The sequence below is a fragment of the Tiliqua scincoides genome, chromosome 1 (assembly GCF_035046505.1).
Source record: "Tiliqua scincoides isolate rTilSci1 chromosome 1, rTilSci1.hap2, whole genome shotgun sequence".
Taxonomy (NCBI): Eukaryota; Metazoa; Chordata; class Lepidosauria; order Squamata; family Scincidae; genus Tiliqua; species Tiliqua scincoides.
The window spans coordinates 4,710,531-4,824,329 of record NC_089821.1 but is presented as its reverse complement, the minus strand read 5'-3'; the positions used below and the strand labels follow the sequence as shown (position 1 = coordinate 4,824,329).

At 43.5% G+C, this 113,799-nt stretch overlaps 1 protein-coding gene and 2 pseudogenes across 13 annotated transcripts; 2 read left to right on the top strand and 1 right to left on the bottom strand.

Annotated features, from left to right (window-relative positions):
- Positions 1 to 37,155: 37,155 nt before the first annotated feature.
- Positions 37,156 to 113,561, bottom strand: HECTD1 (HECT domain E3 ubiquitin protein ligase 1). Of its 13 annotated transcripts, none has more exons than XM_066617304.1 (43): positions 113,386 to 113,561; positions 107,023 to 107,291; positions 95,001 to 95,235; positions 93,589 to 93,816; positions 87,252 to 87,533; positions 86,792 to 87,080; positions 86,492 to 86,568; positions 86,298 to 86,396; positions 85,245 to 85,359; positions 83,321 to 83,495; positions 82,654 to 82,792; positions 81,920 to 82,090; positions 80,152 to 80,374; positions 76,642 to 76,905; positions 76,465 to 76,541; positions 73,878 to 74,012; positions 73,291 to 73,437; positions 72,463 to 72,504; positions 71,398 to 71,492; positions 71,102 to 71,207; positions 69,457 to 69,591; positions 69,233 to 69,372; positions 68,462 to 68,785; positions 67,651 to 67,817; positions 67,316 to 67,492; positions 63,513 to 64,349; positions 59,988 to 60,209; positions 52,533 to 52,666; positions 51,372 to 51,528; positions 50,603 to 50,825; positions 49,684 to 49,738; positions 49,283 to 49,465; positions 48,743 to 48,953; positions 48,570 to 48,655; positions 46,710 to 46,837; positions 45,620 to 45,821; positions 45,341 to 45,478; positions 44,636 to 45,243; positions 43,708 to 43,786; positions 43,508 to 43,601; positions 42,270 to 42,420; positions 38,997 to 39,141; positions 37,156 to 38,169 (listed from the first exon to the last, which is right to left on the bottom strand). In XM_066617304.1, exons 2-43 carry the CDS (start codon positions 107,160 to 107,162, stop codon positions 38,032 to 38,034), a joined length of 7,773 nt encoding a protein of 2,590 aa, XP_066473401.1. In that variant the 5' UTR covers positions 107,163 to 107,291; positions 113,386 to 113,561; the 3' UTR covers positions 37,156 to 38,031. The 13 variants fall into 13 exon arrangements, with proteins under 13 accessions (XP_066473401.1, XP_066473410.1, XP_066473441.1 ...); XM_066617313.1 differs by having other exon boundaries at positions 48,570 to 48,652; XM_066617344.1 differs by having other exon boundaries at positions 63,513 to 64,208.
- Positions 40,964 to 41,080, top strand: LOC136637567 (5S ribosomal RNA; annotated as a pseudogene).
- LOC136637375 (5S ribosomal RNA) lies at positions 83,879 to 83,998 on the top strand (annotated as a pseudogene).
- Positions 113,562 to 113,799: the final 238 nt, after the last annotated feature.

Sequence of the window (113,799 nt, the reverse complement as noted above, 5' to 3'; positions counted from 1 at the left end):
ATTCCTCCTCCTCTCTTCACATTGAGATGAGCTTAACTTGGCCACACTGAGCTATCTTCTTTCAGCATTTTCTTTCTTACAGTATCAGGCTCAACCTGGTACATCTTGGCTCTATTTTCTTTCTTCTTTTCTATCTCACATTATACAGGCCTACAAAATTGAGGGCCAGAAAAGTTTTTCCCAAAATATTATGGTGGTTTGATATGAATTTGGGGTGCCAATTCCAAAAATGGCATCTGTTTTGCGCTATCACCTCTAGTTTTGGAGATACAGTATAGCCTCATTAGTGAATGGTTCAAACAGCTTCCTCATGAGGTGAGGAAAGGGTCAAAGTGGCCACACTGAGCTCTTTTTTCTTCCTTCTCTTTACATTATCAGTCTCTATTTGGACACTAATTATCTCTCCTTTATTCCCTTTCCCCCCCCTTTCCCACCAGTTCACTCCCTTTTATTCCTTGTCTTCAATCTTTCATTGCCAGGTTTGATTGGGCCACTACTTACCTGTGTCTCAATCCCCTTTTCCCCTTTCCTTATTCCAACTTCCCTCCCCATGTTATCAGGCTCAAATTTGCCACACTTAGCTCACTTTTATTCCTCCTTTTCTTTCTTACCTTATCAGGCTCAATTATTAGGCCAACACTTACCTGGGTCTTATTTTTTTTTTCCTACTGAGCTCTCCCTCATTCCATGTTTTATGAGTTTCCATTTCTCCACACTTACGTCTCTTTTATTCCATCTCCTTACACTATGAGGCTCTATTTCAGGGGTGCTCAATAGGTGGATCGCGATCTACCGGTAGATCGCGAGGCAAAATGAGTAGATCGCGGAGTGCCGACCTCCCCCTTCAGGTGCCTCTGGGAGGCAACGCCGGGAGTAAGGCCCATTGTACTCAATGGGGCTTACTCCCAGGTAAGTGTGGCTAGGATTGCAGCCTCACAGCCTAATCCTAGGCATGTCTACTCAGGAGTAAGTCCTGTTATACTCAGTGGGGCTCAAGGTACACCAACATACATTGTACACATAAATGTTATATGTTATGATGGCGCGAACATTGTAAAAAAATCTCTGGTAAATCTCCGGGCCTTGCTGGGTTTCAAAGTAGCTCTCGAGCCAAAAAAGTGTGAGCACCCCTGCTCTATTTGGTCACCACTTAACTCACCCCTTTCCTCTTCCCCACTGAGAGATTCTGTTCTCCTTCTCTTTTTTCTTACTTTACCTGATTAAAATTGGCCATCTCTTGCCTCTTCTGTACTCCTCCTTTCCTTTCTTAAATTACCAGGCTGAATTTGGCCACAATTCGCTCTCTTTTCTTCCTTCAGATATAATCAGGCTCAGTTGGGCCAACACTTACCTGTGTCTTATTCTTTTTTTACCACAAGCTCTCTCCTAATCCTCCTCTTTGTCTTTGGTTATCAGGCTCAATGAGGCCACGCTTACTGCTATTGCATTCTTTCTTACATGTTCAGACTGTATTTGTGCACTGCTTACCTGTCTCCTCCTCATTTTCTACCCACTGAACTCAGTCTGTGTTCAGTTTCTCTGAGTTGGTGCCAGATGACAAAGCCCCACAGTTCCTGACCTCCAGGAACTGCCATGGAGGCATGGGCAGACATGGGCAGGGAGAACAAATGTGTTGGAAAGGTCTCCTGTTCCTCGCAGTGGCAGGAACCCGTCAAGGGAAGGACCTGGTCACGTTGGGGTCGGGGCTGCTGTCCCAGGGAGCTGGACTTGCGTCTGGGCTCTGGCGCAGCCCCCTCTCCCGCTGTGCGCCGGGATTTGTTCCTTACCCTTGGCCAGGACAGATGGCTTAACCTTCCTGGGCCCTGGTCACTGAACCTGCTCTTGGACAGTCCTGGAGCTCTGTAACTGGTTCGTCCTCTCCATTTGACCGCCTGACCCTTTCTGATGCAATCAAAACCTACCAAAACCCACCTGCCCATTTCGCAGCGTGCTCACTTTTATGTAAGCCCCAGGAAACCAAAGGCAGGATAAATCAGGTGTTATAATATGGTGAAATAATAATATAGTAATCATGTGAAGTGATTTCTCTTATTCCCGATATTGGGAGTGCCCCCTCCTGGGAATAACCTTAATGCATTCGGGTCCAGTTCCCACTCCCCGGAAGAAATACTTGGTTCTGGCCTTAAATGCATACCCACTTCCTAACTTGAGCCTGGTCATTTTACTCTCCCTGGACTGGGACTCTTCACTCCCCATATGCTGACCTGTTCAATCGCAGTGCTTGCTCTAGGCCAGCTCTGAGGCTCATTCCTCAATCTTCCTTGTAAATCAGCCTCCGAGCCCTTTTTCAGAGTTGGTGCCACATGACAAAGCCCCATAGTTTCTGAGTGATCCAAAAGATCCATGGAACGTTCCATCAATGGGTAGATGGGTTTTGGTAGCTTGTTGATAGCCTCAGAAAGACCCATGTCTTTTGTGGGGCTGGGGGAGTGGTCAGCAAGTATGTGGCTTTGTCATCTGGCACCAACTCTGAAAAATAGCAAGGAGGCTGCTTTGCAAGGAGGATTGAGAAATGAGCTCCAGAACTGGCCTAGAGCAAGTACAGCGAACAGGTCAGCATATGGGGGGTGAAAAGTCCCAGTCCAGGGGGAATATAATGGCCAAGCCCAAATTAAGAAGAGGGTTTGCATTAAAGGCCACAGCCGAGTGTTTGCTCCAGGGAGTGGGACCCGGACCCCAATGCAATCAGGCTATTCCACAGGAGGGGAAGCTGCCAATATTGGGAACAAGAGAAATCATTTCACATGATAACTGTATTAATATTTCACCATAATATAACACATAATTTATTCTGCCATTGGTTTCCTGGGGCATACACAGAAGTGAGAAAGATGCGAAATGGGTAGCTGGGTTTTGGTAGCTTGTTGATAGCCTCAGAAAGGGTCAGGCGGTCCAATGGAGAGGAGGCACCGGTAATAGAGCTGCAGGACTGTCCAAGAGCAGGTTCAGTGACCAGGGCCCAGGAAGGTGAAGCCATCTGTCCTGGTCAAGGGGAAGGAAGGAATCCCGGTGCACAGCAGGAGAGGGGGCTGCGCCAGAGCCCAGAGGCCCTGCCAGGTTCCTGGGAGAGCAGCCCGGACCCCAAGGCGACCAGGTCCTTTCCTTGAGGGGTTACAGTCACTGCAAGGAGCAGGAGAGCTTTCCAGCACATTGGTTCTCCCGACCAATGCGGGGCTTTTGCGGGGCTGAGGGAGCGGTCAGGAACTATGTGGATTTGCCATCTGGCACCAACTCTGAAAAAGGGCTAGGAGGCTGATTCGCAAGGAGGATTGAGGAATGAGCTCCAGAACTGGCCTGGAGCAAGCACGGCAAACAGGTCAGCATATGGGGGGTGAAAAGTCCCAGTCCAGGGGGAGTATAATGGCCAAGCCCAAATTAAGAAGTGGGTTTGCATTAAAGGCCAGAGCCGAGTGTTTGTTCCAGGGAGTGGGACCCAGACCCCAATGCAATCCGTTTTTCCCCAGGAGAGGGCGCTGTCAATATCGGGAACAAGAGAGATCATTTCTCATTTTTGATATATGATTATTTCACCTTAATGTAGCACATGATTTATTCTGCCAATGGTTTCCTGGGGCATACATAGAAGTGGGAAAGATGCAAAATGGGTAGCTGGGTTTTGGTAGCTTGTTGATAGCCTCAGAAAGGTTCAGGCGGTCAAATGGAGAGGAGGCGCACCGGTTTCTATAACTATATGCTCCAGGTCTGTCCAAGAGCCAGTTCAGTGACCAGGGCCCAGGAAGGTTAAGCCCTCTGTCTTGGCCAAGGGGAAGGAAGGAATCTCGGCGCACAGGTGAGGAGGGCGCTGTGCCAGAGCCCAGAGGCAATTCCATGTCCCTGGGACAGCAGCCCCGACCCCAACGCAACCAGGTCCTTCCCTGGAGGGGTTACTGCCTCTGTGAGGAACAGGGGAGCTTTCCAGCATTTTAGTTCTCCCAACTCATGACTTTTGTGGGGCTGAGGACTGAGGGAGTGGTCTGAAACGATGTAGTTTTTCCATGTACATTGAACATTGCACATGGAACTGCACATCTGTTCGCTGTGCTTGTTCTCGGTCAGTTCTGGAGCTCATTCCTCAATCTTCCTTGCAAATCAGCCTCCTAGCCCTTTTTCTGTGTTGGTGCCAGATGGCTACGCCCATGGGCAGGGAGAACTAATGTGTTGGAAAGGTCTCCTGTTCCTCGCAGTGGCAGAAACCCGTCAATGGAAGGACCTGGTCGCGTTGGGGTCGGGGCTGCTGTCCCAGGGAGCTGGACTTGCGTCTGGGCTCTGGCGCAGCCCCCTCTCCTGCTGTGCGCCGGGATTTGTTCCTTACCCTTGGCCAGGACAGATGGCTTAAACTTCCTGGGCCTTGGTCACTCAACCTGCTCTTGGACAGTCCTGGAGCTCTATAACCAGTTCGTCCTCTCCATTTGACCGCCTGACACTTTCTGATGCAATCAAAACCTACCAAAACCCACCTGCCCGTTTCGCATCTTTCTCACTTTTATGTAAGCCCCAGGAAACCAATGGCAGGATAAATCAGGTGTTATAATATGGTGAAATAATAGTAATCATGTGAAGTGATTTCTCTTATTCTCAGCACATGGGGAGTGAACACTCCCAGTCCAAGGGGGGTATAATGGCCAAGCCCAAAATAAGAAGTGGGTTTTTATTAAAGGCCAGAGCTGAGTGTTTGCTCCAGGGAGTGGAACCCGGACCCCAATGCAATCAGGTTATTCCACAGGCGGGGAAGCTGCCAATATCGGGAACAAGAGAAATCATTTCACATGATCACTATATTAATATTTCACCATAATATAACACATGATTTATTCTGCCATTGGTTTCCTGGGGCATACACAGAAGTGAGAAAGATGCGAAACGGGTAGCTGGGTTTTGGTAGCTTGTTGATAGCCTCAGAAAGGGTCAGGCGGTCCAATGGAGAGGAGGCACCGGTAATAGAGCTGCAGGACTGTCCAAGAGCAGGTTCAGTGACCAGGGCCCAGGAAGGTGAAGCCATCTGTCCTGGTCAAGGGGAAGGAAGGAATCCCGGCGCACAGCAGGAGAGGGGGCTGCGCCAGAGCCCAGAGGCCCTGCCAGGTTCCTGGGAGAGCAGCCCGGACCCCAAGGCGACCAGGTCCTTTCCTTGAGGGGTTACAGTCACTGCGAGGAGCAGGAGAGCTTTCCAGCACATTGGTTCTCCCGACCAATGCGGGGCTTTTGCGGGGCTGAGGGAGCGGTCAGGAACTATGTGGATTTGCCATCTGGCACCAACTCTGAAAAAGGGCTAGGAGGCTGATTTGCAAGGAGGATTGAGGAATGAGCTCCAGAACTGGCCTGGAGCAAGCACGGCAAACAGGTCAGCATATGGGGGGTGAAAAGTCCCAGTCCAGGGGGAGTATAATGGCCAAGCCCAAATTAAGAAGTGGGTTTGCATTAAAGGCCAGAGCCGAGTGTTTGTTCCAGGGAGTGGGACCCGGACCCCAATGCAATCCGTTTTTCCCCAGGAGAGGGCGCTGTCAATATCGGGAACAAGAGAGAGCATTTCTCATTTTTGATATATGATTATTTCACCTTAATGTAGCACATGATTTATTCTGCCAATGGTTTCCTGGGGCATACACAGAAGTGGGAAAGATGCAAAACGGGTAGCTGGCATTTGGTAGCTTGTTGATAGCCTCAGAAAGGGTCAGGCGGTCAAATGGAGAGGAGGCGGCACCGGTTTCTATAACTATATGCTCCAGGTCTGTCCAAGAGCCGGTTCAGTGACCAGGGCCCAGGAAGGTTAAGCCCTCTGTCTTGGCCAAGGGGAAGGAAGGAATCTCGGCGCACAGGTGAGGAGGGCGCTGTGCCAGAGCCCAGAGGCAATTCCATGTCCCTGGGACAGCAGCCCCGACCCCAACGCAACCAGGTCCTTCCCTGGAGGGGTTACTGCCTCTGTGAGGAACAGGAGAGCTTTCCAGCATTTTAGTTCTCCCAACTCATGACTTTTGTGGGGCTGAGGACTGAGGGAGTGGTCTGAAAATATGTAGTTTTTCCATGTACATTGAACGTTGCACATGGAACTGCACATCTGTTCGCTGTGCTTGTTCTCGGTCAGTTCTGGAGCTCATTCCTCAATCTTCCTTGCAAATCAGCCTCCTAGCCCTTTTTCTGTGTTGGTGCCAGATGGCTAAGCCCATGGGCAGGGAGAACTAATGTGTTGGAAAGGTCTCCTGTTCCTCGCAGTGGCAGAAACCCGTCAATGGAAGGACCTGGTCGCGTTGGGGTCGGGGCTGCTGTCCCAGGGAGCTGGACTTGCGTCTGGGCTCTGGCGCAGCCCCCTCTCCTGCTGTGCGCTGGGATTTGTTCCTTACCCTTGGCCAGGACAGATGGCTTAAACTTCCTGGGCCTTGGTCACTCAACCTGCTCTTGGACAGTCCTGGAGCTCTATAACCGGTTCGTCCTCTCCATTTGACCGCCTGACGCTTTCTGATGCAATCAAAACCTACCAAAACCCACCTGCCCGTTTCGCATCTTTCTCACTTTTATGTAAGCCCCAGGAAACCAATGGCAGGATAAATCAGGTGTTATAATATGGTGAAATAATAGTAATCATGTGAAGTGATTTCTCTTATTCTCAGCACATGGGGAGTGAACACTCCCAGTCCAAGGGGGGTATAATGGCCAAGCCCAAAATAAGAAGTGGGTTTTTATTAAAGGCCAGAGCTGAGTGTTTGCTCCAGGGAGTGGAACCCAGACCCCAATGCAATCAGGTTATTCCACAGGCGGGGAAGCTGCCAATATCGGGAACAAGAGAAATCATTTCACATGATCACTATATTAATATTTCACCATAATATAACACATGATTTATTCTGCCATTGGTTTCCTGGGGCATACACAGAAGTGAGAAAGATGCGAAACGGGTAGCTGGGTTTTGGTAGCTTGTTGATAGCCTCAGAAAGGGTCAGGCGGTCCAATGGAGAGGAGGCACCGGTAATAGAGCTGCAGGACTGTCCAAGAGCAGGTTCAGTGACCAGGGCCCAGGAAGGTGAAGCCATCTGTCCTGGTCAAGGGGAAGGAAGGAATCCCGGCGCACAGCAGGAGAGGGGGCTGCGCCAGAGCCCAGAGGCCCTGCCAGGTTCCTGGGAGAGCAGCCCGGACCCCAAGGCGACCAGGTCCTTTCCTTGAGGGGTTACAGTCACTGCGAGGAGCAGGAGAGCTTTCCAGCACATTGGTTCTCCCGACCAATGCGGGGCTTTTGTGGGGCTGAGGGAGCGGTCAGGAACTATGTGGATTTGCCATCTGGCACCAACTCTGAAAAAGGGCTAGGAGGCTGATTTGCAAGGAGGATTGAGGAATGAGCTCCAGAACTGGCCTGGAGCAAGCACGGCAAACAGGTCAGCATATGGGGGGTGAAAAGTCCCAGTCCAGGGGGAGTATAATGGCCAAGCCCAAATTAAGAAGTGGGTTTGCATTAAAGGCCAGAGCCGAGTGTTTGTTCCAGGGAGTGGGACCCGGACCCCAATGCAATCCGTTTTTCCCCAGGAGAGGGCGCTGTCAATATCGGGAACAAGAGAGAGCATTTCTCATTTTTGATATATGATTATTTCACCTTAATGTAGCACATGATTTATTCTGCCAATGGTTTCCTGGGGCATACACAGAAGTGGGAAAGATGCAAAACGGGTAGCTGGCATTTGGTAGCTTGTTGATAGCCTCAGAAAGGGTCAGGCGGTCAAATGGAGAGGAGGCGGCACCGGTTTCTATAACTATATGCTCCAGGTCTGTCCAAGAGCCGGTTCAGTGACCAGGGCCCAGGAAGGTTAAGCCCTCTGTCTTGGCCAAGGGGAAGGAAGGAATCTCGGCGCACAGGTGAGGAGGGCGCTGTGCCAGAGCCCAGAGGCAATTCCATGTCCCTGGGACAGCAGCCCCGACCCCAACGCAACCAGGTCCTTCCCTGGAGGGGTTACTGCCTCTGTGAGGAACAGGGGAGCTTTCCAGCATTTTAGTTCTCCCAACTCATGACTTTTGTGGGGCTGAGGACTGAGGGAGTGGTCTGAAACGATGTAGTTTTTCCATGTACATTGAACATTGCACATGGAACTGCACATCTGTTCGCTGTGCTTGTTCTCGGTCAGTTCTGGAGCTCATTCCTCAATCTTCCTTGCAAATCAGCCTCCTAGCCCTTTTTCTGTGTTGGTGCCAGATGGCTACGCCCATGGGCAGGGAGAACTAATGTGTTGGAAAGGTCTCCTGTTCCTCGCAGTGGCAGAAACCCGTCAATGGAAGGACCTGGTCGCGTTGGGGTCGGGGCTGCTGTCCCAGGGAGCTGGACTTGCGTCTGGGCTCTGGCGCAGCCCCCTCTCCTGCTGTGCGCCGGGATTTGTTCCTTACCCTTGGCCAGGACAGATGGCTTAAACTTCCTGGGCCTTGGTCACTCAACCTGCTCTTGGACAGTCCTGGAGCTCTATAACCGGTTCGTCCTCTCCATTTGACCGCCTGACGCTTTCTGATGCAATCAAAACCTACCAAAACCCACCTGCCCGTTTCGCATCTTTCTCACTTTTATGTAAGCCCCAGGAAACCAATGGCAGGATAAATCAGGTGTTATAATATGGTGAAATAATAGTAATCATGTGAAGTGATTTCTCTTATTCTCAGCACATGGGGAGTGAACACTCCCAGTCCAAGGGGGGTATAATGGCCAAGCCCAAAATAAGAAGTGGGTTTTTATTAAAGGCCAGAGCTGAGTGTTTGCTCCAGGGAGTGGAACCCAGACCCCAATGCAATCAGGTTATTCCACAGGCGGGGAAGCTGCCAATATCGGGAACAAGAGAAATCATTTCACATGATCACTATATTAATATTTCACCATAATATAACACATGATTTATTCTGCCATTGGTTTCCTGGGGCATACACAGAAGTGAGAAAGATGCGAAACGGGTAGCTGGGTTTTGGTAGCTTGTTGATAGCCTCAGAAAGGGTCAGGCGGTCCAATGGAGAGGAGGCACCGGTAATAGAGCTGCAGGACTGTCCAAGAGCAGGTTCAGTGACCAGGGCCCAGGAAGGTGAAGCCATCTGTCCTGGTCAAGGGGAAGGAAGGAATCCCGGCGCACAGCAGGAGAGGGGGCTGCGCCAGAGCCCAGAGGCCCTGCCAGGTTCCTGGGAGAGCAGCCCGGACCCCAAGGCGACCAGGTCCTTTCCTTGAGGGGTTACAGTCACTGCGAGGAGCAGGAGAGCTTTCCAGCACATTGGTTCTCCCGACCAATGCGGGGCTTTTGCGGGGCTGAGGGAGCGGTCAGGAACTATGTGGATTTGCCATCTGGCACCAACTCTGAAAAAGGGCTAGGAGGCTGATTTGCAAGGAGGATTGAGGAATGAGCTCCAGAACTGGCCTGGAGCAAGCACGGCAAACAGGTCAGCATATGGGGGGTGAAAAGTCCCAGTCCAGGGAGAGTATAATGGCCAAGCCCAAATTAAGAAGTGGGTTTGCATTAAAGGCCAGAGCCGAGTGTTTTTCCCCAGGAGGGGGCACTGTCAATATCGGGAACAAGTGAAATCATTTCACAGAATTAATATACGTATTATTATTTTACTATAATAGAACATATGATTTATCCTGCCATTGGTTTCCTGGGGCATACATAGAATTGATAGAGATTTGAAATGGGTAAGTGGGTTTTGGTAGTTTGTTGATAGCCTCCTAAAGGGTCTGGCAGTCAAATTGAGAGAATGAACCAGTTATAGAGCTCCAGGTCTGTCCAAGAGCCGGTTTAGTGACCAGGGCATAGGAAGGCAGGGCCATCTGTCGTGGACAAGGTGAAGGTTGGAATCCCAGCGCACAGTAGGAGAGAGGGCTGCACCAGAGCCCAGAGGCAAGTCCAGGTCCCTGGGACAGCAGCCCTGACCCCAATGCAACCACGTTCTTCCCTTGAGGCGTTACTACCCCTACTAGGAACTTCCAACTCATTAGTTCTCCCAACTCAAGTCTTTGTGGGGCTTAGGACTGAGGGTACGGTGAAAAACTATGGGGCTTTTTCATCTGTCACCCATACTGGAAAAGGGATAGGTGGCTGATTTGAAAGGAGGACGGACCTCCAGAACAGACCTAGAGCAAGCAGAGTGAACTGGTCAGCATATGGGAATTACAGGGGGGCATTGCCTATATGGGGAACAAGGGAAATCATTTCACAGGGTTCATATATTATTATTTCACAAACATAGAACACATTATTTATCCTGCCATATTTTCCTGGGATATAGGAGCGATAGAGATTGTAAACAGATGGGTGGGTATGTGTTCGTATCCTGTCGGCAGCCTCATTCAGGGTCAAGGGGCCAAACTGAGAGGAAGAACTGGTTATAGAGCTTCAGGACTTTCCAAGAGCAGGTTCGGTGACCAGGGATCTGCCCTGGACATCGGAAAGGAAGTAATCCCGGTGTACAGGAGGAGACGGGGCTGCGCCAGAGTCCAGACGGAAGTCCAAGTCCCTAGGACAGCAGCCCTGGCCCAAATTCCACCAGATCCTTCCCAGGAAGGGGGCACTACCTCTACGAGTTACAGGTCAGAGTGCCAACATATTAATGCTCCCTACATTGCTTTCATAGCAGCATGATTTGAGAGACTGGTCAGAGGGTCCTGGCTTTGGTAGCGTGTTGAGAGCTCCAGAATTGGTTGGTGAGATGATATGAGACGAGGATAGTTGTTAGAGCACCAGGAATGTTGAAGTCAATTAATTTCATAGTTTTCCCCACTCATTGGTTTTGTGGTACTAAGTACTCTGAGACTGTTCAGAAACTATCGGGCTTTCTTTTCTTGCAGTGACAGTGGAAGTGGGCTGGTCAGCTGATTTGAGATTCTGTTTCCTCACCGTGGTCCAGTACTGGAGAGGTGGATCGCTCCTGCAGCAAGCACTGGCAGAGTCAGGAGCCGGTACCTAGCCTAGAGTCAGGGAAGGGACAGTGACCAGCCCTTGCCCTGGGGGTGGTATGAAGCCTGGCACACTTGAGGAAAGGGGCCTGGGTCAGTGCCCCGAGGCAAGTTCTGGTCCCTGGGACAGCAACCCCAATACCAAAGGAACCTGCTTCTTCCCAGTTGGTTTCAGGTTTTTCATAGGTATTCAATTGCTCTCTTTGCAAGTTTCCATGGCTTCCCAGGGAGACACCGCTCATAGTTTATGAACCTCTGCCCTAGGTTACCATGCTCAAGTTGGTCTAACGCACCTCTCTTTTATTCTCCCTTTTCTTGATTACATTATCAGGCTCATTTTGCCACCACTTATCTTTGTCTTATTCCTTTTTATTAATTGCCAATACTGGCTTGTCCCAAATTTTTCCTTCCTAGTCCACATGGTTCAGTGTGGCTACCACTTATCTCGCTTTAATTCCTTAATTTCTTTCTAACACTATCAGGCTCCGTTTGGCCACCACTTACCTGTATCTTATTCTTTGTTTTCCTTCCCCACTGAGCTCTGCATTATTCTTCCTTTATTTGCCAACATTATCAAGCTGGCCACAGTGACCTCACTCTTATTCCTTCTTTTTACCATATCAAGCTCTAATTGGCCACATGTGGGTCTCTTCCTCATTCTCCCTTCCACGAGCTCTTCCTCGTTCCTTGTTTCTTTCCCACAGGCTCAGTTTGGGCATGCTAAGCTCTCTTTCTTCCTTTCATTCTAACATTACCAGGACAAAATTGACCACCACTTACCCAGATCTTATTCCGTTTTTCTTTTCCATCATTGAGTTCTTCTGCCTTTTTGCCCTACATTATCAAGCTCAGTGTGGACACAATGACGTCTCTTTTGTCCCTTCATTTCTTTTCTCAATTATGAAGCTCTGTTTGGCCATTCCTGACTTGTGAATTATTCTTTTTTCCCCCTTCCCATTGACTTCTTCCTTATTCCACCTTTTCTTTCTGCATAAGCAGGCTCATTCAATGTGGCCTCGCTTAGTCTCTATTTTTCTTTTCTTTCTTGCATTATCAGGCTCTGACAGTCATACAGCTATGACTATATCTATGTTACTCTTTTTTCCTTACCACTGAGCTCTCTCCTTTCCTCCCTTTCGCCCTATGTTTTCAGGGTCCGTTAGCTACACTGAGCTGTACTTTATTCCTTCTTGCATTATATGCATCATACATCCCTGCTTAGCTCTCTTTTATTCCTTCTTTTCTTTCTTACTTTATTAGGCTCTACTTGGCCACTGCTCACCTGGATCTTATTCTTTTTTCCTTTCCCACCTGTTAGCTCCCCTTTGTCTTGTCCTTTCTTTTTACGTTATCAGGCTCCATTTGGCTACTGCTTACTTCTCTCTCATTTCTCTTTTTGTCCTGTTCCTTCTTCAATTTTGCTTCTGCTCCCCACTGCTTAGCACTTTCCCCCCTTTCCTTCTTCAGTCCTGCTTCAACTTCCCACCACCTCCTCCCTCTTTTATTCTTTCTCACATTTTCAAGTTCAAGTTGGCCACAGGTTGCCACTGTATCAACCCTGATTCAATTTTCTACAATCAGCCTCCCTTTATTCCTCTTTATTATGTGTTTATTTAGTGAACTAATTTAATTGAAATCTTTCTACCACAGCCTTGCAGCCCCATAGGGCCAGCAGGGTGCCTTTCATCAGGCATTAAGGAAAAGAGCAGCATTTTTACCCATTTTTCATATGACCAAGGCCTTAATTTCCCACCTTCTAACTCACTTGAATTAATTTTTTCTTCCTTTATCTCTTGCAAGTTTTGACATGGCCTCTTTCTTTCTCTATTTTTTCCATTTTATATTTCCAAAACCCTGTGTGTTTTCCTCCCCATGTGCCCTCTTCTCTCTGTCACTGTATTCTGTTTTACTTTTTCTACCTCTTTCTGAATTTCTCCCTAGTTTTTCAGCTATCCTCCAGTTCATTCAATGTTCTTTATAGTTTTTTTTCCTTATGGGGAGAATTGGTTTCTTGGACAGAGGAAGAACAGAGTCTGAGCTTGCCACGTCTAGGCTGTGGGAACTCCCAGTTTTTCCCTGATTTAAGGAAATCCTAATTGCCTACTTGCAAGATGGTAGACTTAAAGTCTTCGTATTACTCTGGCTGGAAGATCTGAGGTATGGCAGTCAGCTTCTGGATGTTGGCTCATATCTCCTTCTTCTTTTTCATCAATGTCTTTTTATATAATTTCATCTGGGAGAAGAGAATTGAAGAGAATAATTACTTATGCTTTTCTAAACTTTAATTTAGAAAAGGAGCTTGGGGGGGTCACCAGAGAAGTGGAGGAGGCTGAGTTTGATGGGTCAGGGTTGTGTGCTGGGGTTCCCAGAACAAATTATAATGTCTACTTCTGCACTTGCCTTCTGGCTGTGAATTCTTCTCAGAATGGGCCATATTTGTTCTATGGCACAGTTGGGATTTTGGGAGACAGGACATTGCTACCTGGACCCAAACAGGCATGACTTTGATCATTTTATTGGCCCCTGCCTATTGGTATCCACATGGATAAATACCATGTGGCCCGAGGACAATCCAGAGAAGGGTTGCAGTGAAAGGCAAGAGAGGTTTTAAGCCTAACTTCTGTTGCAGTTTCTATCAGGGCCTCCCTGTGCATGTTCCTTGTCCTAGAAAAAAAAGCTTCTATTGACTTCAATGGGTAAACAGCATGCATAGAACGCCCGGTTACTATACAGATAACAGTGGTAAGTAAGGCCTAAAAAGTGACCAGCCCTGTCCACAGTCCCACACAAGATCAGAAGGACCAGAAGGTGAGGCTGAACCCTTCTCTTTCAATATCTTAATAACCCATGTCCATAGATTTCCATTTCCACATGCAGTTGAAGGGGAATAGTCCCTGGGGAGGCTTTCTCCATCCCTGCTTGAAATGGAAGGCACATTTGCTACGCCTTCTCCTCTGTGCGCTTACCTTGTCAGTTCCCACAAGGTGTTCTGTCATTGGGTCCTGTAGAATGCTGAATGTCCCAAAAAGGAAGCTATCGTCCTGCCACTTTTCTTAGCCTCTTCCTTCTCTGTCTGGAGCACACAATGCCCCCTGGCCAGCCAGAGTGTTTTTTGCAGTGCTGATGAGAGATGTCCTGGTTAAAGTCACCATCAGGTCTGGAGAGGATGGGAAGGAGCATCCTTAGAATCAATCAGAGGAGTGCAAGCTCTGTTCCCATTCGAGGGAAGGCTGGAAGGAAGGGAAAAGAGGACATTGTGTGAGGAGGAACAGTGATCCAGGTGCTAGTTTAGTGTTTCTCAAACTGTGGGTCAGGACCCACTAGGTGGGTCGTGAGCCAATTTCAGCTGGGTCCCCATTCATTTCAACATTTTATTTTTAACATATTAGACTTGATGCTACCATGGTATGTAACTACATTTGGGGAAACATTACAGACCTGTACTTTTAGCAAGTTACTCTGTATATGTTTTAAACAATTATAGTCAATGGGACATACTCCTGGGTAAGTGTAGGTAGGGTTGCAGCCTAAGGGCCCAATCCTATCCAACTTTCCAGTACCAGTGTAGCTGCTATGCAGCCCCAAGGTAAGGGAACAAATGTTCCCATACCTTGAGGAGGCCTCTGTGACTGCCTTCCCACCACAGGATGCAATGCACACCCCATTGGCATGGCTACACTGGCACTGGAAAATTGGATAGGATTGGGCCCTAAGATGGCCAAAAGTTTTCCTGCTTGATGATGTCACTTCCGGTCATGACATCATTTCTGGTAGGTCCCAACAGATTCTCTTTCTAAAAAGTGGGTCCCGGTGCTAAAAGTTTGAGAACCACTGTGCTTAGTTTATCCAGCAGTGGCAGGGGATTGTGAAACCCCACCTGCAGGAAGGCTCTCTGGTACAAACCTTTAAGCTCCAAACATTGAGAAGTGGTTAGATCAGCAGTGACGTTTCTTCATTTCCAGAGGATTCCCTGGTACAGATGAAAAGGAAACGAAGTTGGATTTTTAGACACTCAGGAATGGGGGAAATTAAATGCTCTTCTCTTGCCCTCTCAAAGTCAACATTTCCCAGCTCTTTTCATTATTATTATTATGGCCCAAACCTATCCAACTTTCCAGTACCAGTGAAGCCACAATGCAGCTCTGGGGTAAGGGAACAAACATTCCCTCCCTTGAGGAAGCTTCCACGACTGCTCCCCCACCGCAAAATGCAGTGCACACATTGGTGCCACGGTTGCATTTGTGCTGGAAAGTTGGATAGGATTGGGCCCTTACTTACTAAACTGCCTGTGTAGAGACCAGGGCATAGAGACAGCCCATCCTTTCTGATAGGGTGCTAGCTTCCTCAATGCCTTTTTCCATAGCTTGAACTGATCTTTTGCTAGGCTGCACAGTGAAACATTCCTATATGCTGGTTCATCCTTTACTCCATCCTGATAATGCCTAATTGCTGTGAATTGCTGTGATATTCACTAGGGACCAAGGACCCCTGAGAGGCTATACTCAGAGCCTGCAGGATGAACGTCATGGTATAGGGGAAGTCAGCTGCCCCCCCCCCCATGGCCAGAAGTTCTAGCTGCAGGTAACTCATCCCCTCTACCTGAAAAGAACTCTAACTTCCAATTTGCCCAGTGACTGGCAAGGGGAACACAACAGAACCACAACCTCTTGCATCTGTCACTGGTCAGAGGACTAAGAGGTGCCTGGTTTGCTTTATATTATTATAAGCTGCCATAGGGATAATTTTGATTGAAAGGCCAGGTGTGAAGCTATACATAATGAACTGCTCCTCAGCCTCTTTAAAAGAGATATTTCACCTCTGCTCACATGCGATGATCCTTGCAGCCAGGATGGTGGGTGCAGACTCAGATCTCAGCAGGGCATCTTTCATCACTGCCTGAGAGAGACCAGGGGGCAAGACAGAGGAGAGTTGGTGCCCAATGAAGTCCAATAGGGTTCATCCAGCCCGCCGCCCCCCCCACACACACTTTTCTTTCCTCCACATGTCACGATTCACTGGCTGTTTGTCAGTGAGAACTCCTCAGAACAGGAATTACTGCTCTACAGTATCTGTTTAATGTTCTTGAAATCAAATTCAGCAATTTGGTTACCAATGTCTGCATGCTCTCTTCCTATGGCCGCAATTTCAAACTTGGCTTCACTGGAGTTTAATCTGATCCTGGGTCTTCTCTCCTACAGGGTGGTGCTGTGGAATATAAAATACAATCAATAGTCATCATCCTTACCTTCTCTCCCAAAAATTTCTCCTTCCCTTCTTCCACAACCACCTCTGCCTGATGGGAGACTCCAACCCACCTCTAAAAGTGGCCCCAGAGCCAATGGGTTTCAGCATTTCATTGTACAGATAGTTTCAACCATCACCTTGTAAAAGATCCTCTTCTTTGGACTGTCTTCTGAACCTTTTCTCATCTTGTGTTGGTTCTACAAGGGCTTTATCCTTCTTCAAACTGCTACTCTCTGACACTACAAAGACAATCCTTGAATTCCTTTGACAGAGGCAGGATTCAAGATGGCTCCCACCTAGAATAGAGCAATGGGGAGAAGGTAAACCATGGAACTAGCAACTTCTTCTTTCTCTGGGCTTGCTGGCCATCCAGAGCTTGTGTTAACGCCCTGAGACAAAAATCAGATGAGAAGTGCTCTTCAGAAGAGATTCCTCACACAAGCATCTCCGTTGCTTAGGGCTGAGAGACACAGCACACTTCAACTGTATGTCTGATACCACCTCAGAGTGATACACTGTCTGGGAAACATGGGGAATGAGGAGGCCAAACATGTCCCAACACCCATGCAAAGCTGTAGAACACAAGTGAATCTTAGGCAACAGCAATAAAGTCTTGAGTTGTGATACCAGAAGGTAGCACTTGCAAATTTGAGACAGCCAGCCCCACCCCCCCATTTTGATGGTAAACTATTGAGGGGGAAAATTTCACATCTCTCTTTCAGGTACTTAAAAGGATTTGTGGATAAAGCGAATGCATCTGAAATGCAACAACATCTCCTGAGCTCTCTCCTCCAAAGGACACTGAGCGAGAGCAAGTTTGCCATCAAATTTTCTCGTTGCTCAAGAAAGTGGGGAGCCTATCACAGTGCAGAAGAAAGGCCTCTTTCACCACCTCCTTGCCTCACCTGATGGAATTTGGAAGATGCCCACAAAGGAAAAGTCTGACTGCCTTGAAGCGTTTAATCTGGTCTTGAGCATCACTTTTCAGATAACTCTCCCCTGGCTGCCAGGAGACGACTTCCTGAGATTGCCTGAAATATCAGAGAGATTCAGAACACGGAAGCCATTAAGAATTCATTCTTAGACGTTTCTGTATGTTATCTTTCAATCAGCATAGACAGGAGGAAAAGAATGAAATCCCTGCCAAAATGTACTCCTGACCATTTGAACCATCGTTATTACTTCTATGCTACAATAACCAATAAGATCTCTAATGCTCTCTTCATCCCTTCCTCTTCCTCTCTAAATCTCTTTTATAATAGTAAAAACGAAAAATGCAAAATGAAGGTTAACCAAGAAAGAATTGCTGGTTTGATCTGGTCTAGTCTTTCTGGTCTGGTGAGAGCAGTGTTCTGACCTGCTGACAGTTGAACCAAGGGACTATGATGTCAGAGTGTGATGTCACAAGAAGGCCATCACGCTGCCAGGACAACCCCTGAAAAATTCCAGCATAGGGCCCAATCCTAACCAATTTTCCAGTGCCGGTGCTGCTGTGGCAATGGTGTATGCACTGCTTCGTGTATTGGGGTGGCAGTCACAGAGGCCTCCTCAAGGTACGGGAACGTTTGTTCCCTTACCTCGGGGTTGCATTGCAGCTGCATCGGTGCTGGAAAATTGGATAGGATTAGGCCCATAGTGGGTCCATTAGTCTAGCATGCTGTTTTGCACAGTGATTAGTAAAAGGCTTCTGGGGAGCCCAGAAACAAGGTATCAAGGCTTGTGCAAGTGCTATTCAGTGGCCTCTGAACCGAGAGGTTCCACTTGGGAGATTTGATTAATAGCCATTGATAGACCTCCTCTTGAAATTGTCCCCTCTCCTTTTAAAGTCATCCCAACAGAGTGGGTCCATTAGTCTAGCATGCTGTTTTGCACAGTGACTAGTCAAGGTTTCTGTGGAGCCCCGAAGCAAGGTGTCAAGGCAACAGCAAGTGGCATTCAGTGGCCTCTTAAGTAGCACTTGCAAATTTGAGACAGCCCCCCACCCATTTTGACGGTAAACTATTGGAAAAAAAAAATAGTTTATTTCTCCCTTTCAGGTACATAATAGGATTTGTGGATAAAGCAAATAAAACTGAAATGCCACCACACCTCCTGTGCTCTCTCCTCCAAAGGAAACAGTGACACAGAAGCCATTAAGAAATTGAAAGTTTCTGTATGTTATCATCTTTCAGTTAGTACAGACAGGAAGAAAAGAATGAGATCCCTGCCAAAATGCACTCCTGACCATTAGAACCATCATTATTACTAATACGCTACAATAACCAATAAGATCTCTAATACTGTCTTCATCCCTCCCTCTTCCCCTCTCAATCTCTTTATAGTAGTAAAAATGAAACGTGTGAAATAAAGGTAAACCAAGAAAGACTTACTGATTTTGTCTGGTTTAATCTTTCTGGCCTGGTGAGAGCAATGTTCTGACCAACTGACCAACCAACTGACAGTTGAACCAAGGGACTATGATGTCAGAGTGTGATGTCACAAGAAGACCATCACACTACCATGACAACCACTGCTAAATTCCAACACAGTGGGTCCAGGCCAGTCTAGGCCAGTGATTTTCAAAGTATTTCATCTCATGGCACACTGGCAAGGGACTAAAATGGTCAAGGCACGCCATCAGTTTTTTGACAATTGACAAGGCACACTGTGCTGCCAAGGGGGGGCGCTCACATCCTCAATGGCCCTACTAATAAATGACCCTCTCCCAAATTCCCGTGGCACACCTGGGGACCATTCACAGCACACCAATGTGCCAGGGCACAGTGGTCATCATACTACCAGGACAACACCTGCAAAATCCCAACATAGTGGGTCCATTAGACTAGCACCCTATTTTGCACAATGACTAGTCAAAGGCTTCTCTGGAACCCAGAAGACATCAAGGCAACAGAGCAAGTGCTATTCAGTGGCCTCTGAACCAAGAGGTTCCACCTGGCAGTCTTGATTAATAGCCATTGATAGGCCTCATCTCCATGAAATTGTCTCCTCTCCATCAAACTGGTAGCCATCTCCACTTTTTGTAACAGCAAATTCCAGAAGTTAATTTTGTTCCTTGTCTTTGTATTTGTTTCATTTGTCTTATTCATAAGGAAAGTTGGCAACACACTAATAACAAGAGATTGTACATTAAATTCTTATCCCAACAAGAAGTCTGGGAGCATAATGAAATCTTTGGCTCGTTCCAAAAAAAATTATATGTTGTGTGATTAATTCCTCTCTTCAGAATCAATGTCCATCAAAATCATTGTGTCACCTGGAATTATGGGAGATGGAGCAATCCTGTTCCAATTTCCAACCAACCATCTCCATTTATTTTTTCTTCTTATGTGTTTACTTAGCTGAAATATTTCTACCATAGCCTTGCAGCCCCATAGGGGCCAGCAGGGTGCCTCTCAGCAGATATTAAGCAAAGGAGCGGCAGCCCATTCTTCATATGATCAAGGCCTCAATTTCCTACTATCAATTCCCCTCCGATCTCTGGCTTCCTTTAATTTGGCCCTGAATGTTATCATATTTCAATCAGTACAAAAACAATGAGATCCCTGTCAAAATGCCCTTCTGATCATTAGGGCCATCATCATTACTACTATGCTACAATAACCAATAAGATCTCTAATATTCTCTTCATCTCTCCCTCTCCCCCCTCAATCTCTTTATAATAGTAAAAATGAAAACTGTGAAATGTGGGTAAACCAAGAAGGACTTACTGGTTTGGTCTCATCTAGTCTTTTTGGTCTGGTGAGAGCAATGTTCTGACCAACTGACAGTTGGACCAAGGGACTGGGATGATGTCACAAGAAGTTTGATGTCACAAGTGGGCCATCACACTACCATGACAACCCCTGTAAAATCCCAGCATAGTGGGTCCATAAGCCTACCATCCTGTTTTGCGCAATGACTAGTTTAAAGGCTTCTGTGGAGCCCAGAAGCAAGATGTCAAGGGAACAGCAAGTGGCATTCAGGGCCTCTGAACTGAGAGGTTCCACTTGGAAGTCATAAGAACATAAGAACATAAGAACAGCCCCACTGGATCAGGCCATAGGCCCATCTAGTCCAGCTTCCTGTATCTCACAGCGGCCCACCAAATGCCCCAGGGAGCACACCAGATAACAAGAGACCTCGTCCTGGTGCTCTCCCCTACATCTGGCATTCTGACTTAACCCATTCCTAAAATCAGGAGGTTGCGCATACACATCATGGCTTGTACCCCATAATGGATTTTTCCTCCAGAAACTCGTCCAATCCCCTTTTAAAGGCGTCTAGGCTAGACGCCAGCACCACATCCTGTGGCAAGGAGTTCCACAGACTGACCACGCGCTGAGTAAAGAAATATTTTCTTTTGTCTGTCCTAACCCGCCCAACACTCAATTTTAGTGGATGTCCCCTGGTTCTGGTATTATGTGAGAGTGTAAAGAGCATCTCCCTATCCACTCTGTCCATCCCCTGCATAATTTTGTATGTCTCAATCATGTCCCCCCTCAAGCGTCTCTTTTCTAGGCTGAAGAGGCCCAAACGCCGTAGCCTTTCCTCATAAGGAAGGTGCCCCAGCCCCGTAATCAGCTTAGTCGCTCTCTTTTGCACCTTTTCCATTTCCACTATGTCTTTTTTGAGATGCGGCGACCAGAACTGGACACAATACTCCAGGTGTGGCCTTACCATCGATTTGTTCAACGGCATTATAATATTAGCCGTTTTGTTCTCAATACCCTTCCTAATGATCCCAAGCATAGAATTGGCCTTCTTCACTGCCGCCGCACATTGGGTCGACACTTTCATCGACCTGTCCACCACCACCCCAAGATCTCTCTCCTGATCTGTCACAGACAGCTCAGAACCCATCAGCCTATATCTAAAGTTTTGATTTTTTGCCCCAATGTGCAAGTCTTGATTAGGCCACCTCTCCATGAAATTGTCTCCTCTCGTTTTAAAGACATCAAACTGGTAGCCATTGCCACCTTTTGTAGCAGCAAATCCCAGAAGTTACTTTTGTTCCTTGTCTTTGTCTTATTTGTTATAAGGACAGTAGGCAACACACTAAAGAAACAAGACACTGAACATTAAATTCTTATCCCAACAAGATGTCTGGGAGCATAATGAAATCTTTGCTGGTGCCAAAAAGACATTATATGTTGTGTGTTTAACTCCTCTCTTCTGAATCAACTTCATTGTGTCACATGGAATTATGGGAGATGGAGGAAAACTCCAGCCACTTTCTCCATAGCATGTGTGCTGAATCCACGTATTTTCACTGGGATCCCCACATCTTTTCTGTGCCTTTGGGTCTGTTTTCTCATATTTTGGGCAAATTGGACTCACCAGCAGCTCCTGTGCATTCAGCAGCTGGGAGCATTACAGGAAGCTTTTGGCCCTTTCTTTTATAAGCACCATAAACTCTTTCTCTTCTGTTTGAACAAGAGATCCTGCCAGGGACTGGGATACACCTGCTAATTGGCTCACATTTCAATCTGTCCGACTCCAAAGGGGAACAGACAGGTATCTTTCCACTAATCAGGTAAACCAGTGACATCATCATAGCCAAATCGTAAAACTTGCAACCCCACCAGGAACTGAGTGGTCTTCATGCCAGTTTCCTGAGAACCCAAACTGTGGGTCTCGGAGAGAAGTACCCACTCACAGGCAGCAAGAGAAAGTGGTCTGGAAGTTCCATCTGCCAGGTAGTTAGGACAGGGACTAGCAGTGTAGCAGAGATCTGTCAGATTCTGATTCATTTCCGTTTTTCGTACCATCCTCCTCCCTTTACTTCTTCCTTATGTGTTAAGTTGAAATATTTCTGCCACAGCCTTGCAGCCCCATAGCAGCCAGCAGGGTGCATTTCAGAAGACATTAAGCAAAGGAGTGGCAGCCCTTTCTTCATATGATTGAGGCCTTAATTTCCTACCATCAATTCACCTCCGATCTCTGGCTATCTTTGGCACAGAATGTTATTATATTTCAATCAGTATAGATAGAAGGAAAACAATGAGATCCCTGCCAAAATGCCCTTCTGATCATTAGGACCATCATTACTATGACACAACAATAACCAATAAGATGTCTAATGCTCTCTTCATCCCTCCCTCTTCCCCTCTCAATCTCTTTATAATAGTAAAAATGCAAAATGACGGTAAACCAAGAAAGACTTACTGGTTTGGTCTGGTCTTGTCTTTCTCGTCTGGTGAGACCAAGAAAGACTTACTGGTTTGGTCTGGTCTGGTCTTTCTTGTCTGGTGAGAGCAATGTTCTGACCAACCGACAGTTGAACCAAGGGACTATGATGTCAGAGCGCGATGTCACAAGAAGACCATCACAATACCATGACAACCACTGCTAAATCCCAGCATAGTCGGTCCATTAAACTAGCACCATGTTTTGCACAGTGACTAGTCAAAGGCTTCTCTGGAGCCCAGAAGGTATTAAAACAACAGCAAGTGGCATTCAGTGGCTTTTGAACCGAAAGGTTCCACTTGGCAGTCTTGATTAATAGCCATTGCTAGGCCACCTCTCCATGAAATTGTCTCCTCTCCTTTTAAAGCCATCAAACTGCTAACCATCACCACTTTTGGTAGCAGCAAATTCCAGAAGTCAATTTTGTTCCTTGTCTTTTTATTGTTTTATCTGTTATTTTCATTGCCTTGTATACTGACCTTTAATACAAATCATCAGGACAGTTGGCAATACACTAAAATGTGGTGTCCCCACCTCTTTCCTGTGCCCTTTGGTCTGTTTTCTCCTACTCTGGGAGCAGCACAGGTAGCTTTTGGCCCTTTGTTTTGTAAGCGCCAAAAGCTCTGTCCCTTCCATTTGGGTTACGTTCCTGTCCGGGACTGAGATGTGCCTGCTAATTGGCTCACATTCCCATCTGACACCAAGGGAGGACATACTGTTATCTAGGTAAACCCTTTCGACTTATCATGTAAACCAGTGACATCATGATAGCCAAATGTTAAAAAATGCAAGCCCACCGGGAATGGGATGGTCTTGATTCCTGTTGCCTCTGTGGGTCTTGGAGAAAAGGACTCACTCACGGGGCAGCAAGAGAAAGTGATCTGGGAGTTAAGTTATTGGGATTGGGACACAGTCTAGCAGAGATCTATTAGGCTCTGATTTATTTCAATTTTGTTTTCCCTGTGGGTTAAAAAACATTCCTGAATGAGTCAAGCGGAATAGAATCCAGAGCTGCTCCTGCTGGCCATTAGCAGTGACCTTCCATTAATGTTTTGTATCACACATTTTTATGTAGTCACCCTGTTCTTTTTCAATTTTATTTACTTCTCTTATTTAATCTTTTAATAAAGCTGGTTATATTTTAACCCATGGTCTTCCTGGTCCCTGGATATGGGAAAAATAGAGTGGATTGTCACATTCCCTCATTCTGCAGGCACTGCTGTGAGAGTGATTGTGATAAGAATCACTAAGGTTCAGTATTCTCCTGGGAGGGGGGCACTTGTCAGGTGCCCTTCGCCTAGTCTGATTGGGCTGGTGGCAGCAGATATATTCTTCAAAATAGAAAAGAAGGGAACAGGAAGGGAATGAGCCTGCTAACCACTAGGCTCTACTTCCCTGGGTCAACCTGCAGTCCCTTGGGGAGTCCCATCTTCTTCCTTGACAGTTAGTATAGTTTTAAAGACCTCATTCATGTTCCCCCTACATGCAGCTTTCTCTCTCTCTCTCTCTCTCTCTCTCTCAATTAAGAGATCCTAAAGACTTTAATTTCCTCAGAAGCAAGATGCTCCAGCCCCTTGATTATTTGTCTTTTTCTGCATCTTCCTCAAGTCTACAGTTATCCTTTTTGAGATGTGGTGACCATAATAGTTCACATTATTCCAAATGTGACCACACCATAATTTGTATAAAAGGTATTGCAATACTGGCAGTTTTGTTTTCAATTTTTTTTTTCTTAATAATTTCCTAGCATGGAATGTGCCTTCTTCCCAGCATCCCTCATACATGATCAAAATGGTCATTGAGATATCCACTGTGACCCCAAATTATTCTTCTTCCATAGTCATCACCATTTTGGACCCCATCAGTGCACATGTGGCAGTTGGATGTCTTGCCCCAATATGAGTCACTTTATGTACTCACAATGAATGTCCTTTGCCATTTTGTTGACCATTCACCCAGTTTGGAGAGGTTCGCCAGAACTCACTGCTGTCAACTTGAGACTTCTGTGGGAGAAGTGACAGCATGTGAGTGGACACAGAAGTGCTTTGCGCCCCACCAGTTTAAGAATCACTGATCTGAAGTGTCACTCACAATAACCTCTCTGAATTCCCTGTTAATAAGTTTAATACCATTCACTCACACTCTTAACAGTAAATCACAAGATAATACTGTGAAGCAAATGTTTCTAGATTGCTTGGTCTCTCACCTGATTCCAACCGACTCCTCTTCCCCGACACTCCTTAACTGCCTCAGAATGCTCTTGCCCATCAAATGCAGCTCCGCAACAACAGCTGAAGATGTGACAAGTTCCAATTCCAGTTCCATGATATCCTCCCAGCAGCCCTAAGAAACATTTAGGCAGAAGACTAAATATACAAGCAACTATCCAGAGGGACATAGGCTCAGTTCTGGTCCCAGCCCTTAGCCAACCAACCATTGGAGGATGCCTTGTTTAAAGTCTCAGGTCAGCTGCCTTTGGACCTCTTGATTCCCCCTGCCATCCTCATGTTCCAGTTAGGAAGCCCCGATAGCACCTTTCTTCACCCAACAGGAAAAGGGACTGTGAAATCACAGGAACCAAATCTCCAAGACCCTTGTCAAAAGGGAAGGTTGGCAGGGACTTTGTGTGAGCATGCTGGAAAAATGAGGTTCAACTGTATGAGTCGGGCAGCCTGCCCAGTTTAGGAGGTGAACTTGTTCCTTCTAAGTGGAACTTAGTGCAGGGACTGTTGAGTTATAAACTGGCTTTCTTTTCTTTTACTTGGCCTGTAAAATCAAGTACTATATTTGATTTTGCTGGTGTCGTCCTATGCCCGTCCTTTCAATCTTATAATACACCTTTTCTATATTTTGAAAGCCTCTTGCCTATCTGGTAAAAGACAAAAGCAAAGAGCTATTTACCGCCTTGTTTACCAAAATACTGTTTTGGCCAAATGCTACAAGATCTCAGAGTGTGACCACGAGCAGAGAACAGGCATTAGCACCTCTTTCTCACCCCAGCAACACGTTCAGTGCTGAGAGATGCATAGGTCAAAGGGCTGCTCACATACCAGAGGAAAGACATGAGAGGAAGTCTTAACCCATCTCTGCTGGCAGTGAATCTACCTGCCCCCTGCACTGTCGTCGTCGTCCCCCCTAGTGGGGCGGGACACAGCCATGACAGCCAGAACAGGTGTATGCTTCAGACTTCCCTTCAGAAACCCAAGAGTGACTGCAAGGTGAGACACACAGGCCAAGTGGCAAATATCCCAAGTCATTCTGGCCTGATGTCTTGCCCTCTCAACTAGCTTGCAGTCTCCCAACTTAACATCAGATCCTGTATGGTTCCTGCAAATGATCTGCTAATCTACTTATGTCTTTACCTGCAGGCTGCTGCATTGTTTGCTTGTGTTATATTCACTCTTATTTCCCTGCCTCAAGCTGCACAAAATCAAATACATTTTTTTTTAAAAAGATTGATCCTTGGTGTGAGAACAGGTGTCAAATATAAATATAGACCTGGCCTCCCTGTCAGAGTGTGCCTTGGCAAGGGGCCAGGTCTGCTTGTCTAGGGGGCTCACCCACAGGCATGGCAGCTGTACCCATGGCCAAGGTCTCCCCTCCTCCTCTGTCGACTGTAGCAGAAGTGGCCCCAGAGCCCTGGTCTACCAGGCTTCCCAAAGCAGAGCCCAATCTACCTGCCTGGTAGATGTGGCCTCCTTTTTGCACTGGCAAGGAAATGTCCAGCTCCCCTTCTTTGATGTCACCCCCCTCATATGTCAGCCAGGGCAGTCTGCACTCCCACTGTGATGTCACTGGTCACCACACAGACAGGGTGATCAGGTGTCATAACTGCAAAAGAGGACCCCAAAATGTAGGATATCCAAGAAAAATGAAGGACATGACAAAATAAAAGCTAAAAATACTCGTATATTGATTTCGCATGGTTAATTTAAACACTATATTGCTTATTATTTAAAACTCCATTACATACAACTTATTACATATAATTTATTAATCACAAGAAAGCTATGTGCTACCTGCAAGGAGGACATTTAAGTTCTTTTCCAGGACATGAAGCTAAAAACATGTCCTGTAAAATGAGGACATCTGGTCTCCCTACATCCAGATCCATGGGGATCCCCACTACTGCCCCTTTCTTCCTACCTCCTGCTTCCTGATGAAGACCTTTCCTCTTATCCCATGATGGCTCAGTTCACTCAGAAGCTTTTAGAGCCTGAGTCCTGTAGCTATGAACATTTGACCCATCTGAGGAAGAAGTGACACTTTGGGCGCAATCCTAACCAACTTTCTAGCGCTGACATAGCTGTGCCAATGTGGCATGCACTACAACCTGCAGTGGGGAGGCAGTTAAGGGGGCCTCCTCAAGGTAAGGGAATGTTTATTACCTTACCTTGGGGCTGCATTGTGGCTAAGTCAGTGCTCAAAAGTTGGTTAGGATTGCACCCTTTGAGGTCCACTCCATTGGCTTGGTTGAAACCAACGGCAGTTTCGCTCCTTCCCTCCAGACTTGTCTTCTTTAGCAGCCCTTCTTACCTGGCTGCCTCTGAGACACAATTGTTCTAATGCCCAAATGGAATGTCCACTGAGGATGAAGGTTCTGAGAGAGGGAGGGGCCAAATGACCACTTGTGGAGTAAACACTTACTCCATTATTTTCACATTATTTAAGAACTGATAATTGTATTTGCTTGCTTCCATATAGGGCTGAGGAATGCATATACAACACTGGTTAACAGTGTCAAATCTTGGAGGAAACTCACCTGCTACAATAGCTCATTGGCTTGTAGATCTGCTTACCATGAAGGAGTGTATAGGAGCTCAGGGACACAGCTGTGGGACTATAGCTGCTGCAGAAGTGTGTTTTGGTACACAGAGGACACTTTCCATTCTAGTGTGAGCCTAAAATACGATTCTGCAACTATTTTGTATATATAATAGATTTTAGAGAGACTTAAGAGTGTGTTTTCTGTATTACTGTATCTAGCTGCTGATGCTGTGGGACATCGGGAAGCCCTGTAGACCTGGGGCCCTAAAGACTTTTCTGGCTGTCACCATCCTCTCCCTGCTCTGTTCTGCTCCCTCCCACCCTTTCTGCCCACCCCTTTCATCACCCTTTGTGATGGGGTCCAAAAGAAACTTGTACCCCCTGATAAAATTCCTCTCGGAGGCCCTGTTCCAATGCCTTTGCCTTTGCTGAAAAGCAAAAGCGGGGAGTTCACTTTAGACTGGGGCATGTTGTGATTAACCCACTTCCTCCATGAAGTTTCAATTTAAATCACCACCAAACTGTTAAGAGCGGAAGGGGAGAAAGCATTTTATAGCCCCGGTCCTCTCCACTACCAACAGGTGATCAGAGTGGGTCAAGTGGCTGTGCTTTCCAATATGAGGGATTGTCACAGGCTCAGGACCACCTTTGGATGAAAAGGCTTATTGTAACTGTAGTGACTAAAAGACAAAGTTTTGAACCAGCAGTTCCCTGCTTTTCATCTTGCTCTGTACTGAACTCACTGGCTGGTCTTAGGTGAGCCACTCCTATCTCAGCCTTGGTCTTCCCCTTCTGCAAAATAGAGACAATAATATTTACATTACATGATTTTTAAAATAATTGCATCCAGATCACACACATGGAATGTTCTGCACATTCAGAAAGTGCTGTGCACATGGCAAGTACAGCAGCCCCCCCCATATCCATAATTTCACTTGAGGTTCTCAAATCCTCTGCACCCCCTTACACACTTCATTTGCATATCTCTCTTCTTTTGCATACACTTTGCAAAAGGAAACTTTTTCTTCCCTTTGTTTTGGAACTCTTTGGGAAAGGAAGGAGACAGCGAGAACCTAGAATCCTATCTGTTAGAGCAGGAGTATCCAAACTTTTCGGCAGGAGGGCCACATCGTCTCTCCAACACTGTGTTGGGGGCCGGGGAAAAAATTAATTTATGTTTCGAATTTGAATAAATTTACATAAATGAATATATTAGAAATGTTGTTGTTGGCAACCTTCAGTCTCGAAAGACTAGGGTATCGTGCTCTAAATGGTGGTTCTGGCACAGCGTCTAGTGTGGCTGAAAAGGCCGATTCAGGAGTGACAATCCCTTCCACAACGGGAGCAAGTGCAGTCTGTCCCTGGCCTGTCTCCCTGGCTATGGGCCTTCCTTCTTTGTCTCTTTGCCTCAGTCTGTTGGCCAAGTGTCTCTTCAAACTGGGAAAGGCCATGCTGCACAGCCTGCCTCCAAGCGGGTCGCTCAGAGGCCAGGGTTTCCCACTTGTTGAGGTCCACTCCTAAGGCCTTCAGATCCCTCTTGCAAATGTCCTTGTATCGCAGCTGTGGTCTACCTGTAGGGCGCTTTCCTTGCACGAGTTCTCCATAGAGGAGATCCTTTGGGATCCGGCCATCATCCATTCTCACAACATGACCAAGTCAACGCAGGCGTCTCTGTTTCAGCAGTGCATACATGCTAGGGATTCCAGCTCGTTCCAGGACTGTGTTGTTTGGAACTTTGTCCTGCCAGGTGATGCCCAGGATGCATTGGAGGCAGCGCATGTGGAAAGCATTCAGTTTCCTCTCCTGTTGTGAGCGAAGAGTCCATGACTCGCTGCAGTACAGAAGTGTACTCAGGACGAAAGCTCTGTAGACCTGGATCTTGGTATGTTCCGTCAGCTTCTTGTTGGACCAGACTCTCTTTGTGAGTCTGGAAAACGTGGTAGCTGCTTTACCGATGCGCCTGTTTAGCTCGGTATCGAGAGAAAGAGTGTTGGAGATCATTGAGCCAAGTACACAAAGTCATGGACAACCTCCAGTTCATGCGCAGAGATTGTAATGCAGGGAGGTGAGTCCACATCCTGAACCATGACCTGTGTTTTCTTTAGGCAGATCATCAGTCCAAAATCTTGGCAGGCCTTGCTAAAACGATCCATGAGCTGCTGGAGAGCTTTGGCAGAGTGGGTAGTGACAGCTGCATCGTCGGCAAAGAGGAAGTCACGAAGACATTTCAGCTGGACTTTGGACTTTGCTCTCAGTCTGGAGAGGTTGAATTGCTTGGAGAGGTTGAAGAGAATATTTTAATTTCGTTGTACAAATTGATGGTAAGGCCACACCTGGAGTATTGCGTCCAGTTCTTGAGTATTGTGCCGCATCTCAAAAAGGATATAGTGGAAATGGAAAAGGTGCAAAAGAGAGTGACTAAAATGATTACTAGGTTGGGGCGCCTTCCTTATGAGGACAGGCTACGGTGTTTGGGCCTCTTCAGCCTAGAAAAGAGACGCCTGAGGGGGGACATGATTGAGACATACAAAATTATGCATGGAAAGGACAGAGTGGATAGAGAGATGCTCTTTACACTGTCACATAACACCAGAACCAGGGGACATCCACTAAAACAGTGTTGGGAGAGTTAGAACAGACAAAAGAAAATATTTCTTTACTCAGCATGTGGTTGGTCTGTGGAACTCCTTGCCACAGGATGTAGAAGGGAGAGCATTATTTTCATTCCTCCCTCCCCCACCTCAAGGTGGGGAAACAACAGCAGCAATCAATGAATCACTGAGTTGCAAATTATTTACATGGAACTTAAAATTGTGGTTGAAGCAAAAGCCCGTATTAATTTTGCTTTAGGGCCCAATCCTATCCAATTTTCCAGTGCCAGTGCTGCTGTGCCAATGGGGCATACACTGCATCTTGTCATGGGGCAGCAGTCACAGAGCTTCCCTTAAGGTACGGGAACATTTGTTCCCTTATCTTGGGGCTGCATTGCGGCTACACCGGTGCTGGAAAATTGGATAGGATTTGGCACTTAGTAGCTTATCTGGGAAGTGAGATTTTTCCTAGGAGCTCATCACAATTTCTTTAAGCCACATGTTGGCTGAACCTTGTGATAGTTTTCCTGTTGTGTATTTATTTATTTTTATTTAATTACAAATTTATATTCTGCTCTATCTCCCAAACGGGCGTTCAAAGCAGCTCAAATAAGCCAAATATATCACAAATATATCTCAAATAAGCATCGGTGTTAGAATGTAAACACACTGCATTTCTTAGGGGATCTGTGCAGCTTCTGGGTTGCAGAATGTGCTGGCACTTCATACCCCAGCCAGTGGCAGTGGCATACCTGGAGGCAAGGAGCCTCGCCTGCAAGGTGCTGCTGCCAGCCTTGCTCCTCCTGCCACCCAGGGCAGCCCAGAATCGAGTCGAGAGTGGCTCAAGCTGCAGCCACTATGGGTACGATTCCATGCTGCTCTAGGCCACCCCCTCGTTCTTCTCTTCCTTTAAAGGAGGAAATATGCAACCCAGAGCGGCATTGCACAGGAAGTTGCAGCCACTCTGGGCAAGATTCCGTGCCGCTCTGGACCACGACTTTCCTCTCCTTTTTTGAAGGAGGAGAGGAAAGAGGGGGTGGCTCAGATTGTGCTCCCTGGTGCTTCTGGTGTGCTCCCTGGGGCATTTGGTGGGCCGCTGTGAGATACAGGAAGCTGGACTAGATGGGCCTCTGGCCTGATCTAGTGGGGCTGTTCTTAAGTTCTTAACTACAATTCCCAGGAAGTCTTGCAGGTCTCTTGTTATCTGGTGTGCTCCCTGGGGCATTTGGTGGGCCGCTGTGAGATACAGGAAGCTGGACTAGATGGGCCTATGGCCTGATCCAGTGGGGCTGTTCTTATGTTCTTAACTACAATTCCCAGGAGGCCTTGCAGTTCTCTTGTTATCTGGTGTGCTCCCTGGGGCATTTGGTGGGCCGCTGTGAGATACAGGAAGCTGGACTAGATGGGCCTATGGCCTGATCCAGTGGGGCTGTTCTTATGTTCTTAGTGGAGCGAACTTTCAGCAACTCCAGGCTCAATTCGACACTGCTCTGGGTCACGTCTTTCCTCTCCTTCTTTAAAAAGAAGAAGGAGAGGAGGGGGCGGCCTAAAATTGTGCCAGGAGTGACTGCAACTCCCTGCGTGGTTCAGGAAGTAATTGGGGTGACATGATGTTGTCACTGCAGTTGCTTCCAGGGTAAGGGGCAGGGGGTGGCATAGTCAATTGCAGCCCTGGGCAGAAAAAGCCCCAGGACCACAACTGCCCATTGCACGGTGCACAATCACCAATTTACAGTAAAGAGCCCACACAAGACATGCCCTGCCGCATGACACTTGTATGAATGTGGGCGCAATCCTATCCTGCGCTGGAACAGGCAAGCCAGGAGGCTTGCACTGTATCCAGTGCAGGATAGTGACCAGAAGCAGCTCAGTCGGAGCTAAGGGGAAACATTTCCCCTTACCTCTGGGTAAGGGCTACTGGCCCCTATGGGTCTCCTCGGACTTGCGCCTCTCCCTGGAAATGGGGGTTGGAATCTGACATAACTGCCAGATCCCAGCCCTGCCTCCCTCTCCCTGCCCGCCCGCCTTCTGGGCCACCTACCGCCCACTCTCCCCCCGCCCAGGAGCACCCCCTCCCGCCTCACCCCGCCTACCTTTTGTGCTTGCATCGGCCCAGGCGGGCCAACACATTCATGTGGGTTACCAGAACAAAATACATGAGGGTCCTGTGCCTCTGAGTAAGACCCATGATTGAAATGTGTTGGATAAAGATCCACAGTGAAGCACCACATTGAGGCCCCAATCAGACCCTGCTTCCCTCAGTGTGTCTTGTGTCTGAACTCCCAATTGAGAAAGGTTGCTACTCCTAGGAGATCTATTAATGGAATGTACATGCAGCTACACACCCAAAACACCAAAACAAAAGACTTTCTTCAAAAATCATCAAGCAAGAACTTCAGAATGCATCTTTCCTCTTTGACACCGACTCTAAAGAGAACTGTTACCTGGATAGCGCATAGTACATGAGCCGGGTGACCCGTTTTCTTTTTTGAACTCAGTGCACTCATGAAACCTAACGGTAGCCTTTGCATTGAGCAGGGTGGTTTAACATTGGGGAGCTGGCGCATGACCCTTGTGTGAACCCCAGCTGTGCACACCCAGAGGTAGTTGGTGGTGAAGTGATGACGTCACTGCCAATCGCTTCTGCAATCTGAGCCGCCAAGTCATTCAGCAGGTTCAGGGCGTAAGCAGTGATGGCAGCGGTGGGTGTGGCGGGGCTTTTTGATCTCCCTGCCGCACTGTTCCAGCTTCTTCTCCAGCGGAGAAGCTGGTATGGCGTGGCATGGAGACCAAAAAGCTTTTGAAGTCGGAGGTGGCGGTGAGGGGGGAGGGGCTGCGACTGGGCTTTCAAGGATGCCGAAAAAGATCTCCTGGGCCACATGTTGGACCACCATGACATACAGGCTCCAAACTCTTTGCTGTCATTTGCTGGGAAAGAGATGAGCAAAACGTAGCCTGTGATGTCTCCCTGGGAGATCTTAGGCTTTGAAAACTGAACATTCCTGTTGGACAAGTGTCAAGTCAACCCCAACTGTGATCCGCAGTGAGGGTTGAACAAGCAAAAGAATTTGCAGGATTGAAGGAGGCTCCAAACCTCAGCAATGCCTTTCTCTGCTCACACAACGTTGCCTGGCTCCCTTCCCCCCCTTTCCTTCTGGCATTAATGTAGTAAGAACATAAGAACAGCCCCACTGGATCAGGCCACAGGCCCATCTAGTCCAGCTTCCTGCATCTCACAGCGGCCCACCAAATGCCCCAAGGAGCACACCAGATAACAAGAAGACCTACAAGGCTTCCTGGGAATTGTAGTTTAAGAACATAAGAACAGCCCCACTGGATCAGGCCATAGGCCCATCTAGTCCAGCTTCCTGTATCTCACAGCGGCCCACCAAATGCCCCAGGGAGCACACCAGATAACAAGAGACCTCATCCTGGTGCCCTCCCTTGCATCTGGCATTCTGATATAGCCCATTTCTAAAATCAGGAGGTTGGACATACACATCATGGCTTGTAACCCATAATGGATTTTTCCTCCAGAAACTTGTCCAATTCCCTTTTAAAATCTCCTTCTTCTCCCTTCTATATTCCCTATTATTCCTGTCTTTCCTTCATGACATTAGAGTTTGCAAATGATGATAGATTGGTGGCAGCCTGACAGTTTCACGATGTTCTGGCAGCCATGAAATGGAAGGCTGGTGTTATTTTTGAAAAAGTGGAGAAAGGCGATTTCTTTTGGGTGGCACCTGCCTGGAGAAATTGCTTTGCCTTGCCACAGCATGTGGTCAGATTGTCACACAGGCACCCAGTTTTGAGGGAGCAGAGCTTGAGTGACTAATCTAGGTTGCAATGACCTACTTTTAAAACAGGTGAAAACTTAATGATCAGAAATCATTTTAAGTAGGCAGCTGCTTACCAAAAGACACAAGTCTGTAGCCTTTTCCTTTGAACTTTTCTGATCTGGAAAGCCTAGTTTCTTCCTCTGAGCTGCCCCACACCGTCTGCTGGATCTATGGCACTGGATGCTTTAAAAAAATCTCACCAACGCATCTTTGCTTCAAACTCTTTCAAGGCGCTTTCATTTTATTGCTCAACAAAAACAAGCCTTGAAGTCACTCCCAGGGTGGTAGCACTGCTTGAAAACAGTTCCACACCCACCAACCCCAGTACGCTACAGAAATCCAGTGGCCCAAGTCAGCGGATAGAGAGATGCTCTTTACACTCTCACATAACACCAGAACCAGGGGACATCCACTAAAATTTAGTGTTGGGAGAGTTAGGACAGACACAAGAAAATATTTCTTTACTCAGTGTGGTTGGTCTGTGGAACTCCTTGCCACAGGATGTGGTGACGGCATCTGGCCTGGATGCCTTTAAAAGGGGATTGGACAAGTTTCTGGAGGAAAAATCCATTATGGGTTACAAGCCATGATGTGTATGCACAACCTCCTGATTTTAGAAATGGGTTATGTCAGAATGCCAGATGCAAGGGAGGGCACCAGGATGAGGTCTCTTGTTATCTGGTGTGCTCCCTGGGGCATTTGGTGGGCCGCTGTGAGATACAGGAAGCTGGACTAGATGGGCCTATGGCCTGATCCAGTGGGGCTGTTCTTATGTTCTTAACTACAATTCCCAGGAAGCCTTGCAGGTCTCTTATCTGGTGTGCTCTCTGGGACATTTGGTGGGCCGCTGTGAGATGCAGGAAGCCGGACTAGATGGGCCTATGGCCTGATCCAGTGGGGCTGTTCTTATGTTCTTAACTACAATTCCCAGGAAGCCTTGCAGGTCTCTTGTTATCTGGTGTGCTCCCTGGGGCATTTGGTGGGGCTGCTGTGAGATACAGGACGCTGGACTAGATGGGCCTATGGGAAGCTGGATCCAGTGGGGCTGTTCTTATGTTAAGACTGGGATGAAAATGTTTCCTAAATTTCTCACACTGTTGTTATACAGTTCACAAAAATTGTTGAACTGAGATTCAAAGAACATTCTCCAGATGTATGAAATTACAGATGACCAAAACAAGCAAGAGAAGCAGGGCTCAAGAAGCCATAAATTGCCCTGACACTAGTTGGCATGATCATGGAAACTTGTTAACAATCTTAATATGTGAATATGCAAATAAGACTACAAATTACAATCAGAACATAAGGGTAGGCTCATGCTATCCCATTACGAGTTTTAATATGGCTAAGAAAAAGGAGTCCTCAGAATGAAATAAGATTGGCAATATGTGACGTACAGCATACAGAGATTTCTTTCTGCTGGGAGGTGCACCCTCTTCCTTGGATAATGGAGGTACATAGGAACCACAATTCTTAATGGATGAGCCCTGAGTTCCTCACTGGTACTTTCAGTGCTTCTCTGTGTGCTTTTTTCATTGAGTTCTGCAACCTCTAAGGCTCAGTTCTGAGCACTCCTTTCCCCACAAATGCTTCCACTTTCTGTACCCTTTGCAACAAAGGTGAGGTTCCCACCAATCCTTGTGGCTGCCTAGGAAATGACTGCAGTTGAAAAGAAGAAATTCAAAGCTGGAGATAGAAGATGAAAGCTCACTGGGCTCTGTCACAATACTGGAGAATCCTTTACTATTGCCAGATAGATCCTTCCCAAGGAAAAAGGAATATTAGCTCCTCCACTTGCCACTAGAAAAAAATTCTGGTCCTCTCTGCTGCAGCAGGAGCTGCATCTCAATGTTCGCTGCACTAGCCAATCAATAGAGAAAAATGCCTTCTTACAATTTGTTTCTGTAGCTTGAAGTCAAAGATTTATATCATTTTGTTTTGAGGTGCATAAGAAAGCATTAATCAGAGCCAGGGCTTTGTGAGGACTGACATGAATAAGCAAGCACTGAAGTGATCCATCTAGCCTTTTATTCAGTGGGTGGGATTAAGGGCCTACTTCAGTAAGTTTTTTGAGGTGCAGGCCCTGGGTCATATGAAAGCTTATATGTGCAGTGGAAGAGGGCATATAAGCTCAAGACATGCCACAAACCACCATGATTATAACCTACATTCTTTGGCCACATGTGAACTGGCTCTTCAGGCCTGTCGGGTATTAACCTAGAGACCAAGCCCACAGATTTAAACAAGTATTGTAGAGGTGAGAGTGCAGCTACTTCTCTCTCCTACCCACTTGACCCATCTTTCCACCCACTAGAGGGTGGAGCAAGGAAAGAGCAAATTTGCATTCCATCACTGCTTTGAGAAAGGCAGGCCTTGGTGAATAACAAGTCTTACAAGGTAATTCAACACACCTAGAACAGTAGGATGTTAGGTTTCCTGATAAACCAGTGCCTAGGCCAAGGGTGTCCAAAGTTTTTGGCAGGAGGGCCACATCAGCTCTCTGACACTGTGTTGGGGGCCGGGCAAAAAAAAAAATTAATTTACATTTAAAATTTGAATAAATTTACATAAGTTTACATAAATGAATATATTAAAGATGAACTTATATGAATGAATGAATGGTCTTGCAATAGCTCAAGGCCTATAAAAGGCCTTGCACAAAGCAAGGCTGGCCTTTCCTTTGCTGCTGCTATTGCATCATAGACGTGAAACAGCAAGAAGTGGAGGGAGTCTCATCCCACAGCTCACGTGAGGGGTCAAACAGTCGCCCTCATGCTGTGAGCAGTTGCGTCGGGCCAGTGCAGGCTCCAACAAATCTCTGGAGGGCCAGAGGGGCTCATTGGAGACTGGGGGCTTCCTGAGGGCCGCACTGAGAGGCCTCGAGGGCCGCATGTGGCACCAGGGCCGGGGTTTGGGCACCCCTGGCCTAGGCTGAAGCACAACCATCTACAACTTTCTCCACATGCTTCTGCTGACAGTATTCTGAAAACTAAAAGGGAGCTTAATGACTTGTTTTACAAGGGCACCTTCCTGGATTAATCAGTAATGAAAGCCTTTGTTTGCCAACAACCACTTTTTGTGTATGTGTATACCTTGTATGTGTTTTGCATACCTTTTGAAGTGGTGTCTGTCAAAAGAAACAGGTTTGGGGGATTATGATGTAATTTGATTATACTGTTCATATATAGTGTTGAAGGAACAGGGAATTTTTTCCCTAGATGTATGGTTACCTTACATATACCAATTTAGATGTAAAGAGATATTATCTAACATTTACAAAATATTACTGGAGACAAAAGTTAGTGATCAATTAACAAAGTTATATAGAAAACAAATGAATAAAATGGTTAGTTACCAATAAAGAATCACTGTATATTTCTTGTAAACTTGTGTTTGTATTAGAGAGAACACTTTGGCCTTTTGAATGCTCTTGAAAAGAATATAACTGAATGCAGCTTGTTCATGAAAATTAAGGGATGTCATGCATAACAGAAATGATAAAAAATACTCCTAACACAGAAATCTTTTTGTATTGTTTGGGTTTGTTTAGAAGCAAAACAGTGAAGTGTAAATCAAGGTGTTTTTTTAAAATTGAAGTCAATAAAGCAAAAGAATATTCTGCACACTACTATGACAGAGGAACTCGTAAAACAGTAACACAGACTGTTTTGTACGCTGCAAACATTTTAATGATTATTGTTGAGCATACACATTGGAAATTTTTTAAACTTCAAACTGCAACAAGTTAAATAAATTTTTTTTTTATACAAAGAAAGTACAACCCAAAGTAAAATTTGCTTTAAAGTGTGCCTTGCACCAGGGACCAGTGTCTTTTAAAAGCTTTATTGTTGAGCTGTGCGTGTGCACAGACACCTCCACACACACACACTTAAGGGTTTGATCTTTTTAGTAGGGCATTTAGAAATCAAAATGTATTCCCACTTGAAATAATAATAAAAGGTTGTGCATGATTATATGCAAAAACCAAAAAAAACCCCAACACTAGCATACTCCAATAGTGCAGGCACCATCAACGAGAGGAAAGAAAGCTGGAGGTGCCCAATGACTATGTTGTAAGGAAGCAGGTTTCTGACCAGTTAGCTTAAAGCCAGGAAAACAGGAATCAGTGATGGCAACTGTAGTGTACAGGGTATTAAACGCTAAACTTTACACAAATACACTGTTATAAATCTTGTATCAGTGAACACTGAAAATCTGCTCTTTGGAACAGTCAAACGTTTGCTTCAGCTTCCAGCTGCAAGCCCTTGAAGCATCACACAGTGTTCTTGCCTTTTTCTTGCTGGCTGTGTAATTCATTGGGATTTGTTTCATCATTAGCAGCTAACAAAATTATTCCACGTGTTTCCAAAGCCTCAGGGTGGGGAAAAAAGGCAAGTCTCATTTGAGCGCAGCGTGGAGATTGTATTTTCTGCACATACAACACAAGAGGCTTCACTAGTTATCAACTCAAAACCAGTTTGTGATGTCTGATGTCACACTCATCAGCTCAGTTGAGATGAAAGCCTTTCTCCATCGTAGCAGCCAGCAGGCGCTCTCGCATAATCTCTTCAGAGGAATACTCCGGCAGCTTCAGGTAATGCACACAGGTATTCACAGATGGATAGCTTGCATCCGTAGCATCGACCTACAAACAAATAGCCACAGTATACTTTTAGAAGTAGAAGTGTAAGGCCTGCTTCCATTTTACACTGTTAGGACCTTGCTTAAAAAAGGAATCCCAAGACTTCCTGCATCAGCAAATAAGTGCATCAAAACACAATACCGGTAGTTGGATCAAATATAACATAAGGCAACTTCCCACTTTGTGCTAAAGTCATGTGGAATCAACTCATAGATTGGACTCCATGAGTACTTAGCAAGGTTTGTCTGCCATGCAACTAAGGTCCAAATCCTAACCAACTTTCCAGCGCTGGCAACTTTCCAGTTGTGCCAATGGGGCATGTGCTGCATCCTGCAGTTGGGTGGCACTCACAGAGGCCTTCTCGAGGTAAGGGGATATTTGTTCCCTTACCTAGGGGCTGCATTGTCTTTACCTCAGTGCTGGAAAGTTGATTAGAATTGCGCCCTATATTATTAACAAGATCAGATTCTCAGGCAAAATTCTGATCACCACAGGGGGGGCTTTTTTGTTTGTTTTTTAATCCGGCGAATGAACTACCTCACAGGCAGCTCCTCAAATCTGAAGACAATTATGTTTAAACTACACCAGCAGCTCTGAAATATTTTGGTCTCTGGAGCCCTTTACACTCCTGAACAGAGCCTTGGGAAGCCCTGTAGCTGCATGCATGGAGTCTTGGTGAGTGGTGACATATAAACAGAGTGGCATAGCACTGAGCAGAGTGCAGCCACTTATGATGTGCTGGTAGAGCTCCTGATTGGTTCTTAGGGAGCACCAGGGCTCCATGGGGCACACTCTGACAGTATTGGTGAGAGGTTAAAGGATGCTCATACCTTGCGTACAACAGTGAGACGGGGGTGTAGATTAGCCAGACCACCTGGGGGGAGTGTTGAACAGCCAGTTGTGAATTGAAGGAATGCTTTTCTTTCATCTGAAGACATGCCACACAAAACTCTGACAAATCTCAGGAATCCAGGGCTAAAATATAAAACAGAATAAATGCAAACCATCCAAATACAACATAGAGCAACTACGGTTACCTTTTTTTTTTTTTATAAGTAAACCATGACCAAACCAGTTTTGATCTACTCTTTGAACAAAATAAATTTAACTGCCTTTTAGAGATTATCTTCTTAGAAAACATTTGGATGCATCACTTTAGTTAGCCAATTTATTTTAAGACCTCTTAATGTACCTATTCCAAAAACTGTACAGAGTAAATTACAAGCAAGTAGCAGAACACTTCCTCACAGTTGCCCCATAATGAACTAAATCTCAAGCTTTCACATAAAATAAATGCCTTTTCATGCTTTGGTTTAATGTGTTAAATCCACAAATAACTGACCCCATCGAAAAGTAGCATTCAGATTTTAAACTGTATTATTATACTTTGCTTTTGTTCAGAGATGCCATTATTATTAAAATATACCTTTGCCAAATATTACATTGCAAATTTGGTATGTAAACATACAGTTTTCCTCATCTGCTTCTGCTATGATGGAATATATGTATGTACTTTCTTCTCTGTCCACTCCCAAACAAGCAGCTCCCTCCCTATTACCAAACTGCGGTACAGAGTAGATTGGCTTATAGTTGGCCAAAAGCAACACACACAATTCACATCACTCTTAAAGATAATCCACATTGCATCATAGAGCCAGTTGACATGACATTTTCTCTTTACAACCTTCGACCTGCATTTAATAATGCACATGTACAGGTCTCGCACATGGCTTCTCCATAATAACAGTGCTAATTATATGAGGGTGGGGGTTCATCCAAACCACATCCCTGTCACAATTAGCACAATTTATATGGGAGGTGAGGGAAGCCACACTGCACATAAAACATGTGGGGCTGGTCAAACAGGTTAAGTATTATCCAAAGTGGCCCATTGTAGATGTGCCGCACATGCTGCACTGTAAATCCAATCCTTGAGTTTACAAGTCTCTTTTTACTGTGCTGAGTTACTATCAAAAACCTGTAGAATTCTAAATTAGTTGCCCAAATACAAAATCATTTCACATGTTCTACTGGTCTCCTAGCTCTGCACATCTTGGTTCAATCCAGATAATGTCTAAACTCAATAAAAACAAACCTCAAGTAATTTGTTTATTGCTAATCCAAACTAAACTGGCTTATGGTAGTGAATTGTTCTCAAAATCCATTTGGAACAAGTTGTCTTTTCAAAACAAGAAGAAACATGCTGAAGGAAAAAGGATTTTTAAAAGCAAAAACTTTTAACAGTACCCTCAAAGGAATAACCACTTTAGGCAGCCATATTTTTCTTGTTCTACATTGCCCTGTTCCCCTTCCACATTCTGCAGGGTATACATGGAAAAACCTGCTCCCAGGAAGTCCTTAGAATAATTGGTTTAATAATTAAGTCTGAGATCACGTAATATGAATATTAGCCCATAGATGTCAGTGTAAGAATGTTGCTTGAAATGGGAAGGTGCGCTTGCCTGCCATCGTCTGGGAATATGCACATCTAGCAACACATATTTAGAAGGCAAGTGGTGCTGAACGAGACCACCATCAATGACCACAGTCGCGCAAACAGCAACAGTGGCAGTTAATTCTTGCCTGGTTTTCTTATGTTGACTCAGATTACAGTTAGAGATATCAAGTTAGGAATTTTAGATTTAGTTTTCCCTAAATTCGCTCCTCTCACATTCCACAGCCGTCCAATCAGGAGTCAGATAAGGAAGTCATGATTTTCAGAAGAATTCAGAGGCACGTAAAAGAAGAGAGAAGTGAAGAGGTTGCATAATGTTAAAACTTTAGATTATATGTTAAAACTAGCAACTGTTACCCCGCACATGCCCAATCTCGTCTGATCTTGGAAGCTAAGCAGGGTCAGGCCTGGTTAGTACTTGGATGGGAGACCGCCTAGGAATACCGGGTGCTGTAGGCTTATACCATAGGCTTTTGAGACTGAAGGTTGCCAACCACCATGTTAAAACTGAATCAAATAATGACCATTTATGGAATATTACTTAAAGATTTTACAGATTACATAAAATTTCTTGAGAGTTACAAATGGAATTGATAATAGGTTAGACTTGCGCTGGCCTGTGAAAATCCATGGATATTTACCAGCTGCACCTGGTATGAGTTGAGGGAGAACTCCTCATCAAGTAAAAGCTTAGTCTCTTGCAATTATTCAAACTTTTGATTTCTATTATTAACCACCAAATTAATTTTGTATATGGATATGCATGCCTTTATCCTAAAGATGAACCATAATCCAGGTAATACAATTTCCAATTACTCTGACCCCTTTTTTCTTCCTTATTAGGTTCCCTTCCAAATGTGCTAAAAAGTGCAACAAGTCTTCTGATAAATTTGCCATTTCTGAAATACTGGCCCACAACGGATCACCCATTCTTACTTGGAAATTCTTTACACTGTGAATCCTTTCCAGATGGGAACCATTTCTTTATTTAGCTATGTAAACCATTTTGTGAACTCTTACTGAAAAGTACTATACCATTTACCGACCAATCCTATCCAACTTTCCAGCGCCAGCCAATGGGTGTGCACTGCATCCTGATGTGGAGGGCCAGTCCCAGAGGCCTCCTCCTCAACATCTGTTCCCTTACCTCATAACTGCATTGGTGCTGGAAAGCTGGATAGGATTGGGCCCTCAGTTATTTGATTTTTTTAATAAACAGCTTTGTGAACTTTTTTTTGTTGAAAAGCAGTATATAAATACTGTTAACAACAACAGCAGCAACAAAATGTTCCAATTGAGCAGGCCATCCTGATATTCTCAAATTTTCTCAGTCCATTAGGATCAGAGCTTATAATAAGTTTCTCAAGACAGTGCCTATCCTGCTCTGGCCTCAGAATTAAACATCCTGGATCATTCTCCTCAACTATTCTTATTTAGAAAGCAATATCTGGTTTTTCACTGGATACATGCACACCTTCAAACTGTAACAAATGTAATCCCACAGTTTTAACACCTGTTGCACCCTACATGCTTTGTGCATGCATCTTCTACACACTTTACTCTTAGTGTCAACAACCCAGCTTTCTGGGTCACCAAGACACAGAACTAGTAAAAATATACTATTAGAAGAACCGGTATGGTGGAGTACCTGTCTCGAGTATAGCCAAGTTTAGGTTCGGTGTAATTGATTATATCTTCAGCAGCCCAGGATGGTGATTGATTTCCACAAAGAATCATCTGAACTTCTTCATGGCTGAAGGAACTCAGCTTTTCCATTGGAAAAACTCTATTGAAGCCATCTTTAAAAAGAAATTATTTATACATGATCAAATTAAAGAACAAACATGAGGCACAACAATATTGCATTTGAAAATTATTAACAGAAAGGGACAACTTGGGTTGTACTAATGATTCCCTCCATATCACTCCAAGTGAATCAGCAAAAGCAGTGGTTTCGTACTCCTTAATTTTGATTTCTGATGAATACCTCAGTCATTCCTGAACACCTCACCATTTCAGGCAGAATTAGCAATATCAGTTATCTCAAAATATTTAGCAACGTGCAACATGGAAAAGGATAACAGGACAGAAATTTCTCCTTACTAAACGGGAAGAGTGAATTCACTTGGAGAGCTGGGGGGGCAACGGGAATAGCACTAGGACTGAACCACGGATTGCTGGTTAACATTTCTGTTCAGTTCATTATGTGGCCCTGTTGCAAGTGGCCACACTTCTGAGTGTGATACAATTTACCGTGTGTGTATCTCTGAGATCATGTACACTCTTAATTACATGTCTAATCCAGTAGCCTAATGCAGTCTTGGAACTTTTCCAGTTTAAAAGGTAGAGACCTAGCCTTCCTATGAGCTGTACCCTAGACGTAGTAGTTCAGTGAAACTCCCAAGCTGAAGAACTTTATTGATTTTAAAAATTTTCACCCTGCCTTTCCCTTGCCAAGGCAAGTGTCCAAGCTGGAAAGCTGCTAACTGCCATTCAGGAAAGCAATAGCTAGGAGGGGGGAAGTTGCAGGATTGTCTCCTAACATATATATCAAAGTACATTTTCAATGAAACACTGCAGGAATTAGTTTTGCTGACAGGTTAGATCAAGTCTTTCTGCAACACCCCTGAAGAAGCATACTGACAAATCTGGCTGCCGCTCCACCTTGTGGAGCATAGAGGAATGGAGAAGGAAAGCTCTGCCCTTCTCTCATTGACATGTTTTTGTTTGTATGCTTTCTTTCCACTACTTCTTACCATGATCCCAAGCTTCTTCAACTAGGCACAAAGTAATGCGCACTGCATGTTGAAGTACCTAAGCAGCAGTGCCTATAAATTAGACAACGGTGTCCATTTGTCACTCCCAAAATAAACTGTAAGCTCATACCTCTAAAAGCATCCATCTGCTTCTGAATGCCAGTGTGCATGCAGAAGTCAAACATCAGGTCCACATACTCCTCTGCGTTGTCCATTGTTACCAACTACAACAAAAATATATGCAATGGTCAGAGCATCCACCTTACTTTAGAAAAGAATGTTGAGAAAATGAAATATTAAACCCCCAAATCTGGAGTATTTTCCTCTAACCTCATCTTCTCCACCAGGCTTGAGGTCTACTGCTGAAAAGCCATATACTCGGGATGAAGGGCAAAATTGGAAATTTAAGCTGCAAGACAAGAAAGAGACCTTAGGAGATGATGCGGCTGCACGGGCTTTCGTGTCTTTAATTAAGAACGCACAACGTAGTTTTAAGAACACAGGCTGTAGTTCACTTGTCAGGTCGGTATGGGCTCTTGAAGAGAACAACAACACGGAGCTGGACATACACATATGGTCTTGGAGATGCAGCCATCAACTCAAGCTTTTTAGAAAACCAAGCTCACTAATTTATTTCAAAGATTTATACTCCACCTTTCCTCTGCCAGAGCAGAGGCAGAGACTTGAGGAACTCAACAAATTCTGAATTATTGCATTTAAAAAAACCCTCATTCGTGCTTATTTTCAAGACTCTTATAAGGAGTCTGTTAACTGCAACAACTTCTTAGAATATCTCCACCATTGGCAAAAAGGTGAAACATTTACTATAAAAGGCCAGTTCCTTCAAGTATTAAAGTAACAAGAGAGCAAAAGGGTTAATGTGTCAACAATGCAAGGTAACATTTATGAATCCAGAACTGACTTTAAGGTCCACCCCATCACCCAAACTAAGGACAAAAGATCTTGGCTTAACCCCAAGGTGACACTGCACACATAAAGCATTTTTGTTCATGCAAGCCCTCCACCCCCATTTCTGCCAATTCTTCAGTTTACTGTGTTGTCGCAATTCTAGAATTTCCGTTTGCATTTGGAAAATAAACTGATCTTTTCAGTTTCTAAATCAGTAAACTACTTTTAATTTATTTATTTACAGCATTTTTACCTGCTTTTCTCCCCAAGGTGACCCACTACATCAAAAGTACTGCATAAAAGGCAGCTGGGCATATCAGCAAACACAACCTGGAAAGAACTGCCTTACCCCAGATCTTCTATGCTAAGTGGAGGTCCCGATCCTGATGGGTTCTTCATCATTAATTCCTGCAGTTTGGTATTTTTTTCATCTTCTGAAAGGCATTTGTTGCTTAATATTTGACGTCTCTTAATTGCAAGATCTTTAATTTCTTTCAAAAATCTTGCTCGGTGAGGGTTCACCAATTCAAAATCCTCCCATGTTAGAATCCCATTGAACCATGCTGGGGGTTTAGGTTTTGGTGGATCAAGGATAAATTCAGATTTGGAATCCTCTTCAAAGCTTCCTACTGAAAGAGAGTCATGTCCCTCCTCCGTAGAGGCCTCCGATTGACTTTCAGTGCAATGCAAGTCTCTGTCTCCCCGTGATTCATAAATCAATTTACTCATGTTGCTTTTAATATCTCCCATGCACATGAGCTTAAAGAAAGGCTTAGAAATGGGCAAATCTACCAGTCTGTTGTCTTGGATGCATTTGGCTAAGAAAATCCCCAGAAAGTGAAAGAGTTTGGTTATTCTCTCAAGTTCATCACTGTCCTGCGGAAATGGTGCTGTGAAGAGTCCACAAGATCGCTGCACGTAATATCCTGGTGGCTTCAATCCACCACCAATGTCAACCTGTTTTCATTTGGAGAAAGTGTTGGGAGTATTAGCTGTTTCAAGAGAAGTGCAAAAGTAACTCTTCAGTTCTACTGAACACAAAAGTAAACCGTACCTGACGTGATTCATCATCTGGAAAATCATCATCGCAGAGCCAGGCTCCTAGTTCTGTCCTCTGGAATTCTGCTGCTACCAGTGCATAGAACTCCAAGGTGGGACCCAGTCCTGTTCCTTCTTCTCCCAAGAACTCCACCTGAAAAATCACAGACCACAACAAAATGCAAGAAGCTCTGTCAATCAATTATCTGGCTATTGTACAAAAGACTCTCTTTAAACATGACACAATGATAAACACAGTTTAAAAAGGACTGTATAAAGTAGGGGTGTATGTCACCTCTAGAACAGACTTTCTGTCGGCATGGATCTGCATGACATTTTCTGCCCACTCCATCAAGGATTCACCACGTGGAACTTTCACTCTTTCGTGTTTAAGGCGCCCAACTCTGAATTCACCGGGATCATCTCTTCGAACTGTGCTTGTAGTTCGTGTGCGCTCAACAGTGGCTTCACGTCGGTTCTGTAGCCATACTATTGCTCTAATGACAGGATGAAATGCATACAGTGCTTTAAAAGTAAGTCAGGAAAATGCCGTTCCCACCACAGCGCCGCAAAACCAAGCCACTGGCAGGGCTCAATGGCACTGCTGAAGGAGGTGATCATGCAAACCAGAAGTGACTTCCAGAGTATCACTGAATGCCCTGAAGACTGTGCAGTTTTGTAGCACTATGGTAGGAAAGGCTATTTATTTTGACTTATAAAACACTTTTAAAAGGAGACCTCAGCATTTGCATCATTCTCAGATAGTGAAATTTGTGGATGCGGATCTGCGGAGAAGGTGGGTTCATCGTCCTTTCGAGCTGACCCTGCCAGGGGAAATCCCCTGTTACCAATCTGCTTGCTAGCTTCTTTACTGCCAGTGAACATGTGCATATGCCTCCAAAAAGAAAGCCCAAACCAACCACAGACACAGAGAGAAAGCAACCAACAAGAAGCTGATTACCCAGATAAGGAAACAAGGGAAGAAAATGAAAAAAAATGGGGCAAGGTGGGAAGGTCAGACGAAAAAGTGCACATATAGTACAGGAAGGATTACAGAGGCACATACAGAGTGAAAAGGGGAAGGAAATATTGGCAAGACACATATAAAAAGGAAAAGAAAAAGGACAGATTGGAAAGACAGACACAGAGGAAGAAGAGAACATTTTGAAAGTAGAGAGGGAACAGTGCAACATACAGGACAGAGAAAGCAAAGCTAAGGATAACCTGCTTTAGGGGTTGTGTATATACTGCAACATTTTGCTTTAGGCCCAACATGTATCTCTCAGATTTCTCATGTTAGAAAAACATCCCTCATGTTAGAAAAAAGAGCTGCAATAAACCAAAACAGCTCAAGGACATAATTTCTTATGTGTCACTGTTCTTACCTTGATGCCCCAAATGCTGTGCATGTGAAATAGAGCTGTCTAGTTTCAAATGGAATTAAGAAAGGGCACTTGCTAGTAATCTGTTCACACCAGTCTGGCAAAGCACCACTTGCCAGTGCCAACGGCTCCTGTAATTTAACATATAAGCCATTTGAAACATTTTGAGTCTGAAGAACAATATGGCAGAACTAACAATGGTTCTCAAACTTTTTAGCATCAGGACCCACCTAAAAAAAGGTTCCACTTTACCAGCCATTCAACCCTCTGTGGTTATAATCGTGATTGGGCGGCGGTGCCCTTCCCCCACCCCATAGCAGACTGTTTAACCATTGATGCACATAGACTAATATGTCTTATCAGTTTCACGAACTGTCCTTGGTTTTTAAATTTAAAAGGTCTTCTGAAAGTAGCATTCCCATTAACTGTCTAAAAAATATGAGCTACTATTGGTAGCAGAGAAGTGGCATAGAAATAAAACAGTATAGCAGTGGCGCAGCTAACCGAGTTGCTGCCCGGTGCAAAGAAAATTCTATAGCCCCCCATCCTCCGCAATGACTTCAAATTTAATTAAATTTAATTAAATTAATTAAATTACCCTGGGGCTGAATTGTGGCTGCATTGGAGCTGGAAAGTTGGACAGGATTGGGCCCTCAGAGCCCAATCCTATGCATGTCTACTCAGAAGTAAGTTCAATTATAGTCAATGAAACTTACTCCCAGGTAAATGTGGATAGGATTTCAGCCTTACTTCTGTAAGTGACCACAAATCTAAAAGGCATATCTAATTTAGAGCCCATTCCTACACCTGTCTACTCAGAAGTAAGGCCCGTGTTCAATGAGGCCTACTTCCGGGAAAGCCTGCATATACAGTTTGAGAGGTGCAGGGGGCTGAGATGATCATACCAGTCAGCAGCTTAACTTTAGGAACTGGAATAGATGAATTATGAATGAATGATGAGATGATGATGGCTACGATGAGACCAGGCCAGGCCTGCTTTGGGCGCCATGTGCCACTCAGTGCTCCCTGCTCGCCTGACATGTCTTGCCTTGCCGCTCCCTACTTTAGGTTCCTACGCAAGCACAGGCAACCCATCACAGTCAGCCAAACCCGCTCCTATGTGTCTACTCAGAAGTAAGTCCCATTATGGTCAGTGGGGCTTACTCCCAGGAAAGTGTGGCTAGGATTAACGTTCCGGTGAGTTGCAGGCTGGGAGCAAGGGGCTAAACTGTTCCCCCCTCTCCCCCCCACCCTGTAGCCTGGTAAATTTGCTACCCCCTGCACTCAGCTGAAAAGTCTGCCTCCTTTAGCACTGTTTTGTCACAGTGCTCATAATTCCACACTGCCATTGCAGCCAGTGCCTTCTGGATAGGGCGGTGCCAGTCAGCTCCCACTGCCTTCACTGGTGTCTCCCTAGCCCTGTTTCGCTCAGCATTTGGCTTCAGAAGAATGGATCCCCAGTACTGACAGTGGTATTATGGTATTTCATTAGAAATACCTGTACATTAACTGTACTTTTGTTATTGTTGCCTAGGTCAAGGAAATTTTAAACAACTTGTTTAACTCTTTCACTACTTAATTCTTTCACTACTTGGACATTTTTCTTACCCACACAGACCCCACCCCCAGTCCATACCACACAACAAGCAGCTCTTACAACTCTGGACATGTCAAAAATCGGTTTGTGAAGTGACATATCACCTATAAAAAGAAAAGTTTCAAACAGCAACAAAAAAGTGCATTCAAGAAATTTCCATGTCTCTCTACATATAAAAAAAACTAGATTTCAACTGATCCTCATCAGTAGCATAATAATTGAAACAACTTCTAAAGTAACCTCTAAAAATTAAATTGATAAATTACCTCAATCTGCTGTAAAATTTTTGTCGTGATTTTTTTGCTTGTGAATTCATCTGGTGGAAAGTTAAACTGAAGCTGTTCGTCTCCTTCTGAAATTAAGATAACGTTTTAATTTGTGTTCCCTTTGTGAAAGCTTTTTGAGGAAAAAAAAACATGTTGTTTTACACCTTACTTACCTTCTTGAGAAGTCCGTGTTGAATAAGGATCGCTTGCAACAATATACAAAATGCGGAGCAACTGCAGGACATCCTCTACTCCACAGGAATTCTGTCCACTGCCAGCTTTGGCTTGAGGTTGCTCCTTTGATGAACTGAGAATGTCAGAGTTCTGAAGAGTGGAAATAGCACCCTGGCTCAAGCTGGATTTTGATCCATGCTCATAAAAATCCTGTATAAAAGAGCGGAAGAAAAATAAAAATAAATACTAAGTTAATAATTAAAATTGCAATGCGGTTAGTTTGTATTAAAAGACATATGCCAATAGAAACATTGTTTAGAATGTTGTTAGGCACAATATCAATGATACGTATTACCGTATCTATCAAAAGCCAAGAAAGATTGGAACTTATAAAAGTTAACATGTGGCAGTGACCATGAACATATTTATCTAGAGGGGCTTCATTAGTAACACATCAAATCCCACCATGACCCCTAACACGATGCAAAACAAAGCACACTGACATTCCCAAAACCAGTATTTTAGATGCGGACATATACCTTGTATGCAGCTATGAGCTGGGAACAATTTCTGTTTTTCCTAATGCTTTTATTAGTGCCGGTTAATTTCCAGTGGCGAAGAAAGGCTGAATCCGCATTCTTCTGCAGGTAGGTTATCAAGTCATTCTTTGGTAATTCATCAGTGCCAAGGTACTGTTCCACATGCTCTACTGACCAGCAACCCTACAACAGGAACCACCAAATGTTGGTCTTTCCTGATTGTAAAGTTTTCAAGATTTCACATGCACGACACACTTCCTTAGGAACATGCATTTACAAATACTTTCTCATATCTTCATAAATAAACAGAACTAAGTTAGTGAATTTTTAAAGCTTTTTTAAAGTGCACACAAAAAATTTTTACAGCCACATTAACATCAAAGCATTAAAATTTAACTCACCATTTTTCCACTTTCTTTCTCTTTGTCAGACTCCTTCATTTCTCTGTATACAATTCTAAACAGAAAAAGATCAAGAGTTAAGAACTAGCTACTTTGAAATAATATCACGAATTGTATCACAATTCTCACAGGCAGAAAAAATGTTCAAAAAGCAAACCTTCATTTCCCCAGCTGTGCCCTGTCAAAAACAGCTACTTCTGGGCTTGGGGGACTTTTAGCAAAAGGTACCTGTGCCCGGTTTGGGGAAAATCCTCCTCCCTCCACCTGAAGCTCCCAGTGTCTCATCCCAACCTGTTTCTGACAAATCTCCTGACCCCCCAGGAGAAACTTTTCAGAAGGCCTGGGGCTTGCTGCAGGGAAGAGAAAGACAGGAAATTTTGCTATGCAAACTTCCTTTTGCCCCTGGAACGTTGGAAACAAGCCATTAAGTACTATGGATCTGGTGGAATAGCTATATGTATTCTGTTCAAGACTGGAAAGTTTGCATAACTCTGAACTATGTGTCCGACTGCCACTCAAGAGCAGTTTCTTTACAGAGTCAGCCAGTGTCAGTCTGACACTTGACTGGCAGAAAGCAAAAACAAACAAACAAACAAACAAACAAACAAAACAACAACAACAACAACAACTAAATTTGGTTGTGCAGCAAGTCTTGAATTTTGCCTACAAGTTATTCTAACTATAAAAAACAACAGATCAACTGCCTTTATAAGTGAAGAACCTAGCAAGGTTAAGCAGGAAAAAGTGATGACCCTTGGGTATCAAGCAAAGCTGCTCCTACATAATCTTGGGCAAGATTCAGGGATGGCACAGCAGCAGTTCCAGGAGAACTAGTCACAAAAGACATTAAGTGCACTTCTTATTTTAAGTAGTTAATATTATACAGTTTAGACAAACAGCAAAACTTTAGATTTCTTACGTGTATGTTGGCTCCCAAATTCGTCTAAGCTTATCAGACTTCACATTGCCATTGCAGGAAAGCTGAAGCAATTTCTGTACATAGTAGAAGATTGTTGATCGGAAGTTTGTTAGGGGTAGCTCAACTTCACGAGTTGTACCAAGACCTGTAACCTTCAAGGTAAGTGCTAACCGTGGTGATGGTGTACACTCGACTTCTTCTAAGAGTTCCGAATGAGGGGTTCCTGTAAAGAATGGATGATTTGTGAAAAATTAGTTAGAAGAACCAGTACCATACGGTTAAAGGCAAGAGCTAACTGCCTCCAAACTCTCCAACAGAGTTCCGGGAACGTATGTGCATGTGTGCACAGTTTTCCTCCAGCAACAAACACCAGAGCAGAGGAATACCTGGGTAAACTGGTTACTCTTGGTTGGAAGAAAAACCTGTGACCCAAATTAATCTCTGGTGGCAGTGAATCTACCCCAAGGTGGGAGCTCTGATGTTTTTCCTTCTCCAAAATAAGAGCCACATTGAAGGATGAAGGGAGGCAATGTCAATTCAACACACTACATTTCCCATCACTCCATCAAGGAGCGAGTTGGACTGGGGACCATACTGGCCTTGCCCTGAGCCCAGTGAAGCTACCTGTTGACATGTCAGTGTATTACCTCTCCCTCTTCCTCTTCTAATTGTCCATCTTCTGTTTCTCTGACTTGTTCAACTATGTACACATGTATGTGTGTGTGTGTTCACATGCACACACAAATGCAACTAATATTTCTGAATATACCTGGGGGAGGAATTTCAAGGTCAGTTGTCTGTTGGACATTAGTGCGGCCAGGTCTAGGATCAAAGGCAGGTACTAATGCAGAAAATTGACGTTTCAAAACATAATCATCATCCCATGTTCTTCTACGGCCTCCTTTAGTTTCATATTCTTCTTCTTCCTATTAAGAAAATTATAATGCAGAAATAACTAAGGATTCATTTGGCTTTAAACAAAAATAAAGAATTATATACCACATGTTAGGGGGAAGAGCAAAAGGGCAAATCATTAAAGACCACTAAAACAGCTATGCTAAAACCAAAGTAAACAGGTTATATTCCCAAAAAACCATGCAACAATTTTGTCCTGTTTAATCCAAGTATTCTGCTCAGTGCACTAAGCTCTAATGTTGAGAGATTTTGCAACATTTCAGATTTGGATGAAAGAGGCATAAACATAGCTGCAGTCACTTTAAGTAAACTGACTGGACAGAGAGATTCTACGGAAAGGTAATATACTCGGGTATTTAAAAAGGTCACAATTCCCTTAAATAGATCAATTTGGTAACTTTTCAGTGAACCCAGTGCAGGACTATTTACAACCCATGGGCCATAACCATTACGTCAGAGCAGATACCCCTCTCAAAGCTTTTCTCTAGGAGTTGTCTGCCATTTACTTGTTGCATGGGCCAGAAACTGTCTCTTAGCCTCACTTCCTGCACAGTCTTGTTGGCAGGAAGGGAGGTATAAAAATGTTTTTTTTTTAAAAGCTACAATCTCAAAAGCAGCTTATTGGTGGAAAGGGCTAATGAAGGGAGAGGGGGAAGGTAAAGATGCACCTATTCGGTCAGCTGAATTAACAACAAAATCTAGCATCTATCTTCATACAAATAATGGAGAATCTTTGTAATAAGCAGTTAAATGCAACTGACAAGATAATAGGCAGGATTATTTTAAACACTTGTCTCTGATAAGCAACTTGTACTACAATTATATATCTTGTTCAAATTCAGGAGGTAAGACACCTTTTCAAAATAGGCTTATAGCATACCTAAGAAAAATAAAACATTTAAGGAAGACACTAATAATAAATAATAATAATAAAACTTTATTTTTATCCCGCCCTTCTCCCAAAAAGGGACCCAGGGCGGCTGTCCACTATTGCAAGGACAGATATAAACTGTACCATAACTTCTTCATATTCTTGATCTTCTTGATTGTCATCTTCATTTTCATCATCTTCCTCATCTGGCTCAGGTAGATCTTCATCATCATCTAATTCTGCTAACAGAGTACTAGCCCGGCAACTATCAAGAAAATCTAAACAGAAAACAAAAAACCTAAGAATGCCTTTTAAAAAGATAACACTCCAGCAAGGATGAATAAGGAATTCATTCTACAAACGCAAGTCAGGAGAGCGAGAGAAAGGTAGCATTTAGATTACTGTTAAAGACAACAGGGCGGAAACCTATTTAAGGAATTATGACAATGACAAGCTGGAAAGAGGAAAAAGACACTTCAGAAAATAACCTGTAAAAGGAATGGAAAATTGTCTGAATGGAAGGAAAAAGTACAAATTGATCCATTTTTTTAAAAGTCTAAGTGGAAATGATGAACAGCAAGTTAACAATTCCTCCCTAATACGTTTGTGATGTGTTTTTCATAGCACTTGTTTCCTCTGTACAAGATTTATAGGGTGTTCCTTTAACACCAGCAAATTCTTTCTTAGACAGCAAGTCATAAACCATTATCAGCATTGTAGTCCCACTGAAGAGAACTACTCAATTGGGCAAAAGAAATAAATTAAACCTTTCAGCATCAAATCATATACCAATACAACAACACAAATGCACACACGCATACAAACATACCTCTTAGAATACTTTTAGTATTTTTATTTTTAAGGAAACCACTAATGACAACTGAAATAATTGCATAGCATGTCTTCAACTGAAGACAAGCTGCGGAAATCTGAGTGCAAAAAATGGAAATCTTCTACTCTGTGCACTCAGAAAATTTACACAATCTGAAAATAGAATGTTTAACTTCCCCAGAGTTTGGGTTTCTACATATTGTGCTTTCCCACAGCACAGTAGTTTGGGGAGGCATAATTTAAACCATTTACTCCAGTTTCAAAATCAAAGCACCAACACCCAATTTCCTTCTTGCCACAAATGACTACAATGGAGGCAGCTTGTGCAGGATTCTTGCTTTGACTTTTTAATGCTGGAATCAAGGACTGCTTCACACACAAGTGATTTTCTTCACTTGCATGGTGGAAGCTAAAGATACTGGTTAAGGTTTTGAACAGCTTCCTTGCTGCAATCTGCTGAAAATCAGTTCAGAAACAGCATGCACTGTGTGCATACAAATTCAATGTCCCTGCAGCATGTACATGCATCTGCACATTCATCAGCTGTGACTATACATGTGCTGTTTCCTATTCAGAACTAATGTCCATGCAGAAATTTCATTATGGGCTGTTGAGATAGCATATGGACAATCTGTGAAGAAATGGAACGGTTGGGTCGCAGGGGAAAAGACACTATGAGGGACGCTTTACTTTGTTCTGATTTCAGCAACCTGGCTGAATGTATAGAGAGAGGAAAGGTTCAAGCAAGATACAGGTTCAATCATACAGTGGGGGCTGTATGATTTTGAAGTGGAGAAATCAGGTTCATTCCACACTGTCCACCAAGGCACCAAGGGACAGTGGGGAACAGCATCAGTGCTGCATGCCTAGGAAACACGAAAGGGATGAGAGAAGCAAGGAGACATTCTAAGAAAAGAGAACTTTGTGTGGTTGGGAAACACATTTGGGAATAGCAGTTAAAAGGGCAGCTGGAAAAGACTGCTGGAGAGGGAGATAGCTTCTTTAGGGCAAACTGCTGAACCATCTGGAAAACACCACTGAGTTACAAACCTGCTGGATAATATACGTATTTTAATATTTACCTTTAACCATTTGCAAGCTTGGCTTACTGTTGTAAAGCTTCTAATAAAATTATCTGGAAGTAATCCTACTGTGCCAGCGTTAATTGATGGGAACCAAGTGCTAAACCAGACAAATCCTGTTGTTGCAGAAATTGGCTACAGTAACATTACCAAGAGAAACAGGGGGTTTCAGCACCTCTTTTGCATGATAAAGGCTCAATCTTAGGTGTGACTTGAGCCAGTGCAGGCCTCCTGGCCTAGATACCTTTAAAAGGGGATTGGACAAATTTCTGGAGGAAAAGTCCATAACAGGTTACAAGCCATGATGTGTATATGCAACCTTCTAATTTTAGAAGTGGATTACCTAAGAATGCCAGGTGCAAGGGATGGCACCCAGATGCAGATCTCGTTCTCTTGTGTGCTCCCTGAGGCATTTGGTGGGCCACTGTGAGATACAGGAAGCTGGACTAGATGGGCCTGTGGCCTGATCCAGTAGGGCTGTTCTTATGCCGTAAGGCTCATTTGTGCCAACTCAGGAGTCGGCTGGGCTGGCATGCAGGCCCGTGCTGGCTCGGCAGAGTTGGATCTAGCCACTGTGCTGGCTAGGGTATGTTTGTGTTGGGTGGCACAGGGGGTGGGAGAGGGTAGAGGGAGGTAGCATTCCAGGAAAGGGCAGAATGGGGGGGGCGAGAATCAGGCCCCGGAGGGGGCGATGAGATTGGTGGCTGCAACATGTGCCAAACCCTAACCCCTCTCCCAGGCCTCAGAGTTCTACATTGGCTTTTCAGATTTGCTCAGAGTTGCACCAGCTAAATAGCCGGTGCAGATCCAAGTAGCCCCATAGGGCAGGCTGAGGCTCAACACAAGGTAAGGGGAAATATATCCACCTACCTTGAAGTGTCCTCCAGCAGCCTCCTAAACTACACTGGATACAGCACAGGCCACTGTAGCCTGATTGTACTGGGATGCCCATGTGAAACAACCTCAAGTGACAACCTCAAGTTTTATACAAGTAATTTTTTCAAGTCATGAATTTCTCTCTTTACAACTGCTCATGTGACTATGCCTGGCTGAGTATAAACCCTGCCTATCAAAGAGATTTGTTGCAAACACTAGTGTCCAAAGGAACATGAGAGAGGTGATCTTAGCACATTAATTTTGCATGTTGCATTTTTGTGTACAGTAGAGCTGCAATAGAGCTGCTATATATTTTGCCAGAATGAGCACTATGAAACGAACCTATTCAACATACAAAACTAATGTGGTAAATACAGCCCCGCAGTATTTTAAATTAAAAAAAGAGAAGTATACAAATCTGGCCCAACAAATTTATAGATGCTATTTTAAAAACAATTTACCATTAGGAAACAACAAACAAAAATACGTTCAATAATCAAAGCAGACTATTAGATTTAGTATATTACTAAGTAACATTACCCCGTTACAACACCAGCTTGAAAGCAGTTCTAAGGTACACAGAGGTATCTGAAAAATACTTGTTCACTTAGGTTCAATCCTATCCAACTTTCTAGCACCTGTGCAGCCACAATGCAGCCCTAAGGTAAGGGAACAAATGTTCCCATGCCTTGAGGTGGTCTCTGCCTCTCCACCACAGGATGCAGTGCATGCCCCATTAGCACAGTTGCACTGGCTCTGCAAAATTGGATAGGATTGGGCCCTGTGGGTGCAATCCTAACCCACTTTCCACCACCGACATAAGGGCAATACAACTTATGGGTAAGGGAACAAACATTGCCATACCTTGAGCAGGCCTCTGTGACTGCCCCCCAACTGCAGGATGCACCACATGCCCCACCACATGGCACAGCTAAGCCAGTGTTGGAAAGTTGGTTAGGATGGCACCCTATGTTCTACTTCATATTTCAGTCATGGAATCTAACAAGTGGAACAAGATCCATTCTGCCATCTTATCTGATGATTCAGAGTCAAAACTTGGTTCAATTCACAATGAGACTCAAACAATTCCTTTCCTCCAAGCTCTCAAGGTTTGTTTACTCAAGACCGTAAGATCACAAAGAAACTGCTGGGACATCCCAGAGTGACTGGCTCTATTGCGGAGGTTTGTCATCAACTGAAGGAGAGCCATGCACTCAAACAATGCACTCTTGCACCCATTCCTATACCCTACACATACAGTGGTACTGCCATGCAGTACATTCCACAATCCACTGTACTAGAGAAGTAGAATTTCTTGCAAGATCGAGTCATTTTGATTTAGTGTTTCCTAGTCCCTGTTGCTTAACTGTAGATTTCCATTTTCACTCTTACTTGAACATACCAAACCAACATGAACTAGCATTTTGAGGCCTCATTCACATATTTTACAGTAGTAAGGTTTTCCTGCGGGAAACTTGCCATTTCATTTTCATGTGGGATTAATTTGAGGTCACCCCAGTCTATTAAAAAAAAAGCAGATCAACAAGAAAAAAAATAGCTCATTCTCTGAAATAAGAATTATTTCAGTGAAAGAATTCTTTTTTGATAACTTACACTCTTCAAATGGTTAGCAGCGCAGTCACAATTCCTGCTTCCACAACAGCTACAAATTTGCTAGAGTTTTAGCAAGTGGAGTAGGAGTGGAGTGGAGTTTTAGCAAGTGGAGAAAATGCTGATACATTTTCTACGTGCATTTGGAATGGTTGAGTATGCTTCCTTCCCATCAACCTATCTTTTGACATAAAATCATCAGCGCAGGTTCCCATTTTGGGAACTTAAATAACTTGCTGAGATGGTAACCTCAGAGAAGCCTCCTGTGCTGATGATTTTATGGCAAAAGATTGCTTGATGGGAAGGAATCTTTTATCATGTCTTTTAAGTCTTTTTCTAGTGCAGACAAGAACCCTCATTTTAATTTGGGCTTGGACAGGTGTTTCTTAAATAATAATAATAATAACTTTATTTATACCCCGCCCTTCTCCCCAAAGGGACCCAGGGCGGCTTACAACGGTTAAAAACAGATTAAAAACATGATTTAACAAACAGATAAAAAACATAACACATTGACAGATATGATAAAAACAGTGGTCAGATAAAAAGTCAGATAAAAAGAGCTTATAGCAGCAGATCATAAGGAATCAGGCCAGTAAAAAATACTAAAAGATGCAGAAAAGATGTTAAAAAGGCCATGAGCTCAGAAGGCTTGTTTAAACAGAAGGATCTTCAGGCCTCGCCGAAAGTCTCAAGAGAGGGAGCTAAGGGAGTCTCAAGTCAAGGGGAAGGGAATTCCATAACATTGGTGCCACTACGGAGAAGGCCCTATTTCTTGCCGCCGCCCCATGTACCTCCTTAGGCAGCGGCACTTGTAAAAAGGCCTTCTCTGATGACCTAAGAGGACGAGCCGGATTGTGCAGAAATAGGCAATCTCTAAGATACCCTGGCCCAGAGCAGTATAGGGCTTTAAAGGTCAAAATCAGCACCTTGAATTGGGCCCGTAAACGAATGGGCAGCCAATGTAGCCCCTGGAGAAGCGGGCTGACAGAGTCAAACCACCTACCTCCAGTAACCACACGGGCCGCCGCATTCTGCACTAATTGCAGTTTCTGAACAGTCTTCAGGGGCAGCCCCACATAAAGCACGTTAACAATAATCTAACCTCGATGTCACCGTGGCATGGATCACCGTGGCCAGGTCTGCAAGATCCAAGTATGGCCGCAGCTGGCGCACCAGCCAAAGCTGAGCGAAGGCCCCCCTAGCCACAGCCGCCACCTGGGAATCCAGGAGTAGCTGCGAGTCCAGGTGGACCTCCAAGCTGCGGACCTGCTCCTTCAGAGGGAGTGCAACCCCATTCAGCGCAAGCCGATAGTCCAGCACCTGCATGGAGGATTTCCGAACCAGGAGAGCCTCTGTCTTATCTGGATTTAATTTCAGCTTGTTAGCCCCCATCCAGATCCTCACTGCTTCCAGACAGCACTCCAGGTCCTCAACCACCACCTTGGAGTCTGGAGGAAAGGAGAGATAGAGTTGGGTGTCATCCGCATATTGATGACACCCCACTCCAAACCCCCGGATGACCTCTCCCAGCGGTTTCATGTAGATATTAAATAGCATGGGGGACAGAATTGAGCCCTGTGGCACCCCGCACCTCAAGGGCCAGGGTGTCGAACAGGCATCCCCCAGCACCACCATCTGGGACCAACCGTCCAAGTAGGAGCAGAACCACCGCAAAACAGTGCCTCCAAATCCCAACTCGGCCAATCAGCCCAGAAGGATACCATGGTCAATGGTATCGAAAGCTGCTGAGAGGTCCAGCAGGACCAACAGGGACACACTCCCCCTGTCCAGTCCCCACCATAGTTCATCCACCAAGGCAGTTTCCGTCCCAAAGCCCAGCCTGAAACCAGATTGAAAAGGATCCAGATAATCCGCTTCATCCAAGACCCTCTGGAGTTGGGCCGCCACCACCCGCTCAATTACCTTGCCCAGAAACGGGATGTTGGAGACTGGCCGGTAGTTATCTAACACAGTGGAATCCAGGGAGGGCTTCTTCAGGAGGGGGCGAACCACCGCCCGTTTCAAAGCGAGTGGCAACGTCCCCTCCATCAATTAAGAGTTGACCACCCTCCCCAGCCAGTCCACCCCAGGCAGCTCTTATCAGCCAAGCTGGGCAAGGGTCAAACAGGCAGGCAGATGGCCTCACACTCCAAACGAGTCTGTCCACATCCTCAGGCTGTACAAGCTGAAAAGAATCCCACAACACTGGACAAGCAGTTGCCAAGGGGACATCGTCAGACATTGTCAATGTGGTATCTTAGACTTCTTCTTAGACTTCTTCTTCTTGTTTCTTCTTAGACTTGATTGTTTTTAAGTGCTGCAGTTGTGGCATGTACTTTCTAAACACAAACCATCATGACTATTGCCTCATTTGCTTTTGAAGGATACAATTTGCCCAGCAAACTTGTTGAACCTGCTTGGTCAGGGCCTGAACCTTAGTTGCCACAGACCCACCTTCTCCAAAATTATGATTGGATTTAGATGTTATTTGCTTCCCCACTCCACCCCTACACATAGGTTGCCACCAATCAGTTTGCTGTGACTTTCACATTGGCAAAATATGGCTATCTTCACTCTGTGGTTTGCCAACCCATTACAAACTATGGTTGTAAGGATCAGGTCTGTGACATTTAAGGAAGATCACTGCATGTAAAGCAATCTGAAACACCTGAAATGTGCTTATCCTAATGCTAAGTATTACTCTAAATGTGAATGCTTGCAACTTAAAATTCTGACAACAATGGTCAGATACTCCTGAACCCAAACACATTATTCTGAATGCAAACTAATTCGTTTGTGGAATAAACTGTAGCATAACATGTTGGAAAAAGAATAAACCTGTAAAATACAAATATATGGATGTTTGCGTTTTACAATAGTTATCTTCATTAAGTATTACATTCAACTAATTATTTTACATTTTAAAATACTGAAATGCCTAAATAAAGACATCATTAATGAAAAGCATTTGGAGGAGTGTGTGAAGAACTGAAATATATGGAAAAACAAAGTTAGGCCTAAAGGCCTTTGTCTGTGAACCCTTTTGAGGAACTAGAAACAGGGTAAACAGCTTAGTTATTTGATATGCTTTAGTAAATGAAATTACTAAGTGAGAAACTCGTAACAAAAACAAAGGAAGAAAATGAACATCATTAAACGGGAAATCTGCTTACGTTCATTTAAAAATGAAACTTACCATATAAAGAATACTCTGCTTCCTGACCTGTATCGCTCTCACTAGATGTTGATGTTAGGCTAGTAGTTAGAGTGTTACTAAGTGACTGACCAACAGATAAAACTGTAGTTGCTGTGGCTACATTGCTGCTGCTAGTAACACTGGATGTAGACATGGTCACTGTTGATGTGGTACCAGTTGTTGTCAGATTAGGAAAACTTTGGGCACCCATTAGAGGAGAAGCTATAGATAAAGATACGGCAAGATAAAATAAATGATCCAAAGAAGTACAATTTACATTAAATGACTACTGTATTTGAAACCAATATAAAAGCTGCTTTTTCTTTTATTTGTTTAAGTCACCACCAATCTAGTGCATTTGTCAATGCAGAATTACAGACAAATGACAGGTTCTTAAAAAAAAAAAAGAGAACATTTAAATAGGTACAGGAACTATTGTAATTATTTATAGGATGCCACGTATCCAGTTTGAAACAACTACTGTTACAAGATATGCAACGCAAATCACACTGTATGACGGTCATGGCCATCTGCAACATACAGTGTTCACACAAGACGGCCCTTTTCCATGGATCTGAAAGCAGCAATACTTGTGGAGCCCTTTCCCTACTGCACAGATTATGAGCGTCAGTGTTGCAGATCAGCTGCTGTTAGGATGGCCACAGCAGGAAAAGACAAGAAGGCCTGCAGTAGGAGTCACCTCATAAGCTGAAATAAATTGGATCATTTTTGTACTGCTGTCTTTTATTCCCCCTATCTGTGTAAATTTAAAAGCTGCTATGAATTAACACATCATTCCAACTTCAAGATAGCTTCACATTTATAAGACTACCATTTATGCCATTAAAGGTTTACTACTACTACTACTACTATAAGACTACCAAGTTCATACAAAATGCGCAAAGATTTTTTTTTAAAAAAATTTTGCTTCCCTTTTCTCCAATTTCCCTGAGAAAGGCAGTATCTCAGTGACGGTGCACATGCAGAAGGTTTCAAGTTCAATTCCTAGCATCTAAGAAAGACACTTGCCTGAAACCCTGGAGAACTATGCCAGTCAGCATAAAACACACTGAGCCAGACAGATAAGGTAGTTTCTTATAGATGTCTGAAACCCTGGTTTGTTGGTTTGGATGCAACAGCAGAGCCGAGTTAGCCCAAACTGTGGTTTGCAAACTAGCTTCAAGCCACTATTTCATACCCAAATCAGTACTGGTGGCAACTCAGAAAGGATGATTTGTATTGTTCAGACATGATTTGACTTAACATATGAACCTTTTCATAAATTTCACTTCAGTTGGTAGACACCTGCTCAAACATTCCATTTTACTGACATACCCTTAATGGAACTGGGGGAAAAACTGCACACACACAAAAAAATTAAAATCAAAATTACAAAAAAATGAAATATCCTTTGGAGTAATCCCCAATAAAATTTTCAAGCATAGGTTGCAACTCTAATAGCCATACATATATGAGCTTCCTGTTCTTTTCTATGAAAATCGTCATTGTTCAAGTCCTTCTTCCATTGTTAAGCACTGACCATCTCATACAAAAACTTTAGGAAGACTTCATGAGTGCAGTTGAACTGGCCAAGGTTTACACAAGATAAAATGGTAAAATAGCCTGACACCCTATTCTTTCCATGTATACTCATCAATATAGTCTTGCTCTACAAAAGGAAGAACACCTTTTCTATAACTTGGTCTTTCATTTTCCACATTTGTCTGTATTCTTAACCAACTGGGTCTTGAAAAGACACTGAACTAAAATGTGTCAATACAGATAAATGGAAGCAATATCCTTCTACTCTGGTTACGACAGTTATTTGTAGAAAGGAAGAATAAGATAGAGCAGTTTTCAGATAAAACTGTATTCTCTGACTTATTGCAAATAGTTAATACGTTCTCCAAAATATGAACTAACAAAATATACAAAAAACTCAATACTTCTGAGAGGACCAAGAATATAAGAATGACAGTTTTCAAATGAAATAATGTTCATACATAACATTTTAGGTAGATGGCAATGGGACATCTAAATATTCCTGAGAATTTTGGTGCTTGGTTAGAAATAAAGGTTTAATTAATACATTTCTGATCTAACAAAGTCTTATAAAATGAGAATACACTTAACTATGTTTTAAGGAATGAAAATGTCACTACATCATTTAACGACATTCTGGACTAGTGCCTAATTAGCCAAATCTAGCTACGGAGCATATTCAATCTATTTTCCTTAGGAAAATTTTAGGCATGCCAAGATGTGTCCCTTACTCCGTTTTATGCCTCAAGACAGGCCTTATCAGGTTGAACACAATGGCATAGCTAAGATTTGCAAAGTTTTGGCTTGGTATCCTTTAACAATGTGGTCAATGACAGTCTGATGTTCCAATTGGTATCAGACTCGGTCCTGCCTTGTGGGATCACCATTTTACACACCAAGTTAAAATCAATTGGTCTTGATATGGAGTGTCTGGTTATGTTGTGTCAAGCAGCAGCATATAGAGTTGTCAGGGAGAGAATCATGGACACTGAATGTCAAGAGCTAATGGGTTTGGCCAACACCTCCTGCTCCCCATTGCACTTTCATGTACCCGTCCAGTTAGGCAGGATGCCATTTTATTTATTCCAGCTGTATAATACACAGTTATGAAGAGCCTTCATGTTGGCAAGATGTAATGCCCTTCCTTCAGCCCTTCTATGGGGCCGGTTTAAAGGGATACCTCTTTCAACAAGGCTCTGTCCTTGTGATCTGAACCATGTGGAGTCAGTTGAACGTATCCTTTTGTTCTGTCCCTTGCATAAGACCCAGCGTCAGAAACATCTTCTGCCCATTCTAGCGCGCTTCTGGGGATGGGCAGAGGCAGATGGGCTACAAGCACTTTTGTCAGTAGAGAAGGGAGAAACTCTTATCAACATCTCTTGTTTTGTCGCCACAGTCATAAGTACGCGGGAAATGAGACTGGAAGCTTAGCCCTGTATGAGATCAGCTAATGGGGGCACTATTGACTATTGGATTTTTCCTGTGTGTAACATGCATTTATGGATTGTGGAGCCATCTTCTGATCTTATATAAATTTTGAATTTTATTTGTATATTGTTTTGATGTATATGCATATGCCAATAAAGGTAAAGTAATGGTAATGCTACAACTAGCTGTTACAAAGCCTCACCGATACAGTAGAAGCTAGATTTCTCACAAGTTATAAGGTTTACTTACTTCCTGTGAAATTGAGGAAATAGCGCCAGGGGCATTTTGAGTTTACAAGCCTCTACCTACACTTGCAGCAATAATTTCCCAAATCCAAGTCCAAACAAAATTGAGAAAGGCAATGTGGTTAAGCCATTTCTGCCCAAAGTTGCATATACGCAACAGGGATCAAATGTGTACACCTTTGGGCTGCGCAAAAATTGGTTAAAAACAACATCTAGGTGACCGTTCACAGCTAGTATATTTCAAGGGTGCCATTTCCTATTCTTTTCCATCAATATTTTAAATTTTGACCATACAAAAATGTTTACTTACTTGCAGTGCTCATGACATTTCTTCCCAAAGTATTAGTGTTGTTATCACTGCTACTCCGGCTTAGATTCATGTTGTTAGTAGCATTGGTGCGCGCTATGTTTGCCACTCTCCGAACAAAGGACTCCAAACTAGAGGTTTCTCGCGAGGATAAATTAGGAACACTTGCGCTGGAACTCATTGGAGCCCCAGCAGCCAGCAATGAGCTAACGGAGAGTCTGTTACTTGCTGAAGAGCTAAGGGGTCGCTGGGAAGCGGCTTCTTTATTGGTTAGCTCAGATACGGAACTCACATCTGGAGAACTCACACTAACAATTCCCATGGATATTGCACTGGACTCCGCAGTAGTACGGATTGAGTTGTCAGGTCCTAGCTTTCTGTCAACATTTTCATTTCCCACATCAGCTGTTAAGGTGCTCGTACTTGCACTGGATGCTGACCCTACTTCAGTCTGAGGCATGCTATCAGCAGAGGAAAGTACAACAATTGGCTCATGGACGTCAGTGCCTGAAACTATATTTTGTTCCATTACATTTTCAGATCTCCGTTCCATTTTGGTCGAACCCAAGCTGATGTCGCTGCTACTGGCCACGCTACACACAGAACTGCTACTTCCTTTTCTACTTGAAGAGCCTGCAGCAGCGGTCATCTTGTCTGGACAGTTGTTTTTCACCAAGCTGCTCCATGACTGAGTTGTGCCTGAAACAGTGGATGAAACAGGTTTGGGTGATGCCGCTGAATCAGGGTCGTACCCTGGGGCAAGCTTGAGGTCAAATTTTCCTTCTGCGCCCATACGGTAAGAGTTAGAGCCACCAGCATCCCAGGTGACATCAATCCAGCCTAGAAAGGGACAGGAGTTTGTGAGACCCAGCAGAAAGCAGACAGGAGCGTGTCAGACAGTAGCTCCACAATATGGGATCAGCTTCTTATTGGGCCGCCATGTTGAGCTACAAGATTACTTACTGGCCTTTAAAGCCAACATCAATTAAGACAAACTTTTAAAGGTATCAAATGCGATCCTTTTAAGCTGGCGATTCTCAACATTGGTTCACTTTAATGCTGAAGATCTAAAAATCCAGCCAGGAAAAAAAATGTAACCAAAATTTGATATCAAAGGTAACCATTTACTTTAAAAATTTTAACTCCCTAAGAAATACATAGTGTTTGAACTTAAGTCAGGTAAAGATTTGTGAGCAGTCAGAGAGTTTTGTTTATCTAAATACTTGCTAACTTTTATTATCTTACATGCTTTCTGAAACAAAATTTCTATTTATTGTATGCTAGATTAGAATGGCCTTACTCCCTTTCAATATATGCTCAACTGTAGTAATGGTTAATGCAGTTCATATTGCCAAAGGGATCATGGAGACAGCTTGTAAAACCAAGTACTATCTCCAGATTGCAAACAGGTGACCTTAGTCCCTTTAATTAAAAATGGGGGGGGAAAGAAGAAAGCAAGCAAGTCAAGTTTGAGTCCCAACAAGCATCCTTACACCTTCTTCCTGCTAGTGATTTAAAGGTCAAATCTTTGGGTATTGATTTTGCAGATTTTGTTACAAAGAGCTGGGATTTTAGTTTTTGTTTAAATGATCATGCTTTTGAAAGTAGATTTTAAAATCCTTAGTATGAAGTCAGACATATTGTCTTCTGAAACCAGGCCTAATCAAGATCATACTGCATGACTCTGGGGAAGTAACTAGCACCCTAAATGAAATCTCTCCATACGAACTTCAACATTTCCCATTGAATTTTTGCAATTCTTTCACATACTTTTTCAAGCAACTTTTTTTTTTTTGCAAACAGTTATTTTAGGCAGTTTTTTTTAAAAATACACACCATGAAATCAATAATTTTCCATGCTGCATAAGCCCAGATCTTCCAAGCTAAGAGAAATGCTGGTTTCAGTTCAAGACATAATTGCTGAATTGCAGCGTACTGAATACGAGTGGCACATTTTGCTCACAGAAAAGCCATGACAAATGACTACACTCTATATTTCAATGCAAGTTCAAATTTTTTTTTGAAAAATAGTATGTGAAAAAGTTTTAATTGTGACGTTCTCCAGAAGTGGCAATCTAAAGTAAGGGAAAAGGCACTTTAAAGCAGAGACACCTATGAGATAATATAAACCTTGGCTAGGTTTAGAAGTAACGGAAAGTTACTATAGTTTCCCGCAACTAGAACAAGCCTCAGATAGTCACCTTCCCCCTCCCTCCTCTGTTCTTGTGCATGCAGTAGGAGACTGTTACTTTTATTTTTAAACTAAATCACAGCTCTATGTTATGTACAGACTCAGGGAACTGTGGTTTAGTTCAAACAACAGATACATAAAAACAAAGCAATGTCACTGACTTAGTTTGGTTCAGGCTCCACATGCTAACCAAGGCCTAACATGTACATATTCATGACAGAGAACCACCCAGTCTGTTACCCAATTGTGGTCTGAAACAAGCTACATGCAATAAATGATCATGGTTTAATTAAAACTGAAAGTAAACACTTTCATTTTCTTTCTTGTGTGTGAACTTTCCACAAAACTTTCCAAGGCTTGTTCTCATAGTAGGAAACTGTGTTTTCCCATTATGTTTGAACTAGGTCCTTGTATGTTACCTTTAAAGGTTAAAAAAGGCAGGGGATAGCTATAACATTAGTCATAACTAAGCATCACTGAAATCAATTAGATAACTAATAACTTAAATTCCATAAATTTCAATGGGACTTGGGATACAATCCAAAAAGTGTTTTGTTAAAAAAAAAAATAGTAATGATAAAAATGTAACTGCTACAGCAGTTGGGAATTTAAGATCAATTTCTCAATAATACCCACTAGTTTCATCTATATCATATTAGGAAAACAGCAAAGTGATCCCAGTGAAGTTAGCAAGGTAAGAAAAGGCATAGAAAACTTGACAAAAGCCAAAAGAAAAAAAAGAAAGTTGCAAATGCAAAGCAAGAAGAGATATAGATAGCTACATATTTTGATATTACATAGAGAAGCAGCATTTATTCCTGAATAATAGATTATTCATACTGTAATATACAAAAGTATGAGATGAAGTATGAGATACATAATTTGATACAAATAATGCTTCTAATGTTCATAGTACTTAAGTATATTTTGATGGGAACGTTCAATTTATATATGAAACTTATTCTGCAAGTGTTACCTGTAATCTGTTCCATTCCGCCCAAAGGAATTTTTTTTCAATGGATCAAAAAATGGACTACTTATTTTTGATCTGCAACAATCAAGTAATCTGTATTTTCTTGAGATTCTAGTCCCTCCAAGTACAAGGTATAAACTGTTAGGGAGATCAGGTTTGAACACTACTTGGGACAGTGTACAAACTCATTTTTTCTCATTTGTACGCAGATAACCCAGACTACTTAGCCTCCCAGGCTAAGGTTAAACAGGTTTATACTTCCTTTGCAAATTTTATAAAACTGTACAGGCTTCATTGGCATCCTGGTTCTTTTCTGATTTTTAATATGCTTATTTGGCAGGAAAGTCCATCACAAATCAATTTTAGTAATCAGACTGGGGTACTAATAACTACTTTACTTCAGCAGGATCACTGAAACTTCTCCTTTCAAGAAACATGACCATAAGAAACTCTTCCTTTAACACAATCAAAGGGGTCTCTAAGAGCACAGAACTGCACTGAATGTTTGAGCAATTGCTCGCAGAAGTATAGTAACTGGCTCTTTCCCACTCTTTCTGAATCTACGTTTCCTGAATCACAAAACTAAAATATGCTACAAAGGACTTGGTGAATTACAAAATTTGTTGCTTAATATTTGCTCACCATTGTGCAACTCTCCTGTAACTGTGCCTTCACCTTGCGGACTGCCATCCTGATCTCTCCATTTCCAGTCAATTCCTCTGATGACCCGGGCTCCTGGAACCATATACTTCAGCACTTGAGAACGCACCAGTCGCCTCTGCCTTCGCAGGTTAGCTTCTGCTTCTTTAGCTGCTTTTCCTAAATACAGTTGAAGTGGCAATCACTACACTGACTTTAAAGGCCATCTACACAGGTTTTTAGCATTCCCACAAAAAAAAAAAAATCACAATTCAGCTAACAGTTAGTGCGTACTGAATCAAGCTGCAACGTGAACTGGTTTCATCAGTATTGCTTACCCAGCTGATCCTCGCACACGCCATTCACAGTGCCATAAAGTTCAAATCCAGATAGAGAGAGGTAGTGTGTTTGGCCACTGGCATTCTTCCCCATCTGTTTGATTCTTACATGTCTCCAGCCTTGCTTCTCATCCTTTGGTGGATCTAGCGGCCATGTTGCTGTTGACCTTAGTTTACAGAAATGGTATAAAAAAACTTTAGACACTGGTAGTTTTAAAAAGCATGAAAACTGACTAAACATAGAGATGAAATAATTTCATGCTGGTGTTCAGCAGCATCAAGGTAGCATTATTTGGCAAAGAAACATCTGCTTTAAAAGAGAATTCTCTCAAATACAGGCATGCGCCGCTTAATGACCTTACGCTTAACGACCGCATATATGAACAGTCAAAATCACAACAGCAGCACAGTCAAAGCACAACAAAGAGGCTCTTAATGAGGCAGACAAGTTTCCCAAAGCCTGTAGCAGAGTGTGTGTTAACACAGCAAAGAAACTCTTAATGCAACGAAAAGGCAATCTATCTCCAGGAGTCTGTGCAGCCAGCTGGTGTTTGACATATATTTCTAAAATCCGCTGAACGCAAGTAACTGCTTTAAGCATGATGAACGCACTGATGTCACAGGCCAATTTCCAGTTACATTAATTGACCTCAGAATGCCTCATAACAGTATGGATGAACAATATTTACAATAACCACTCAGCCAGAAAGAGTAATATTACACAACAACACACAAATATAGTCAGCAAAAGTAAAGCAAAGTATATTTTTAATGCATTCAACACAGGAAAAGAGAGAGATAATTAACATACCCTGGTTCATTGAGACTACAGTCATCAACATGAGTATATAGAGTAGTCCAGTTCTGTCCATCCTTAGATACCTGAAAAACCCAATTTCTGAGAGCAGATCTTCCATACCCACGAGCGTGGCGTAATGTGTAAGCTGATGGTACTACCCAAAGACCCAGGTCTATAGCGAACCATGCATTTTTATCATCATTAGTATGACAATTTAGAGCTGAACTATCACGGCTTAAGATATCTTCCAAACGGCCATAAGGCAGATTTCTTCCTTCTGAAGATGTTACTACTACTAGTCCATATGCAGCTGGATTTACCCACTCATAAGCTGTTCTACAATAAAAAGAACAATGCAGCTATTAGTCATGAACAAGATCATGGAGCCCAACTCTAAAAGTGGCAAGTGAAATTCAAATAGCTTTTTATATTGTTCATGTAAACTACATATTATTGAATGTCAACCAGAGCTACACATTCTTTCATGGTTTAATTGTTCTATTTTCTCCTATAGGTACTAAGGGCAACTTAAAATAGATTTTTATAAATTAATGTAAAAACAGTCAACAATATCTTCAAAACTTATCAAAATAGAAATCTAAAGCTAGTATTTACAAATAGTATAAACTAGTACTTATTTTACCAATTGTTTTAAAAACCAATGTAATAAAGGGCACAGTATATTTAGAAAATATGCAAAGTGGGACAGTGGTGTTTAAATATAACTTTCCTTCATTTAAAAGACTCTAGTACAGCATTAAACCAAAGTTACTGAAAACTTACTTTGCATTTGTTCCAATCCAGTAAATAATTCCATTTTCATCAAAATCATGCTGGTGTTTGAAAATGAATGTCTGGCCTTCACGCAGTTTTCTTACAAAAACAAACGATGCTCTGTCAAAGTCATACCACTGCTTTGCTACCTGAAACAGATAAAAAAGCAAGAGAAATGCAACATACAAGAAGAGATTCTTCTGTAAACTTAATGCGAGGAAGGAGAGGCTCACCATTTTTAGGAGATATTGTTCTAAAGATTCTACAGTTGCCAAAGGCTCCATTTTCAACATTCGGCCTGTTCTATCTATCAAAGCTGTCTCCCCAGAAGCACGCTCCAAGCGAAACCGTAGCCGCCTTGTTAGAATCTAGTCAATGAACAAAATTCTACTTAGAAATGTTTTTTCTGCTTGTACATTTGTAAGTCATATTAAATATAACAATGAGAACACAATGAAATAAAAGTTGGAAAAATCAGCACATATGACATACATATAAATACTAAGCACATACATGAAAGCAGAAATATTAGAAATCCATAATTTTAAAATTTTTTGGTCATTTACAAAAAACAAAATAGAGAATACAACAATAAGCAATTTTTATACTGTACAGCAGCAGTTTTCAAACTCTCAGGGAGTGTGAAAACTGCTCTAAGTTCTTGTGGGGGTGGGGGGGAGGCGGTGGGGGCAGGGGGAAGAAAGCAACACGATCCCCAGGAAGCTAAGAAGCGAAAGTGGAGCGATCTTGCCCAGCCTCCGCTAAATCGGAAGTGGAGCGCAATCGCTCTACTTTCACTTCTAAAGCTTCGGGGAGCCCTGCAGACAGTCGCGCAGGGCTCCCCAGGAGTACCCCTGGGAGGCTGCAGGAGGATCTAGTGAGTACAGCCAAGCCCCTGCAGCCCCCACGCTGCCTCCTCCCTGCCCTTTAAGGGGGCAGAGGCAAAGGGCCCTCAGGTTGGGTCGTTGTGACGCCCCCGTCTGAAAACCCCTGCTGTACAGGAAAACATTTTTGGTCTACTCACGCCTAAAAGAGGGGGTATTTAAGGTAGAAATAAGTTATATTTAAAACAGGTATGTCTGTTTTAAATATAACTGATTTCTGTCTTAAAGATAAATGACTCCTTATGCCCAAAAACTCAGTATATGAAAGGACTTTTCCAATAACTGCAATTACATGGCCAATTCTGCCTGCATACCCACTGGAAGCTTATTGTGAACTAGAGCAGTGTTTCTTAACCAGTGGTGGTGTCTGGTGGTACTCACAGAACCCCTGCTGCCTGGCAGTGAGACCAGGAATGTGGCATTACAGAAAACAGCAGGTAGCTTGGCTCGGTGGGCAGGGCTCCAAAGCATGCAGCAAGAGGAGAAAACTCAGCTACACTACTTAAGGAACATTCAGGCATGTATCATTAAAAAAACACATTCAGTACACCTTGGGTATTCATACATGGCTTTCTTTCTGATGGAGAATGATAGCATTTCCACTTCAGCCCCCAACCCACAATAGTCTGTTATTGGGGTATCAAAGGGAGTGCCTGTTAAGTCAGTGACTTTTGAAAGGCACATGGTAATTTTTCAAAGCAAGAAGAGTGCTCAGAGCAGGCAAGAATATTAATAATTCTCCTTTCCTAATTAACCCAACGCATCAAAGAAAAAAAGACAAATAAGTAGCACACCAAGATAGTCCTAGTAAACTGCAACATAGTAAATTCTCATTAAACCAAATTAATCTCCCACTAATGTTAGTACTCAAAATTCAATGCAACTGCATCTAGGAATGCTCAGAGAACAGCAGAGGTCTTTCTCAGTAGTGCAAACTTCGCAATTTTCATCTTCAGTATTAGTGCAGTAAAGTTCCATAGTGCCTAAATATTACCTGGAGGTTATATGTTGATCCAGGTGTATCGTACAAGTGTAGAGGTAGACGTTCAATAGATTCTAATACTGCTATCAATTTCCGAATCAATGCCACTGCTGGACGACTAGGAAGACAGACAGACACAGAAAAGTTTTGTAATATATAAAATAAGCAGTTTTGAAAAATGAATAGACATTGAAATCACACTTCTAAATCAAAAAAGTTTTTAACTTTGTTGCCACAGGCAACAATTCCTGACACTTCCATGTGCGCAGGTGTATCTTCCATATACTTCAAAGCCATTAAAAACATACCTTTCATCATCTTCATTTTCACTAAAAGCTGTTTTGAAAACATTTATTCTTTCCACTAGTTGACTACAATCTTGTTTCAGATCAAAATCCACATTCTAGTAGAAAAAGAGAACAAATTATTTAAGCATTTCAAAAAACCTAGGATAGACCATAAGCATCCCTTTGTGTTCTTTAATGTACTGAATGGTAGGTGTTCACATCAACTGTGGGTGCAACCCTGCACTCACAGGCACTATGAGCAAAGAGCAGAGCTACTTCTATAGAGGTCCATTATAACCTTCTCCTCCCAGTAGCTGCCATGTTGTCTAAGCTTCAACAAATGGGCAATTCATATCAATTGGAACTTCTGCCACATTTAATCTAGGCACATTCAAACAGGTCATTCCTCCCCAGGTGCCCAAAAAACTGTCAGAACAAGCAGACACAGAACCATGACTGAGGAAGCTGCTGGATGTTTCAACATGAGGCATGAATGACTCTCCAACTGACACCAGGATGCAGGTACCTTATTGTCTTGTGTGCTCCCTAAGGCATCTGGTTGGCCTCTGTTAGGTACAGGATACTGAACTAGAGGGGCCTTTGGCCTGATCCAGTGGGTCTCTTCTTATGTTCTTATGACACCAACTGCTACAAAGCAGCAGTGGGCCCTGTACAGGGTTCCACATCTTATGTCTGCAAATAGCAGCTAACCTTGATTTCCTAGCAACCACCTGGGAAGTTCAATCCTACCAGATATATTCAACATCAGTTTCATTCCTGTACCAAGAACACTTAAGGAGAACGGATGGGGCTATTCAGTACTAAAGAAGGAACGAATCCTCAGTAATATAAAAGGAATACTATCAAACATTTACTTCATAATTTGGGAAATTCATTTTACTCTCAGTGGTAAATCACATTCAGTAACTGTCTCAACTTGAAATGTTTCACCCATTCATTTGGCTTTTGTGTTTATTTTCCAGCATGTAATTTTGAGCTGGGGGTGGGGAGATTACAACTGCCTGGTACTGTGGTGGGACAGCAAGCATTAAACATATTATGGATCCTGGCAGAGCATTTGCTTACCTCCATCTTTTCTACCTCCAGTGAGATCCATGCAGTGATTTGCTGAAAGGAAAAGTAATGTTCACACACTGGTGCCGGGATGCACCTTTTATCTCCCCTCTATAGGTTCCACTTTGCTTCAGAGATGGCAACATTTGCCCAGAGCTGGCTTAAACCAGAACAGTAATGGGGAGTAGATGAATAGCACCAGCACCCATGAGATCACCACATCTCAATGCCAAATCACATAAGGGTTAAAGACAACAGGCACACTGACACAATCAAAGTGTGCGGCCAAATCATTGCTCCATTTGCCCAAGCCAAAAGGGAAACCTTTCCTCCTTTTCTCTCCCTAATTATCCATGAAAGAAAGGATGGGTTTCCTCTTCATTGCACTGTGCTTTTGTAGGAGGTGCCAGCACAATAAATTGGGAAATTTGTACTGGACACAGCAACTGCAGCAGGAGCGCTTGCTGATAGTGAGCAGGAAAATTTATCTAGGAAATGTCAGTCAGGACTGTACAATGAAGCTACAGAGGAGTGGAGGGTTATAATGGACCTTATGAATGGGAACTCCTCTGCCCTTCCACTGTTTTTCATCTTGCACATAGCAGAGTATAAATGAGAGAAGACCTCTTCCAAGCCCTCTGGCACTTGCCCAAGGCCTCAGGGCAGAAAAGTGCAAGGGTAGAGACCACAAATAATTGCTGGTTAATAATTCAAGCCAACATCTGTGGATTTATAGTAAATGAATATACTTCTCTTACAGCCAATAGATTACATGAGACAACTTAGCTAAGAAAAGTTCAAGACTTTTGAAGCAAACTGCACTTTTATGTAACAACTTACATTATTCAAAACAGTAAGAAGTGCCTGTACCAAGCCACTACTGCACATCTCATATGGTGAAATGGTATTTTCATCCTTCAATAGGACAATTAAGTTTTCCAAAGCAGTCTTCATTAAATCTCTCCAAGTGTTTTCCCCTTCAATGAACTAAGAGATAAAAATCAGGTAGTAGGGTTTCAATTCAGTTCATCATATTACACAAGAATTTTTTTGGAAGTGTGCCATATATCTATATAGGATTTGTGACAGGTCAGTGCAAATGTAAACAGACTAGTGGTTAGGGGGTCAAGGAAGGGATACAGCACTTTCTACTAGCACCACAGCTCTTTTACCCTTTCAAGAAAAGAATTCCCACAGTTCACTGCCAGGTTCCGTATTACATTCAGCCTATATGAAGACCAAGATTAATTTGGGGAAGCTCCCAAATTCATTTTGAGACTTTGCACATAGTCCCCTTCCCACAGTGGGAGAATTAAGGTTTATTTGTACATCTATTGGATTGATGTTAAGGAAGAAATCAAAACCCTCAAAAACAAGCACAGCACCAGTTTAATTCTGTTAAGCATTAAGATTTGAACAATACTTGCCTGCCTGTTTGTATGGAGCTCCCATGCAGATTCTAACTGAGTTGCTATGTTCCTTAATGTTACAACAACACCTCTAGGCATACTTTCAACAGCTTTAAAATGATCATCATACAAGTCTCTTGCCATAGTTCGTACCTGAATAGGATTTGGGAAATAATACTTAAATTCACATATATATTCTTATCTTCATATCATTTAAATTGAAATAAAGCATTTTTCCCCCTGAAAAATCATGTTAATATCAGACTATTTTGGCTCACAATGGCGGGACAAACCTGGCTTATGCCAAACAAAACTAATAGTAGCTGTTCAAAGTCTCAGACCAAGGTTTAATGCAGCCCTGCTACCAAAGATTGTTTAGTAATTTGAGATACCGGAGATTCCAGAACATTTCTGCCTACAAAACGCCAGGGTTTACAACTGAACTATGAAGACTCATTCGAATCTGGACATTAGGTTATCTCATTTTACCCAGATAGCCCCACAAAGATTGTTGAACTGAGGGACAGTAATTTGCTCAAGACCACCTGCTAAAGTTCAAGGTTGACCAAGGATTTTGTGTGTTTGTAAATTCTGTTGTATTTGTCCACAAAATGAGCCCATCAGATACCTTCCTACTAGCGTGGAGTACTAGAGCTGATACTAGGTCTGTTTCACAATCCAGTTCAGAGACTCTCCACACAAGCACTACAGTCTATGCCAAGTGGGACACAGGCCTCCCAAATCCACAGCCTCCCAAATCATATAGCAAGTCTCTACACTGTATGAGGAAAGGCCTGATGAAGTCAGCTTCTAAGCTTGTTTGAGTTTTGACATGGTACCTGCTTCTGAATTTTAAGTTATAATTTTATTATTTTTTATGCAGCTGGTTTTTGGGTTTTCTACTTGCCTATGATGTATTTTTATAATGGTTTTATGGTTATTGCTTTTATACTACTGTATTTTATTGTGTATGTTTAATGTTGTAAGCTGCATTCAGTGACCAAAGCTGAGGGAAAAGGCGTATAAAAAAATTAAAGAAATTTTCAAGTATATAATTGCTAAGTCACCTCATTATAACAGGATAGATCCACAAATATTACACTATTTTGTTCAAGACCACTGGTTCCTAATCATGGACCACAGGTGGTTTGCAAGACCCTGTGAAGTGGTCCATTAGGTCTCAGAAAAAGAATCACATCCAATCACTTCCAGCATTTCACCAAGTGAGTGTTTCCCCATAGACCACCAGAGAGGGCACAGAATAGACCACCCACAGGTGCGGGCAGTGGGTTCTTCACCCTGTCAGTTCTTCACCCTGTCTGGTGGTCAATGGGGGACCACTCGCTTGGGAGATGCTTCTCCATGGACCACCAGATAGGGCAAAGAACGGACTGCCTGCAGCCAGCAACAAAAGCAGCAACCCACACATCTTCTCTATAAAGAATAAATAAATCTCCAATTATTACAAATTTAATTGTATTTTTTGTGTGCTGCAGTTAGGGGGGTTGCACGTGGTCCATGATTATTACAATTTTTTCTTCAGTAGAGTGTGGGCTTCTAAAGGTTGGGAACCACTGGTCTAGTCTGAACCGAAAAGCATTTGTAATTGAGACGGCAATATAGCTTAATGTAACTATGAACAAAATTATGCGAGTTACACAAATTTTAGAAAGACGCAGATGGAAGTGCAGCTCCCAAACCTTGGATGATGCTGATTAATACATCTAAAACCAGCTTCTGGTCCAGTTTTTGTCATTCAGTCTTAGTACAGAAACTGCCTTTGCAACCTTTGCTAAGGAACGGACAGAGGGAAATATAAATCTACAGAGAGTACAGTTGGCATAAGGTATAGCAGTTGCACAGCTGAGGAGAAGTCACTGGGATGCTGTGACCCCCACTGGGTAGCAATCTGTGAACCCCCACCGCAGAGAACCAGTTGCCACAGTGCTGCCTCATTTGCAGCCAAGTCACCCACTTCTTCTGCTTTGGAAGAAGTGGCCGGACTTGCACTGAGAGTGGCTGAAGTTGCTGACAGGAGAACCTGCCTGCACCTGCAGTCATTCTTGGCATGGTCACTTGGAGAGAAGCCACCTACTTTGTAAGAAGACGTCGGCCTTGCTCTGAGCGGCACATGGACTGTGAGGATAATGGCTGCAGTGACAGCCATTCTCATCATGGTTGCTTGGAGCAAGCCCAGCGGCTTCTTCTGAAGAGAACGTCCTCACCCCAAGCGTTCTGGAAGTAACTGCAGTGATGACATCACATCACTGCAATTACTTCTGGGTTGGAGGGGGCAGTGCGTTCGTCAGCCACGCCACCGAGGTATAGTTAATCATGGAGCAAATACTCAGGTTGTTCTGGATGGAGCTGCACAGTGGATAACGTTCACAGCTGAGGTTGCTTTTGGTTTCCACCTGGACATGGATGCCCAGGGCATGCCTATGGATCTCTATTTGGGAGTTAGAACCAGTTTGTTCTCATTTTAAAGAGACAGGATTAGTAACTGAACCACCATTAATTTTTAGACTAGCAGATTACACAGAACAAGCACAGATGTCAAGAGATTAAAAAGTCCTCCATTAAAAGGTTTTAAAGAAAAACATACTTTTTGTTTTGTTTTTTCCAACTTGGATTTTAGCTTTCTACCCCTTTTGCCGGTCCAACCAGTCACAAATTCTGATCCTACAAAGTAACATGCAGAAGTCAGAATATCTCATGTTAGCCAAACACTGCAGATATACAACAGCCCTAATTTTCTCCTTACACATATCTACTTACTTACCCAAAGAGGTTTCAGCAGTAAATGAATGTTTTGTACCTCTGTTGGACTCAAACACAAAACCTGGCAGATCTTCTTTTAATATCGTAGCTTGCTGACCATCTGAGTTGTGAATAGCAATTTCACCTTCTTTTAGACAGGTAAGAGACCAGTTCCCCACTGTAAGTTTAGCAGGTCCTGGAGTTGATAGAATTGGCTGACTTGTTGTGGATGGTTTTACCTGGCTTCGAGCTCTTTGCAACTTCTCTAAAAATTCACTTCGACTTTCTATTAAAAAGAAAAGAAAAGAAAAAGAGATAGTATTTGATTTTTAGCCATTATCGCACTCAATGATTTAGTTTCCATGAAGCAACATGTTTACTAAATGCTAATTTCAGTTGGAGATTCAAGTTCTCAGGATAGCTTGAATACTGGTCTACTATACCATAATGTAGGATAATGAAAAGTGACTGAATAGTGGTGAAGTTACATATGACAGACAAAAAGATTAAATTATTTGCTTTAAATTATATAAACCAAATTATATTGCTGCAATTCAATTTCTATCAATAGGAATTCATATGGAGTTTGACAAATAAGGGTGTTATTCCAATTTTGTAAATAAAGGGGGGGGGAAGAAAGAAAATGAAAGAAAGTGAAAACTGAATGTGACATTACTTGAATATCAGACAACCATTAGAAACACTGAGAATTACAGTTATCTGCAGTAATAGTAAAAACAAAAAAATAAACATTGTACAGAATTTTGGGGTGTATATAATGTGTATGAATTAACTACTGTTTCACATTTTCAGTAAGCTGTTCACAATGTACAAGGTAAAATATAGTAGGAAACAGTATAAAACCAATATATCAAAATCCACAACTGCAAAAGTGATGACAGTTAATTCAGCTGCAGTTTATTCAGACGTGCCATAAGTATCTTCACCAAAGGGGCTGAGGAAGGATCACATATGCATAATCACTTCAGGAACACACAGGACTACCATCAGACTTTCAGCTCAACTCACATGACAACCTATTTATCTCAAAGAACACTTCTATATAGGTAGGGTGTGTGTGAGTGTACAGAGAGAGAGACAGGCTTCTGTCATGAGTTGCCACATACGTACATTACACATTCAGCATCCAGGTTATCTGAGGGACTGCCTTTTCCCATATATTCCGGCCCAATCTCTTAGGTCATTTGAGGGGGCTTTCCTGAAAGTGCCGCCTTTCTCCCAAGTTAGGGGGATGGCAGTATGGGGGTAAACCTTCTCAGCAGTGGCGCCACAATTATAGAACTCCTTACCAGGGGAATTAGGATCTATCCCCTCCCTCATGGCGCTTCGGTGAGGGCTCAAAACATTTTTGTTCCATGTGGCATTTGGATGATGGGTTGCCTGCCCCCTGTGCCTCTGTAGCAGCACCTTGGTTGTAAATAGTCTGCCCTCCTCCAAATGTTCTTTTTATTTTTTTGTGATTTTATTTATTGTTTTTATATATTGTATAATTTAGCTGCAAATTGTAAGCCACATTGGGCATCTGCTCCGGCAGAGGAAAGGAATGAATGAATGAAATATATATACTAGCAGGCTCCTGTAACCATGGATCTCTCCCCTCCCCCAGCACCCATTAGCGTTCTTTAAAGTCTTACTGGTAAGTGTTCCTTGCTTTAAACAGGGCACCATAAGCATTCAAGCTTATGGTGCAAAGAGAGTAGCCTGCTGGCAGCCTGAATAACCAACAAAAGCAGACCTAACACTCAATAGAAATGAGAAGTTAACCACTTCCTGTTTAGCATTAGATCTAGTTTGGTCAGTTACTCAGGCTGATCTCTTTGCACTATAAGCTTGAATGCTTCTAGCACCCTGTTTAAAGCAAGGAACAGCAGTAAGACTTTAAAAAACGTTAATGGGTGCGTGGAGGCACTATTAATTGAGGTGTCCCCCATATCTTCAGTTTCCATAATTTGGGGGGGGGGTCCCTGAAATAGATCCTCCACAAATACAAGGGCACAACTGTATATTATTGATATAGAAGTATAATTTATATTGACAGTATAGCCAGAAGAAACCTGATTGTGATGTATTTCAGATTACTTCCAAGAAAGAATCCTGTTTAACAATGTGTACAATCCGATTGTGCATACCATCAGCAATGCATACAATCCAATTATGAAGACTTAACAGGATGAATGCCTTTTAAGGAACTGTCAAATTTCTTCAACAACCACTCAATGTTTACTTAGCAACAGAATGCTAAGCGCTCTAGAGAATACAGTCTACAGGAGAATCTCAGCCCAGAGGGGCCTTTGTCACAAACATCTAGGCTAAAACCAGGAACCTTTAGATCCAGGCTCTGCTGTTCCTTTTTGCTGTCCTGTGCAGCATTCCAGAGACTACAATGACCTTCTGGGATGACACTCAACCCTCACCCCATGTTGGCAGCCCATTTGTTCCAGAAACTGATACGACTATACATTTTTTTTTCTAGAAGATACGGGTTTTTCTTGAGCAAACATCCACTTTGACCTTACCTGCCTGGCTGCCGTTTCTGACTCTTACGTGCCTGCCCACTGGACTGCCCTCAGGCCCCAAAACCCATGCCCTCAATGTAACAGGTATACAGTATAAATTATAATATTCACAGTAACCAACACATTCTGGTTGAGAGGTCAAAAATTTGAACACATACCAGAGACCACTGACTTCTCATTCACTAAGGAAACCTGATAGGCTCTTGTTGGTATTTGCTTTGTATCAACAGGCTGTGTAATTCAAAAACCACTCCAATGCAAACAGAAGAATGTATATTAACATCTGAAGAAATGTTTTCTAACTTAACAGTATTGCTAAAAAGAGTTTTCAGAATTGAGCCTCAATACCAGCCTGCAACCTCACACCTGAGAATTTGAATCATAAGGTCTGTTAAGGTTATTGTTCAACAGGATACAATGATCTTACAGTTCATTGTACGCTGGCTAATTTGTTTTAAAAAAATATTAGTTGTTGCATCAATGGAAAAGATAAAAATTTCAAAAAAGAGAGGCAGCAAGCAAGAGCCACTATGTTTAAAACGACAGATGGCTTAGTAAAGTATGTAAAACCCTTCCAGCTTGATGTCAGCCAGTTTCTCAATTCTGATGAGAAACTGCATTGCTTCTCACACACATGCAATTTCATTCTGCTAGTTGAATGCAAGCCATAAAATCAACATTCCAACTTGCTTTACCTGAAATGCAGTGGAGTACCACTACACATTGCCTTTAATGACTGTTTGACTAATATTAGTATGCATGAAAAGGAATGAAGACAAATGAAGCTAAGATGTTCACTGAACACAGTTACAAGGAAATAAGTTACTATCACATGCTAGCTGACAAAAGCAATCAGACTGACTACCTTCCACCTGTTTACATCCTTTACTATTTAGTGAGGCAATTCCTGTAAAACAGAACATCTCAAAATTAAACAATATATAAAAACACAATACAGATCATTTCTGTAAATACTAGCCGAGAAGAAGTCGTACCTGAACTGTCAGATCCTCCTTCAGGACTCCCACTGGAATACATTGTGGCTAGCTTCCCATCCAAGATAAATCTGAACCATCCATTGCTACCATTTGATAGTTCCAAAGCTGCAGCATCACTCCAAATATACAAGCAGTCTCTTCCCCTAATGATTGACCAGTCTCTCCAGTGATATGGTTTGCCCTGCTGTAGCTCTTTAGCATCCTCCTGGGGTTCATCTTCCTGGAAACCAAAATAGGTCAAAGTACTCCATATAAAGGAGTTTAAGCTATCACTAACATGTAAACATAGCGAACGTATCTGTACCTTCTTACATATGTTCCCATTAATTCAGCAAGCAGCACACAAAGGTTTAATTTGTCTAATCTGGAACTCAAGTGACCACTGCTAGTTTTGCTGTTTGACTTAAAGCTCCTTCAATTTGTTATCTGCTTGACGTGAAAGAAGATGTATGTGAATTCGCATACATTTTTAAAGTAATGTGTTTGCAATTTACAGAAAACTAAAAACAAATGTCTTACATGCATGCTATGGCCATTCAGAGCCTTGTTTGCACTCTTTCACCTCAAGCAAAGACCAAATTGCTCTTGAAGGAGCCTAAAAGCAAACAGCAGAACTGGCAGCACTCACTTTAGTCCCAGATTAGACAAATTAACAGACAAAGAATGGAACAGATTCATTTAGGCACACTGCAAACTTTGCCATCCTTCAGACAATGATCAAGGGAAGCAAGCAATTCATAAATTATTAGCTACTGACTGCACCCAGGTGCTTTCAACCAAGTCACAGAATTGAACATGTAGCAAAGACTGCAATAAAATCCTACACAAGAGGCCAAGACAAATTGGCTGTGCAATCACACATTTTCAACAAGTATGAATAAAAAAAGAACAGTAAAGCATGGTTTAAATCCTGTAGCACTTCAAGTACATGCTTGAAGAACGCAAGCAAGCTTTTTGGAAGAGTTTAAGAGTCACAGAATCCATTCATCATGGAGTCAGGCAGAGATTTTCGTCAATCAGTTTTGAGGACATAAAATGTACGTTGGCATAAAAGGTTTCTGTGACAGAGATGGAGGTGCATACATTACCAAAACAATAAAGAGCTATATTGAACAAATTGGGTTCAGCACACTCCTTACTAGAGTGTACAGGTTGTCCCTTGTTATCCACGGGGGTTCTGTTCTGGAACCCACAGTGGATAAAAAAAAAATTTGTGGGGGAAAAAAACAGTGTTAGTTTTAAAGACCCACTTCCAGGTTACTTGCTCCTCCGCTGTTCCTAGCTGAATAAGGTTGAGCCTCAACAACTGCAGGGGTTTGATTCTGGGACTCCCTGCTGATACCATAAAATGTGTTAAATAAAAGTAGTTTAAAAAAATTAAAAAGGAGTCCCTTTTCAATTGTGGTTTAAAAACAGCTTTTCTTACTGTTGTACAGAGGCAGTCAGCAATTTGAAATGCAAAGGACCTTCTACCTTTGCCTGGCTCAACTGAAGAATGGAATGATCACTTGCATGACTGCCTCTACAACAGTAAGAAAAGCATTTTTTTTAAGCTATGATTTTAAAGGGATGAATTTTTCCCCCTTCTCCAGGGATCAGCACATTCCTTCACATTTGCAGTGGCCACTCGTGTTGAGTCAAATCCGTGTATTAAAAAAATCAGTGTCTAACAAGACTGGACATGTAGTACACTTTTTAAATATATTAACATAAAACTTCATGCTCAACCAACAATCTTACAAATGTAGAAGTGATCTATACTTACTTTCTCTGGTTTAGAATCCTCTTCATTCTCATCATCAGAAGATGGTCCAGCCAAAGTTGACACTTTACTTATAACACCAAGTCTAGCAAGCTGGTCTAAAAAAAGATCTCCCCCTTTATCAACTAAATCTCGTATGATCTGTAAGGCTAGTAAATGGCCATCATCATCATCCTGAGAGGGAAAAAAAAAAGATACACAGCAACTCTGATGTAGAATCAATCCCCAACTCAGACTTAAATTTTGCAGTTTCTCACAATGTATAAAACAGTATTATCGTAATCATCACCTAAACAAGTACAGTTCACTACTCAGGAGATAATCAGTTGTCTTACGAATCCAAGCAAGAACCTCTGCTTATTTCATACAACTTACAGCAACAATCTTCCCACCAAAAATTTTCCCACTAAGAATATGTGCACAGGATGTTACAGCCAATCTCATCTCTAATCGGTTTAACTATATAATATTTAAACCATATCAACAGGCCCTTCAAACTACCTTCATGCCTCTGGGATTGAAAACACATTAAACTAATAAAGTCAAGTGCATGCCCAATTTGTTGTTAAGCCTTCTGGTTACTGAGATTCAAATGCATCTTGGACAATTTGTTTTAAGCTCCACTACTTTCACATCAGAAACACAGACAAGCTAATACTAAATCACAGCAGTTTATTTTGAGGTGTTCTGCTGCCAAAAGAAAACAAAGAACAGAAGTAGTACAAAAGAGCAATTACCTCTTGATCTAACACAGTAGCAGTAATCTCTACCAGGACAGTAGGCAAGTTGTGACCCGCATCAGAATCACAAACTTCTTTTAGGAGAGCTTCAGAACAAAAATGAATCATTTTTCTGATGAGGGCAAGACTTGCTTTCCTTTTAAAAAGAAAAATAAAAGGCAGATTACTTATGATTCTCCATGTTATCTTTATCAAACAAGTACTAAGCCAGTGCTGGAAAGTTGGTTAGGACTGCGCCCTAAGAAAGTCTAAAGAAAGAGCATCAGAAACATTAAAATACAGTGCAAAGGTTAATGTATCGCTCATCAGGAGAAAATGTTGTTAAGAGACTTCCATGCTCAAATCTTGAACTCTTTTACAGGGCACAACTGGTGTCAATTGTCTGATTTGGACCTTAATGCAGATGAACTGCAGGAGTTAGAAAAGAATCCAAGGCATCCCTGTACAAATGTGCTTAGAGTGCTATTTTTTTTCCCATATCTTGAAGAATCATCCAAGTCTGGTCAGGGTTTTTTGCTTTATTCCACGTTTGGTCTCTCCTCTGCATAACCAACTCTTTTCTCTTTCCTGATCTCTGAAACTTGTGGGAATTATGACCAATGGTGGCAACTCGGAGCCTACTGCTGCAAGCTTTAACACAGAACTCTACCCCCTTTCTTTTTACCTTATTGAAGGCAACATTGTTTGTTGAAATGTTTGCGCAAATACAGGCAAAAGTCTCTTCAAGTATATCGGTGCCATTTCTGGATCACCTTTGGGTTCATTTGATTCTTCTTCATCTTTATTTGCATCTTTCTTCTTCTTTTCATCTCCTTTGTTAACAGGACACATCCAGTCACCTGAAATTTGTTTTAAGAAGCTTTCTTAAAAATAAACAAACAAATAAAGTAGCTTTATACTACATACAATGATCTTTGAGACAAAGTACAAATATTTTCATTTCCCTAGGTAGATAATTCTCTTATTACTTCCAGCTTTTTAAATGTGATAATAATGCTCATTACTTGCTTTCTACAATTGTTGCCAGTTTTTCTCACCAAGCCACAATTGTGGTCACTTCCTGAAAGTGACCTGGAAAGGGAGGTCACAGCCTCCCTTTCCATCACCTTCCCAATTCTCTCTCCTGCTCTGACAGAGGGCACCAGCCTGCAACATAGCAAAGGTGGCGACTGAGGTTGTGGAAGTCTGCAAATTACATAAATTTATTTGTTCTAGTTTATTTACGTATGACAACTGTTACCCTGCACGTGCCTGATCTCGTCTGATCTCGGAAGCTAAGCAGGGTCAGGCCTGGTTAGTACTTGGCTGGGAGACCGCCTGGGAATACTGGGTGCTGTAGGCTTATACCATGATCTCGGAAGCTAAGCAGGGTCAGGCCTGGTTAGTGCTTGGATGGGAGACCGCCTGGGAATACTGGGTGCTGTAGGCTTATACCATAGTCCTTCGAGACTGAAGGTTGCCAACCAATGACAACGTATTCCCAGGGATTGACACGCTGCCTTTGTGAACATTCTTACAAACAAGTTGCAGCATTAGAGACTTAATACTTTATGTTAAGTACCATTGCTCAACAAAGTCAAATACAGTGTTTTGATATCAGCAAGAGATCTATTTCAGGATCCTCCGCAGATACTGAATTCCATGGCGGGGGGGGCTGCCAGCAAACCAGAAGTACCTTTCGGAAACCTCCAGAAGGCCTACTGAGGCACAGGGAGGCCACGTGCAACCTCCCTGTGCCTCAGAAGACCTCCTGGATGCAACTGGATGGCACTTCCAGTGCCTCTGAGGCTCTCCAGTGCAGGCTCGGGATCCGCATTGAGTCAAATCCGCAGGTGCCAAGCCCACGGATAAAGAGGGCCCACTGTACAGCTGTTTTTACCTATAGAACCAAATCAAAGGCAGATTACTTATGACTCTCCATGTTATCTTTGTCAAACAAGTACTTCACGTTTCTGAGTTTGGTACATATAGTTAAACGTTTATTAATGTATTCATCTTACATTCACCTATACCTTCTACACTTCTGTTTCATCAAACCAAATAACCGTGCTAGAACAGACCAGTCTTAAAAGGCGACCATATCATTTTTTCTGTGCTCTTGCTTTAACAAGAGGATTGCAATTTGACAGTCATTTGCTTATCTCAGCACTGCTACCTGTATATGCAGCTTGAAAAACATTTAGGACTGGCCTGCTATGTCAGGGTCTTCTTCTTCCTTAAATTCCCCAAAATATACTTTCATTAAAATGTGCTACAACAGTACTAAAACAGTACTCTACCCTCCCCCCCCCCAAGATTCAAAACATATAACTGCATTGTTATATGAAGACTGGGACTATTACAGACTATTTCAGTTTCTGCTCTGAAACAGAAACAAGACACTGGCTGAAAGTTTGCAAGTGACCTCATTTCTAAATCATCATCCTGCAAATAATGCAACTGTTAAACAGTTCAGCAGTTACATTAGCATTACATTAGCATAATTTTTAAAAAATATCCTAAAAGGGACTTTCTACCAGTTCTACAATCTTATACTTCAGTCACTGCATTACTTTTAAGAAAGTAGCCTGGCAACTTTTCACACTAACCCGGAGACTGAAGAATTGCCACTACTTCACTGTGTCCCCTTTCACGAGCCTTGTCCAAAGGAGTTTTTCCATCTTCATCTCTCAAATCTGGATTTGCACCATGTCGCAAGAGAGTCTAAAAGAAATCAAGCTTTTATTATCTAAGCTATCCTAACAAAAAACTATAACATTTAATACTGGTAGAGTCCTGAGTTTTTTGGCTGTAAAAATATCCTGTTGAAAATCTAGTATTCTCCTTAGGGATACTGGGGGGGGGGGGGCGGGAGAAAGAAAGTCTCAACTTGTACATTTCTCAATCACAGCCCTTGAGTTCATGAACTGAACACACAGACAATGAACAGCTGCCTTAAACAGAACCAGGCTACTGATTCAACCAATATGGGTGACACTGAGTGGCCATGGTTCTTCAGAAGGCATTCTGGAGATGCCAGGAACTGAACCGGGGACCTTCTGCCTGTAAGGTGGAAGCTCTACCACTGAATTATGGTTCCTCCCTAGCTGTTACTACACTCTACCCACACTTACAAGTACACAGTGTCTTTGGCTGTGTATGCTTTTAAGTATTACAAACACGTTCTATAGATTGATTACAACAGTGTTTCTCAAACTGTGGGTCGGGACTCACTAGGTGAGTCCCCGTTCACTTCAATATTTTATTTTTAATATTTTAGACTTGATGCTACCATGGTATGCGACTGCATTTGGAGACATATTACAGATCTGTACTTTTAACAAGTTATTCTGTATATGATTTTAACAATGATAGTCAATGGGGCTTACTTCCTTTTTTTACATTGCAGTAAAACATTTGGTAGCATTAAAGCCAAATTCAAATGCTGTCCTTTAGAAATAGTATTAAGAATTGACCTTCATACTATTCAACTCCAAGCAAGAACCTATCCAAGCCATTGACTTGGTCTGCTGTTGGGGTGGTACAGGACATCCCCCACACCGGACGCTATTTACCTCTGTTGCCCTTCAAGTCAATGGTGAGAGATTAAAAAGCACACACTAAAATGTAAACAGTCAAAATAAAAAGCATAAAAACCTCACCTTTGCTACTTGGGGTCTTCCAAAACAGGCTGCATAATGTAAGGATGATGACCTTTGACCCCTATTAACATCAGCACCTCTTTCACAGAGAAATTCAACCTGTTAATGAAAGGAGGAGACGGTATAAGAAGAAGAGAAGCAATTTTGTTTTCTTACTTACATAGCATGTCAAAATCACTGAATTTCTTACTTACCATTTCCTGAGTTCCAAAAGCTGAGGCCCAGTTTAAAAGAGTTTGTCCAACATCATCCATAAAATTTACTTCAAAGGCTGAAGAGGCAGAAAGAAAAAGTTACTCTACGTTTGCGACACAACTACCAAAAATGATATAATGAAAACAATGGATAAGGCTCAGCACTTTAATCAAGCCTCTAGACATCCTTTTCAACAGAAAGAAATCCATCAATCTGATACAAAGGCTGTGATGGGCAGGGTGTTCTTACGCTTGGGTGCAATACATCATACAGTGAAGCAATGCTGAGAAACTGCCCACCTCCTGTATCAATAGCATCTATCAGGGCATCAGTATCTTTGCTGCGGATGCAATCTATCAGCTGCCGATGAGAACGCTCCCCAGTGCTATCCAACCTCCGCAGACCTGGGATTCTGCCTGTGGATCCAGCGCTAGATTTTGGTAGGGCTTTTCGTCCTTCAAACAGTAGCACCAAAAGAAGATCTACCAATCGCATGGTATCAAGCACACATCTTTCATCACCCTGCAACGCACTCTCTATAGAATCTGGAAGCTCAGATCTTAGAAGATCCTGGAAATAATTAAAAGTCTGAACAATAAAAATATACAAGACTTTAGCAAATCCAATGTGAAAAGGATAGCGTCTCCATATGAAAAAGATAAATATTTTAACACATACATTTCACACAGAAGGTTAAAAACATAAATTATTTTATGTGTAAAATTAGAAGAAGTTCTGCAGAACCAAATAAATTCTTACATGTGTTACAACTGGGGAGCCTCTGCACAGTGTTGATAACAGGCTTACAATAGTCGACACCTGATTACTCAATTTAGAGTCTGCAGCTGTGGATGGTGCCCCTGTGCTGCTTCGGCCAGGTTTGCATGCTGAAGACGGTCCTGAAACTGTGCCACCAGCTGCAGCCATGCGAGACAACAGCTCCTCCGTTAATCCATGTTTGGCCAACGGAGCAGGATCAACTCCACGGCGTGTAAATCGGTCAGCTAGTGACGCAAAACACCGCAATGCACCATCTGAAACCTAAAGAAACAAGACACTTAAAATGACTACTCATAATACAGGCTACAATTTTAGAGAAAGCATCTACAGGTATTCCCCACTTTCTGACAGTTTGTTTTTCAACACATTTCAGTTATACATGGAAGTCACTCATTCAACTCATGCTATGCTCTTTCAACCTCTCTCTGCTGTTCTAAAAGCTAAAATTGCCTTCCTCATGTTGATTTGCATATAACAGGGTGATTCAAACTGTTTTGGTATGTGTGGGGGGGGGGGGAAGAGAGCACCAACTTTAGCTCTGGGTCTCTTCCCATTCCCCTAAAGGTGTTAAAGAGAGTCCATTTGCAGAAATCTTTGTGCAACAGCAGAATTTTGCAAAATACAAAAGGCATTTGCAATTTACTAGCTAAAAAAAGCATTGGAAGCAACCTTGTATAGTTAAAAAAAAAAGGTGGTTCACCTTTACAACCATTTCCGTTTTTCACCACCACTCTGGTCCCTAATTTGTCAAATGAGTGGGGAATGCATGTATTCTGCTTTAGGACAGTTCTGCAAAACAACAGGATTCCAGAACTAACCAATGCTTCACTGCCATCTTAGTTATGCATGGAATAATCTCTCTGTGATTTTCTATACTAGGAAACCTATACTGCGATTTACTCTGCACATTTTCTATACTAGGAAAAGTCTGCTCAGTTAGATATGTGTGATTTATAGGATAATCTGAAAGGGCAAATATTGATAAGCATATAGGTGTAATTTATTATAGCCACCTACCATTATTCAAGATATTCAACAGTAGCTTTTGAAAGAAGTCAAAGCATATACACGAAGAATCTCTAACATGTAATCCTATGCACGTCTACTCAGAAGTTAGTCCCACCAGGTTCTATGGGACTTACAGGATTGTAGCCCAAATCTTGGTTTTGGAGAGGGGGGGCACACATTTGGATTTTCCCTTGCTTGTGTTTTGGTTTGATTGCACAATCATACTGCCAACTGAAGATTGTGGATGACAGCACTGGGCAAATGCCATAACCTTTAAACATCCCAGTGGCATACTATAAGTCAGGGGTGTCCAAAGTTTTTGGCAGGAGGGCCACATCGTCTCTCTGACACTGTGTCAGGGGCCGGAGTGGGGGGGAGGGAAGAATTAATTTACATAAGTTTACATAAATGAATATATTAAAGATGAACTTATATGAATGAATGAAGGTCTTGCAATAGCTCAAGGCCTATAAAAGACCTTGCACAAAGAAGACTGGCCTTTCCTTTGCTGCCGCTACTGCATCACAAATGTGAAACAGCAAGCAGTGGAGGGAACCCTCATCCCACAGCTCACGCGAGAGGTCAAACAGTCGCCCTCATGCTGAGAGCAGTTGTGTCAGGCCAGTGTGGGCTCCAACAAATCTCCGGAGGGCCAAAGGCTCATTGGAGACTGGAGGTTCCCTGAGGGCCGCATTGAGAGGCCTCGAGGGCCGCAAGTGGCCCCAGGGCCAGGGTTTGGGCACCCCTGCTATAAGTGATAATGCCGGAAGAATTTGCAGTAAGTTGTGAGATGAAGGGCGTCACAAGAAAACAATATTGTTCCAGATACTGGGCTGGATCCAAAGAACAGGCAGTGGTTAGAAAATAGCCATTAGCAGTATCCCACAAATGCCTCTATAGGAGTTTACACAGCAGTATATTGGGTAAATCTAAAAAGTTAACATAAGAACAGCCCCACTGGATCAGGCCATAGGCCCATCTAGTCCAGCTTCCTGTATCTCACAAATGCCCCAGGGAGAACACCTGATAACAAGAGATCTGCATCCTGGTACCCTCCCTTGCATCTGACATAGCCCATTTCTAAAATCAGGAGGTTGCACATACACATCATGGCTTGTAACCTGTAATGGATTTTTCCTTCAGAAACTTGTCCAATCCCCTTTTAAAGGCAGCCAGGACAGATGCCGTCACATCCTGTGGCAAGGAGTTCCACAGACCAACCACACACTGAGTAAAGAAATATTTTCTTTTGTCTGTCCTAACCCTCCCAACACTCAATTTTAGTGGACCTTTTAAAGACATCTAGGTGAAATGCCATCACCACATCCTGTGGCAAGGAGTTTCACAGACCAACAACATGCCAAGTAAAGAAATATTTTCTTTTGTCTGTCCTAACTCTCCCAACACTCAATTTTAGTGGATGTCCCCTGGTTCTGGTGTTATGTGAGAGTGTAAAGAGCATCTATCTATCCATTCTGTCCATCCCCTGCATAATTTTGTATGTCTCAATCATGTCCCGCCTCAGGTGCCTCTTTTCTAGACTGTAGAGGCCCAAACGCTGTAGCCTTTCCTCATAAGGAAGGTGCCCGAGCCCAGCAATCATCTTAGTTGCCCTCTTTTGCACCTTTTCCATTTCCACTATATCCTTTTTGAGATGCGGTGACCAGAACTGGACACAATACTCCAGGTGTGGCCTTACCATCGATTTGTACAACAGCATTTAATATTAGCCGTTTGGTTCTCAATACCTTTTCTAATGATCCCAAGCATAGAATTGGCCTTCTTCACTGCCGCCACACACTGGGTCGACACTTTCATCAACCTGTCCACCACCACCCCAAGATCCCTCTCCTGATCTGTCACAGACAGCTCAGAACCCATCAGCCTATATGTGAAGTTTAGCTTTTTGGCCCCAATGTGCATGACTTTACACTTACTTACATTGAAACGCATCTGCCATTTTTCTGCCCATTCTGCCAGCTTGGAGAGATCCTTCTGGAGCTCCTCACAATCACTTCTGTCTTCACCACTCAGAAAAGTTTGGTGTTGACTGCAAACTTAGCCACCTCACTGCTCAACCCTGTCTCCAGGTCATTTATGAAGGGGTTGAAGAGCACCGGTCCCAAGACAGATCCTTGGGGCACACCGCTTTTCACCTCTCTCCATTGTGAAAATTGCCCATTGACACCCACTCTCTGTTTCCTGGTCTTCAACCAGGTCTTAGTCCAGGAGAGGACCTACCCTCTAATTCCCTGACTGTGGAGTTTCTTCAGTAGCCTTTGGTGAGGGGCCGTGTTGAAAGCCTTCTGAAAGTCCAGATATATAATGTCCACGGGTTCTCCCACATCCACATGCCTGCTGACCTTTTCAAAGAATTCTAAAAGGTTTTTGAGGCAAGACTTACCCTTATAGAAGCCATGCTGATTCTCCCTCAGCAAGGCTTGTTCATCTATGTCAGGGGTGCCCAAACCCCGGCCCTGGGGCCACTTGCGGCCCTTGAGGCCTCTCAATGCAGCCCTCAGGGAGCCCCCAGTCTCCAATGAGCCTCCAGAGATTTGTTGGAGCCCACACTGGCCCGATGCAACTGCTCTCAGCGTGAGGGCGACTGTTTGACCTCTCACGTGAGCTGTGGGATGAGGGCTTCTTCCACTGCTTGCTGTTTCACGTCTGTGATGCAATAGCGGCAGCAAAGGAAAGGCTGGCCTTGCTTTGTGCAAGGCCCTTTATAGCCCCTGAGCTATTGCAAGACCTTCATTCATTCATATTAGTTCATCTTTATTCATTTATGTAAACTTATGTAAATTTATTCAAATTTTAAATGTAAATTAATTCTTTTTTCCCTCCGCCACAGTGTCAGAGAGATGATGCGGCCTTCTTGCCAAAAACTTTGGACATCCCTGGTCTGTGTGTTTTGAGATTCTATCTTTGATAAGGCATTCCACCATCTTATCTGGAACAGGCGTTAGGCTGACTGGCCTATAGTTTCCCGGGTCCCCTCTCCTTCCCATTTTAAAGATTAGTGTGACATTTGCTGTCCTCCAATCCTCTGGCACCGTGGCCGTTTTGAGGGACAAGTTTCATATTTTAGTCAAGTGATCAGTAACTTCATTCTTCAATTCCTTAATAACTCTTGGGTGGATGCCATCAGGGCCTGGCGACATATTGATCTTTAATTTATCAATGAGGTCTGAAACATCTTCTCTTTTAACCTCTGTCTGACTTCATTCCTTCATCAGGAGGGGCCGTTCGGGCAGCGCTATCTGCACGAGGTCTTCTGCCGTGAAGACAGATGCAAAGAACTCATTTAATTTCTCTGCCATCTCTAAGTTTCCTTTTATTTCCCCTTTCCCTCCCTCACCATCCAGAGGGCCAACCACTTCTCTGGTGGATTTCCTGCATCTAACATATTTGAAGAAGCTTTTATTATTCCCCTTAATGCTGCTGGCCATGTGTTCCTCATAGTCTCTCTTGGCCTCCCGTATCTCCTTCTTACATTTCTTTTGCCACAATTTATGTTCCCTTTTATTCTCCTCATTAGGGCAAGACTTCCATTTACAAAAGGAAGCTTCCTTGCCCTTCACAGCCTCTCTTAACTTGGCTCGTTAGCCATGCGGGCACTCTCCTGGCCTTAGTCGAGCCCTTCTTCCTTTGCGGTATACACTTCCGCTGGGCCTCTATTACTGTTGATTTGAGCAACCTCCATGCTCTCTGTAGAGACTGGACTCTTTTTACCTTCCCTTTCAACCTCCTTCTAACCAGCCTCCTCATTTGAGGGAAGTCTGCCCGTCGGAAGTCAAGGGGTTTTGTGAGAGATTTGCCCGGTATTCTTCCCCCGATGTGCATGTCGAAACGGATCACAGCATGATCACTCTTCCCCAACGGCTCAGTAACATTGACATCTCTAACCAGGTCCTGAGTACTGCACAATATTAAATCCAGAGTCACCTGTCCTCTGGTGGGCTCCATGACTAGCTGCTCTAAGGCACAGTCATTTAACATGTCAAGGAATGTGCTCTCCTTTTCGTGACCAGAACACAAATTGACCCAGTCAATATGAGGATAATTGAAGTCCCCCATGATTACAGCCCTGTCCCTCCTTGTCACCTCCCTGATCTGTTTCCTCATTTCAAGGTCCCCTTCCGATTTCTGGTCTGGAGGACGATAGTACGCCCCCAGTATTACATCACTCCTCAGGCCTTGTAATTTAATCCATAGAGATTCTATGGACCCACCTTCAATCTCTACTTTGCTGGATTCTATCCCTTCCTTAATGTAAACAGCCACCCCACCTCCAACACGCTCCTCCTGTCGAGTTTATAGCCCAGGATTGCGGTATCCCACTGATTCTCTGCATTCCACCAGGTTTCCGTTATGCCCACTATGTCAATGTTTTCCCTAGTCACCAAACATTCCAGTTCGCCCATCTTTGCTTGGAGACTTCGGGTATTTGCATAAAAGCATTTGTACATGGAATGCCCCAGGATGCGCTGCTTATTCGCTCCTTTGTCCCCGCATCCTCTCATTGTGCCAAACCGTCTATCACATCCCATCACGCTACCATTCCCATTTTCGCCTCCTACTATGTCTTTGCCTTGTTGTTCTCTAACCTCCCCATCCTTCTCCCATAGGGATGAGGAGACTCGAACCGGATGCCCCTCGGCTTCTGTCGGCTTTCCCCCAGGGATCAGTTTGATCCCTGATCCCCCAGGGATCCGTTTGTTGTGAGATGCGGTGAGGCTGTGGTCTTCCTGCACCTCAGAACACTTCTAGTCGCATCTGCACAGTACAGGTCAACCCTCAGACACTGATAATTAGGCGAACCTGTATTGTAAGTCACCTTAGGTGTAAATATTTTTTATTTGTTCTTTATGAATTCAATCTAGTAATTATTTATGTATTTATATACTGCCTTTCTCTATTTTTACACAGTTCCGAGGTGGTTTACATAGCGGGTCAGTCATAAACCACCATTTTTTTTGAGATGGTGTTTTCACAAGTATTGTTCTGTAAGAGAACTCACACAACACTCAGTTTCACCAGACATTTCCATCCAAGTGCAGCCATCATCCTGGCTGTGCTCTGTACTGTCCAAGCTTCCTCAGTCAGTTGTCAAGATGTTATCCATCTTTGCAATCTCCATATTCCACACTCTCACACAGTGCCATTCCAAGGTCTGTCAGCAGCTTTCTGCTCTCCCTTCCAAGGCAAGAATTCAGGCTGATCCTGCTTAGTTTCTTCAAGCAGGGCATAGGCTCACCTTCGAACCACACTGACACTACATAGGCCACAGTAATTCTGAATTATTTACCTGGTGGTCTTCATGTTTTAATAGACTTGAAAGGGATTCAACACAGATCTCTAAAGATGAATCCTGAGGCTCCATTTTCCCACAGAGTCTGGATACTACAGCCATAGCAGAATGTAGAGTATCTTTATGAACCAGGTGTCCACTGTCACGAATAAATGTCAACACACAGTTCAGTCCCCCAGCTTCAAACACAGCTCCTGATTCACGGGTACAGATGAGTTCCAAAACCTAGAATTAAAATAGAACTATAATGAAAATCAAACAGTAAAACAGACATTACCTTCATCTCACTGCCGCCCCCCCAAATACATGCTAGTAAATATGGCACAGATGCATGCAACAGCAGGTAAATGTAAGACTGGGCTGTCAGTCAGGTTCAGCATTTCTTAATAGTTTTACAGGGGTCAAATTAGAAGTGATATGTAAGAACTGTGAATACATTCTCACATTCTTCTGCAGATGTTACTAAAGGCAGATCAGGAAAGGCAGCTTTGGATAAAATCCTTCTATCCCATATGCTGTTTTCCTGATTAGAATAGCCCACAAAGTTATTTGCCCCATACAGCAAAATACATAGGTACTTGTTTAACACTTGTATGCCTGCCCATAGGCAAAACCTTAAAAGGGAAGTTAATTGGGAAAATGGAACTGGGCTGAGGGAAAAGTTAACATTCCCTTTCTCAGCACTCTGGCTCAAATCTGAGTTCTGACCTCATCATCCCAGCAGTTGTTAACACTTCTTGATTCACTGATATCCCCTATCACATCCAACTTGGCACTTATAAATCCCATTATTTCAATGAACATATATTTAACTCATAGAAATACTGGCTGGATCATGCCTTGGGTTTATAGCTAATTGAATCCTACTTAGAACATCCTTTTTCTATCAGAAAATTTGAAGTATCAGTATTTCATTCAGAAACCTTGCTGCTATTGTTAAAGATATTCCACAACAAATGTGTTGAGCCCTTCACATTTCCAAATTTGAGAAGACTACAATTTACTATTTTCAGACAGTTCCTGCCTTTGTTGACAAGCTCACTGCTAAAAAAAAAACTTGGCTAAATGTGAACAGTTGAATTCTCTGACCAAGGGCCACTCAACACAGTATTATCATTCTGAACAAGTAATTTTGGAAAGTACTGTTCACATATTATCACTTGTGACATGTCCTGATCTGTATACTAAAAGAAAATTAAGAAAGCCAAAGGTTTGGGTCATTCTTGATATATCCTGTTTTCCAAGATAACTTGCCTAGGCATCTACAAACTACGCATTATTTTATATAATTAAAATCTCAAGGTTTAAACCAGTTAAACTCTGATCTTGTAAGTACAATATGACTGTAAACATACTTTATCATCATGAAGTCTGCTATGCTACAACAAAGCAAAACACATGCAACATACCTTTACACACTGCTCAGCCAAGTCTCTGCTGGTTCGGTTGTTGAGTTCAACAACTACTAAACGATTACAAAGTGCTTTAATTGCACCATCTACTCCAACTATCCTCCGAGTGCATTCTGCTGATACATCCAAATAATAAGTTATGGCGCGAGCAGTTACTTCCAACACGTTGTCTGGAGCACTTTCATCAAGGAAAATTTTGCACAGTGCCGGCAAAAAGGTACGAGGTGGGCATCTGTAGGAGGAGAGAGACGCTTATTCCCATTAATTGCACATATGTTTTTGACAGTACTTTATTTCTCATATGTAAAACTCACCAAGTTAATGAGAGTTACATTATTAAGTGCAATCCTAAGCACGTCCACTTAGAAGTAAATCCTACAGTGTTAAAAGGGACTTACTCTCACATTTGTGTATATAGGATTGCACCAAAAGAATAGCTTTTAAACTGTGTTCCATAAATCATAACAGCTACAACAGCAGATGCATAATTTAACTGTAAGTGCATCATCTACCTCTAGAATGAAAAAATATACCTATAGTAGCTAACAGATTGTACGAGCTACTATACCTATAGTAGCTAACAGATTGTACTCGTATATGCGAATTCCACTGCATATTATAAAAGCGTACAGGGGACCCCCATATCCACGAATTCACTTATCCGCGGATCGGATCCAGGGTGCCCTCAGCATGCCCCCTCCACGTGCACCGGAGGCGAGGGGAGTTATGCAGAGGCTGGGCCACCCAATGCCTTATAAAGCATTAAAAACGTTACTTTGATTTCTCTGTGAAAGCAGAAGTCATGTTCTGAGCTTTACAGCTCAGTCTGAGCCCAGCAAAGGCCGGGGATGGATGTCCTTGGCCTCTGCTGGGTTCAGAAGCCCTTCCAGAGGTTCCTTTGCCTCCAGAAGGGGAGGCTCCTGGACTATGGGGATGGGCGTCTGCCTGTAGCTGCGGTTTCAGGTATCCGCAGGGGGTTCCTAATTGGAACCCCCATGAATACTGGGGCAATACTGGCCAATACTGGGGCATTCATTTTTATGAATTCAGCAACAGACTATCAGATATATAGCAAATCTTGCACAATTAGACAAACTAATAAATCTAGTACAGATGCCATCTCAGTATCTGCGGGGGATTTGTTCCTTGACTCCCCATAGATGCCAAAACCCACGGATAATGAAATCCATGAGTTCCGAACCACAGAGACTCCAAATGCAACCGGAGCCCTGTTCCGGTTAAGTTCAAAGACTTTCTGAGGCCTGGAGCAGTTGAAAGGGTACATCCGGTTTTCAGCAAAAACTAGAAATATTATTTAAACTGCTCAGGGGGAAGGGCGGCTTCTGAAGCCTGTAGAGCCTAAGGGCATCAGAAAGGCTCCCAGACACCACTGGAGAGCATCTCCGGTGGCATCCAGAAGCTCAGGTCTGGCTTCCACCACAAGTTTGAAACCTGTGGTTAGTTAAAACTGTGAGTTCCAAATCCACGGTTAGGTAGACTAGACCTGTAACTCAAAACCACAAAACTTCTATGATAATGAGATCACTCTGCACATCTGAAACATTTAATAGCAGTTCTGTTCTAGATACCTTCGTTACATATTAGAGACCTCGATAAGTCTTCAAATTCATGAAGCTTGCCTTAATCAAACCATTTCGTTGTCCAGCAAGGATAACTGGATCAAAAAGTAACAAATTAAAATAATTAAGTTGGATAATTAATAATTTGGATAAGTTGGATACTTAAAATAATTAAGTTGGATACTAATGTCTCCTGAAGCAGCAGAACACTAGAACAGTGCAGTCAGTGCACCCATCATCACAAACAAGACTCCTTGCATCTGCATGTTTCTGTGGTTAAGACTGTCAACTCCACAATCGGCAATTTTCACAATGGAGAGAGGTGAAAAGCGGTGTGCCCCAAGGATCTGTCCTGGGACCGGTGCTTTTCAACCTCTTCATAAATGACCTGGAGACAGGGTTGAGCAGTGAAGTGGCTAAGTTTGCAGACGACACCAAACTTTTCCGAGTGGTAAAGACCAGAAGTGATTGTGAGGAGCTCCAGAAGGATCTCTCCAGACTGGCAGAATGGGCAGCAAAATGGCAGATGCGCTTCAATGTCAGTAAGTGTAAAGTCATGCACATTGGGGCAAAAAATCAAAACTTTAGATATAGGCTGATGGGTTCTGAGCTGTCTGTGACAGATCAGGAGAGAGATCTTGGGGTGGTGGTGGACAGGTCGATGAAAGTGTCAACCCAATGTGCGGTGGCAGTGAAGAAGGCCAATTCTATGCTTGGGATCATTAGGAAGGGTATTGAGAACAAAACGGTTAGTATTATAATGCCGTTGTACAAATCGATGGTAAGGCCACACCTGGAGTATTGTGTCCAGTTCTGGTCGCCGCATCTCAAAAAAGACAGAGTGGAAATGGAAAAGGTGCAAAAGAGAGCGACTAAGATGATTACGGGGCTGGGGCACCTTCCTTATGAGGAAAGGCTACGGCGTTTGGGCCTCTTCAGCCTAGAAAAGAGACGCTTGAGGGGGGACATGATTGAGACATACAAAATTATGCAGGGGATGGACAGAGTGGATAGGGAGATGCTCTTTACACTCTCACATAATACCAGAACCAGGGGACATCCACTAAAATTGAGTGTTGGGCGGGTTAGGACAGACAAAAGAAAATATCTTTACTCAGCGCGTGGTCGGTCTGTGGAACTCCTTGCCACAGGATGTGGTGCTGGCGTCTAGCCTAGACGCCTTTAAAAGGGGATTGGACGAGTTTCTGGAGGAAAAATCCATTATGGGGTACAAGCCATGATGTGTATGCACAACCTCCTGATTTTAGGGATGGGTTAAGTCAGAATGCCAGATGTAGGGGAGAGCACCAGGATGAGGTCTCTTGTTATCTGGTGTGCTCCCTGGGGCATTTGGTGGGCCGCTGTGAGATACAGGAAGCTGGACTAGATGGGCCTATGGCCTGATCCAGTGGGGCTGTTCTTATGTTCTTATGTTCTTATGGTTAGTTTTTCAAAGAATTGAGTTTTTAAAATTCATTCTACCTTATTGGCCTACTTGTGCACAAAAGAGAGATTGTTTCCACCACATGCTTATCAAATCATTTTGTTCAAAGTTTCTCTTTGTAGACAAGTACAGCAAGAATGTCAAAAATCAAGTTAATGACAGGGACATCAAAATTCTGTGACAAAATGGGAGCCAGATAAACAAACTGTTTTGGACTATTTCATTATAGTGCATTATTACTCAAGTAGACAGAAATAATCACCAAATGACCAGAGTATTAAAAGAATAAGCATCTTATTGAAAAAAGAGGCAAAACAAATGAAATGGCTTTTTGTGCTCACGGTACAGTTGCCATATGAGTATTGGTTGGAACTTCCTCCATATGGCACCTTTTCCAGATGGTGAGGAAACCTTGGCTCACCATTTACTTGCTGTTGGTTCACAATTTGAAACAAGTCACAAGCTACTGGCTAGCACAGAATGCTTGTAAATTATATGGACATAAACTAAACAGTGGTGCCAAATTGCACAGAGAGCTGGCATTCATGAGGTAGCTCGTTTCCGATAACCATTGGCCCTAAGCCACTGCAAAACCCATAAGCATGGCTGTTGAACACAACAGGGCTTACTTCCGAGTAGACCTGCCAAGAATTTTGCTGTGAGAAAAGTATTTCACTGATGGCCCCAATCCTACCCTCCAGATAACCAGTGTATCTTCACCCAAGCCAATGCAAAAACAGCCCCACTGGTGCAATGTTCACCTAACAACAGGAATGCCACAAACACTGGCATTGCGTTACCCAGATGCTGGGGCAGGCTCTCCAACAGAAAGTCCAAAATGGACAAAGCCCAAAATGGTCCTTGTGGACAGCTCGATGAAAGCTTGGGACCATTAGGAAAGGTATTGAGAATAAGACAACTAATATTGTAATGCTGTTGTACAAATTGATGGTGAGGCCACACCTGGAGTATTGCGTCCACTTCTGGTCGCTGCATCTCAAAAAGGATATAGTGGAGATGGAAAAGGTGCAAAAGAGAGCAACAAAAATGATTACTTTCCTATGAGGAAAGTCTACAGCGTTTGGGCCTCTTCAGTCTAGAAGAGGCGTCTGAGAAGGACATGATTGAGACATACAAAATCATGCAGGGGATGGGCACAGTAAATAGAGAGATGCTCTTTTCCCTCTCACATAACATCAGAACCAGGGGACATTGATATTATGGACATTCGCAGGACCAGGGAAGTTGAGTGTTGGGAGAGTTAGGACACACAGAAGAAAATTTCTTTACCCAGCGTGTAATTAGTCTGTGCAACTCCTTGCCACAGGAAGTAGTGATGGCATCTTGCCTGGATGCCTTTAAGAGGGGATTGGACAAATTTCTGGAGGAAAAGTTCATTACAGGTTACAAGTCATAGTAGGTATGTGCAAGCTCTTGGTTTTAGAGGCAGGCTGCCTCTGATTGCCAGATGCAGGGGAGGGCACCAGGACGTAGGTTGTGCCTGTTGTCTTGTGTGCTCCCTGGGGCATTTGGTGGGCCACTGTGAGATACAGGAAGCTGGACTAGTGGGCCTTTGACCTGATCCAGCAGGGGTCTTCTTATGTTCTTGTGACAGGAAACTGCAATGTAACATGGAGGGACGCACAAGGGGGAGTCAATGTATGCTATATTCTAAGCCCCCTCCAGCTGACTCCCCCTCCATATTTCCTGATGCTGGAAAATTGCTATACCAATAACAGAAGCAGCATGGGGAGGAGTAAACCCATAAGGAACAACAGGAAAGGGAAAGATACTAGAAAATTCCACTGCTGCTGTCCCACTCTCCTACAGTGAAGCACAGAATACGGACTACTCTGGCAGCCAATCACAGCACATATGTGCCAGTATATAAAGCCCTGAAAGCAGGGATGTGCTGAAGTCACTGAGTCTAACTTGACTTGCAAGTCATAACAGGTGGCCATCACGACTCGGCCTGAGCTGCTTATAGCGTCATTTTTTTACTCAAGTTTGAATCATTATGAGAAATGAGTCACAGCACGAGTCAAGTGTGACTTGGCATAAAAACAGAGGTGCTGGTGGGCTGTGCATGTTGGAGTTCTCATTTAACACTCCCCTGATGTTCCCATCCTATCTGCAGTCAGCAGCGTGTTGAAGTCCTTCACTTCAACCACCATTTTCACTTCACTTATGTAAACAAAAGCTGTGCTGTTATTCAAGTGAATGTAGCAGTGAAGAAAAATGATTGGCTCATTGGATGATTGGACAAACCCCAGCAAAGATTCCCCCTCCACATGACTCCTGATTCACAACATGACTCCGGATTCTGCCATCAGAAGGAGCATCAAGCAGCATGCCAAGGACCAACAGGCAAGTGTCCGAGTTTGATAAGGGACATGCCATGGACTCCAACTATTGGTACTGATGGCAAAACATCCATCTGAATCTCTTGTGTTTCAGCACAGCACCATTACTAGAGGGGATGGAACAGTCAAGTTCCAGAGAGTTGTACTGCAACTCCTCTCCCAACAAGGAGAGGGAAAGGTAATGCTCTGAACCACAATGCACTGCATGTACTCTCTGGTGGTACCACCCTCCCTCGCAAATACCAAAGATGCACCACAATCCAGAGAAAAGGTGCAACCAAAGCTGTTGTCGAGCCCATCTTACTCTGTGTTTCTCCTTGTTCCCTCGGGCAAAGACACTATGCAGATTCCAACAGAAACCTACAGTCTGCCTGCAATGATCAGCATAAACCCAACCGCTGCTTGGCAAGGTGGCTGACCTACTCCCCTTCCAGTCAGGCCATGTGGCTTTCTGTCACCAATACAGTTCAATAAAAGCCTGGTTTTTAACCTGGTTGCACTCGTTGCCACTTTGTTAGTAGACATGGGTCCCTTCTTTCCACCCTAGTTGTTTCTTATCTCAGGTCACAGTGGGGGACTCTGTAGGGAGGGAGGAGCTTCTCTGCTCTCAGGGTCTGCAGCTTCCTAAGTGCATGACTCCTTGGGTGTCAATGGGGGGGGATGCTCCTCTATAGTCATGAGCTCCCTGTTCTCTGCTGCCATTATGTGCAGCAGATAGTTGCAAGGGGACAGAGAGGCCTTTATACTGACAGCCATACCAGTGATGACACAAACAGCATGTATAAGTGTGCCTGGATGGGCTGACAACTGTAGTAGGTACTTGGTGCCACATGCCAGCCCAGTGACTGGTCTGTGCTGTGCTCCTTCAGAGAAGTGCATGTTTTACAACCTCCTAGTCAGGTTGCAGCACTTTATCATTTATATAGGCCAGGGGTGTCCAAAGTTTTTGGCAGGAGAACCACATCCGCTCTCTGATACTCTGTTGGGGACCCGGGAAAAAATAATTAATTTACATTTAAAATTTGAATAAATTTACATAAGTTTACATAAATGAATATATTAAAGGTGATCTTATATGAATGAATGAAGGTCTTGCAATAGCTCAAGGCCTATAAAAGGCCTTGCACAAAGCAAGGCTGGCCTTTCCTTTGCAGCCACTGCTGCATCACAGGCGTCAAACAGCAAGCAGTGGAGGGAGCCCTCATCCCACAGCTCATGCGAGATCTGTGAGAGGTCAAACAGTCGCCCTCACACTGAGAGCAGTTGCGTTGGGCCAGTGCGGGCTCCAACAAATCTCAGGAGAGCCAGAGGCTCATTGGAGACTGGGGGCTCCGAGGGCCGCACTGAGAGACCTCAAGGGCCGCAAGTGGCCCCAGGGCCGGGGTTTGGGCACCCCTGATATAGGCTATAAAGAGAGGCTATGGGGAAGGGGGCGTTGCTTTTGAAAAGAACAACAAGGAGAGGCATGGAAGCGATTTACAAACTTATAAAAGGTGTACAGTTATAAATAAAGTTGTAAATGGAACATTCTTCAGATTCCCTTATGATATAAAAAACTCTAAGATTACCCCTATGTAGTCCCAACCCTAAGTCTGTCCAATTTTCCTTACCTGTATCTGTAATAAATAAATAAAACATATAAAAAACAACAACTCTGAGGTTACTCAGTGAAGTTGATTCATCACAGACAGTACTTCTTCCACTCTGAGTAATTAACTTATGGAATTCCCCATCATGTGATAAGGCGATGGCCACTGCATTACAGAATTGTCCTCCCATCTGAAAGTTATCAATGATTAGCAGCCACGATAGCTAAATGGAACCTCCTGGTTCAGAAGCAGGTATGTCCTGCTTGTCCATTTCCCAGGGCACATGTGCACTCGTACCTGTGCGCTCTCTCTCTCAAAGACTGCTTAAACTAAAAAGCTTTAACTTTGCAGCTAACTGCCTGGATGCATCAGAAGATAAACCTGGGAAGGACACTTACAGAACAGCAAGGGTAAAGGAGCAGTAAATCTCATGGCACATGAGAAAGATATTCTATTGCTAGTGCTGGAAGCTACAAAGTATCAGGTAACAATGGAGGAAGCTGCAGAGCTTCCTTCAACACAGTTCCCCACAGAATAAAGCAACTCTGTTCTAACACCATAATAAAATCACCTGTGCAGACCCAATATGCTAGCTGGTCTTTCAAGTTGAAGCCTAGAGGCACCATTTGTGGTAGTTCTGCTCTTTCTTGGCCTATGAATCCCAGAAGGTGGTGCTGAGGGACACCTGTTCGGCCCCCTGGCAATTATAGTGTAGGGTGCCACATGGTTCAATTTTGAGCCCCATTATATTTAACATCTACATGAAACTACTGAGAATTTCGAGTTGGGAGTCACTAGTGTGAGTATGACACCCAGTCCCATCTCTCCTTTCCATGTGATTTTAGAGCGACTGCTGAGGTCTTACAGCACTGTTTGCTTGGGATCTGGATGGGGGGCAAACAAGCTGAAACAAGATCTGGACAAAACAGTCTCTTCTCTTCAGAAATCCACAATGTAAATTATCAGCCTGTTCTGAATGAGGTTGTATCTCCACCACAGGAGCAGGTTAGTAGCCTGGAGGTTCTCCTGTATTCGAAGCTGCTCCTAGATCACAAGATGGCAAATGTAGCCAGGGCAGCTTTTGCCCAGCTTTAGCTTAAGTGTCAACTGTGGCTGTAACACTTAGACCTGACCATAGTGATCCATGCCTTGGTGATAGTAATACAGATTACTTTAACATGCTTTCTGTAGGGCTGCCCTTGAAGACTGCAATTAGTATAGAATGAGGCAGCCTGTACGGTTGTAGGAGCTTGGTGGTTTGACTGAGAGGTTGCTACTCCAGCAGCTACACTGCTTGTCAGTTCATTTACAAGCATAATTCAGAGTGCTGATATCGACCTTTAAAGCCCTTTCTAGCTTAGAACCAGGATATCTGAGAAGTTGACTTCTTCCATACATTCCAGCACACCCCCTATGATCATCAGAGGGTATTCTCTTGCATGTGCCATTCTTCACTAAGGTCAGAGGAGCGCTGGCGAGAGAGAGTGCCCTCTAAAGTGATACCACAATTATGGAACTCCTTCACCTCCTTAAAGAACATTCCCTCCTTAAAGCCTTCCCTCACAGGGGCTTGAAGACATTTCTCTTTTGATTAGCTTTTTAGTGGATTTTATATATGTTATTATTTGTTTTCAATGGATATAGTTTTAGGTTGTATCACTGGAAATGATTTTTTTTTAAGTTATAGCTGCTTTGACTGTTTTAATTATTGGGTTTATGCAGTTACTGCTTTTTTAATACTTTTATTCTTACATCTTTAAGTTTATGATATTGAGCTATATGCATTGCTGATTTGATTTGATTATATATTACTGTATATTTTTAGTCGATTACTTTTATTTGCATAATATATTCTGTAAGTCACCTTAGGTGACTCTATTGGGAAGGAAGGAGGTGTGAGGGGCAGCGGCAAGAAATAGGATCTTCTCAGTAGTGACACCCTCGTTATGAACTCCCTCCCTCTTAATTTACGAAATGTTCCCTCCCTGGAAACTTTTAGGCAAGGCCTGAAGACATTTCTTTTTAGACAAACCTTCTGAGTTCTCACCCTTTACAGGCTTGGGTTTTTAATAAGATTGCAGCTTCTCTTTTCTAAAGTACAAATGTTCTATAGCTGTTTCAAGAAATTCATAATTGTGAAAGATTTTTTATGTAACAGTTTTTATGAAGGGTACGATTTGTGTTTTTAATTGTGATTTAACGTTTTTTGTATTTCAAGAAATTGTTGCAAGTGACTCAGTGCGTTTTCCTTATCAGCCTGGAGAAACTGAAACGGACAAGGAAAATGTACTGAGCCCTACAGAAAGTGAAACAGAACCACATGTGCACGCTTACTCGCAAGTAGGCAACTGCAACAATCCACTTTGAAGGACAGGCTGAGAGGAACGCAACACCATCAGAATGACCTGATCCAATGAACATAGACTCCAAAAAATTAAGTGAATTAAGTGAAGAGAATTAAGTGCCTCCTCTCCAAGTTGATAAGGAAAATGCAGTGAGCCTATCACATAGAAAGTGAAACTTCTTAGCCACACGTGTATTTACTTGCATATAGGCAAATGTGCCTCAGATCAAAAGCCAAGCAAAAGGGAATGCAAGGCTACCAGAATAGTCCTGATGTGATGAATGTGGAGCTCAACAAATGCATCTGAAGGTGTCCCCACCCATAGTAAAAACAGAGGCTTGAGTGGCTGGTAAAATGAAACTTTTTAAATCTTGTAAAGTTAGATGGGTCCCGATATAGTCAGTGTCGTTTGAAAAAGTGGGCTCGAGTGCTAAAGGGTTTGGGAACCACTGCACAACACCATCCTGGCTCTCAGGAGTACCACACTATTGGGAGTTTTACTACAGTATCCATGGATACCAGCTGAAACTGCTGAACACTGACCATGTAAGTGACACTATAACTGCACAAAACGTACAACAGATACCATACTTGATTTTTAAAACTTAGTGTAATCCTTTCCCCAAAAAACCTATAAGCATGCAACACCAACAACAGACATATTAAGTAAAAGAACTCTAAGTCGAACCACCTTTTGTAAATGATGGTTGGATTCAGCTTTATGCTCTCTGAGTCTTCCTCTGCTGAAATCCTACACATGTGTGCCTGAGAGCAAGTCCCACTGAACACAGTGAGACTTACTTACAAGTAAAGAGATACAGGGCTCACCATTAATAACTGCATTAAAATATAATAGCATTTTAAACTCTCCAAAGTGTTAATCTTATTGCACAAGTCTATAATGACTAATGTCTTCCTAAATCACAGCTACTGAAAGATGACTAATACCAACAAATATAATCGGTCCGAAAGCCTAGAATGAATTCCATCTTATTGACTATTTCTGAAGTCAGCATTTTTACACAATAAACTATACAGTAAGTGAAGTACTGGACTTAGATTTAAACTAATTTAGCCCCAATGAAGTCCAAAGTGCATAGCATATAATGTTTATTTTGCTCCATCTCACCCCCCCAAAAGGCTGTGGTTTCTTAGGCTCTCCAATCACAGTAACATACTTTTAATAGAACTATGCTGAAATTAAAGCAGACATAAAACTACTCTGGAAAGAACAGGTACAGTATTCATACTAATATTTTTTCCTAACGTTTGTGGTTTTCTATGCTTTCCAGTGACTACAAAGGATTTACTTACTTTTTTCAGATGTATTTCCTTACAACTGAGAAGCTTTGCTAGCTGATAAAAAAAAAAGCGGTTTACTGCCCCATAAGAAGAAAAATGCTTAAAGCAATGTTATCTAATAAAAACATCTATTCCTAGTCCCAGAAAGAAAAAATGTCTTATAAGTATCACACATTGAAGTCATCTATGGTATCGCCATACTTTCTTCTCAAGACATCAGCTGTTAAAGGTATCCCTATTTAACATCTGTTCCTGGTCTTCCCTAGCAATGATGGATGCAATAAATGGATTAACAATTAGTATCTCTGCATTTTGCTGCCCAGAAGAATCATCAAATTCTAAATGTTTCACTCCAAAGCATCATTTCCATGATTAGCAACTAACATATAACACTTGTACAATTTGGCAGTCCTCTTTAGTCAAGGTACAGGTGTACCAGCAATACAGCTAGGTCAATAAACCATAACCAATGTGAAGAACCAATCTCAAAGATATCAGAGTACAATGTATCAGAAAAATCTGGAAAAGAGAAACTGAAATCTTAAGCAATTTTACTTATTTCTTCCTCATCTCCCGTTTTTAAGTCTCTCTTTTCCCTGTTGGTCCATATGAAGTGCAGGTAGTCAAAGAGGTAATGCAGGTTCTTCTGCTATAATAAGGAACTTGCACATGTACTAATAGCAGCAAGATCCTGGGAAGGGAAACAGTATCATTGATTCTGGCAGAAACCCTCCTGGATGCTGCTGCCTGTAATGAGAATGCAAACCCCCTAATATGAAAACAAACTGCATTACAGAAGTTTCCCATGACCCCTCGCCTACAGATCACCACTAATGCAGACAAACTGCTAGCAGTAAAGCTGCCCACAAAAAGTCTGGTTAGAGAGATGCTCTTTACACTCTCACATAACATCAGAACCAGGAGACATCCACTGAAATTGAGTGTTGGGAGAGTTAGAACAGAACAAAAGAAAATATTTATTTACTCAGCGTGTGGTTGGTCTGTGGAACTCCTTGCCACAGGATGTAGTGATGGCATCTGGCATGGATGCCTTTAAAAGGGGATTGGACAAGTTTCTGGAGGAAAAATCCATTACGGGTTACAAGCCATGAAGTGTATGTGCAACCTCCTGATTTTAGAAATGGGCTATGTCAGAATGCCAGATGCAAGGGAGCGCACCAGGATGAGGTCTCTTATCTGGTGTGCTCCCTGGGGCATTTGGTGGGCCGCTGTGAGATACAGGAAGCTGGACTAGATGGGCCTATGGCCTGATCCAGTGGGGCTGTTCTTATGTGCTGGTTGATGGGTTCCAAGCAACAGTGTCCCATCATAATGGGGACTCTACTTGTCAGCCGATACAAGCCTGCGTAAAATTATCAAAATGAACATTCACTTACGTCTCAAAGCATCGATCCACATTGTCCGACATCAAAAGCAGCATACATAACTGCTCCAAGGCTATGAGTTGCATGTCTCTTTCATCTCCTTGCCCCATCTGCAGCCACTCGAGCAACGTGTCTGGGTCCACATCTGCCATGATTTTAAGGAGCTGCTTTTTTTAAACTAAAAAGTAACTGAAAAAATATCTTTCTAAAATCCAGTCAGAATAACTTGAGCACAATAAATTCTCCACTCTGCCAAAGTCCCCGGTTTTTGCAATCTGCACCTGAAAACAAAAAGCAACCCATCAAAAGCCATGCAGCTAACATTACAATTTATGCTTCTTATTCTTGTTTACAATGAATTTAATGCTCTATGACTAGGACAAGGAGATTTTGCACTTTAAAAAAAAATACTGTTGTCTAGCAATGCAACTTCCAAATCCTGCAACCTGTGAACATCATGCAAATTAGTATTTCAATTAATATTTTTCAACACATGTTATTTTATTCCTGCAGGCATAGGGAAGAGCAAAGACAAAGTCATTTTTGGCTCCTGATACACAAGCAAATTTAAGGATCTTTCACAGAGTAGTAGTATATCCATCAGGCATTGCTGTTGGCAACCTTCAGTCTCGAAAGACTCTGGTATCGCGCTCTGAATGGTGGTTCTGGAACAGCGTCTAGTGTGGCTGAGAAGGCCGATTCAGGAGTGACAATCCCTTCCACAACGGGAGCAAGTGCAGTCTGTCCCTGGTCTGTCTCCCTGGCTATGGGTCTTCCTTCTTTGCCTCTTTGCCTCAGACTGTTGGCCAAGTGTCTCTTCAAACTGGGAAAAGCCATGCTGCACAGCCTGCCTCCAAGCGGGACGCTCAGAGGCCAGGGTTTCCCACCTGTTGAGGTCCACTCCTAAGGCCTTCAGATCCCTCTTGCAGATGTCCTTGTATCACAGCTGTGGTCTACCTGTAGGGCGCTTTCCTTGCACGAGTTCTCCATAGAGGAGATCCTTTGGGATCTGGCCATCATCCATTCTCACGACATGACCGAGCCAATGCAGGCGTCTCTGTTTCAGCAGGGAATACATGCTAGGGGTTCCAGTTCGTTCCAGGACTGTGTTGTCCAGGACCATCAGGCATAGTGATATACAAATCTACAATAATAATCCTAGGGATTTGAAATGTTTTCGAACTCCAAGTTTCAGAGTCCTGTTCTCCTTTACACTTATCTATAAACAGTTTATATACACAGTTATATAAACACTTTGCATGCAACTTCTGTGTTGATTGTGCTAAGAAAATGTATCGATTCTAGAAGTTCCAAACAAGGGAGGTAAAAATGCAAAAAGTTACATTAAGGCAGTGCACTAGTCCTTCTATAATCCTATGCATTTTATTTGATGGTGTAGCATCTTGTAATTATACCCTTACCCTAACACCTATATGTAGAAGGGGATAGAAGAAAGAAAAACATTCAATTTTAAGGACTAACTAGGGCTACCACCCTCTTCCGAAAGAATCATTTCTCTATAGCTGAAACATCCCTCAATTCCAGCATCTTACCAAATTTTGCAGAATTCCTTTTAATTTGCAACATAATATAAACTTTTCAAGTTATGATCCACCACAAAGGGTCAAGCAACCCAGCAACAAAGTAAACTCCTAAGGACACTGAGTTTTTTGCATCCATTTTCATTTATCTTGATATAAACTCATCCATACTGTTTTGTAAAGAAGAATAGTAGGATAGCAAGAGAGGTGCATCAATCAACAGATGTGGAGGGGGGGGGAAGAAGAGCCCCCTGCACTAGAGTCATTCATTTAAACTGTGCTTGTAACTCAAATTTATCTACACACACACTTGGAGGTTTGTTCTGGTTTGAATTGGAGGTTTGTTTTATTTTTATTGGTTTTAATGTTTTACTATCATTGTTATTCTGTTTTAATGTTGTAAGCTGCCTTTATTGCCCTGATCAAGAGAAAGACAGGATATAAATTACTTAAGTTAAACTGAGTTCAAAGGGGCTTACTTCCTAGTATGTATGTTGAAGAATGCACTCTAATCCTGAAAAACCTGCAATTTTTCATTCAGATTTCCAGTGTTTCCGTTCTGGGATGCATCTCCCCTGTGGCTTGCTGGTATCAGGTACACTGTCTTGAAAGCCTCACACTCCCACTATGTGGAAGTTCCCTAGATTTGCTTATGTATTAGAAGCCAAAATGGTATCTTACTATAACAGATCTTATATACTACTCTCAGAGATAGTTACAGGTCCAGCCTATTTATACACGGATTTGACTCAACACGAACAGCCCCTGCAAATGAAAAGGAATGTGCTGATCCCTGGAGAAGGGGAAAAATGCACCCCTTTAAAATCAGTTTAAAAAACTGAACAGTCCTTTAACAGCAGCCTCCTTAATGAGAGAGAGAGGGCAGCTGGCTGACAATCCATCAATCCTTCTCTCTCCAGCAGACCCCCCCCCCTGAGCACTTGAAAGAACGGTGATCACTTTGCATTGGGAAAGGGAGGGGCTGAGTGAAGAGCCTTACTCTTGGAGGAGGACTGATTGATGGATTGTCTTCTTAATGACTCTTATCTTACATCACAAAGGTCAACAAGGCTGTTTTTAAATCATGGGAGCAAAGAAACTCTGTTTTTTAAACTGATTTGCTATAGTGCGTTGTTTGCCATCCAGGAGTGCTTGGAAGGGAACCCACCGGAATAATGAGGCTCAACCTGTACTTGTATAGTTTGTAAACATCTCAATCACCAACATTACAAATACATCAGACACTGAACTGTACAGAAGTAAAATACATCCTTTACTGCAGCCCTTTTGAATTAACATAAAAGAAAATATCAAAGCTACACAAAGTGATTCTATAGTCACTAAAGCATAGGCAACAGGAAGAGGAGAACTCTCCACAACTGTGGCCTTAAATAACACAATTCCTGGGTATATTTGGGGTGCTGATTCCAAAAATGGCATCCATTTTGCCCTATTATGTCTAGTTTTGGAGACACAGTATAGCCTCTTTAGTGAATGGTTCAAGCAGCTTCCTCATGAGGAAGCCTACACCATGACTTCCTCATGAGGAAGCTGCTTGAACCATTCACTAATGAGGCTATACTATATCTCCGAAACTAGACACGATAGGGCAAAACGGATGCCATTTTTGGAATCGGCACCCCAAATTCATATCAAACCACCATAAAGTTTGGGAAAAACTTTTCTGACCCTCAGTTTTGTAGGCCTATGTAACTGCTTGCTGGGCAAAGTCTGCCTGTGTGTTTACTCGTGATCAGTTAGCGATTAAAAAGGTATCATCACTAAGGATACAGCAAGGGATCTCCAAAGAACAGTTAAGAACATACCAATTTTGTAGTGTAAAACATAAACAAGTCCTAAACAGGACTGGTTGAAATTCAGTCTCATTGGTTCCAGTAAACTGACTTCTAAGCTTGTACCCTTTCAACACTACTACTTTCTGTGGACTTAAAAAAAACACACCACAGCAAAAGAAGCTGGTTCTAAATTATCTACATATATACCACAAAAATAAAGTACTTGGTAGTGTGCATTTTGCCAAGGTTGCCTGCTTTGCCTATCGCAGGGGTGCCTAAAACGCAGCTAACAAGCCACATGCAGCTCTCTGACGTACAGGTTGAGCATCATTAACAGGATTGCTTTCAAAGGGAAGGTGTCTAGATTTCAGATTTGTCTGGATTTTGGAATAATTACATAAATATAATGAGAAATGTTTCCTCTTGCTTTTTTCACTGTTACCCATACAAGTGTCTGCTGGCCTTTTCATTTTTCAACAATGTCTGTATAGGTACATACCACAGAGCAGAGAACAGAACTTACAGCCTGCACCTGCATTATATACGGGAATGAGCACAAGCCCTTCCAGTGATCACACTACAGAAAACAAGTCTTGGACAAAAATGTCTGTATTTTGGAACAGTCTGGATTTCAGATATTCGGATAAGGGATAATTTTCCTGTATCTACATATCTACCACAAAAGTAAAGTACTTGATACTGTGTATTTTACCAAGGTTGCTTGCTTTGCCTATAGCAGGAGCAGACAAACCATGGCTGTCAAGCCAGATGTAGTTCTTTGACATATCATGTGTAGCTCTTGGAAATATGCTGGCTCCTTTTGGGTCACTGCTACCTCCTCTTGGTGCTTTTGCAGTCCTGACTGGTTCTGAAGGTGAGGGGGGGGCACATTACATCAGTGGCCATGAACCTAAAGAAACGTAGCTTTCCCTTCCCCCAGGAATGCCAGTGCTCTGGCAGCTCTCAAACATCTGAAGTTTATTGTATGTGGCTCTTACATTAAGCAAATTTGGCCACTGGTAAGAACACACCACTAGAACATAAAAAGAGCCCCACTAGATCAGGCCAAAGGCCCATCCAGTCCAGCTTCCCGTATCTCACAGTAGCCCACAAGATGCCTCAGGGAGCACACAAGACAACAAGAGACCTGCATCCTGGTGCTCTTCCTTGCATCTGGCATTCTGAGACAGCCTACTTCTAAATTTAGGAGGTTGTATGAACTGATCACGGCTTGCAACTTGTGATGGACTTTTCCTCTAGAAATTTGTCCAATCGCCTTTTAAAGGCATTTAGGCCATGTGCCATCCTGTGGCAAGGAGTTCCACAGTCTAATCACACCCCTGGCTTACAGGCATACTTCACCATGGAAGCACCTGCAAACTTCAATATTCCAACTCAAAAACAGCTTCTTCCAACTGTCCAATTAGAATGTCTGGGGTTGAGGGCCAGGGTCTAATAAAATTATCTTTTGCCTGACGTTTCCTCTCTATCCGTGGAGGGCATTTTCAAAGGTTCCATGACCCAGAGAACCCCACCACTCCATTCTGCTCCCCCTCCCTGGAAGGAAGTTGAGTTTCTTCCAAAACAGAGAAGAGACTTGCTTTGAGTTGCCTTCTCCCACAGGGTGATGAATTGGGGGACGGGGGATGGGACAGAGGAGCTGCAGCTCAGCCCATATCAGTGGTGTAGCTAGAAGGGGACAAAGCACTATGTAAGGGGTGTCAAACTTGTTTCATAATGAGGACCGAATAGCCAGAAGAGCCAGAGGGCCAAAAGTTATGTCATTCGGCAGGAAGTGATGTCATTAAACAGGTCATGACCAAAAATAAGCACATCTTCTCACTTAGGAACTCATTAGCTGCAAATGACAGAAGAAAATATACAAATTTTGATCATATTTCAAGATATAAGAGAGCCCAATTTTCAAGTGGGCTGCCCTTACAGCAGTAGTACCTCAGCACTGCTCAGCAGCTGAGAGCCTAAGGGCTGGATAAAAAGCTTCTGGGGGCCACATCTGGCCCCCGGGCCTTATGTTTGACACCCCTGCACTAAGTCTTGCAAGAAGCCTCCCTGCAGTGTGCAAGAGACCCCTCCCCACAGCATGCGAGGGACCCCTCCGCTTCTGAGCCACTCTAGGCAGGGCGAGCAGAGGAGACATTCGACTCCACTTTGCTCCCCCCACCTGGAATGGGTCTGACGGGGAGGAGCCCCTTGCACCCTTCGGAGAGGCTCCCTGCCAGACTAGTGCTTTGCCCCCCAGTCTGGCGTATGCCCAGCGCAGTGTGAGGGCACCAAGTGCTCGTGCAGTGCTTCCCCCCCTAGTGTATGCCACTATTTTGCTCCCCCTGTCTGGAGCAGCTCTGAAGGGGAGGGTGAGCCCCTACATGCCCTGGAGAGGCTCCGTGCAAGACTTGGAGCTCAATCCTATGTGGGTCTACTCAGAAGTAAGCCCCATTGTAGTCAATGAGGCTTCCTCCCACGTAAGTGTGGACAGGTCGGCAGCCCCAGTGCTTTGCCCCCCAACTACGCCACTGCAGCCCTTGCAGGCCCGGCCTCGCCCCTCCCCCAACACACCCCCGGTTCAGGGGGCCGCAGGCCGGGTTGGGAATGCCCAGAGCGGGGGGGGCCGCCCCCCGAGGAGCCTCCTGGGGCCGTGACGAGACCAGCCCCGGCGGCCGAGCAGGTGCGGGCTTCGGGGAGCCCCCCAGAAGGACGCCTCCCCCCGGCCAGGCCCCGCACGGCACCCACCTGCTGCCTGCCCCTCCACCGGCCGAGGCCGCACCAGGCCCGCGCCCGCCTCCCCTCACGCACCGCCCGGCCGGGCCTTCCCACCTCCGCGCGCGCCGCGCCAGGCCTCTCTCCGCCCGCCCGCCCCACAAGCGAGCCGCCCAGCGGGGCCGGGCCTGGCCGGGCCGCGGCGCTCGCGTCGCCTCCGACCCGCAGGCCTCGCAGGGCGCCCGGCTGGCGGCTCAGGAAAGCAAGGCCGCCTCGACGCCGCTCCCTCCCGCCGGCGCCCGCCCGCCCGCTCGCTCGCTCACCTCCGCGGCCCGGCCCACCAGCCGGCCGGCCTCCCTCCGCTCCGCTCCGCTTCCGCCGCCGCCTCAGTGCCTCTCGCGCGCCGCCGCCTCAGTCCGTCCTCCGCGGGCAGCGGCGTCGCGGCACCCCGTCCATCTTGCTCCCCGACACGGGACTGAGCGGCGGGCGGGCCGGCGCCTCACTCGCCGCGGGAGGAGGAGCCCGTCAGCCTCGCCGCCACTGCGCCGCCCGCCGCCGGGGGCGCTGCGGAGGACGAGGCGGAAGCGGCGTCGCCGTCGCCTCCCCCCCCGCCGCGGACACTACGAGCGCTGAGGAGCCCCGTGCCCGACCGAGGCCCTGAGGCGGCTCTGAGGGGGTCTTGTGGCCCTCCCTGCGGGGGTCTTGTGGCCCTGAGGCGGCCCCTGAGGGGGGGGTCT

Bases quoted from the DNA above. Each gene is read 5' to 3' on its own strand.
- HECTD1 (XM_066617304.1), bottom strand. From the start codon at position 107,162: ATGGCAGATGTGGACCCAGACACGTTGCTCGAGTGGCTGCAGATGGGG. The intron at 67,493-67,650 runs GTAAGCAATACT...AACTGTATTTAG, and splicing joins CGTGTGCGAGGATCAGCTGG to GAAAAGCAGCTAAAGAAGCA. The intron at 60,210-63,512 runs GTAAGTAAACAT...CTTTATCTATAG, and splicing joins AAATGTCATGAGCACTGCAA to CTTCTCCTCTAATGGGTGCC.